Source organism: Schistocerca serialis, chromosome 2, assembly GCF_023864345.2.
Source record: "Schistocerca serialis cubense isolate TAMUIC-IGC-003099 chromosome 2, iqSchSeri2.2, whole genome shotgun sequence".
In the NCBI taxonomy this organism is placed as follows: Eukaryota; Metazoa; Arthropoda; class Insecta; order Orthoptera; family Acrididae; genus Schistocerca; species Schistocerca serialis.
Genome location: NC_064639.1, coordinates 473,646,362 through 473,790,540, shown reverse-complemented (window position 1 = coordinate 473,790,540; position 144,179 = coordinate 473,646,362). Strand labels below are relative to the sequence as shown.

At 43.5% G+C, this 144,179-nt stretch overlaps 1 protein-coding gene across 1 annotated transcript; it reads right to left on the bottom strand.

Annotated features, from left to right (window-relative positions):
* Nucleotides 1–40,162: 40,162 nt before the first annotated feature.
* On the bottom strand, nucleotides 40,163–96,774 carry LOC126457389 (uncharacterized). The gene is made up of 5 exons (XM_050093648.1): nucleotides 96,677–96,774; nucleotides 80,902–81,083; nucleotides 74,114–74,494; nucleotides 64,704–65,078; nucleotides 40,163–40,504 (listed from the first exon to the last, which is right to left on the bottom strand). Exons 2-5 carry the CDS (start codon nucleotides 81,067–81,069, stop codon nucleotides 40,325–40,327), a joined length of 1,104 nt encoding a protein of 367 aa, XP_049949605.1. The 5' UTR covers nucleotides 81,070–81,083; nucleotides 96,677–96,774; the 3' UTR covers nucleotides 40,163–40,324.
* Between the last annotated feature and the right edge of the window lie 47,405 nt (nucleotides 96,775–144,179).

Sequence of the window (144,179 nt, the reverse complement as noted above, 5' to 3'; positions counted from 1 at the left end):
CCGCAAGCCACCCAACGGTGTGTGACGGAGGGCCCTTTACGTACCGCTGTCATTACCTCCCTTTTCTGTTCCGGTCGCGTATGGTTCGCGGGAAGAGCGACTGTCTGAAAGCCTCCGTACGCGCTCGAATCTCTCTAATTTTACATTCGTGATCTCCTCGGGAGGTATAAGTAGGGGGAAGCACTATATTCGATACCTCATCCAGAAACGCAACCTCTTGAAACCTGGCGAGCAAGCTACACCGCGATGCAGAGCGCCTCTCTTGCAGAGTCTGCCACTTGAGTTTGCTAAACATCTCCGTAACGCTATCACGGTTACCAAATAACCCTGTGACGAAACGCGCCGCTCTTCTTTGGATCTTCTCTATCTCCTCCGTCAACCCGATCTGGTACGGATCCCATACTGATTAGCAATACTCAAGCATAGGTCGAGCGAGTGTTTTGTAAGCCACCTCCTTTGTTGATGGACTACATTTTCTAAGGACTCTCCCAATGAATCTCAACCTGGTACCCGCCTTACCAACAATTAATTTTATATGATCATTCCACTTCAAATCGTTCCGCACGCATACTCCCAGATATTTTACAAAAGTAACTGCTACCAGTGTTTATTCCGCTATCATATAATCATACAATAAAGGATCCTTCTTTCTATGTATTCACAATACATTACATTTGTCTATGTTAAGGGTCAGTTGCCACTCCCTGCACCAAGTGCCTATCCGCTGCAGGTCTTCCTGCATTTCGCTACAATTTTCTAATGCTGCAACTTCTCTGTATACTACAGCATCATCCGCGAAAAGCCGCATGCCAAGTGAATGAGGAAAGTAATTTGCTGCACTGTGCTGCCACCTAGTGGCCTTGTTGTAAACCGGTAGTTGAGTGGTAGGGACTAACTGCGCATGCTGTGAACCGTGCACATTGTTTATCAAATCTGTGTATATTTGATGTGTAAGGCAATTACGTCACGCCAGTTGCGCATGCGCGAAGCCCCCTTAAAACGTGCACAACTGAGGATGTGCTCGCTGCCATGACGGCAAGTTTCACAGAGACTAGAGGAGTAGCAAAGTAGCACAGTGGGTAGATTTAGTGTCGTGTATTTCGAATCAACGCATCTGTGTCACGTTTAACAGTATTCAAAGAAAAGTAACCAATAAATACGCAAGGTGTCAAAAGTTAGGGTGTTAAAGTGGCCTGTGCTCTTACATAGCGGCCGCTGCTGACAGTGTGGGGTGAGAGGTTCAGCGTGGGAGACAGCCGTCACCCTCACCTGATAGCCGGCAGCCCTGCGCGCCATCTAGCAAACTTGCTGAGAACCTGCTCCGTGTGAGACGGGCAGGATGCAGTTCTCTTCTGATAATGCGCGCTCGGAGCGAACTCGTAACTTTCCCCTCCCCTGCGCTTCGTGGGAAAACAGCTGTCTCGTCCGAGGCATGCACTGGAATGGCAATCTTATCACCCATTGTAGACTAATTTTAACTCGAATTCCGCGTATTGCACGGTGCCTTGTTTATAATCCTTGTTCCAAACTCTCCTGATTTTTTTCTTCCAAAGAAAATTACGCACTGGCTGTATCAATGATTTTTATTAAATCTGCGACCGGTTTCGCACCACTTATCGGTGCATCCTCAGGCAATCTGTGCAAAAAAATAATATAACAAGAGCTCATATAAATATTCGATCCCCCAGTTCTGAGGTATAAACTGAACTTTTAAACAACCAGTTTTTTGAATGAGACAAGAAAGTGCTCACATACGCTATTTATAACATGGTAACGTAGAATATTGCCCTGTAGCCACTCCCCACCATTCACGTCCAATATACCGTCATCTAGTGAAAGCGGTAGTTAAAATTTAAAAATCTTTTTAAATTTTTTTTTTTTAAATGATGGGAGCGGCAATGACATAGAAAATAAAAGTAAAATACGATGCTGATAAAACTCCCCTAAACACGAGCGACGAAGAGTGCAAACATTAGCATGAACAAACATCGGAATTAGGGCCATGTAAACATATTAGAACCTAGCGTGCAAGCTGAGAGGAGCCACGCGCCAGCGGACACGACCTGACTGGCCGAAACCCGGAAAGCGCTCAGGCAGTGGCGCGAGGATCGCCAGAAGCCGGATGACGTGTACAAGGTGTGAAGAGTGGGGGGAGCTGAACAGTTCCTTATGTCTATTTTTAACAAGTCTAATACCATACTAGGTGCCCAATATAAAACATGGCAGTTAGTTAAAACCATAAGAATAATAAATGTGGTGGTTCTGAGTGCATAAGGCCCGGAGTACGCATAAAAATGTACAGGGTGGTCCACTGATCGTGACCGGGACAAATATCTCACGAAATAAGCGTCGAACGAAAAAACTACAAAGAACGAACCTTGTCTAGCTTGAAGGGGGAAACCAAATGGCGCTATGGTTGGCCCGCTAGATGGCGCTGTCATAGGTCAAACGGATATCAACTGCGTTTTTTAAAATAGGAACCCCCATTTTTTATTGCATATTCGTGTAGTACGCAAAGAAATATGAATGTTTTAGTTAGACCACTTTTTTCGCTTTGTGATAGATGGCGCTGTAATAGTCACAAATATATGGCTCACAATTGTATACGAACAGTTGGTAACAGGTAGGTTTTTTAAATTAAAATACAGAACGTAAGTACGTTTGAACATTTTATTTCGGTTGTTCCAATGTGATACGTGTACCTTTGTGAATTTATCATTTCTGAGAACGCATGCAGTTACGGCGTGATTACGTGTAAATACCACATTAATGCAATAAATACTCAAAATGATGACCGTCAACCTCAGTGCATTTGGCAATACGTGTAACGACATTCTTCTCAACAGCGAGTATTTCGCCTTCCGTAATGTTCGCACTTGCATTGACAATGCGCTGACGCATGTTGTCAGGCGTTGTCGGTGGATCACGATAGCAAATATCCTTCAACATTCCCCACAGAAAGAAATCCGGGAACGTCAGATCCGGTGAACTTGTGGGCCATGGTATGGTGCTTTGACGACCAATCCACCTGTCATGAAATATGCTATTCAATACCGCTTCCACCGCACGCGAGCTATGTGCCGGACATCCATCATGTTGGAAGTACATCGCCATTCTGTCATACAGTGAAACATGTTGTAGTAACATCGGTACAACATTACGCAGGAAATCTGCATGCATTGCACCATTTAGATTGCCATCGATAAAATGGGGCCCAATTGTCCTTCCTCCCATAATGCCGCACCATACATTAACCCGCTAAGGCCGGTGATGTTCCACTTGTTGCAGCCATCGTGGATTTTCCGTTTCCCAATAGGGGATATTATGCCGGCTTACGTTACCGCTGTTGGTGAATGACGCTTCGTCGCTAAATAGAACGCGTGCAAAAAATCTGTCATCGTCCCGTAATTTCTCTTGTGCCCAGTGGCAGAACTGTACACGACGTTCAAAGTCGTCGCCATGCAATTCCTGATGCATAGAAATGTGGTACGGGTGCAATCGATGTTGATGTAGCATTCTCAACACCGACGTTTTTGAGATTCCCTATTCTCGCGCAATTTTTCTGCTACTGACGTGCGGATTAGCCGCGACAGCAGCTAAAACACCTACTTGAGCATCGTCATTTGTTGCAGGTCGTGGTTGACGTTTCACATGTGACTGAACACTTCTGTTTCCTTAAATAACGTAACTATCCGGCGAACGGTCCGGACACTTGGATGATGTCGTCCAGGATACCGAGCAGCATACATAGCACACGCCCGTTGGGTATTTTGATCACAATATCCATGCATCAACACGATATCGACCTTTTCCGCAGTTGGTAAACGGTCGGTTTTAACACGGGTAATGTATCACGAAGCAAATACCGTTCGCACTGGCGGAATGTTACATGATACCACGTACTTTTACGTTTGTGGCTATTAGAGCGCCATCTATCACAAAGCGAAAATAGTGGTCCAACTAAAACATTTATATTTCTTTACGTACTACACGAATATGTAATAAAAAGTGGGGGTGCCTATTTAAAAAAAATGCAGTTGATATCCGTTTGACCTATGGCAGCGCCATCTAGCGGGCCAACCATAGCGCCATTTGATTTCCCCCTTCAAGCTAGACGAGTTTCGTTCTTTGTAGTTTTTTCGTTTGATGTATATTTCGTGAGATATTTGGCCCGATCACTATCAATGGACTACTCTGTATAGGACGGAACCTGCCAACAAGTAAGCTGTAGGGATGAGGCTACCTGTTTAAGTAATCAAAAATTTTCTAGTAGACCCTTATGCCTCAGATCGGTCTGGGCACTAACTGAGGAGCGAGTGTAACACCCGCATGATGTTCTGGATATCGGTGATATGGTGACCCGTTTCCCCCAAATGCGCACCTACGGCCGATTTTGAGCCTGGGTCGCTGATGTGCTCCTTAAAGCGGGTCTCAAAACTTCTTCCTGTCTGGCCTATATACTCCGCATCACAATCATCACAGGCGGTGCTATGTACCCAAGACGACTTGAAACTATTCCATGTTGCAGCCTCCTTGTGCCTGAACTTCTGTCCATTGATTTTAGGAATATAAAAAGCCGGATTTGTTCCCTTAGAACTTAAGCATTTGCGGATTCTGCTTGAAATGTTACCATAAAAGGGTATCCTGTGGAATTTACGCCCAATAGCTAATACGCTACTTGCCGGGTGTAGGGAAGTGAATGTTCCAGGTGTGAGTGGGGTGCGAGCAGTGTTATGCTTCATGTTTATCTTCCGTAATACATCCCTGTTAATCTTTCCAACAAAATCCACGTCGTATCCATTCGAAAAGGCGATAAACTGTATTACTTTAAATTCCCGATCCCTGGCTTCTTGAGATTAATGGGACCGTATGCATCCTGTGTAGTAAGGCCCTGAATGTGGCCTATTTGAATTGCAAAGGATGATTAGACGATCTATGTATCGCGACGTCGGAAGTGACGGGTTTTCTGAAAATATCAAAATTAACCAAGTTCCCACTGATTTTGACCAATAGATCTAAGAAGGGAAAGGTGCCATTAATGCTCTGTTCCATAGTAAATTGGATCCTCTCATGTATTTTGTTTAGTTCACCTAGGAAAGCCTTACAATCCTGGAAAGAACCGTTATACAGCAAAATTATGTCATCCACATATTTAGCCCAAAAAATTAACCTTTCAGAGTACCTGCTTAAGTCGACCATCGTATTATGCTCAAAAAACGTCATAAGAATGTTGGCAAGGCAATAAGACAGTGGAAATCCCAGTGTTAAGCCCTGTTTTTGGATATATGTACCATACCCAAATTTAAAATAGTTAAAACCTAATACCAATTTGAGAAGCTGCAATACCTCTTCTATCTCTTCTAATGGACTGCCACTATTTTTCTTTAATTTGTCACTAATTATTTCGTGGAGCTGATGGGTTTGGATGTTTGCATACATATTTTTTACATCAAATGAAACCAGGGAAGTACCCTTTGGGATTGTCAAGGCTAAAAGTTTGCTAATCAATTCCTCTCTATTTGAGATACTGAAATTTGATGGATGCTTGCAATTCCTATTCAAATGATCAGCCAAATTTTTCTCAAGTTGAACACCTGGGCCATTCCTGGAGTTAATGATAGGTCGGATAGGCAAACCTTCCTTATGGAGCTTTATTACACCACGAAGTCTAGGAGCTGATGGGTTCATCGGAATAATTGACCTCTTATTAAAAAGTCTGAGAAAGATACGTGTATTCCTAGTCAGCTTTTTAATACTCGCTACGTATTTAGCGGTTAGGTCATACCTACTTTTCTCGATGTGGTTGGCGTCAGTTGTTGTTATTCGGTACTGTTTGTTGCGTTTGCACTGGGCAGACGTCACATTATATCCGTTCAAGTTGATCGTTGATTCCTTTCCACCGTTCAATCGTCCAATGTTTACGCTCCTTACACGAAGCGAGGCGTCATTTCGCATTTACCGGCGTGGTGTGTGGCTTATGAGCAGCCGCTCGACCACGAAATCCAAGTTTTGTCACCTCCCACCTAAATGTCATAGTATTTGCAGTGGATCCTGATGCAGTTTGGAATTGAACAGACGAGGTCGGACTGTACGCTTTTGTGCTGTATGTGTCCCTTCATCTTTCCACTTCACTATCACATCAGAAACAGAGGACCATCGGATGTCTAGGAGTGTGGAAATCTCGTGTACAGACGTATGACACAAGTGACACACGACACCTGACCACGTTCGTTCTTGTCACGGTCCGGGCGGCTCCCCTCGCGGAGGTTCGAATTCTCCCGCGGACATGGGCGTGTGTGTTGTCCTTAGTGTAAGTTATCTTAAGTAGTGCGTAAGCTTAGGGACCGATGACCTCAGCAGTTTGGTCCCATAAGATCTCACCACAAATTTCCAAATTTTATCACGTTCGAAGTCCGTGAGTTCCGCGGAGCGCCTCATTCTGCTCTCTGACGAAGTCTAATGGCTACTAACGTCGCTGATATGGAGTATCCGGCAGTAGGTGACATCACAATGCACCTAATATGAAAAACGTATGTTTTTGGGGTGTCCAGATACTTTTGATCACATAGTGTTCTTCAGTTACATAATGTAAAAGAAAAACTTTTGCGATTTTCTCTGAATTGCCAGTTTAGTGCACCTTACTGCTTGCACATTATGTTGCTTTAATGGCCTACTAAAGGTGTACAACGTTTGAAGTAAATCCGTGATGCCATCGTCGTTGCCTGCCTTAGTTTATCGTATTATGCGCGCAATTCCGCACTCAAGGACATGCGCAATTCTACACTTCGAGAATCTGGTTTCGGACTGAATGAAGTGCACAATTCTACACTTTGGGAATCAAGTTTCGTTCTCAAACAAGTGCACAGTTGTGCACTTTGTGCGTCTAACTCCCTTAATTGTGCGCGCAGTCCCGAGCTTTGATTTGCAATCGCTGCCAGCGACTGGCTCAAATAGCTGGGGTGAGCGGCTGAAACTTGCGATCGAGACGAACAGAAAGTATATGTTGTTGTTGTGGTCTTCAGTCCTGAGACTGGCTAGATGCAGCTCTCCATGCTACCCTATCCTGTGCAAGCTTCTTCATCTCCCAGTACCTACTGCAGCATACATCCTTCTGAATCTGCTTAGTGTATTCATCTCTTGGTCTCCCTCTACGATTTTTACCCTCCACGCTGCCCTCCAATGCTAAATTTGTGATCCCTTGATGCCTCAGAACATGTCCTACCAACCGGTCCCTTCTTCTCGTCAAGTTGTTCCACAAACTCCTCTTCTCCCCAATTCTATGCAATACCTCCTCATTAGTTATGTGATCTACCCATCTAATCTTCAGCATTCTTCTGTAGCACCACATTTCGAAAGCTTCTATTCTCTTCCTGTCCAAACTATTTATTGTCCATGATTCATTTCCATACGTGGCTACACTCCATACAAATACTTTCAGAAACGAGTTCCTGACACTTAAATCTATACTCGATGTTAACAAATTTCTCTTCTTCAGAAACACTTTCCTTGCCATTGCCAGTCTACATTTTATATCTTCTCTACCTCGACCATCATCAGTTATTTTGCTCCCCAAATAGCAAAACTCCTTTACTAATCTAATTCCCTCAGCATCACCCGACTTAATTCGACTACATTCCATTATCCTCGTTTTGCTTTTGTTGATGTTCATCTTAAACCCTTCTTTCAAGACACTGTCCATTCCGTTCAACTGCTCTTCCAAGTCCCTTGCTGTCTCTGACAGAATTACAATGTCATCGGCGATCCTCAAAGTTTTTATTTCTTCTCCATGGATTTTAATACCTACTCCGAATTTTTCTTCTGTTTCCTTTACTGCTTGCTCAATATACAGATTGAATAACATCGGGGAGAGGCTACAACCCTGTCTCACTCCCTTCCCAACCACTGCTTACCTTTCATGTCCCTCGACTCTTATAACTGCCATCTGGTTTCTGTACAAATTGTAAATAGCCTTTCGCTCCCTATATTTTACTCCTGCCACCTTTAGAATTTGAAAGAGAGTATTCCAGTCAACATTGTCAAAAACTTTCTCTAAGTCTACAAATACTAGAAACGTAAGTTTGTCTTTCCTTAATCTTTCTTCTAAGATAAGTCGTAAGGTCAGTATTGCTACACGTGTTCCAATATTTCTACGGAATCAAAACTGATCTTCCCCGAGGTCGGCTTCTATCAGTTTTTCCATTCGTCTGTAAAGAATTCGCGTTAGTGTTTTGCAGCTGTGACTTATTAAACTGATAGTTCGGTAATTTTCACATCTGTCAACACCCGCTTTCTTTGGGATTGGGATTATTATATTCTTCTTGAAGTCTGAAGGTACTTCGCCTGTCTCATACATCTTGCTTACAAGATGGTAGAGTTCTGTCAGGACTGGCTCTCCCAAGGCCGTCAGTAGTTCTAATGGAATGTTGGTTACTCCCGGGGCCTTGTTTCGGCTCAGGTCTTTAAGTGCTCTGTCAAACTCTTCACGCAATATCATATCTCCCATTCCATCTTCATCTACATTCTCTTCCATTTCTATAATATTATCCTCAAGTACATCGCCCTTGTATAGACCCTCTATATACTCCTTCCACCTTTCTGCTTTCCCTTCTTTGGTTAGGACTGGGTTTCCTTCTGAGCTCTTGATATTCATACAAGTGGTTCTCTTTTCTCCAAAGGTCTCTTTAATTTTCCTGTAGGCAGTATCTATCTTACCCCTAGTGAGATAAGCCACTACATCCTTACATTTGTCCTCTAGCCATCCCTGCTTAGCCATTTTGCACTTCCTTTGTATTCCTTTTTGCCTGCTTCATTTACTGCGTTTTTATGTTTCCTCCTTTCATCAATTAAATTTCTACTAGCCCTCATCCTTTTACCTACTTGATCCTCTGCTGCCTTTACTACTTCATCCCTCAGAGCTAGCCATTCTTCTTCTACTGTACTTCTTTCCTCCACTGCTGTCAATTGTTCCCTTATGCTTTCCCTGAAACTCTGCACAACCTCTGGTTTAGTCAGTTTATCCAGGTCCCATCTCCTTAAATTCCCACCTTTTTGCAGTTTCTTCAATTTTAATCTGCAATTCATAACCAATAGATTGTGGTCAGAGTCCACTTCTGCCCCTGGAAATATCTTACAATTTAAAACCTGGTTCCTAAATCTCTGTCTTACCATTATATAATCTGTCTGATACCTTTTAGTATATCCGGTATTCTTCCATGTATAACCATAGAGTAAAGCTGCATGCCCTCGGGAGAAATTACGGGGATGAACAGAAAGTATAGTGGCTGTGAAACCTGGTGGGTCCTGTCGCTGTTGCCACATCTATAGCCTTTGGGTGTTGGTGGATGTAATTATAGAAGATTAACAAAGAAGCACAGACTAACATTGTTTCAAAAATCGTTCAAATGGCTCTGAGCACTATGGGACTTAACATCTGTGGTCATCAGTCCCCTAGAACTTAGAACTACTTAAACCTAACTAATCTAAGGATACCATACACATCCATGTCCGAGGCAGGATTCGAACTTGCGACCGTAGCGGACACGCGGTTCCAGACTGAAGCGCCTAGAACCGCACGGCCACACCGGCCGGCTAACATTGTTTACTAGAGCAGATCACTCCCCTGCCGATCTTTTGCCCAAGGCGTCGGACTTCGTTGCTTACGGCAGGTGTTTCATCGCCTACTAACTAACTGATTTAGAGCGGGAAAGCTGCAGACAATGAATGTCGGAATAATCTGGAGAAAGATACATTCAAAAATGAAAACACGTCATAAGATTCCATAAATTATAGCTCACGGAATTTTGCCGCTGGCGAGCAATAGACTTGCTGTAGGACAAACCACACAACTTTACACAACAAAACTGCCTTCAGAATAAAGACCAGTCCACAGAGAGAGCACGGAAATGAAATAACGTGTATCACTGTAACAGAAGAAACTAACTATGGATCAACCTTACGACAACAGTGACAGAGGTCGGCCAAAACAACTTACCACGCTAGATGTCGATCTGCAGCGCCAAGCAGTAGCGCAGTCGCAACCACTGTAATTGCGATGTTCTTAGTAACTCTAAACATCAGGAGTGGTTCGCGGACGCCCAACTCAGGCTGTTCCCAAGGCAGGTGGAAGTACTAGCGATTAAATGGCGGTAACTGCCGAACACTGAACCTCGCGTGTTGACACCTCAAGAAACTGCAACAGAATGGGTTGGAGAGCTGCTGCCCACGTTATTTGCAGAAATGTCTTCGCGTAATGTGTGCGACGGAGAAGACAACACAAAACAAAATTCAACAGGATTTCAAATTTATGGGTGATCATCTAAATACCATGATTTGTATCAGGTATATTTCAGTACATGAGGAAGCCTCAGCGAAGAGAACTGATTAGATACTAGAGGCTGCAGTCTGATTATATAGTTTCCCAAGTGGTGATTGACATCATAATCATTCAGCAGAACTAGATCTGAAAGTCTTCTCACAAAGTTCTTCGAAAGTCGAAAGCCGTATACATCCCACGACTGTACCCGTGTTGTTGAGTCCTTTGGAATCACCAAATGAAAAACTTCCCTGTCCTCAGGTACATGCTCTAAACGGTTATTACACACTGACTGCAGCAAGAATCGAACAAAATAGAGAAATTTCTCAGTCACTAGGGAAGAAAATATCTTTCAAATGACTTTTAACCTGGTCATACTTTTGTGTTTGTAGCTGTCACAAGGACATGTGGTGCCTCAGAAAAAGAGTCTCGAATTCTCGGTCCAAACTCACCATTAGTTTGTTTTAAAACTATGAAAACGCGGGTGATCAGTGTGAAAGAAACAGTCTTGAGTATCGTACATGAGGACAAGACACATCTGGTTATCCCAAAGGACTCGATGGCACTCGTGGAGCAAATACGGCTTTCGATGTTGGAAGTACTTTGTGAGACGATTTCAGATCTAGTTCTGCTGAATGCTTATGATGTCAAGCTCTACCTGAGAAACAATGCAGTCAGGCTGCAGTGCTGGTACATAATCAATTCTGCTCGCCAAGGCTTACCAATGTACTGAAATACACCTAATACTAATCAGGTTATTTAGAGGATCACTTGCGACAATTTGAAATCCTGCTGAATTTTGTTTTATATTTTCTTCTCCATCGTGTATATTACGCGAAGAAATTTGGTTCATCTTAAATACATGGTCTCAAACGTTATGTTTTAAGCATATCTTACCACTATTATAATTATTTCCTATTACAATAATGAATTAATTATTATTTCAGCTAACAAAATAGACGTGAAAGGTAAACAAAAAACCAGGGATATATGTGAGCTGAAAGCTTATTTAACTTATCTTGTAAGAAAAGTTTTCAAAATTAATTAATGATGATGTAGTATTTTGCTAAATTTCAGATTATTACAAAAGGTGTTTATACAGTTTTCGCCGGCCGGAGTGGCCGTGCTGTTCTAGGCGCTACAGTCTGGAACCGAGCAACCGCTACGGTCGCAGGTTCGAATCCTGCCTCGGACGTGGCTGTGTGTGATGTCCTTAGGTTAGTTAGGTTTAATTGTTTTCAACAACGTCAATTACATATCAACTTTACATTAAAAAATTTTTTTACACATCATCGTTTCTAAGATACTCTCTCTAAACCTAAAATGCCAAGCTGCTTTTCGGGGTGTGTTGAAACCCTTACAAGTAAAAAAAAAGTATTGTACCATTTTTCCCCCTCTACATACCCGCCAAGTTTATTTAAGATACTTTATTGGCACTTGGGGTCCGCCCCGATAGCTGAATGGTCAGCGTGATGGGTCGGGGATTTTATCCACTCAGGGAATGGGTGTTGTGTCGACTTCATCATCGTTTCATCCCCTTCCGGCTCGCAGGTCGCCCAACGTGGCGTCGAATGTAATAAGACCTGCACCAAGGCGGCCGGACCTGCCCCGTAAGGGGCCTCCCGGCCAATGACGCTAAACGCTCATTTCCATTACCATTGACACTTGGGAACGTTCCCTTGTACTATAATCCTTCTGGATACTTCACTCCCGTCAAGTGACCAAAACATTCCTATATAATTGTCTTCCCTGGAAAACTGCACATAACAGCATTGGCCAATAGACAGAAGCACTACCAGCTAATAGCATGAAACCTTACAAGCTGTTTGAAGTTTCTGGAAGATGATTTCGCGGCACCCCTGTTCTCAAAATTAGGCATCACGATAACTTTTACATTACCCTAATCACCTGTGCTGAAACTACAGCGATACATATGGAACTAACAATCGACAAAGGACCGCTTCTTATTAGCCATCGAAAGGTGTGTCGCTCGGCGTGGTATTCCACATACTGTATGTAGGGACTTTCATTGCAGCTAAACGAGAGGTGTAACATAAATATGGACTGCCATTTCAGCTAACAAGACACGCCAATTCGGCGCGCGCGGAGTGTCACATGAAAGTTCATAGCACCACGCACGATTGGCTTAGTGGGAAGGATCGTGGGAGTGAATGTTTGGATCAAGCCTCCGCAAGTGTAGTGTAACGTACCACTTTATTAAAGTGATCTGTTGCACAGGGTATTTAGGACCGCGTCGACTGCTAAAGAAAATTTATTTAATGTACAATGCGCAACAAAATTAGGAGCTTACTTTTTCTAAAACCCTTAATCGTCTCCCATAGCGACGCCTAAGATTCAATTTTGGCTCAGATGTGCCTATAACATTCCCCTGTAATCGTGCAAAAGCGTGGCTGCCACCACAAGCCTACCCTCCATCTAACGCATTACATTACTCAGCAAAACTGTCACGGAGACACCTACGAAACATTTTACAGGGTTCTGGGGCGCTTCAGTATGAGCGAGGCGGGCCTATGAACTATGATTGTGAGCATACAAGCAACCCTCACATAAACTGAGAACGAAGTGCTCACACCGGCTATTTTTCTCGTGAAAGGGAGACTTGAAACCACGCTACGCACGCGCCCTATGTCACCAAAAACAACAGATTTGGTAAGGCAATTTAAGCCGCTGCAGAAGATATTTGACAACTTTTGGAAATGATGAAGCAAAGAGTATTTACTGCTCCTTCAGACCTTCCGGCGTGTTAGAACATTAGCAAATCACTGAAGGTCCGGATTCGAGATGTTGTACTTCTTCTAGAGGATGTACTTCCCCGCCACATGCGCAAGAGAGCAAGGGTGAAAGAACTACGGACAGGTCAAGATGGAGAACCTCGAACTGTCGTTCTCGTTACCCCTGATGTAAGAGATGTTACCCGGTCAGTCCAGGTGATGGTCCCTCTGGAAGTCAACCAGGCCCCCCTGGAGGAGGTGGAAGATCAACTACGTTGTACATCGTACTCCTGAGCATTTTATCTTTGTACATATCTTCGTATGCATAATATCGTGACTAACGTCGTAATTACGTAAACAAATTCTCTGTTAATGTGATCGGCTCGTACTTCCTTACTTTCTCACATCGACGACTACAAACATCTTGCATTCATCCACTTTTAAAGGGAGCTTAACTTCGTTACGCCTAGAGGAATTTTTATTCCAATCTTTCTGCATTCCCATACAATCGTCCAACGACGTTACATTCCTGTAGGCAACAGCATTGTCAGCGAAGGATATGGTAGTGCTGTTGATCCGGTTCTCCACAAGTTACCTTGAGGTGAGTGGTGGAAGAAACATGTGGTACCAATACGTTTTCGCCTTATCCGTTCCATTCGCGAATGGTGCGTGGGAACAATGATTGTCGGTAAACCTCCGTATATCTCTAATCTCTCGGCCTTTATCGTCGTGGTCATTACGCTGGAAGCTTGTGGGAGGAAGTAATATGTTGTCAGGCTGTTTCCGGAACGTACTCTCTCGGAATTTCAATATTAAACCTTTCTGCGATGCAGAACGACTCGCTTGTAGGGGCCGCCATTGGAGTTTGTTGAGCATCTCCGTAACGCTCTCGCATTGGCTAAATCATCCCTTGACGAAATGCGCAATGCTTTGATGGATTTTCTCTACCTCTTGTGTTAATCCAACATGGTAAGGGTCCTAAACTGACTAGCAGTACTCAAGAACTGGTCTAAGAAACCCGTTGAAAGCCACTCCTTTCGTGGGTGAGTTACTTGTCCTTGAGATTCTTCCACTTGCACCTGGAATCTGCTTTCCCAACAATTTGTTTTATGTGTTGATTTCACTTTAGGTCTCTCCCTATGGTTATTCCTAGTTGTTTTACGATAGTTACTATTTCCAGTGTAATGTCGCCAACAGAGTGATCGAACGCTAGTATAGTACTTCGCCTATTTATGCGCAACAAGTTGCATTTGTTTACTTTATTGCCAATTATCACACCGATCATTGATCCTCTGCACGTCTCCAGGAAAGCCTATACAGTCTTCTGCCGTTGCTACGATCTTATACATAAGAATAAAGCAAACTGTATTTCACACACATGACTTTCCTTGAATCTGTGCTGATGGAATACGCTCTTCTCCAGGGACATGGGACTGTTCAGTACACAAGCAATGCTCGATAAATTAGAATGGTTTAAATGGCTCTGAGCACTATGAGACTTAACATCTGAGGTCATCAGTCCCCTAGAACTTAGAACTATTAAACCTAACTAACAATACATCACACACATCCATGCCCGGGGCAGGATTCGAACCTGCGACCGTAGCAGTCGCGCGGTTCGGGACTGAAGCGCCTAGAACCGCTCTGTCACACAGGCCGGCGATAAATTAGAAGTTATTAAATGTAAAATCTAACTGAATATAAATCAATGAAAGATCGTGTCTTGTTCTGCCCACGTAAAGAACGAAATAAATCTAACGTCACCCTTTTTTTTTTTTGCACAGCTGTGTTAGTAGCTTGCAGAGCAGAGATCACGTCGTTCCAAGCTACGACTGTACTGATCTCCGAACTTGATACCCATACGTCTTGATTCAAATCTGCCCTCCTTCAGTGGCCGGCTGCCGATGGAATGCTGCTGGAATTAACCCCTAGTGACCAGAAAAGTTCGTTGACCTCGCATCGTGGCGCTCTGTTGTTCAACTTGTAGAGGATGGCTTTTACACCCTAGAGCGATACTACTACTGTATTTTCTCAAGTCGCAGAACATCGTTTGCGTGATAGCAGTCTGCATCCTATGCCTACGATAATAAAATTTACAACTACACAAATCACTTCACACCTATTTCTTTCCTCACTACCTGGTATATTTTGGACGACAGTTTCAGTTGCTTGCCATTTGCAACAGGTATGCATCATTACTGTAGCCCACATCGCACACACATTCATGGCCTCCAGTATTTGACCTCCACGCGCGATATTATACAGGCCTACTGAATCAGTGACAATATCCTGGTGATGCCTGACAGGTAAAAGAACAAAAACTTCGTGTCTCAGTGGTCGGAAAGCACAAATTTCCCTTGCTAAAGAACGATGCTGTTACTCAGGACATCAGACACTTTCTGTTTTTGGTTATCGTCCGTCATTTGACTGTTTTTCCCATCCTTAGGTAATCTTTTAATCTAAACGAAACTTATACACTCGCTGTACTATAAACTGCTTTGTTGTAGTCTTTGTTTGGCTCTACTCTTTTTCCCTGCACTGGACCTTAACAGCTCGCTATTCCCGAACACCGTTGTAGATGACCCACTTAACAGTCCTCCTTTCTAGTAAGAGTCTTCCTTAGACTTCTTTCCTCATATATTCCTGTTAGTACTACTTCATTTTGTACTTCACCTGTCATTTCATTTTTAACATTCTTCGATAGCAGCACACTTCAGATGCTTTCATCTCTTTTTCTGTGGTCATCCGACGACTTGCGTTTTAGAATGCTGTGATACAGTTCGGCCAGAAGAAAGTTTTTTTTTTTTTCATATGGAGTTCTGCTGTGGTGCGGTTAACAGATGTATCACAGTGTTTCACTGAAATGAGGCGGCAGCTGGAAACTTGACACAAAGCTGACGCTGTAGGCACGACAGTACGATTCTTGTGGGTAAAATGTCTAAATTTCACACAGATTCACCGTAAAATTATGGTGGTTTATGGACCAAATGTAGTGTCCCATCCAACCGTAGTGAAATGGTGCAACGATTTGACCAAGACTGCACGGGCATGTGTGATGCTGGTGGGGAAGGAAGTCCATCGATATCGACTACAGAAGACATGGTTCAGGCAGTCGAGGAACTGATTCTCAGCAGTCCCATATTTTCCAACGATGAGGACTAACACGCAGCGGTTCTAGAATGGCCTCATGACCAAGAAGCGGATTTCTGCTGTCGAGGAATTGAACGATTGGTAGAATGTCCCAATTTTGTGGAAAGGTAGCGTCATGTATCTGTGTCACTCTTACGTGTAGTGCAGCACTCAATAAAAGTTATTTAACCGGGCATAACAATGTGTAACTTTGTACCCGCCAGGTTAGTCGAGATCGGTAATGCGCTGCTTCCTGGACTCGGGTAGGCAAGCCGGCTCCGGATCGAATCTCCCTGGCGGATTAACGACGAGGGTTGGTGTGCCATCCAGCCTGGATGTGGTTTTTAGGCGGCTTTCCACATCCCTCTAGGTGAATACTGGGCTGGTGCCCACGTCCCGCCTCATTTACTTGACTCACAGACATTTGAAACACGTTCGCACCATTTCATGATTTACACTAGACGCAGGCAGCTGGAGTATACTAATTCTATCCCGGGGGGTATGGGGTGGCGGCAGGAAGGACATCTGGCCACCCCTCAAAAATTAACCTTGCCAAATCCGTACTTAACCCTGCCGACCCTGCGTAATTCCATCCTGGGGGGCATGGGGTGGCGGCAGGAAGGGCATCCGGCCAACCCCTAAAAAATTTACTTTGCCGAATCTGTACTTAACCCTACCGACCCTGCATAATTCCATCCTGGGGGGTATGGTGTGGCGGCAGGAAGGGCATCCGGCCACCCCCTAAAAAATTAACCCTTCCAAATCCGTACTTAACCCTGCCGACCCTGCACACAAAGCGGGACGCAGGCTGTGGCAAAAGAAGAAGAATAATGTGTAACTTTTTGAATTTCCCTCGTATCTCATATGAATAGAACTCTTTTATTTCAGAAAATATTCTTCACCCATGAAAGTCTACAGTACTTCCAATACCTGCTTTGCTTTGTCCACGCTGTTTTAGTCTCGACCCCTAGACTGTGGTATTCTTTCGCTTCCTCCACTACTGCGGCGCTCCCTATTCTGACGTTAAGGAAGCCGTTATTCAATTTTTTCTGTTCCTTATCACTTCCAACTTCGCATGCTTTATCATTAAGCCATTTTCCATGTTACGTATGCAGTCCATCCCTTTCGTCACATCACCACCATTTTTTTTTCGGAATGATAAAATTTATTGTGGGTTGTTTTAGTTAATGCTGTCGTCAGAAGTGTCAATACGAAAAAATATTTCCGCATCTTCGTTTTCCAACGCTAGGAGAGGTGGGACAATTCTGTCTCATTGGTATTATGACGTGAGACCTATATGTTCCTGCAGTAATGAAATGAATGATCATCTGTATTATCACGAGTTATACATATTTTCGTAAAAGCCATTACGTCCTATTAATGATTACAAATATTTGAGTTTTGCGTAGCTGATTCAAAATCGCAAGCTGTTTATCAACAGATGCAAATTCGGGAGTCTCATCTGATAATGAAATGGTTCAAATGGCTCTGAGCACTATGGGACTTAACTGCTGAGGTCATCAGTCCCCTAGAACTTAGAACAACTTAAAACTAACTAACCTTAGGACATGAGACACATCCATGCCCGAGGCGGGATTCGAACCTGCGACTGTAGCGGTCGCGCTGTTCCAGGTTGAAGCGCCTAGAACCGCTCGGCCACTCCGGCCGGCGATAATGAAATCAGTCCTCCTATTTGTGGTACAGTGTGAAACAGTTCTTGTACAGAGCAATTTGGGGCATGGTGGATGGTAATAACATGCAGAAAATTCCCACTGAATCTCTGGGAACCTATCGTTGGACATAGGTATCTCACTGGCTATGGAAGGGTTAAATAGGTGTAAGTCTACTTCGATCCAGCCACAAGGGCTATATCAAAAGGTTCAAATGGCTCCGAGCACTATGGGACTTAACTTCTGAGGTCGTCAGTCCCTAGAACTTAGAACTACTTAAACCTAATTAACCTAAGGACATCACACACATCCATTCCCAAGGCAGGATTTGAACCTGCGACCGTAGCGGTCGCGTGGTTCCAGACTGTTGCGCCTAGAACCGCTCGGCCACCCCGGCCGGTAGGGCTATATCGATTGCAAAACTTAGCAGTGGTATCTGAATTCTGCGACTCTCAACTGAAAATAGAGCTAAACTGACGAAACGTGTGGTAATCAGTTAAGAAAGATATCGACGTTTGTTTTCATAAAAGCACGGATTTGTAGAAGAAAGTGGCAACAGAAGACAACAGAGGATTTTACACTCTTTGATATACGACGTTTGGTGAAATGTCGTCCCTCACGAAAACAGAGAAACTTGCATAGCAAGTACAAAAAACAAAAAATAAAATGTAAAATAAAAAATACAGGGTTAAAAACAATTTGGTCCCTCGCCAAATGATTTTCAGTGTATATAAGAATTGTACATAATTAGGATAGCTAGGTTGGGGACTATGTTTCTCTGGAAGTATATTTATTAAGCTTTGATTTCAGTTGCTACTAGAAGTTCGTATATGCCGCGCGGGATTAGCCGAGCGGTCTAGGGGCTGCAGTCATGGAATGTACGCTGGTCCCGGCGGAGGTTCGAGTCCTCCCTCGGGCATGGGTGTGTGTATTTGTCCTTAGGATAATTTAGGTTAAGTAGTGTGTAAGGTCATGGACTGATGACCTTAGTAGTTAAGTCCCAGATTTCACACATTTGTACATTTGAACAGTTCGTATATCATACTTGAAACTCACAATCAGTGAGTATATACCTTTTGTACGAAGTGCTCGTGCAGTGTAACGTACAGCCCGCTTGAAAACGAGATTGGGTCAAATAGGACAGAATTGCATCTACACACTGGATTTACGACTGTCATTCTAATACACTCATATATGGATTTTAGGTAATTCGCCTCATCTTTTAGTGGTCTGTGATACCTGCATCATTTTTCTAACACAGCATACAAATGTGTGAAATACAAAATCACGAATTAACTCTAAACAGAATATTACTTATGTGGAGTCAAAAATATTCTTTCTTGTAGCTAAAACACCTGGAAGGACATATGGCTGCAGATGTCAGTGCCAGATTCACAATGAGCAAAGACTCGTCAGATACGGAGTTCACAATAATATGATTACGTCGCGAAGGAAGAAAATGTACACGTTTTGCGAGGATTCCTATTATAAATGTGACACTAGTACCAGGACTTACTACAGCCTATTGCTGACAGTGAGCTGCCACAACAACTAGTCTGCAACTCTGTATGGCAGCACTCCAAGTTATTTCGTGTGAACCATGAATATTCGACATCTGAAGACAAAACAGAAGATCGCCTAAAAAAAACCATTGCATAAACTGAAAGAAACATTTGTACTCTCTCAGCAATTCGAGCGGACGAAAATAGTTACCAACAGTAGTAGGGTAGTGGGGTCGTCACTCTACTTTTGATATTAAATTGATATGCAAATTGATTAAATTGCTCAATTAATCACCCACTGACCACGCCAACCCCCGTCCCCAGCCACTCCCACTCCCACCCCCACCCTGGATGATGACACGTGTTTTTCTCAGCCTGCACGTGGGCCCTAGCCTCTCTCCCCGCCCTCCCAGTCCCCCAGCCTACTCTATTGGTGGAAATTTTGAATTTTGGCGGGAATTTCGAATTTTGGCGGGAATCCCAAATTTTCGTTGTACAAATCGATTGTCAGTTCAGCAGACATAATAGTAACGGAAATTATTGATGGAAATTGTTGATAAAAAGGGGATAGGTGGTAGAAATCGGGAAAAAATATAATTCAGAAGACGGGAAATTGGAGAATTGTGCTATGAGAATGACATACTCAGCATTTAGTAGGACAAGGATACCCTTGTTTAACTTCTGATCTCTTCATCACTTCATATATTATGATCGCAAAATCATGAAGACGCACCATGTAGCTCTGCAGGTCTCGAGTATAATACTGGCATGGCTGGCTCCTCGCAGCCGTCATCCCCTCGCATCAGGTGGCGGCTCGTTGCCGGCCCGACCGCTTCGCGGGACACTGCCACCCGCCCCTGACCAGCTGCGGGTCTTCTGACACGAAAGGTGCAAAGCCGGGCGAGCTCTTAACTCTCAGGTGGCCTGATGACCCAACAGCGATGACCACATATGTGCCTCCGTCAGGGGGGTGGCAGCCAGCAGCTGGAAATCGGTGTACAATGCCACTCTCAACGCACGCTTTGTTGGTCATTACCACCAGCAATAGAGTTGTTTTCGAAGGTTAGCATCTTCCCCCATAGCGTTATTGGGGATGGTCCCCAGGTTTGTTTACAGCATATATTTTGAAAAAATGCATGAGCATTGTGCTTCATTTTTTCCCGTTAATCATATGTTACAGAGGTGACACCAACACCACCACAACAAGAGCTTTCTGTGGCACGTGCACCTACAGTAGTAGTTGTGGGGGAGGGTGTCAAACACACACCCAATCAGCGTGCACCGCCATGCATAGCCCCGCTCTTTGCTGCATGGGAGGCGGCTGCGGCTGCTGCAGTGCCACCCCCGAAGCAACGCATACCATCTGCCGTCCGTGGGTGGTTCAGTCAGAGCAACGATCTCCCACCCCCCAGGCTGGTAATGGTGAAGGCTCAGATACGCAGGAACGTCAAGCAGCGCCCTCGCCGCAGCCTGGGTGCTTCCACAGGAGGTCACTGCCACCGCCTCCTACTACTCAAGCTCCTGATGCTCGCCCTCGCCAACAATAAAAGGTATGTGTGCCTCGGCACATACCCATTGCTCCCGAAGGCGGCTCATCCCCAGCGCCCTCATCTGCCGACTGGTTGCAGTCATCACCTAGCTGTAGTATTAATGATAATGAACCTGTGGCTAGCGGTTGTGTTCTATCCCATCCTGATAGCAAAGGACATCAGGTTAGTGGCGTCATGACCCCTCTAGAATACTCGGCGGTTGCTAGGGCCTTTGAGTGGCGTATCTCATTTACTAGCATTGAGAATCCGGCTGCAGGGTATCGTGACCCAGGCAGGTTTCTAGAAATGTGCCTCCCTGTGCTAGAGGCAGAGCTCCTAAAAGCCCTAGACAATCCGAGATGTATTGCCATTAAATGTAATGCTGTGCTCTGCTGCGAGTCGACCCACCTGCCCAAACAGCAGGATGCTGCTGAGGAGAAAACCTTACACTACATCTGGGGTTATAATGGCATTATATCTCGGAGTACATCTATCACCGAGTGGTATAGTGAACCCTCCTTCGGTACTACAGTGGCCCAGTTTTGCGAGATGGAAGTAAGAGGGTCAGCTAAAGCACTCAGCCAAACACCGCACCTCGACATCCTTATTCATGCCTATGATTTGTTAAATGGAGGGTCGAGTTATATCAAACTCCCTGAGGATATTAAGAAGAAGCGGGCTTGCAATAAAGTTGAAAATGAAAAAAATAACGCTTGTTTAGCATGGCCAATCCTGCCTAGTGAAAGAAAAATTAAACAGCATACAGAGCGCACATTTCGATACGGAATAGGTCTTAACATTCGTGGATGTTATAGCTTTGACAGTATCTAGTTCCCCATAAAGATTCAGGACATACCAAAATTTGAGGCACAAAATCCCGGAGTATCAGTTCACGTTTATGGCCCGAAGAAGGAGCAGAAAAGCAAGGCAGATGAGCGGAACAAGCATACTATAGTTAGACCATTCCATTTTTCGAAATACGCAGGTGAGCGTGATCTCGTGTAAACACGCTGCTCTTCTCTGAAGGTGATAATGAGCTTTACATTCTCGCCGGCTTTTCATCTGGCGTGAACCAGGAACCAAATACCAACCCCTTAATGTCCTTGAAAGTGACCTGTATGGAGGTCGTGGTTTGATGGTATTGGGTGGGATTATGATTGGTGCACGTACACCTCTACATGTCTTTGACAGAGGAACTGTAACAGGTCAGGTGTATCGGGACGTCATATTGCACCAGTATGTCCGCCTTTTCAGGGACATAGTGGGTCCCACCTTCCTCCTGATGGATGATAACACACGGCCACACCGAGCTGCCATCGTGGAGGAGTACCGTGAAACAGAAGGTATCAGGCGAATGCAGTGGCCTGCCTGTTCTTCAGACATAAACCCCGTCGAGCACGTCTGGGATGCTCTCGGTCGATGTATTGCTGCACGTCTTCAAAGCCCTACGACACTTCAGGAGCTCCGACAGGCACTGGTGCAAGAATGGGAGGCTATACCCCAGCAGCTGCTCGACTACCTGATACAGAATATGGCAACCCGTTGTGCGGCCTGTGTACGTGTGCATGGTGATCATATCCCATATTGAGGTCGGGGTACATGCGCAGGAAACAGTGGCGTTTTGTAGCACATGTGTTTCGGGACGGTTTTCTCAACTTATCACCAATACCGTGGACGTACAGATCTGTGTCGTGTGTGTTCCCTATGTGCCTATGCTATTAGCGCTAGTTTTGAGTAGTGCCATGTTTTGTGGCACCACATTCTGCAATTATCCTTAATTTATGAGCACAAATGTGGTATTCGATAGCGAGGTCACAAGGTGTACACAGTGCTGTAATCTTAAGTCGGACTACCACCTAATGACGATAAAAGACCCATTTCTGATGAAGGGATCGAAACCCTCCTGTGCTCACACTACGTAACTGAAGCACGAGAGGGGGTGGGGGATTCCGACTGTGTGAATGAGAGAGGGTGAGTGAGTGAGTGACTGGCTGAGTGTGTGATGTATGGCATGCCTGCATGTGTGACTGCTTATGTGTGTTCGTGTGCATGCTTGTGAGTGCTTTGAGTGTGGATGTCTGTGTAAATCTGTATACCTGTGTGTAAATGTGTAAGTAGGCTGTTTAGGTTCTTATATTGGTAACGCCACCGCCACCTAGAGCTCTGTATGAAAATCACTGGCTGTGCTGTGTGCAGTCTGTGGCTGGGTGGCATTGTTGGAATTTGCTATTGCAGTGTTGGGCAGTTGGCTGTTAACAGCGCGTAGCGTTGCGCAGTTGGAAGTGAGCCGCCAGCAGTGGTGGATGTGGGGAAGTGAGATGGCGGATTTTTGAGAGCGGATGATCTGGACGTGTGTCCATCAGAAACAGTACATTTGTAAGAATGGATGTCATGAACTGCTATATGTATTATGACTTTTGAACACTATTAAGGTAAATACATTGTTTGTTCTCTGTCAAAATCTTTCATTTGCTAACTATGTCTATCAGTAGTTAGTGCCTTCAGTAGTTTGAATCATTTATTTAGCTAGCAGTATTGGCGCTCGCTGTATTGCAGTAGTTTGAGTAAGGAAGATTTTTGTAAGGTAAGTGATTTGTGAAACGTATAGGTTAATTTAGTCAGGACCATGCTCTTGTAGGGATTATTGAAAGTCAGATTGCGTTGCGCTAAAAAATATTGTGTGTCAGTTTAGTGTTGATCAGAATAAGTCAAGAGCGAAATGTCTGAGTACGTTCAGTTTTGCTCAGCTGTTTGAAAATCAAATAATGTAAGAGATTTATCAGCACAGTAATTTAATAATTTTTCTAAGGGGACGTTTCAAGTTTCACTTATCGCTAGGTATCCAAGTCATTCTAGTTTTAAGTGTGAGTTCCACGCCGTTCATTTTAGTGCAGCTGTTTGGGATGAACAATTTAGGGCCATCCGTTTCATTGTATTATTAAATTACTTCAGCTGCTTGAGTGGAAAATGTTTTAAAAAATGGTTCAAATGGCTCTGAGCACTATGGGACTTAACTTCTGAGGTCATGAGTCCCCTAGAACTTAGAACTACTTAAACCTAACTAACCTAAGGACGCCACACACATCCATCCCCGAGGCAGGATTCGAACCTGCGAACGTAGCGGTCCCGCGGCTCCAGACTGTAGCGCCTAGAACCGCTCGGCCATTCCGGCCGGCGGAAAATGTTAAGAGCCACCCAGTTCAAAGTATAAATTAAGTCTCCAGTTTGGGTGGAATTTCTAGTAATAGTATTAGTGTAAGAGAAACTATACCTCTGCAATAGTTGTAAACAGTACTGCAATATAAAGTACAAAGAAATTAATCAGTACTATTATTTTTAAAACTATGAACTGTGAATAACAAAATTTCAAACTGTTACAAGAACTGTGGATTTAAAAGGAGTATTACTTCGTGTGTTGTAAAAACAACAAGGTTTGTGGTTGTGAACCTGTATTATTGCTGTGAATATTTATGTCTGAATAAAAAACTGTTATTCGGTACCATATGTCTTTGTAAAGGTTGTGCAATACTAGTTTCAAGCATGAGGGAGGTGACGTTTAAGATAGAGGAAAACAAAATATATGTAATGATTGCATGGGATTTCGCCTATCTGGCTGCTCGTATAGGTTTTTGGGAACAGGCGGCACGTGATTGTGTCCGCTTCCAAAGACATGTACCAAACATGACTGAAATTATATCGCCAGTGCCTGAACAAAACCACAGACAAAGAATCTGGACAGATCTACGTACTGTCTAAGTAGGGGCTAGGTAGAAAGAAAGAAAAACATAGAATGTTAGGTAAAAAATTCATTTATTTTCATTAATCCAACTTAAAAGCAATTTTACATTTTCATAAGCAGACACAACACTATTTTTACACATCTTCTTCTTCGTGAGCTTATGGATAGCAGGGCACCCGTAGAATTCTAGGTGGAGTACTGTAGAAAAACGGATGTGTCATCTGATTTCACACGGAGTGCAGAGTCATTGTACACTGTTGTAATGAATAGAACTGCAAAGTAAATGTCCAGAGGAGGATGGCTCGGGTGATACTCGGCGGTCAACTGCTGCTCGATATACGCTTTTGCACAACAGATTTCATCCCATTCCACGTCCATAAACCGCACTTTAATACTTTTAAATGCATTCTCGATCTCTATCACGATACGCCACTCTCTGTCTGTGGTTGCTTCTATACCAATATGTAAACGTTTCGAACCACTAGCGGTACTGTTACACAGGGCTTAATTGGTAATTTCTGATCCACTACATCCTCACTCTGTTCATGCAGTATCACTGGAATATTCTCGATGGCGCGTATGATGGAGGCCAGTATCGACCTGCGTCATGCTGATTATGACCCCCGGTGCACTTCAGCAGTTCAGGGTCTGGCTGGGTATCTTCAATCGAAAAATAACAGCTGATTGTCCTGATCCATCAAGCTGACCAGATGTGCGACAGGATCACTGCTGCTGCAGGTCCCGACGGGCTGGGACACGTCGCGGCTGCAGACCCCAACAGGCTGCGGGACGTCGCATCCGCTGATGAGCAAAGAAGAAAAACCGTTACAAGCGATGATAGAAGCACAAAGATCCTCACATGGCAGTAAACACAGACATTAAGCAGTGGGTGCTTAGTCTTCCGCGACTTCTTCGTATTCTGTTGCTGCTGTGGCTGGACGGCGCTGGACGATCTCGACTGGCGCTTCATTCTGAGTGACTGACTGCAACAGAGGCCGCGGGGCTGATGGGCCTGATTTAAATCCCCGTTGTGATCGGATGCTGCGTTCCCATTGGCTACTACCAATTTCAAGCGCCTCTGGCGGTATAATTGTGTTAGGGGGGTGCATTTGGGATTTGCTTACAGGAGGACCAGTGTTCGAGTCCCGGAAAGGGCATCGCCAATTATAATGTCCCGCCAGTTGCCTGGTGGGTGGTGGTGGGGGGGGGGGGGGGACGTCAGTATAGCTCTGGGACAAAAAAATTCCCCCCAAGATTCGAAATTTCCGCTAATAGGGTAGGTTGGAGGAGAGGGTGGCTGGAGAGGGGAGGGCGGGAAGGGGGCTGAGGTCTACGTGCAGGCTGAGAAAAACAGATGAAGTCATCTGTGGGTGTAATTGGGTGTGGTCGGGGGCGGGGGGGGGGGGGCGTGGTCGGGGTGATTAATTGATCAGTTTCATTAATCTGCAAACAAATTTGACGTCAAAAATGGAGTGACGACCCGACTACCCTACTACTACCGACTTACTATGATAAAGGTACCTGTAATCAAAATACACTAGTACTATGGGAAGACTTTAATGGAAGAGATCATTGTCATTATTTTATAGCTCGCCTGAGAGTTTCGTCCTCACTCATTCTTAATTATTAGTACCGTAGGTTATTGGTCGCAGTCGGTATTAACGTCGAGATTGGTTTAACACAATTCTCAATTGCATTCAGTTACCACCTATTCTCTTCGTGCGAATAGATGTGTCGAATGTGGATATTAGTCCACCTAGGACAATGACTGTGCGTAGGAAGTTGAAAGGGATGGGCTACAATGATCGAGTAGCTCCTCAGAAACGATACGTTTTTGTAGTCACTGCTTAGCGACACTTGAGGTGGTGTAGAGGGCTACGCCCCTGGACAGTGGATGAGTGGGAACGAGTGAAGAATAACACTATCCTCTGTGGCTATCCAACGGAAGGATTTGGATTTGCTGAATCACTGGAGAGAACGTGACCTGCCATCATGTGTAGTGCCAACAGTAAAATACAGTGGAGGTGATATTTTGTTGGTGGGATGTTACCCATGGTTAGCTTATGGGCCCTGTATTGCACTTCAGAAAACGATAAACACGGAAGGATGTTAGCACATCATAGAGCATTGTGTACTACATACAGTACATAAACAGTAAGGATACAATTATTGTATCAACATGACGGTGCACCCTCTCATAAGGCAGCAAATGTGAGGCAATGGTTTGTGAACAATAACAATCCTGAAATGGGCTGGCCTGTTCAGAGTCCCGACCTGAACCCATTGGAATACTTTTGGGATGAGTTAGAACGTCGACTTCGCTGCAAGCCTCAGTGTCCCACATCGATACTTTCTCTGGATTCGACACTTGAAGAAGAACGGGCTTCCATTTCTCCGCAAAAATTCCGACGCATAACTGAAAAGCAAAAGGTGGACACAACACATATTAATGTTTAGTAGTAAGTGACCCGATATTTTTGATCATCTACTATATGTGTCCAATCGTTCCTTCGTTTCAATACATTATTTTCCTTACTAGGCATTTGTTTCTATTACAACTCGACCTCGTATTTTAAGGAGAAAAAAGTACACTTGCAATATGTCAGCCATAACAACTTTGGGCCTAATCCTGAAAGTACGCGGTTGCGACCTTCTATGACCTTCTGAATGTTCGTACAGGTTTTAAATTTCGCAGCGGTTCGCGCTGACGCAGTCTATCCATATCCTGTCTTGACCGGCGAGCGCTGTAGCTTTGGTAATAAATGATCATTCAGGCTTTTCAAATATGGTCACATAAATATGACCAGACAGTGTATACTCCAAGCGGGTCTCGTCTTCCCGCCGGTTTTGCTGTTTTGTAACCCCTTGTTTCTCCAACGTTACACTGACTTAACTGATGATTTTATTCGGCAGTAGTTGGATGTCAAATGTTTATGTATATTTCGTTCCGTAGTACTTGTGGACCATATTCTCTGTTACAAGATAGAACTATGGTACAGTATTTCCATTTGTTTGTGCATTTTTAATTACATTATCGTGATATGCCAAGTTACATATCTTTTGAAGAAATATAACATTGATTGCATGCCCATGTTTGTAACCTCTCTTATTAGTTGTCTGGATTTTTACTTTTGAGCATGTTGGTTTTTATTGTTGTTTTATTTATCTAATTAGCTGGCAAATTTCATGTAGCTAAGAACGTTGAGGAACTAGTTCTGTTATTAATAGTAAATTCATGTTGATGATTAACTTAACATTACACCCACAAATTCCCAGTCCTTCCACTCCACAGCCCCAACGCTGCTGCGTCCGTATCAGACATGTACAAAACCACTACACATTTAAGAAGATACTAAAGATTTACGTGTTATCACTGACGCAGCTTCCCTGTCGGAAAAGCCCAATTGTTATCATCCCGTGCAACAGCGAACCAGTATTTCTCTCGTATTGTTAAGACTATCCATGTTTTACTCATTCCCATCTGTTTATGTTTTCTTTCATCGATCTGCATCTACATCTACATGGATACTCTGCAAATCACATTAAGTGCCTGGCAGAGGGTTCATCAAACCACCTTCACAATTCTCTATTATTCCAGTCTCGTATAGCGCGCGGAGAGATCGAACACTTATATATCTTTTCCCTTATTTTATCATGGTGATCATTTCTCCCTATGTAGGTCGGTGTCAACAAAATATTTTCTCATTCGGCGGAGAAAGTTGGTGATTGGAATTTCCTGAGAAGATTCCGACGCAACGAAAAACGCCTTTGTTTTAATTATGTCCACCCCAAATCCTGTACCATTTCAGTGACACTCTCTCCCCTGTTTCGCGATAATACAAAACATGCTGCCCTTCTTTGAACTTTTTCGATGTACTCCGTCAAATCCTATCTGGTATGGATCCTACATCGAGCAGCTGTATTCTAAATGAGGGCGGACAAGCGTAGTGTAGGGAATGTCCTTAGTACACCTGTTACATTTTCTAAGTGTCCTGCAAATAAAAGGCAATCTTTAGTTGGGCTTCCCAATAACAGTTTATGTGCGTTCCTTCCAATTTAAGTTGTTCGTAATTGTAATTCCTAGGTATATAGTCAAATTTACGGCCATTAGATTTGACTGATTTATCGTGTAAACTTTTAGCACTCATGTGGATGACCACATCTACTAATCCTACCTTATTGTTTCTCGCTGTTCTCTGGACATCTTAACTTCGTCTCCAGATCTGATTCCTTCTGTACTGCTGCTACACTTCCCTGTTAAATGTCTTATTGACAAGTGAGAAGAACATAACGTGGAAATTACTTCACATGAGGTAAATGGAAATGAGCGTTTGGCGTCATTAGCCGGAAGGCCCCTTACAGGGCAGGTCCGGCCGCCTTGGTGCAGGTCTTATTATACACAGGGCGACCTGCGCATCGGATGGGGATGAAATGATGATAAAGACAACACAACACCCAGTCCCAGAGCAGAGAAAATCTCCTACCCAGCCGGGAATCGAACCCGGGCCCGTAGGACGGCAATCCGTCACGCTGACCACATCAGCTAGCGGGGCAGACACTTAACATGAGGTTAATTAGACTAAGACTTTTGAAATACAATGTATTCTTTATCATACCTGTTATTATTACTATTATTATACACTACAAAAATGTTATTCGCATGTTGTTGTTGTTGTGGTCTCCAGTCCAGAGACTGGTTTGATGCAGCTCTCCATGCTACTCTATCCTGTGCAAGCTTCTTCATCTCCCAGTACCTACTGCAACCTACATCCTTCTGTATCTGTTTAGTGTATTCATCTCTTGGTCTCCCTCTACGATTTTTACCATCCAAGCTGCCCTCCAATGCTAAATTTGTGATCCCTTGATGCCTCAGAACATGTCCTACCAACGGGTCCCTTCTTCTTGTCAAGTTGTGCCACAAACTCCTCTTCTCCCCAATTCTATGCAATACCTCTTCATTAGTTATGTGATCTACCCATCTAATCTTCAGCATTCTTCTGTAGCACCACATTTTAAAAGCTTCTATTCTCTTCTTGTCCAAACTATTTATCGTCCATGTTCCACTTCCATACATGGCTACACTCCATACAAATACTTTCAAAAACGACTTCCTGACACTTAAATCTATACTCGATGTTAACAAATTTCTCTTCTTCAGAAACGCTTTTCTTGCCAGTGGCAGTCTACATTTTATATTTTCTCTACTTCGAACATCATTAGTTATTTTGCTCCCCAAATAGCAAAACTCCTTTACCATTTTAAGTGTCTCATTTCCTATTCTAATTCCCTCGGCATCACCCGACTTAATTCTGCTACATTCCATTACCCTCGTTTTGCTTTTGTTGATGTTCATCTTATATCCTCGTTTCACGACACTGTCCATTCCGTTCAACTGCTCTTCGAAGTCCTTTGCTGTCTCTGACAGAATTACAATGTCATCGGCGAACCTCAAAGTTTTTATTTCTTCTCCATGGATTTTAAGACCTACTTCGAATTTTTATTTTGTCTCCTTTACCACTTGCTCAATATACAGACTGAATAACATCGGGGAGAGGCTACAACCCTGTCTCACTCCCTTCCCAACCACTGCTTCCCTTTGATGCCCCTCGACTCTTATACCTGCCATCTAGTTTCTGTACAAATTGTAAATAGCCTTTCGCTCCCTGTATTTTACCCCTGCCACCTTCAGAATTTGAAAGAGAGTATTCCAGTCAACATTGTCAAAAGCTTTCTCTAAGTCCACAAATGCTAGTAACCTAGGTTTGCCTTTCCTTAATCTTTCAAATGGTTCAAATGGCTCTGAGCACTATGGGACTTAACTTCTGTGGTCATCAGTCCCCTAGAACTTAGAACTACTTAAACCTAACTAGCCTAAGGACATCACACACATCCATGCCCGAGGCAGGATTCGAACCTGCGACCGTAGCGGTCACGCGGTTCCAGACTGAAGCGCCTAGAACCGCACGGCCACACTGGCCGGCCGTTACTCTTTCTTATGAGATAAGTTGTAAGGTCAGTATTGCCTCACGTGCTCCAATATTTCTACGGAATCCAAACTGATGTTCCCAGGGGTCGGCTTCTACCAGTTTTTCCATTCGTCTGTAAAGAATTCGTGTTAGTATTTTGCAGACGTGACTTATTAAATTGATAGTTCGGTAATTTTCACATCTGTCGACACCTGCTTTCTTTGGGATTGGAATTATTATATTCTTCTCGAAGTCTGAGGGTATTTCGCCTGACTCATACATCTTGCTCACCACATGGTAGAGTTTTGTCAGGACTGGCTCTCCCAAGGCCGTCAGTAGTTCTAATGGAATGTTGTCTACTCCCGGGGCCTTGTTTCGGCTCAGGTCTTTCAGTGCTCTGTCAAACTCTTCACGCAGTATCATACCTCCCATTTCATGTTCATCTACATCCTCTTCCATTTTCGTAATATTGACATCAAGTACATTGCCCTTGTATGGACCCTCTATATACTCCTTCCACCTTTCTGCTTTCCCTTCTTTGCTTAGAACTGGGTTTCCAACTGTGCTCTTGATAATCATACAAGTGGTTCTCTTTTCTCCAAAGGTCTCTTTAATGTTCCTGTAGGCAGTATCTATCTTACCCCTATTCGCATATTGTAATATAACTCAAAAAGGATACCAGGGTACATGTAAGAGGTGACCAGAAGGCGCAAATTCTTGCTAGGTGAAATAAATGCATGACTGAATATCGGCATAGTTCCCGCATGTATGTATCATCTACCGTCCACCATTATGTGGTCGTCTCTGTCTTTTCTCATCTTCTTTTACGTAAGTTAATACAAAGTGACGGTGATACCCCAGTAATTCATCAGTGTCAGCAATTACTTTTTTTTAGCTGCGTATAAAAGAAAGCAGTGTTGCGCGAATCTTGTGTCCCCTACCAGCGACTGAATCATAAAATATATAGAAGCACTGAATAATATTTTGATGCACGTAATACTTTAAAAGAATAGAATAATAAATGCAGCTTACTTCTTTAGGTACTCTGTGAAACTGTATACAGTTTTGATGTAAGTAGGGGCGCAGGCTACGCCATACATTACTAATTTATTTCACGATACTGTGAGGGCTACGCAAGTATCGTCCGCATAGAAGAGGGTTTCAGCTCTGTTTCCATTTCTTCTGAAAATTTTGTCTTTTGGTCCCTGGAATCTCAATTTGAAAGAAAAGGAATAGAAATATCTTACCGACGGTAAGTATGTGACACATAATGTGACAGTCCTCATCTCTGTGCTTGTAGACAGATACCTTTTCCGATGTCCTGCGGATCGTAATTCTGCCACTTCAACTGGAGGAAGGAGCAGAAGAGTTGTTTTTCCACCCGTCAAAGCGATTTGTCACGTCAAGAGCTGGACTGCAACTCTGTTGGCGATTGAGTGAAGAGATCACTGAATATTTGTCTCCTGGTACCGCAAAGGCCTACTGTAAGTGTGCAAAGATTTAGAAGTGATGCAAACATTAACAACCTGCTTGTATTTTCTGAGTCCGACAGCTGAGTGGTCAGCGCGGCGGTCTGTCAAGTCAAGGGGCCCTGGTTCGATTCCTAGCCGGGTCGGAGATTTTCTCCAACTAGAGACTGGGTGTTGTGTCGCCCCCATTATCATTTTATCGTCATCATCATTGGAAGGCAACGGAAAACCACCACTGGAATCACTTCCCTAGGCGCTCATGCGGTGGACCTCTCTGACGGGGCTTCCCCATGACAAGACCTGCCGTAAGGCAGAGCACAGAAAAAATTATATTTTCAGAAATGAAAAATTGTGCTCTTCTCAAAACAAATGACTATAATATCAGTGTGATACAGTTGAAATCTGTATGCTCGCACAAGTAATTGTGTGTAATAATTTGTATGGATATAAAATGGAACGATCACATAGGCTGAATCTGAGATACAGGACCTTTCTTCATTGATCCTGAGACGAGTGGAAGCTGTTTTTTGTATTTCCATATTTTTGTTCACTTCCTTTACTACTACACCTAGTATACTCTGCAAACCACTGTGAATTGCAAGACGGAGGGTAAATCCCACTGTACTAGCTAACTGAGCTTTACCCGTTCCATTCACACATGGAGCGCAGGAAGAATGACTGCTGAAGTGTCTCTACGCTGTAATTAGTCTAATCTTGTCATTGCGATCCCTTTTGGAATGATATGGGGACGCTTGTAATATATTTCTAAATTCATCATCTAAAATTTGTTCAAAAACTTTATGCGTAGGTTTTCACGGTATAGTCTGCGTCTATCTTCAAGCATCTACCATTTCAGTACTTTCATCATCTTCATGACACTCCCCTATGGGTAAAAAAAACCTATGACCAATCGTGCTGCCCTTCTTTTTATTCGTCCAACTTCCCCTGTCAGTTCTACTTGGTTCAATTCCCACATACTTGAGCAACATTCTAGGATGGGTAGCACAGGTGTTTTGTAAGCAGTCTCCTTTGTAGACAGATATCCATTTCCCTAGTTTTCTACCAATGAACTGCAGTCTGCCACCACTATTGTTTCTACAAAATAGTGACAAGTTCAGTGAAGGTGGACAGTGATCACACACCTTCTGTCCAAAGTAGACCACACTGGCTCAGTAATACACACGCTGACTCACCTGCCCTTAACTATGGATTTAATGTGTTGATTCCTGCCTTGACGTCAAACATGTGGGGTCCAGGAAGCCTGCCTTTTCGGATCGCTAGACAACATTCAGATATATCATATTAATGAGTTTTATTACGAAATGAACAATGACGGTACTTAACACTGACAACAACACGGAAGTGTCGCAAGCAAAGGCCGACATGCAAATAAGAAATCTCTTCGTTGTTGTTGTTGTGGTCTTCAGTCCTGGGACAGGTTTGATACAGCTCTCCATGCTACTCTATCCTGTGCAAGCTTCTTCATCTCCCAGTACCTACTGCAGCGTACATCCTTCTGAATCTGCTTAGTGTATTCATTTCTTGGCCTCCCTCTACGATTTTTACCCTCCACGCTGCCCTCCAGTACTAAATTGGTGATCCCTTGATGCCTCAGAACATGTTCTACCAACCGATCCCTTCTTGTGGTGAAGGTGTGCCACAAACTCCTCTTCTCCCCAATTCTATTAAATACCTCCTCATTAGTTATGTGATCTACCCATCTAATCTTCAGCATTCTTCTGTAGCACCACATTTCGAAACCTTCTATTCTCTTCTTGTCCAAACTATTTATCGTCCATGTTTCACTTCCATACATGACTACACTCCATACAAATACTTTCAGAAACGACTTCCTGACACTTAAATCTATACTCGATGTTAACAAATTTCTCTTCTTCAGAAACGCTTTCCTTGCCATTGCCAGTCGACATTTTATATCCTGTCTACTTCTACTATCATCAGTTATTTTGCTCCCCAAATAGCAAAACTCCTTTACTACTTTAAGTGTCTCATTTCCTAATCTAATTCCTCAGCATCACCCGACTTAATTCGACTACATTCTATGATTCTTGTTTTGCTTTTGTTGATGTCATCTTGCCGTTCGTGGGGAGGCTTGCGTGCCTCAACGATACAGATAGCCGTACCGTAGGTGCAGCCACAACGGAGGGGTATCTGTTGAGAGGCCAGACAAACGTGTGGTTCCTGAAGAGGGGCAACGGCCTTTTCAGTAGTTGCAGGGGCAACAGTCTGGATGATTGACTGACCTGACCTTGTAACACTAAACAAAACGGCCTTGCTGTGCTGGTACTGCGAACGGCTGAAAGCAAGTGGAAACTACAGCCGTAATTTTTCCCGAGGGCATGCAGCTTTATTGTATGATTACATGATGATGGCGTCCTCTTGGGTAAAATATTCCGGGGGGTAAAATAGTCCCCCATTCGGATCTCCGGGCGGGGACTACTCAAGAGGACGTCGTTATCAGGAGAAAGAAAACTGGCGTTCTACGGATCGGAGCGTGAAATGTCAGATCCCTTAATCGGGCAGGTAGGAAATCTCTTCAGTGTATACAATTCCTAACTCGCTGCTCTTCGAGTGCCTAATCTTGACGCTGCTGTAGAATTGGGCCGCGACCAGTCGGGCCCGCTGCTTATGTCCTCTTCTCATAGGCCGCTGCTGTCTGGTTGTCGTCCTGGAGAGGGGTCGGTCAGCGTGCAATTGGCTGACGTCTTCTTCACAGCCGTCTCTGCTCTCTCGTTACTGACTGGCGTTCCGGCGCTTGACTTTACGTCGTAACATTATGCAGCCTGCAACAACTTCAAAGCCCACGCATGAGATTATCGTATTGTCTTGCTCGCTACACGGAAACCATCAGTCCCAGAAAAAGATGAACAGGACACTCTTGTGAAGAATTTAATGTAGTTAAAATTTATATTGGAGTACGTTTTCGTTGAACGCCACGGTTTTCGACTTACTTAAGAAAAATGCATTTGAAGATCACTTTTGTACGTTTTCTTGAATAAAGCGAAAACTACGGCCTCTGCCGAAAATGTGTCTCAAAACAAAATTTAACTGCATTAGACTTCCAACAAAAAAAGGTCCTGTCCATTTCCTGTAGGACTAATACACTACTGGCCATTCAAATTGCTGCACCACGAAGATGACGTGCTACAGACGCGATATTTAACCGACAGGAAGAAGATGGTGTTATATGCAAACGATTAGCTTTTTAGAGCATTCACGCAAGGTTGGCGCCGGTGGCGACACCTACAACGTGCTGACATGAAGAAAGTTTCCAACCGATTTCTCATACACAAACACCAGTTGACCGGCTTTGCCTGGTGAAACGTTGTTGTGATGCCTCGTGTAAGGAGGAGAAATGTGTACCATCAAGTTTCCGACTTTGATAAAGGTCGGACTGTAGCCAATCGCGATTGCGGTTTATCGTATCGCGACATTGCTGCTCGTGTTGGTCGAGATCCAATGACTGTTAGCAGAATATGGAATCGGTGGGTTCAGGAGGGTAATACGGAACGCCGTGCTGGATCCCAACGGCCTCGTATCACTAGCAGTCTAGATGACAGGCATCTTATCCGCATGGCTGTAAAGGATCGTGCAGCCACGTCTCGATCCCTGAGTCAACAGATGGGGACATTTGCAAGACAACAACCATCTGCACGAACAGTTAGACGACGTTTGCAGTAGTATGGACTATCAGCTCGGAGACCATGGCTGCGGTTACCCTTGACGCTGCATCACAGTCAGGAGCGCCTGCGATGGTGTACTCAACGACGAAACTGGGTGCACGAATGGCAAATAGTCATTTTTTTAGATGAATCCAGGTTCTGTTTACAGCATCATGATGGTCGCATCCGTGTTTGGCGACATCGCGGTGAACGCACATTGGAAGCGTGTATTCGTCATCGCCATACTGGCGTATCACCCGGCTTGATGGTATGGGGTGCCATTGGTTACACGTCTCGGTCACATCTCGTTCTCATTAACGTCACTTTGAACAGTTGACGTTACGTCCCGTGGCTCTAGCCTTCATTCGATCCCTGCGAAACCCTACATTTCAGCAGGATAATGCACGACCGCATGTTGCAGGTCCTGTACGGGCCTTTCTGGATACAGAAAATGTTCGACTGCTGCCCTGGCCAGTACATTCTCCAGATCTCTCACCAACGGAAAACGTCTGGTCAATGGTGGCCGAGCAACTGGCTCGTCACAATTCGCCAGTCACTACTCATGATGAACTGTGGTATCGTGTTGAAGCTGCATGGGCAGCTGCACCTGTACACGCCATCCAAGCTCTGTTTGACTCAATGCCCAGGCATATCAAGTCCGTTATTACGGCCAGAGGTGGTTGTTTTGGGTACTGATTTCTCAGGATCTATGCACCCAAATTGGATGAAAATATAATCACACGTCAGTTCTAGTATAACATATATGTCCAATGAATACCTGTCTATCATCTGTATTTCTTCTTGGTGTAGCAATTTTAATGGCCAGTAGTGTAGCTTGTGGGAAGCGAGAGAGAGAATACCAAAAGCTTGCTCATAGTATCCGAAGGCATAGTGGGTTGAATGAAATTGATAAGCAGGAGTAGTTGAATAACCCCATATATCAGTGTTTGGAAGCAGACTCGGCCAGAAGTTGGAAACAGTGTGCGTCAAGACTCATCCGACCAAATGACTTTCGTCTGTTGCTCCATAGTCGAGGTTTTATGGTTTCAGCGCCACGTTTCGCTGTTACAGGCATTTGCATCACTGATGAAGGATTTTGAAATTCCAGCTCGTCCTGCAATAACCTGCCTGTGGAGCTCGCTTCGTTTTGTTTTAGTGCTGATAGGGACCCCGAGTGCGACATTCACTTCTTGAGTGACTTTTGCAGCTGTCGTCCCCATGTTTTCGTCTCAATCTTCTTCAGTGTCCTGTCATAATCACTCAGTTTACACTTTCGCCCGTGTTGTGACTTACCAGATATTTTTTCCACTTTCCCTGTATGCGATACAAGTCTTCGATTCAGTGCCTGTTGAAACACCAAACACTTCAGCTACCTTGATTACGGGAACGTCCGTAATATAAGCAGCAACAATTTTCCCACCCATTTTCGAATTCACTTACCTCCGGCGTAATGCACTGACAACTACATAGAACACTCTTCTGATCATTACGGACACTTCCAACGTACAAACTACGTTGCACAGATGTCGTTCGTGGTCAAATACAACAGCGCAACCTGCAGACTTGGGAAGCATCTGCGTTTATGTTCAAGCATGCATTTCTCTTTTTTCTATATTTTTCTCTAATTTCTCTTGACGTATACGTAGATGTATGGATTCTCTTCTTATCATTAAACTGTTTGTTCAGTTGCTGATAGAAGAAAAGATATGCATGTCATTAGCGTGACGAAAGTGGTCGAACCTATCCAAAGCTTCATGTACGTAAAGTGTCTTAACGTACTTTGTACAACTTAGAACATATTGACCACCGTTGTTACTTACGAGAATTGGTATTTTAATTTATGTTGGTTTATGTATGTTTAAAATATTTATTTTATGTATGTGGAGAAACGTTGTATGTAGAGGTAGAAATATGTGGCGATGCTATTAGAATGCTGGTAAGTTGTCAACACGAAGGTTATAACTGGCTAAAGAGAATTTTGGCTACCTGTGTTTGAAGTGATATGGAAAAACGGCCGAGTTATGCGACCGGTTAAAATGTACTGTATGCGAACATAAACACTAGGTGCAATATTTTTAAAAGAACCACTGATTAATGTTGAACGTATTTTAAATACTAAACGCCGAAAATTCTCGCATTATTTTATATTCCAGGAGTAGCCATTGATCATAAACATGGAAACGGTGTGCAAAGAGACGGTAGGGTATACAGCTAGTTGTACCAGACTGTAGAAGACAGAAGTCTGTAATGATAATTCCGAAGCAGTAAAGTGATACTACCTGGTCACCAACTGTAGTCAGGCGCCTTGGATGCAGTGGAGCGTAGGTTTTTGCAGTCTTACTGGCCTACAGGCTTAACTGCGTTAACAGTAGAGAGAGATATTTTGACCGAATGGAACGGAAATTGGTAGATGTTGTTTACATGTACAGACAAACAAATTACAATTCCAGAAAAAAATAATGACGTATTCAAGAGAAAGATCTTCCCAAATGGAACGAGTCAATAACGCGTTGGTCCACCTCTGTCTTCTACGCAAGCAGTTATTCGGATTGACATTGATCGAAAGAGCTGCTGGAAGTCGTCTTAAGTGATATCGTACCAAATTCTGTCCATTTGGCGCGACAAATAAAACCCGGAGATGGTTGGAGGGCCCTGCCCATAATGCTACTAACGTTTCCAATTGGAAAGCGATCCGGCGACCTTGCTGGCCAGGATAGGGTTTGGTAAGCACGAAGATAAGTAGTAGAAACTCTCCATCTGCGGGAGTGCATTATCTTACTGAAATGTAAGCCCAGAATGGCTTGCCATGAAGCTCAAGAGAACGGGGCGCAGAATATCGTCGGCGTAGCGCTGTGCTGTAAGGGTATCTGCTACGAAAAGAAATGGTACCCAAGACCATCACTCCTGGTTGTCGGGCTGTATGACAGGCGACAGTCAGAATTCTGTACCAAGACACCTGGGGCGTCCCCAGCGGTGTCTTTGTTGGTCATCGGGGCTCATTTAGAAGTGGTACTCATCAGTGAAGACAATTCTTCTCTAGTCAATAAGATTCCAGGCCAAGGACGTATCTGGAGACGTCCCGGACTGCAGTGGTATACCAACATGACTTTCGCCAGCCATGCGGCCCGACAAGCAGGAGTGATGGTCAGGAGTGCCGTACCATAGAAGGCCGGTTTTGGTTGTCACCTGCGGCAACTTTATAGCACAGCTGTACGTTGACGATATTCTACGTCCCGTTTTGTTGCCCTTCATCACAAGTTGTCCTGGGCGTTACATTTCAGCAAGATAATATGTGCCAACACACGTCAAGAGTTGCTACTGCTTGTCTTCGTGTTTACAAAACCCTACCTTGACCAGCCAGATCTCTTCTCAATTGAGAACTTCTTGATGCAATAAATTACCAACAGCCGTATGATTTGTAGAAGTTTATTTTATTTTACGAACTTCTATGTGCACGACCTAGACCACACATGAGTAACTATGTATTCTGACATGGTTGTCACATTTTCTTGTATTTTAATTTATTTTATTGTTATTTATATAAGTTAATTTTTATTAAAAAATAATTCTTCCACTGTTCCACTGGACATACGAATGTATGCAGTAGATCTGATGTGTTGCATGGCCTATTACAACTGTGTGTTACGGTTTTATGAATAATAGCGTACACATATGTTCATACATCATGTGTTATTCGAGTAAAACAGGGAAAACTATTAACAACACCATGACATAGTTAGAAGCATATGTGCCCTAATGTTACATATAGTTTTAATGATATACAATGTCTCTCTTTGAGCGACTGACGTAGTTAACATGAAACCTGTAAACTGTAAACGTATGTTCTATATTTTTTATAATTTTTTTTATATTAGTACATTTCTTCTACTCATTGTACAGGGGCCTGAAGATGGCATCAATGTAATGCCGAAACTGGTAGCACATAGTAGTTCATAAAATAAAATAAACTTCTACAAATCATACGGCTGTTGATAAATTACTACATCAAGAAGTTCATGCCAGCCGTCGTCCTACTATCCATAATGGATCAACGAAGATCAATTGAGAACGTTTGGAGCATTAGGGGCAGGGCTCTCTAACCAGCGCGCCAATTGGACAGAATTTGGCGCCATATAACTCAGGAGAACATCCAGCAACTCTGTCAACGCCAAGTCACATAACTGCTTGAACAAAGGCCAGAGGTGGATCAACGCATTGTTGAGTTGCTCAATATGTGAAGCTCATTCTCTTGAATAAATCATCCAATTTTTCTTAAACGCTAACCTTTTTTTTTAATCTGTACATGTACATCACATCTACCGATTAGTGTTCCATTCAGATGTATATGTACTAGGTGTAAGTAAATGGTAACAGTGAGACTTAAGACGCAAGTATTCTGAAAAATGGGGCCATTAATTTCCAGGAGCAAAGTTTTATAAATGGAAAAGGACACTCAGACATTTATTATCGTTCAGTTCTCTTTACATAGCAAAGACCGTACAAAAGTGGCGTACAAACAGTGTGGCACATTGTGGAGGATGAGAAGACAGTGGATGAGAAGAGAGCGGCAGAGAGAGGGAGAGTGGTGAACGGCTAGGGGCTCAGACTGAGCGAGAGGAACTGCTGCACGTCGCACTTGACCCGGCCCAGCACCTGCGACACGCCGTCTCTCAGCTGCTGCTCTACGGACGCCGACACCTCGGTCTTGAAGTGGTCGCTCAGCCACGACACGATCTTTGACGTCAGCCAGCTGAGCTCGCCAAGGCCGGTCAACTGGAACATCATAAGTATAGAGTGCAGACCAGGGCTGCCAACTGCGCGGCTGGAGTTAACTACAGGCTATTTGAAACAAGTTTTGACTCGCGGAAGGAAGAGGAAAATCACGGTAACCGGCGAGTAGGGTTCGCGCAACGAGTGTTCCATACAAACTTAATTACGTATATAAATAAACCATCCATCACGAGACTCGACAATTTGGACGATTTTTACCTGTTAATGATATCGTTACTGGCGTGATATCGGTCCCAGGAATTGCATGACATTCGAGCCTCATAAAGGTAAATTTTTTTGTGTCATTTCACATTTGCAAATCGTAAGTTTTTTATGCTAACTGGCAATTGCAGATGCATTGACTTCCTCTGCTCCCGTCCCTGTTGCGAGTACTGGTAAGATTTAACGGAAATCTCCACAGAACAAAACGGTACAGCCTGTCTTAGGGCTAGTGTTGTTATGCGAATGTCGATTTGTTCTGTTGTAACGGGACGTCCTCCTCTAGCATTACCTTTCCTAGACAGTAGTTGTCAATACCAGTACTAGTTTTCGAATTCTGGACAGGTCAATATTATTTCAGTTGCTTTTCTGAAGACTTTCATATAGTGTTATACACAGTAAGTTATCTTTCGGGCTAGAATTTACGAAAGGGAATTACTTTATTAAGTGTTTTGCTTTCAATGTTGCAATCGATAAGTACTAGTTCTGAATGTACACTTAACATAACTTTTTTAGAAAGATTTGAAATTATGATTTACTTGCACACTTAAAATTTCTATTATTAATTATGCAAGCCTGTACTGTTTTCTATACTTATTTCTGGATTCATTTATGAAATAATAATCGAAATTAATAATGTAACAGAAACTAGTAGAAAGTCATTTGTTAATAAAAATTGTAAACCCTTTGGAATATTGCCTCTGATGTGATCGGATGTATTTTTGTGCAAACAATGAAATTTACGCTTTGTTAGTGTATAAAATCAAAACTCTGTATAATATACTAAAACGTGAGAGACTATATACTTAGGTAAAAACAAGAAATCTGCAACAACAATCTTCAAATTTACTTAGTTAAATCCAACCGCTAGGCCCTAAAATGTGAGGTTTTCAGCTTCAAGAATAAAACCACTAGACAAGAAGAACTGGAGCCATCTCACCATGACAAGCTAAGTAAAGTAGAAAGTTTATTGTGGTCTTCGCTCCTCTCAAATCTTCATAAAAGACTTTAATGTGGACAACAGACGGAAGTAGGAGGAAGGGGGTAGATTACATTGTGGAACACTTCAAAAGACATTTTGTGAGATATCAGAACCTCATCGCAGACACTGAAAATGCAATCCTGTGGCAGTTATAGTATTACTTTGCTTTGAAAAACGGGAGATGTTGTACGTCTCGTAGGCATAGACTGTCAGCTCTGTGATTTGACACCTTCACTGTTAGATGGCACAGTATTCGTTTCCACAACGGCATGGACCTTTATTTCATCGTAGCTTTGCCAGTTAGCCAGAAACATTTGCAAATTGTACACACAAATCTACCTCGTGAATCACTGAGCTTTTTACCAGATTGTGATCGCAATGTAAGGTTGTAATGACGAAAACATTATTTGTGTGATATAATTACAATGTAACAATTTTAGGATTTTTTCCTTTACTTTTACTGTGAAAGTTTACTTCTTGCAAATTTCGTGATTATATGTTAACGGGAAGTACCCTACAGGTTTTGATGAGTGAGTTTGAGAGTATAAAAAACTGTGACATAAATGGATGGATATGTTGACAGAATTAACGTAAAAGCTTAAATTTTTTATACCGTCAAGGTTTCAATTTGATACGTCTACACGTTGTTGAGAAAGCGGAGTCTTTAACAATCGGACAGACGGATAGGCAGGCAGGCAGCCGGATAACAAAGGAACCTGTAATGGTTCCGTTTATACCGACTGAGGTACAGACTCCTAAAAAAAGATGTCTATGTAAAATCTGTTACTAGGAACTACTGTAAGGATTTTTGATACAGTGTTTACTAATAGAATGATTCACGAGAAACATCTATGTATACAATTTATTACCACTACGCCAGGTACATATTTAACTCAAGGTAAAAAGACCTTTGATGTTTGAGAAGGACGTCTCTGAGTGTCACCTCTTCACGACGGTCGTAACACCCCTTCTGTCAGACGGGGAGCACCGATTCTTTACCACGGTGCTACTTCAACTGTGGAGACAGAAGAAAAACCTGCGCTACACCCAAGTCGTCTGGGGCGGACCACGACTTTCCAGACAATAAGGGACCAAAGCAATCATGTTCTTCACCATGAAACTATACCCGAATTTGTTGAGACCATTCGCCCAATTGTTTCCAGAATTGAAAAACTAGTGGGGTGAGTTCAAAGCCAGACTGGTTCACGCAAATATATTGAGAGCAAATGGTAAAACGGTATGCGACGAAACGCTTGTAGCCGTTCTTTATATGTTCCCTTTTTCGTCCTGTTAACAATTAACATTACTATTTATTCAGAAGAGACATAAATGTAGATTGAGATGACTCAAAAAACCATTAATGTTTTAATAATTATTAAAACATTTTATTAAGCTCTACAGTACTCTCCACGTAACGAAATATCCAAACAATGTATTCACTTCCACAGTGCACCACAATTCGTGAATATTTCAGGGAAGGCATATTTAATAATCTGCTGGTGAAACAAACCTTTATTCACTACAAGTGTCGAACATCCGACTATCAGCCGGTACTTACGTACATCAATCTCTACGTTAACGTTTTACTGTGGCGCTGGAAAATAAAATAAAAACGCAGTCCTGCGTCACTGAAGCTCCCGCCAATAATGGAACACATTAATACGGTCAACAGCAAATTCCATTAACTTAGATAAATAATCTTAGCAAATTGCATTAACGCAGATAAATAATCTTAGTACACTCTATCCGCACAAGCCGGTGTCTATAACGTTTGGTGACTCTCAGTTCTGCTTTGTAGTAGTTCAAGTAATGATAAATATCTTGGACAGTCGTTACCCTACATTTCTCAATTGCTGGAAACAAAATTAAGAGCAGCCTGGTCGCCTGTTTAGCTTCGGTGCACAAAATTCATAAAAGCGCAGTAGTGTAAAAATTTTATTTAAATTTTGTAATGGAGAAACATTATATTCATAAACAGTGAGTCTTGGGTAGGCCTAATGTTGATTATTTTCCAGAGATAATCGTTCAAAAGTCAGATTTAATAGAATGTGTTAGTGTTGAAATGAATGAAATATAGATTTATTAGGCCTTACTTTCACATATCATATGGAAATAAAATAACAACAGTGAACATGTGAGTGCATAGTGCATATTGCTGAACAAGTGCACTGTAGTTAGGCAATGCTACTGTGCCACACAGCCCTAAAACCGCTCTGCCTTAATTGTCCCTGTGTAGACCAGTGTAATGGATGTGTGTGTTTTTTTTTTTTTTTTTTTCGGTGGACAAAATTTCACCGAAAACTTCTTCCACCACCAGTATTTGAACTGTTGCCACGAAAGAGGCTTGCGTTAGAGACGTCAGTTAACGAACTATGGTTAGACAGTGGGAGATTCCTAGATACAGATTTGCGTTTGTTCGCTTGAAGAGTAAGCTGCAGTCCGAAGTCGATAAACTGCGTCGGCAGGTCGACAGGCTCCAGTCAGCTACCCTAAGCTGCTGCGGCGATGAAGCCTCTGCGCCGAAGGCAGCGTCAGTCTTTTATGACGCTGGCGTCGGCTGAGAACTTCGTCGCGTTGCGCCTTCGTATGAGCCTAACCTTGGCAGAACGTCGTCACGCGAAGGTTGAAAGGAGACAAAGGCGAGATTCCGGATCCCAGAGCGGAAAGCAAATGTGGGTACTGGGCACAGGGCTGCTCGTGTACTCTTTAAAAACGGGCCTAATAAATCGACTGTTATCGATAAGACGTCTAACATGGGACAGTACGAGCCGCATCATCTGTAACGACTGGGGTTTAACTGTATATTAGGATCACAGTCGCACACAGGGAGGTGCTATTCCCTACTGGGTTCAAATGGCTCTGAGCACTATGGGACTCAACAGCTATGGTCATCAGTCCCCTAGAACTTAGAACTACTTAAATCTAAGTAACCTAAGGACATCACACAACACCCAGTCATCACGAGGGAGAGAAAATCCCTGACCCCACCGGGAATCGAACCCGGGAACCCCTTACTGGGAGCTTAAATGTTAAGCAGAACATAGAGCCTCTCAGGAAATGGAAGAGCATATGGAGAACTCTGCTGTCAGTTGCTGAAGGCGATGGGTACTGACTGCTGCAAGTCACGATTCATGGTGGAGAAATGAGTCTTGTCAGATGGGTTTAGAGTCCGTCCTTGACGTCTTCCAACGACTGGGATCTTTTAACAACGGGAAGCACAGCCGATCTGCTGGACCTGAATTGGGATTTGCACGACAACGCCTTTTTTGTTTATGTGCCTGCAATCTGAATGCTGTTACGCTTGAAAATGCGCAAAACAAGCCAGTGTCCCCACAGTTCATTGTGTATTTTCCTATGTTAAATACATCTCATTACCGAAGCTAATTCCACGACCAAACCCCGTGAATCATGCGATGTAGACTGTTGCATCGTTGGATATCACTGTCCTAGCGGTTAATGATGGCTTTAGAAACCGAAGCCGCTACCACTCCTTCAGAATAAAATTAAGATTACTTTTTCACGTTTTATGGAAGACAAGAGTATTGCAGACGGAGCCATCTCTCGCTTTGCTTAATTGTGGCAATGGGAATCAGCAGAGCCTTTTCAAACAAAACATCCCTGCCTTAACATGACGTGATGTTATCGGAAAACCTGACCCAGGATAACAGAATGGTGATTTCAATTCCACTACCCTGAACCACAGACCTTGCCTCTGGGGGAAGGCTTGCGTGCCTCAGATAGCCGTACCGTAGGTGCAACCACAAGAGAGGGGTATCTGTTGAGAGGCCAGACAAACGTGTGGTTCCTGAGGAGGGGCAGCAGTCTTTTCAGAAGTTTTCGGTAGTAGTATGGATGATTGAACTGTCCTTGTAACATCAACCAAAACAACTTTGCTGTGCTGGTATTCCGAACGGCTGAAAGCAAGGGCAAAGTACAGCCGCAATTTTTCCCGAGGGCATGCAGCTTTTTTATATGCATAAATGATGATGGTTTCCTCCGGGCGGGGATTACTCAGGAAGGCGTCGTTATCAGGAGAAACAAAACTGGCATTCTATGGATCGGAGCGTGGAATGTCAGATCCCTTATTCGGACAGGTAGGTTAGAAAATTTAGAAAGCGAAATGGATAAGTTAAATATGGTGGGTATTAGTGAAGTTCGGTGGCAGGAGGAACAGGACTTCTGGTCAGGTGAATACACGGTTACAAATATAAAATCAAAGAGGGGTAATGCAGGAATAGGTTTTATAATGAGTAACAAAATAGGAACACGGATAAGCTACTGCGGACAGCATAGTGACCGCATTATTGTAGCTAAGGTAGACACAAAGCCACATCTACCACAGTAGTACAAGTTTATTTGCCAACTAGCTCCGCAGTTGAGGAGGATTGAGCAAATGTACGATGAGACAAATAATTGCTCAGATGGTTAAGGGAGACGAAAATACACACACCAAAAAAATATTTGCATAACCTCGATTCCAAGAACTCCTGAAGATAGAAGTTGACTGTGGATATTGTATCACAGACACAGTCCCTTTCACTGTTCGGAAAAGTCACTAAACCCGCCCAAAGATGTAAACAACCATGCATGAGCAGCGCCTAATAGATGGAGGGGGTCCGACAGGCCAACAGTTTCAGTCATTCCTCCAGGAAGGAGGTACATGGCTCATGTTGCCTCTAGTTCAACCATGTCTAGACATTTAATACCGCGGTTTGATCGCGTCCGCATTGTTACTTTGTGCCAGGAAGGGCTCTCAGCAAGGGAGGTGTCCAGGCGTCTCAAAGTGAACGAAAGCGATGTTGTTCAGACATGGAGGAGATACAGAGAGACAGGAACTATCGATGACCTGCCTCGCTCACGCGGCCCAAGGGCTACTACTGCAGTGGATGACCGCTGCCTACGGATTGAGGCTCAGAAGAACATTGACACCAACGCCACTATGTTGAATAATGCTTTTCGTGCAGCCATAGGACGTCGTGTTGCGACTCAAACTGTGCGGAATGGGCTGCATGATGCGCAGCTTCACTTTCGACGTCCATGCCAAGGTCCATTTTTGCAACTACGACACCATGCAGCGCGGTACGAATGGGCCCAACAACATGCCGAATTGACCGCTCAGGATTAGCACCACGTTCTCTTTACCGATGAGTGTCGCTTATGCCTTCAACTAGACAATCGTCGGAGACGTGTTTGGAGGCAGCCCGGTAAGGCTGAACGCCTTAGACACACTGTCCAGCGAGTGTGGCAAGGTGGAGGTTCGCTGCTATTTTGGGGTGGCACTATGTGGGGCCGACGTACGCCGCTGGTGGTCATGGAAGGCGCCGTAACGACTGTCCGATACGTGAATGTCATTCTACGACCGATAGTGCAACCATGTCGGCAGCATATTGCGAGGCTTTCGTCTTCATGGACGACAATTTGCGTCCCCATCGTGCACATCTTGTGAATGACTTCCTCCATGATAATGACATCACTCGACTAGAGTGGCCAGCATGTTCTCCAGACATGAACCCCATCGAACATGCCTACGATAAATTAAAATGGGCTGTTTACGCACGACGCGACCCACCAACCACTCTGAGGGACCTACGCCGAATCGCCGTTGAGGAGTGGGGCAAATATGGACCAACAGTGCCTTGATGAACTTGTGGATAGTATGCCACGACGAATACAGGCATGCATCAATGCAAGAGAACGTCCTTCTGGGTATCAGAGGTACCGGCGTGTGCAGCAGTTTGGACCACCACCTCTGAAGGTCTCGCATTATGGTGGTACAACATGGAGTATATCGTTTTCATGAGCAATGAAAAGAGCGGAAATGATGTTTACGCTTATCTCTATTCCAATTTTCTGTACACGTTCCGGAACTCTCGAAATCGAGGTGATCCAAAACTTTTTTGTTGTGTGTATAATAGTCATGGGGGAGTGGAGGGTAAGGAATGAAAGAGGAAGCTGCCTGGTAGAATTTTGCACAGAGCATAGCTAACACTTGGGTTAAGAATCATGAAAGAAGGCTGTATATGTGGAAGAGTCCTGGAGACACCGGAAGGTTTCCGATTAATTATGTAGTGGTAAGAACGAGATTTAGGAACCAGGTTTTAAATCGTAATCTATTTCCAGCTGCAGGTGTGGACACTAATTACAATCTATTGGTGAAAAAAGAAATGTCTCTGAGCACTACGGGACATAACATCTGAGGTCATCAGTCCCCTAGAACTTAGAACTACTTAAACCTAACTAACCTAAGGACATCACACACATCCATGACAGAGGCAGGAACCGAACCTGCAACCGTAGCGGTCGCGCGGTTCCAGACTGAAGCGCCTAGAACCGCTCGGCCACAACGGCCGGCACTGTTGGTGAAGAACTGTAGATTAAAACTGAAGAAACTGCAGAAAGGCAGGAATTTAAGAAGATGGAATCTGCATGAACTGAAAGAACCAGAGGTTGTAGAGAGTTTCAGAGGGAGCATTAGAGAACTATTGAGAAGAACAGGGGAAAGGAATACTCTAGAAGAAGAATGGGTAGCTCTGAGAGATGAAATAGAAAAACCAGTGGACCAAGTATTTAACAAGACGAAGGGTAGTAGAAATCCTTGGGTGACATAAAGAGGTATTGAATTTAATCGATGAAAGGAGATAGTATAAAAATGAAGTAAATGAAGAAGGCGAAAAGGAATACAAACGTCTCAAAAATGAGATCGATAGGAAGTGCAAAATGGATAAGCAGGAAAGGCTAGCACACAAATATAATGATGTAGAAGCATATACCATTGTACGTAAGATTGATGCCGCCTACAGGAAAATTAAAGAGACCTTTGGAGAAAGGAGAACCATCTGCATGGACATCAAGAGCTCAGATGTCAAACCAGTCCTAAGAAAAGAAGGGAAAGCAGAAAGGTGGAAGGAGTATATAGAGCGTCTATAGAAGGATGATGTAGTTAAGAGCAGTATTACGGAAATGGAAGAGATGGGAGATATGATACTGCGTGAAGAGCGTGACAGACCACTGAAAGATCTAAGTCGAAAGAAGACCTAGGAGTAGACAACAATCCGTTAGAACAACTGACAGCCTTGGGAGAGCCAGCCACGACAAAACTCTTCCATCTGGTGAGCAAGATGTATGAGACAGGCGGAATACCAGCAGACTTCAAGAAGACAGACGTGAAAATTAGCTAACTATCAGTTTAATAAGTCACGGTTGCAAAATACTGACGAATTCTGTACAGACGAACGGAAAAACTGGTAGAAGCCGACCTAGGGGAAGATCATTTTGGATTCCGGAGAAATTTTGGAACACGTGAGACAATACTGATCCTACGACTTATCTTAGAAGATAGATTAAGGAAAGGCAAACCTACGTTTACAAGATTTTTAGACTTTGAGAAAGCTTTTGAAAATGTTGACTGGAATACTCTCTTTCAATTTCTGAGGATGGGAGGGGTGAAATACAGGGAGCAAAAGGCTATTTACAATTTGTCATAAGAGTCGAGGGGCACGTAAGATAAGCAGTATTGAGAAGGGAGTGAGACAGGGTTGTAGCCTTTCCTCGATGTTATTCAATCTGTATATTGGACAAGCAGTAAAGGAAACAAAAGAAAAAAATGGGGGTAGGTGTTAAAATCCAAGGAGAAGAAATAAAACCATTGAGGCTTGCCGATGACATTGTAATTCTGGAAGAGACAGCAAAGGATTTGTAAGAGCAGTTGAACGGAATGGACATTGTTATGGAAGGAAGATATAAGATGAATATCAAAAAAAGCAAAACAAGGATAATGGAATGTAGTCGAATTAAATAAGGTGATGCTGAGGGAATTAGATTAGGAAATGAGACACTTAAAGTAGTCAATGAGTTTCGCTATCTGGGAAGCAAACTAACCGATGATGGTCGAATTAGAGAGGATGTAAAATGTAGACTGGCAATGGCAAGGAATGCGTTCCTGAAGAAGAGAAATTTGTTAACATCGACTATACATTTTAGTGTCAGAAAGTCTTTTGTCTAAGTATTTGTATGGAGTGTAGCCATGCATGGAAGTGAGAACAGTTTCGACAGGAAGAGAATAGAAGCTTTTGAAATGTCGTGCTGCAGAAGAATACTGAAGATTAGATGGGTAGATCACGTAACTAATGAGGAGGTACTGAACAGAACTGGGGAGAAGTGAAATTTGTGGCACAACTTGACTAGAAGAAGGGATCCGTTGGTAGGACACGTTCTGACGTATCAAGGGATCACCAATGTAGTTTTGGAGAGTAAGAATCGTAGAGGGACACCACGAGATGAACGCACTAGGCAGATTCAGAGGGATGTGGATTGCAGTAGTTGCTCGGAGATGAAGAGTCTTGCACAGGACAGAGTTGCACACAGAGCTGCATCAAACCAGTCTTTGGACTGAGGACTACAACAACAAGAACCCGGAAACATGTCACTGGGCCACATCGTTCGATTACATTTGCTTCAATTACCTTTGCAACTGATGTTCCTTGACAAATTAGGACTGCGTTCTGGACCAAGATGCGGATTGAGACTTTCGAATTTGAAGAGTGATGTTATCAGTAGGTGAACCACCGTGGCCGACCCCACACACTGCCAGAACACCACCTCTATTTTTCAAACTTGTCGGAAGGTTTCCCTCGCACCTTGGTGGACTATCTGCACTGAGAAAAAGGATTAGCTACGAGGAGTGTTCAATAAGTAATGCAACACAATTTTTTCTCTGCCATTCGGTTAAATAAATGCGTGATTTGCCGTGGGACATCACGGAATATTCCCGCTTCAGCCCCTATAGCCTCACGAAATTCCGACAGGTGGCAGCGCTATACGTAGCCATCAGAATGATGTTTATAATGGAGGTTCGTTTCAAGGAGACAGCTGTCACTGAGCTTCTTTTGGAGGAAAACCATAGCATCGGAGATACTTATAAGCACCTGCAGAATGTTTACGGATATCTGGCAGTGAACAAAAGCACACAGAGTCGTTGGGTGAGGCGTCTGTCATCATCACAACATGGTTGCACAAACCTGCCCGATCTCCCGCGTGGTCCTCAGGAAATTGAACAAACTACTTCAGCGTGATCGTCACCACAAAAAATGCAAACGAACTTCTCCTTGTCCATGACTACGTAAGGGCTCACACAAGCCTGTGCACTTGGGAGGGGCTCACAAAACTTCATTGGATTATTCTTCCTCGTCCACTCTACAGCCCTGATCTCGCGGCTTCATCTTCCATCTGTTTGGCCCAATGAAGGATGCACTCTGCGGGATGCAGTACATGGATGATGAGGAGGTTGTTGATGCAGCAAGACGCTGGCTCCGACGTCGACTTGTAGGGTGGTACCATGCGGGCATATAGGCCCTCCCAGTAATGTCGAACTGAACGGAGATTATGTTGAAAAACAGGATTTTGTAGCAAAAGGAGTGGGGCATAAAATGGTGTGTTGGAGTACCGAATAAAATCAAATTGCTTTCAGAAAAAAATGTGTTGCGTTACTTATTGAACGCCTCTCGCACATCTGGTGGTTTGTTCCCAGAATGAATCCTTCTTGCGGTTTAACGAAGCACTGTCCATGCGGCCAGAGGGATGTATGTGCTGTAGTGAAGTCAAGAACTATGACACCTGCTAGCAGGGTGGATATTGGCGGAATAATCGGACAAACTGGGGCAGGCCCACTCCCAGTCCAGTCCAAGCCCTAATCTAAAATGGAATAGATCGAGTTCCGTAGCTAGATGAGGTAGTCAATGTAATGAAATACAACAATGATAAAACAATTTCTGTGCCTCCAGTTTGGGGTTTGGGGTGTTGATCCTGCACCTCGTCATCCAGAAGAATTTTCCGATTACAAAATTCTGCATGTAATCCTCGTAATCCTTGGAAAGGGAAACATCATCTGGTAAGGGGTAAAATGGCGTGGCTATTGTGGCGCGACAATATGGAAAGAATGGATGATGAGGCATGGCCAATACGAATTTGGAAGTGGACTCGACAATAGAGGAGGAAGAGGAGTGGATGCTCAAGATGGAACGAAGGTGTCTGTGAGGCAACGGCGCCCAGAAAGTTCTTGGAGGCGGACGGGTTGAATACAATGAGTTGAAAAATGGGCGGCAAAAAGCGGGGATATCCGTAATTAATACTGGCTCTATGTTGATCTTTCCTTTTTCAGGGAAGTTACACAGTTATGGAATTTCCTGTGATTAACACCGTGTGCCATGTCACAACATAATGTCTGTTTCAACAGTGACGGTGATGGTATAGACAAATTGGAATGAAACATTCCATATAAAATGTACCCAATTCTATTTGCTACAGAGATAGAGCTGGTTACTGAGGTAAGTATTCACTTTACTTGTTGGTACTCCAGATGCTACGGGCGTTTTTACCGCCTGCCGTCTTTATTTTGAATTCCGAGCTGTTAAGCTGTGCTTTTGTTTTGCATAACTGAATATTTCAACTGTGATTGTCATGTGTTGGCCAATTCTGCTGTATAGTTTAAGCGTACCGCTCATATTCACAAATGCTAAGTATGCCGATACGTTATTTGCGAACAAGTTTTGTATTGAAAAAGTCGGCGGTGTCTCTATAGAATACATCAGACGATTTCATAATCCCAAAGTAACAGATTCAAGAGTGTTTACTTACGTTCGCCAAACTGTCTCATACTGTCGTACTTTCGCAGTTCTCAGTAGCCATGTCTCATCTAAACGTGCAAATGAGCGGAGTGGAAATCACTGTTGGCAGAACGTAGTCCTTCAACAAGCATACGCAGAATTTCTACACGTATCGGTGTTCCATATAGTTACAGGGCCGAAGCGCTGCAACAAATACGTTTGAGAAGGTCGCATGCCTAATTGTGGTTGGGGGTTCTTGTTACTCGGTTCCTATTTGATCTAGGAACATGAGATAAAAAGCTTTTGGTTTAATCCGAAGCAGCGGCCACTTTTATAGCTATTACATCATCTGCCTTACTGTAACGTCACAGTATGTCAAGAAAAGTATGAACGACTAACCGGAGCTGGCGCCCAGGCAAATTGTGCAAAGCGATTAATTCCGTTTGCAAAATATGTTAATTGGACAGAAATTAATGCTCAGCTGATGGCACCATTCTTACGTGCACCGTTCTGATCTTACGCGCAAATATGTGCAAAAAACTTTAAACTTATACGAATCAGTTCAGACTATGCAATGTGGTAGATACATGGATTAAAGTCAAAAAGAAAGTTTTTTCCAATAATTTTTACCTTTTGTCGAGATACGACGATTTAAAGTTGATATAATTGAAGCACCTAAAAATCAGTCTTACGTGAACTGAATGCACGGAAACAGTATAAAGTGATACATATACATAAAGAATGTAAAACTTGCTTCCAAAAATCTAGCTTAATTCGGATTTCACGTGCAAAAACAAAAAAGTTTGCTGTTAGTTTCTTTACTTGCGCCACTTGCAGGATTCAAACCAGCGCGAATCGGTTCAAATTTGGTAAGAAAATAGACAAATATATGCAGTTAATGATCCCCCTTTTCTTTGCCATGATATGGGCAACGTGGTACTAAAGACTATAAAAACACTAAACTGGATTAGTCGTCGCACAAGTCAACAGAAATCTACTTTAATCACTAAGCTAAAGCGGTCTAATGTCAAAGTTATGGTAGAATAACAATTGGGAAGCACCAAGAAATATGCTCCAATCATAGCACAAAAAAAGCTAATATGCCACGGGCAGAGTAAGGAAGGAAATTAGCTAACTGACTTAACTGGCAGCTTCAGAGATATTTAAATCAAAACAACTTGACATATTCGCGTTTTTTTAGGAGTTAACCCTACTTCCCCATCGCATTGAGCTCTCTTAACTGCAGTGTGTTGGTACAGCTGCAGCTTTCAAATTATAGGCTAAATTCCCTGATTCTGTGTCCAAGATCTATAATGTTTGCCAGCCGTAGTAAACAATATATGATATTATATGGCTGAAGAGCATACATTTAATAACTAAAAACGTTTTTGTATTAGGATAAAATTTCTGGATGTGGATTTTTTCTTGGAGGGATGACATCATGTATTATGTTACTTTGTTTGACACGATGCATTGTGTTACATGGCATAGGTAGAAACACTAACAAGTAAAAAAAAGCGCGAATGTGTCAAGATGTTTTGATTTAAATGTGTTCAAAGCTGCCAGATAAGTTGAAAAGTTACTTATTTACATCCCCAAATCTGCCCAGGACATGTCCGCCTTTTCTGTGCTATGATAGTGGCATTTTCATTTTGGTGCACGAATATGGCGGACATTAGGTATGTACGGCCAGTATCCTTATCATTTACAGCAGATTCAATACCTTTTACAAGCAGATGAAGACAAGTGATGGGAATTTTGTAGTTGGCTATTTGCATACCACGAAGTGATCCCAGTAATACTATTCACTGGTGAAGCCATTTTCACTAGTGACAGTAGCAACAACACTCATTACTCACATCGGTGATGCAGTGAAAAGTTACACGTCTTTGTGGAAATCATTTTCGAGGACGCTTCTCTGCAAATGTCTGGTTCAAATGGTTCAAATGGCTCTGAGCACTATGGGACTTAACATCTAAGGTCATCAGTCCCCTAGAACTTACAACTACTTAAACCTAACTAACCTAAGGACATCACACACATCCATGCCCGAGGCAGGATTCGAAACTGCGACCGTAGCGGTCGCGCGGTTCCAGACTGAAGTGCCTAGAACCGCTCGACCACTCCGGCCTGCAAATGTCTGGAGTAGTATGGTAAAAATTAGTTGAGTCTGGCGTAAGGTCAGTCGCTTGACGGCGCGTTTCGGCGCGGGCCTGCCCGTTGCCGGCGTGCTGTAAGGCACGGAAGCTCGCACTGGAGCGTATCGCTTCCAGTCGGGCGTGCAGCGGCAGTCCTCACTCGGGGAAGTGACGCGTCTCTCATAGCCTCTCCTTCCCAAGTGGCTCTTTCCGCCTTCCTGTGGTGCCAGATGTTAAGCTCGGCATTCTGCCTTGCGACAAAAGGGAGAGCTGCGACCTAACCCGATGCGAAAGCGAAGGGTGCGTGGCACAGGGGGAGCTGTGTCAAGGGACCGAACACCAGTCCCTCTCTGTTCGCAGGGTACAGACCATCAGGTGCTCTGCATGCCGGAGACCTCGTTTGTCGGCGTGGGATCCCGGCGCGACTTGGCAAGGGTGCTTCGCCGCGCCCCTGGGTAACTGGGGCGTGTTCTGCCAAACCCAGGAGGTGGTGACATCGCCTGGGCTAGGTTAGATGGGTCCAGACCGCTGAACAACTGGGTGACCGACCCACCACCTGAGTAGGAGTGGGTCCTTGGCCGAGAGGTGGGAGCTCGGGCTAGTAAGCGGCGAAGGGCGAGGGGTGAACTTGCCGAGAAGCGTCGGGTGAAATCGACGATGACGGAGCCACCGAAGGGGACCAGTGTGCTGGCAACGGCGCGCTGAACCCTGCAGTTCGAAGAGTGCCCTTGGCCTTGGGGCGAGGCCAGTGGGCGAGCTGCAACAGTCCCTCCCCCCCCCCCCCCCCATGCCAGAGGAGCCGGTCCGGGGCAAGAGATGGGCTCCCAATCCTTTTTTCGCTTGTGGACAATATGGCTGAGACAGAGACAAGCGATTCATGTGCGCCTTCGAGGGCTTCTTTGCTTACTCTCTCTGGCTCTGAGCACTATGGGCCTTAACATCTGTGGTCATCAGTCCCCTAGAACTTAGAACTAATTAAACCTAACTAACCTAAGGACATCACACACATCCATGCCCGAGGCAGGATTCGAACTTGCGACCGTAGCAGTCGCGCGGTTCCGAACTGAGCGCCTAGAACCGCGAGACCACTGCGGACGGCCTTTGCTTACTGTTCCCTCCCCATCAGGGGGCGCGGGGCAGACCGAGGAAAGCATTAGTGAGAGGCATGCCAGGATTACACAATACCTGGAAGCCAATGTGAAAAACGGCAAGATAAGCCAGGCTGCGATCTTGACTTTGAAAAATGAACTCGCCTCCTGGGCTATTGCTCATGCGAAGCTCGAGGGGCGGGTCGAAGAACTACAGAAGGAGAATGAAAGACTGCGCAAGCAGCCAACAAAATCATGGGCTGGTGTAGTCGCTCAATCTGCTCTTAAGAGCCAAACTACAAGGGATACCATTGTTAAAGTATCACAAAGACCGGACACTGCTGTCTTTTTGAGACCATCGCCCGGTCAAGACACTAAGAAAGTGCAAGAAATCTTCACAACAATGATCAATCCTGCAAAGGACAAAATCAAAGTAAACAAAGTGAAAGCTGCAAAGAATGTAGTAATAGTCGATGTGGCAACTGAAGGGGACAGGAATAAAATACTAAATAATCAGAAACTGTGCAAAGCCGTAAAATGTGAACCCCCGAAAAAGAGAAATCCGCTTGTGATTATGTATGATATACCAGTCACATTTGATAATAATGAGATTCATGAAACAATCCGAAATCAGAACTTTGACGATATAAGTACAGACGATTTCAAGAATGAATTCAAACTTATTTTAAATTCAAAACGGGGCCAGGAGACAAAGACATTGTGCATCATGTGGCGGAAGTCTCTAGCCAGATGTGGAAGAAACTAACCTCAATGGGTAAGATCTACATTGGCTTCCACGCCATTAATGTGCGGGACTTTTTGGTGGTACCTCACTGCCATAATTGTGGCGATCTTGATCACGTGCATAAATACTGTGAAAGGAAGTCGGCTTGCTCCAGGTGTGGAGAAGAAAACTACATCAGAAAAAACTGTACAAGATCTGCAATATGTATCCCCTGTACAAGGAGAGGCAAAAAGACTTGCAATGCCTCTGGTCGCAACTGCCCAACGTACAGGATGCTGGAACAGAGGTTAATATCAAGAACTGACTATGGCTGAGTCTACTATGGCACCCAGGATGCCTAAAAGAAAATCCCCATGCAAGAGGAGAAGGGACGCGGCAAGAGCAGCCCAGTTCAAACAGTTCCTCGCAACACTTGCAGAAGGAAGAGATGGCAGGAGGGGAATGAAGGATGCGTGTGTCCAAACGGACCCACAAGAACAAGCGGCAGCCCCCTCTCCCTATTGCTGAGGATCGCGAACGCCAGGAAATCAGGCAACTCGAGACAGGCGTCCTGTAGCGGTGGGCCGACCAGTATTCGTTCAAGGGAGTCCTGTACTGGAACCGCCAGTGCAGGTCAACACAATTACGAGCTCAAATACAGAAACAACAAATAACACCAATGTCAGCACTGACTCGAGACAACCAACAGCTGTGAGAACAGCGGTTGATCCGGTCAGAATATACCTCAATCTTGAACATTCTCTACAATTATCCCGCCTGGAGGAGCCGGCTGTCCTGACCACCGCACTTAGACATCTAGTGCGGGTAGGACATAGGTACAGGCGTAAGGTCACCTTCTCGGCCATGGAGGCTGTTGATAGGGTACAACTAAAGACCATGAATCTTCCCACCGACTTCGGCGCCCTGCGTGACCTAGTAAAAAAGGTGTTTGAGAGAAGAAATGAAACCTTCAACTTAAACGAAATGTACAATCAGTGTGTCCTATCCAATGGGAGAATAGCTTACGACTGGACGAAAACCTTCCCAGAATCATACGTACACACATATTTCCCATGACCACAGAAATACAGATAGGGCAGCTAAACGCACATAACAGTAGGCTGGTCATGCAGGAGCTTTGGAGAGTGGTGGAGGAGAGGAGCCTTGATGTGCTCTGTTTGCAGGAGCCATACTCTCTTGCGGGGAATGTAGCCTTCGCTGCCATGAGTTGGCAAGTAGTAAGCTTTGGGGACGACCCGAAAGCCACCATCATAATAACTAACAAGGCACTGTGGGTAACAGTGCTCTCACATCTTTCGGACGACCACTGTAATGTCATTGAACTTCAGTCACCAACTGGTGTCATATACCTAATAAATATGTACTTTCAGTACGGTACAGACACTGATGTGTACCTCGACCAACTCACGCAGGTGGCAACGGTGCTAAGGGGCAGAAAGGCAGTTGTGGTGGCGGACGTGAACGCCAAATCCCCCCTGTGGCACAGTGGCACTCGAGATGAAAGAGGAGGCAAGCTGGAAGAGACTATCATGTATCTACAACTTCTCATTGCCAATAGACCAGGAAACCCCCCCCCCCCCCACCTACACAGGAGGGGGAGGAGATGGAACCAACATTGACATTACGATGATGACAGCCAACATCGCTGCCAATGTACAAAATTGGATTGTTACTGACGGAGACACAACCAGCTATCACAACTTGATCACATTTACAATCTCAGATCGGGAGTGCCACTGGGACATAGGGTGGGAAGTACAACTAAACTACAACAGGACCAACTGGGAGCGCCTTGCAAGAGAGTTTGACCCTCCGACATGGCCAGAAGATGACGATTATATCAACAAACACGCCAAAGATATGGTGGGCGCTCTTACCGGGGCGGTAAAGGCTGCTGTACCAACCAGGAGGAGAGCCGTTGCGGCTTCTCCATCACCATGGTCTGCGGAGCTAGGGCAGATGCGTCAGTCTGTGAGGAGGGCGAGGAGGTATTACCAGCGAAGTGTCGTCTGGGAAGAAAAACAAAGATGGCTACAAACATACAGGGAAGCCAAAGAGCAGTTTCAGAAGGAACTGCGAGCAGTCAGGTTGGAAAGCTGGAAAAAATACGTGCACAGCCAATTGGCTATGGATCCCTGGGGCACTCCTTACAAAATAGTAAGGGAAAAAATCAGGTCGCCAATGGTGCTCTCCACTATCAGGGTCTTCGCAGGAAACTGCTGAGGTCCTCCTCCACACACTCCTCCCTGATGATAAAGTGGAAGAGGACACAGAAGAACAACGCCTAGTTAGGCAGGCTATGCAGGCAGACTACCAGAATAACACCATGGTGTACCCTTTCTCAGAAGAGGAAGAGGCAGCACACATAAAATCACTAAAGAAAGGAAAGGCCCCGGGACCAGAAGGCATCATCGCGGGGGTGGTGCAATACCTCGCTCCTCAACTGGTGACACCTTTAGCAAGAATTTACAATGAGGCCCTGCGCCTCAGAACATTCCCCACAATCTGGAAACAGGCCAACGTCGTAATTATCAAAAAAGGGCAGAACAAAGACCCTAAAAAAGCAAAGTCCTATAGACCTATCCGTCTGTTGGACCTGTTAGGCAAATTGCTGGAGAGGTTACTAGCTACCAGACTGACAGCACACCGAGTGCTGTGCGGGATGAGTGACAGACAATTCGGTTTTCGGCAGGGGCGATCTGCGTGTGACGCAATTGCCCTCGCGTCCGAGGTCTGTGGGTCGTCTCCGCACAAGTACATAGTTGGCATCATGGTGGACATCAGTGGCGCCTTTGACAACCTGTGGTGGCCTTCGCTCTTCTCCTGCCTGCGGGAGAAGGAGTGTCCAGGGCCGCTATACGACTGTCTTAGGAGCTATTGTATGGAAAGAGAGGTCTGGCTATCGTCCCCTAGCGGGCGAATTGGTAAGAAAATCACGAAGGAGTGTCCACAGGACTCTGTCCTGGGGCCACTCTTTTGGGATATAAATATGGAGCCTCTCCTGGAGAGCTTGGAGAACAGTGTGGATGTGCTAGAGGCGATAGCTTACGCTGACGACCTCCTTCTGCTGGTTGGCGGCCGAAGTCGTGAAGACCTTGAACCCAAAATCAGTAGAACACTAGCAATTCTCATACAGTGGTGCCAGAACACGAGAATGACTATTGCGCCTAACAAGTCGACATATCTATTACTGAAAGGCCAATTGTCCAGGAATCCAACGATAAGAATCGAGGGCTCACCGGTGATTCGGCGTCATGAGGCCCGGTATCTAGGAGTAATAATTGATGAAAGGTGGAACTTTGCCAAACATATTGAAACAGCTACACAAAGATCACTAGAAGCCCTAAACAGTTTGATCATGATAGGACACAGCAGATTTCATCTTCCACCAGAACTCATAATGTTGTACCATAATACCATCCTTGTTTCCATCGTGGGTTACGGATCCGGAGTGTGGGCACACAGGCTCACGAGGGTCGTGCCCGCTATGTCTGTGAGGAGGGGGCTACGCAACATGCTTCTACGCTCCATTGGAGCATACAGAACATCTCCAGGAGAGGCACTACTAACACTCATGGGGGTGTGTCCCCTGGACATCAAAATCCGGGAACAGGCAGCCTGGTATTGGGTGAAAAGGGGAGATGTAGAAAAGACTGAGAGCATCTTGGGAGTGCGGGTGGGGGACAAGTTTGCAATCAAGAGGAGAAGAGAAGAGCTATGGCAAGAACTCTGGGACGCAGAGGCAACAGGCCGAAGGACTTACCAGTTGCTCCCAAACATCAAAGAACGCCTCCAACTTTCGCATTTCCAACCGAGTAAGGGACTGTTGCACTTCCTCACAGGTCATGGACCGTATCCGGCATATCTTTGCCGATTCGGGAATAGGGCTACCCCCTCGTGTGACTGCGGAGCCGAACGGGGTACTCCGGATCACGTGATCTATGAGTGCCCTGTCTTCGATGACGTAGCCAGTGATCTAAGAAACCAGCTACCTAACAACGACACATATCAGTTAGTCAGAGACCCTACCACTTTCGATATGATAAACCGCCTTGCCAGCGAGGTATCAGCAAAGGTCCTTCGAGAATATCTAAGGGAAAATATATGAACTACCAAACATTACATGACTTAAGGCGACCCATCCCATTCCGTCGGGGCGTGGACTGGCCAATCGCCGCGACGGTAGGAATCCGCTACGCTCTGGAACAGGGGGAGGGAGCGCTAACACCCGAATTTGACAACTGCGCACAGATAGAGACTTAGTAGTTATTTAACCTTCACGTAGATAGTAGAAAGAAGACCCCAAACAGAACCCGCAGCGATCTTCTAAAAGGCCAGCCCAGTGCCAGGGGCACGCTCACTGGTATTAGCTCAGTGGGCAACGCCATATAGTAGGTTTATATACAACAACTGGCACGCCTGTAACGCTGCAGGAAGTAGCCCCTAGATTAGTTAGTTAAGCCTAGACATTAGATCTTACCCATTAAGAAACTAACTCATCATTTCCTGTAGCAAGTAAGCTCACTAATACCTAGAAATAGAAGTAAAAAATGCTGCTAATACTAATAAAATGTAATGTAGATTTAAGACCCACTAATGTATAAGGTGGTGGGTTACGATGTATGAAATAATTGGATAGAATAAAGAATTAAAAAAAAAAACAATTAGTTGACTGGAAGTGTTATGTTGCTGCATCTTCTTACAGAGCACCGTTATCTACACTACGGGCCATTAAAATTGCTACACCAAGAAGAAATGCAGATGATAAACGGGTATTCATTGGATAAATATATTATACTAGAACTTACATGTGATTACATTTTCACGCAATTTGGGTGCATAGATCCTGAGAAATCAGTGCCCAGAACAACCACCTCTCGCTGTAATAACGGCCTTGATATGCCTGGGAATTGAGTCAAACAGAGCTTGGATGGCGTGTACAGGTACAGCTGCCCATGCAGCTTCAACACGATACCACAGTTCATCAAGAGTAGTGACTGGCGTATTGTGACGAACTAGTTGCTCGGCCAACATTGACCAGACTTTTTCAGTTGGTGAGAGATCGGGAGAATGTACTGGCCAGGGCAGCAGTCGGACATTTTCTGTATCCAGAAAGGCCCTTACAGGACCTGCAACATGCGGTCGTGCATTATCCTGCTGAAATGTAGGGTTTCGCAGGGATCGAATGAAGGGTAGAGCCACGGGACGTAACCCATCTGAGATATAACGTCCACTGTTCAAAGTGCCGTCAATGCGAACAAGAGGTGACCGAGACGTGTAACCAGTGGCACCCCATACCATCACGCCGGGTGATACGCCAGTATGGCGATGACGAATACATGCTTCCAATGTGCGTTCACCGCCATGTTGCCAAACACAAATGCGATCATCATGATGCTGTAAACAGAACCTGGAATCATCCGAAAAAATGACGTTTTGCCATTCGTGCACCCAGGTTCGGCGTTGAGTACACCATCGCAGGCACTCCTGTCTGTGATGCAGCGTCAAGGGTAACTGCAGCCATGGTCTCCGAGCTGATAGTCCATGCTGCTGCAAACGTCGTCGAACTGTTCGTGCAGATGGTTGTTGTCTTGCAAACATCCCTATATATTGACTCAGGGATCGAGACGTGGCTGCACGATCCGTTACAGCCACGCGGATAAGATGCCTGTCATCTCGACTGCTAGTGATACGAGGCCGTTTGGATTCAGCACGGCGTTTCGTATTAACCTCCTGAACCCACCGATTCCATATTCTGATAACAGTCGTTGGATCTCGATCAACGCGAGCAGCAATGTCGCGATACGATAAACCGCAATAGCGATATGCTACAATCCGACCTTTATCAAAGTCGGAAACGTAATGGTACGCGTTTCTCCTCCTTATACGAGGCATCAAAACAACGTTTGACCAGGCAACGCCGGTCAACTGCTGTTTGTGTATGAGAAATCGGTTGGAAACTTTCCTCATGTTAGCACGTTGTAGGTGTCGCCACCGGCGCCAACCTTGTGTGAATTCTCTGAAAAGCTAATCATTTGCATATCACAGCATCTGCTGGTTAAATTTCGCGTCTGTAGCACGTCATCTTCGTGGTGTAGCAATTTTAATGGCCGGTAGTGTAAGTTCTAGGAGACTGATGACGTCAGATGTTAAGTCCCATAGTGCTAAGGGCCATTTGAACCAACTGTCCTGGAGAAGGAACTGGCTTACAGATATGCATTCTAAGTGTGTTATTGTCTGCTTATTACTAATATGTAGAAAACGATCTTCCACCAATATCGAAAGAGGTTCCTTCGTATATAGGAACGTAAATGTTCTTCCTGCATGACGTGGCCATCGTAGGTTCTAATTCTCGGATGACAAATCATCTAAAACTAACATGCTCAGTAAGATGGATCGATAAAAACGGTCTTGCTTCTTGGCCACCAACTTCCCTGTACTTTACCCTTTCAGGATTTTGCCTGTTAGAATGCGTGAACGAAATCTACAAAGTAAAAATAAACAGAAGAGACAGTTTGAGCGTTCGTACAGTAAATAGTGCCACCTCCACAAAAAAAAGAAAAAACTCCAAGAGGACTTCAGAAGAGCTACACGTTGTGATGTCAAGAGAATTCGAATATGAATTTAAGTCAAGGAGGAATTTATGAAAATCAACTTCGAGCTTAATTATTTGCCTCGTCTTAACAATGCTGTGAATATTTGTTTGAATTACATTATAACACCTGTATATATGTAACGCAAGAATTGAACACATATTATATGAAATGTTTTTGTTACGACCAGGCAAAACCGCATTTGTTCTGCCATAACTGTTAGTTCTTTGACTCCACTGGGAGATGGCTCATTGGAACTAAAACATACGAATTATTAATTTCCTTTATTACATGAATGATAAAACGATTCACTTAACTTGATACAATCCATTACCATAGGAGTGCTGGATAATTTACGGGTCTCATTGAGCACTAAAGCATCACTTGATGCACTAATTAACAAACTCTTCTCTTGAAGTACAACGTTCGACATTTACAAAATTTAAAATATTTGTTTGACACGACAAACGGTCGTCAAGCCACAGTCACTAAAACAATTCAATTTTTAAACGGTTACATTACTAGTTTTGACGCACTAGCCTTGTGTTAGCCGAAGTGGCAGGGAATCGTCTTTGTAAGATTTCACTAGCAGAACACAGAACGATTGCGTGCTGTGTTCTGCACTGAAGCGTCGAAGAAACTGGCATAGACATGCGTATTCAATCACAGAGGTACGTAAACAGTCAAAATACGGCGCTGCAGTCGGCAACGCCTATATAGGACAAGTGTGTGGCGAAGCTGTCAGATCGGTTATTGCTACTACAGCGGCAGGTTATCAAGATTTCAGTGAGTTTGAAAGTCGTGTTACAGTCGGCGCACGAGCGATGTGACGCAGCATCTCCGAGGTAACGATAAAGTGGGGATTTTCCCGTACAACCATTTCATGAGTGTACCATGAATATCAGGAATTCGGTAAAACATCAAATCTCCGACATCGCTGCGGCCGGAAAAAGATGCTGCAAGAAGGGGACCAGCGAGGACTGAAGAGAATCGTTCAACGTGACAGAAGGGCAACCCTTCCGCAAATTACAGCGGATTTCAATGCTGGGCCACGAAAAAGTGTCAGCGTGCGAACCATTCAACGGAACATCATCGATATGGGCTTTCGGATCCGAAGGACAGCTAGTGTACCTTTGATGACTGCACAACACAATACCGACATTGGACTGTTGATGACTGGAAACATGTTTGCCGGCAGGAAACGATGGATGCGTACATGATGGAGACAACCTCATGAATCCATGTAGCCTGCATGTCAGCAGGGGACTGTTCAAGCTGGTGGAGGCTCTGTAATGGTTTGGCGCGCGTGCAGTTGGAGTGATCTGGGGCCCCTGATACGTCTAGATACGACTCTGACTTATGGTACGTATGTCAGTGTCCTGTCTCATCATCTGCATCCATTCATGTCCATTGTGCATTCAGACGGATTTGTGCTTATTCCAGCAAGACAATGGGACACCCCACTCGTCCAGAATTGCTACAGAGTGGCTCCAGGAACACTCTTTTGAGTTTAAGCACTTCCGTTGGCCACCAATCTCCCCAGACACGAACATTATTGAGCGTATCTGGAATGCTTTGCAACGTACTGTTCAGAAGAGATCTCCATCCGCTCGTACTCTTGCGGATTTCAGGACAGCATTCATGGTGTGAATTCCCTACAGCACTACTTCAGACGTTAGTCGAGTCCATGCCACGTTGTGTTGTGGCACTTTTGCGTACTCGCGGGGGCCCTACACGATTTAATTAGGTGTACTAGTTTCTTTGGCTCTTCAGTGTAGCCCAGCTATGGATAAAAGTAGGCTGATCTCGCCGGAGAGGGAGAGAAATGGTACTGACCTTGACGTCGATATCGCCCAGCTGGTCGATGCGCAGGTCTTGCAGCGCCAGGCAGTTGGCCTGCCCCAGGGAGACGTTGACGGTGACGGCGATGGAGTCTGAGGCGACGGTGGCAGCGAGCTGGCCCTGCGCCTGCACGGAGCCGAGGCGCGCCTCGTAGTGTTCGTAGCGCGCGGCCAGCGTGGCCAGCCCCAGGCCGGCGCGCAGCTGCAGCGTCTCGCCCTGCCGGCTCACCGTCGTCGGCTCCGTGCGCCGCAGCGTCGACAGGTTGCGCGCCAGCCCGCCCGTCGCGTCGAAGCTGCCCTTCAGCTGCAGCGGGCCCAGCTTGCGCACGAACTCCCGGTGCAGGTCCGGCGCCGCCACTTCGTCTTTGCCCTGTTGCATCATTTATAATTACAGCTTCATACACTTTCATAGACTATCTGATCAAAAGTATCCAGACATCAATTTTTGGGTATAAATACGTGATGTGTCCACCCCTCTCCTACACGATGGCTTGCACTCTGCTAAGGACGCTTTTAACAAGGTTTCTGAGTGTCCGTGGAGGAGTGATAGCTAATTCTTCCTGAAGAGCCGAAACCAGAGAAGTTAGCTGAGCCGTGGCGCCATTGAGTTAATAGACTGTTCTGTCTGGCGCCACTGGCTCAGGTGTAGTATCGACTATCCCTCTTGCAGCCCCATTGCCAGTATCTATGAGAAAGAGTCGGTATCTGTGGCTTGTGTCCTTAGAAGGTCTTTGCTTGTCGGTATATATACGGGGTTCGCTGGCCCGAGAGGCAGGCACGAGGTTTGGGGATTGGCGGTAGCGTCGCAGCAAGAGGTGGTCATGAGTCCTGCTAACTCCAGCAGGACCAGCCATACCTCTGAAGATGTCCAACGTAGTATTGGACGAAACGTTAGGAATTAAAGAATTCCATGGACCACGGCCATATAACCCGGAAGAATTATCAACAACAGTACCATCCGGTCGTGAAAGCCTTCATTGTATAGTTTATATATTATTAAATAAACAGGTTGCGTGAAAAGAAATTTAATTGGTGGATCCTCCCTGCCACGTTTTCCTCAATTCCAGTAAGTACCACGTCTCAGTAGTGATGTTTCACGCTGGAGTCTGCAGCGAAGTCGATGTTCTAACTCATCCGAAAGGTGTTACATTGTTTTTAGGCCGGGACTCTGGGCAGACAGTTCGTTCCAGAAATGTTTTTGCCCACAAAACATTGCTCACAGCTTCTGCTTTATGACGGCTGATTCAAACAATTACCGTCTGCAAACTGTTGCTCTACTCTATGCAGTACAAACACTGTAAAACGTACCCTTTGTGACTTCATGACACTACATCGACATTGGACTGTTGATGACTGGAAACATGTTGCCTGGTCGGACGAGTCTCGTTTCAAATTTTGTCGAGTGGATGGACGTGATGGGGTATGGAGACAATCTCATGAATCCGTGGTACCTGCGTGCAGTAGGGGACTGTTCAAGCTGGTGGAGGCTCTGTAATGGTGTGGTACGTGTGTTGTTGGAGTGATATGGGATCCCTGATACGCCAAGGTACGACTCTGACGGTTGACACGTACGTAAGCATCCTGTCTGATCATCTGCATCCATTCATGTCCACTGTGCATTCCGAGGGACTTGGGCAAGTCCAACAGGACGATGGACACACCCTAACCACGAAAAACACCCCATGCCATAACGCAACTTCCTCCGTACCTCACTGTCGGCACCACACATGATGGTTGACAGTCTTTCAATTACTCGTCAGATCCAAACCCTTCCATCGAATTGTCGTCATTCCAACTGATTCGTTTCCAGTGACGCACTATCCAGCTGGGTCTCTCTATACACCACCTCGAGCGTCGTTTATCATCGACAACAGAAAAGTGTGCCTCATGAGGCTCTGCTCGACTAATGTACCCCATTCTTTTACACTCCGTAAGTAAAGTCATTGTGCTAGTTAGACTCCTGGTGCCACTTTGGAACTCACGAGTGTGATCGTTCGTTCGCGTTTCCACTCCACAATTACATCACCAAGAGTTGAAGTGGACAGCTTTAGAGCGGTTGAAATTTCCCTAATAGATTTGTTGGTTCACATCCAATGACTAGTCCGCGACTAGTCCACTTTCAAAGTCACTAAGCTCTCCAGACCCACCCATTCTGCTGTCACTACTTCTCTAGGGAAGAACACTACACTCGTCGCCTCCTTTTATATTGGCAAATCCTCCTCTCGCGACAGCTAGTGGTCCGTTACGCATTACACAGTTATGTCCTGATACTATTGATCAGATAATGTGTAACATAAATATGTTCAACATTTTTAAGGCGATCACCAACAGCTGTTAAACTTTATGAAAAGCGTGACATGCACTTGTCTATACGACATTTACCATCATTACTAGGTTTGTTACTAACCAACATCACAGTATCTGTATACAGCACGAAAACCAAAAATAGGAAGCAATCAGGAACACTTGGTGTACGATCAGTTACGAAATTGGAAGGTAACATAATACCGAAGAAAGTTCATATTTACGCATCACGTCATCTCATATTTATATGTTTTTAACACACCATCAGAACTGCTGATCAAAAGGACAAAAATGTATCCGTACTCAAGCGTCGAAGTGTCAGATGTCGAAACACAGTTGTAACTGATCATCCGCTACTTTTAAACAAATGAAACGAGTGGGTCATGAGCAAGAAAAAAAAAGGACCGATCGTGCAGTCAGTAAAGAAAGTTACTAACAATGCAACAAAAACACTTAATTATATACTGCAAAATATAAGTCAGTTGTATAAGAGTACACTGACAGAGAAATCATTGGTGACGTACCAGAATTAATGACGTAAAGATTTAAAAAGTATAATACCGGGTGTTCAGAAAGTAGCTATGCAGTGCCATGTTGTGATGTGCTAAGTAATGACTGATATGATTGTCAATTATTAATACAACATTTTCCATTGTTTAACATATTTGAACCATATATGACAAGGTATTAGTATTTCTTCGCAGGTCCGGTTTGATTGTAGACCAACGTCTCGTGTGACATCATTGTGATCCATGTCATCATTCCGACGATTAAACCAAAAGAGTGTTTCTTGTGAAGCATGTGTTCCGCGATGGAGACAAGTTTACTTCAGCAGTAGAAACTGCATTTGCAGCAAAGTTCCCAGGAGTGAAGATGCCTTACCGTAGTGCTATACGGAACTTCTAGTTTCGAAAGACCGGAAGCGTTCATAATGCTCCAAAATCAGGCAGGCCATCCACATCCACATCCGAAGAGAAGGTAGCGGAGGTGCAAGACATGACGCTGCAAAAGTCCAAAGAAATCGATTAGACTATCTCAGCAGGCACACGTGTCCGTGGGTTCCGCTCACAAGAATCTCCGGAAGTCACTGTCCATATATACGTACAAAATGTCGGTCGTGCATGAACTGAGAGACACCGATCGCCCGGCGCGTGTGAACTTTTGCGACTGGTTTCTTTCTTTCCTGCGGGACAGTGGTGAGGGGGTTCTTCACACAACGTTTTTCACGGATGAGGCATGGTTTCACGCCTCTCCGGTTACTTGAATAGCCAGAATAGTCGTGTGTGGACTACGGAGACTCCGCATGAATTTAAGGTGTCCCCACTGCATAATCAAAAGTTTGGTGTTTGGTGCACTGTGACTTGTAAACGCATCATTGGGCCGATTTTCTTTCAGGACACCATAAATGCAGAACGGTACTGCACCTACATTCTGGAACCCTTCCTAGGTGAACTTAATGACGACGAAATTGAGAATGCCTGGTTCTAACAGGATGGGGAGACTGCACATACCGCCCACAAGGCGATGCCGTCTTCGGTGACCGCATCATCTCTAGAGCACTCTGGCCTCCGCGTTCACCCGACGTGGCTCCACCGGATTACTTTCTATGGGGTACGTGGAAGGGAAAGGCCTACGAACGCAATCCGCACACCATACAAGAACTCCAAGCTGTACCGACACGTCACATTCAGAACGTCACTCCCGATGTGCTGCACAATGCCTGCAAGAAAATGCAGAAACGCGTGCAACTGTGTCTTCAAGTTCAAGGGGATCACTTCCACCATCTTTTGTACCTTCCATGACTTTAATACGGCAAGTTATGAACTGCATAGTTGCTTATTGAACACCCTGTATAAATAGGCATGTAGTAATCACTGTTATGTCGTATAAGAAGTAATAGAGTGTGGAGTAATGTGAAATTGCTTTTGAAGACCGATCATAACAGATAAACATAAGACTGAAATACTTTTGCAAAAAGTCAAAAGCGGTGTATGATCAAAGAGAATAAAAGAATGAGTCACATGATACATAAAATAAATTTTAGCTTTCTGCCTGTCCTACCGACATAGAAATGGTCGCACTGTTCACATTCCTTCTCACTCGACAGGCAATGCTCCACAGCAGTAACGTATTTTATGAAAGGAATTTTTGAAACAACTTCAAGCTGCTAGGGTAATCTCTTTGTTGTATTACCAATTTCAGTCTACAAGACGTTCGTGGGATATCTTTCCCTGATGCACGTGCAATCACTTAAGGCACTGTTATCTTGTTATTATTTGATCAAGTTCCACACATGTTATTTCATAGAGGTGCCTTTCGAAGGCCCTTCCGAATGCCATAGAAAAAATAGATTGTTACTGCGTCGTCTCTCACAAGAGCCTACACAGAAGAGTGCCTAGTTACATCTACACATCTACATCTATACTCCGCGAGCCACCTTACGGTGTGTAGCGGAGGGTACTTATTGTACCACTATCTGATCCCCCCTTCCCTGTTCCATTCACGAATTGTGCGTGGGAAGAACGACTGCTTGTAAGTCTCCGTATTTGCTCTAATTTCTCGGATCTTTTCGTTGTGATCATTACGCGAGATATATGTGGGCGGTAGTAATATGTTGCCCATCTCTTCACGGAATGTGCTCTCTCGTAATTTCGATAATAAACCTCTCCGTATTGCGTAACGCCTTTCTTGAAGTGTCCGCCACTGGAGCTTGTTCAGCATCTCCGTAACGCTCTCGCGCTGACTAAATGTCCCCATGACGAATCGCGCTGCTTTTCGCTGGATCATGTCTATCTCTTCTATTAATCCAACCTGGTAAGGGTCCCATACTGATGAGCAATACTCAAGAATCGGACGAACAAGCGTTTTGTAAGCTACTTCTTTCGTCGATGAGTCACATTTTCTTAGAATTCTTCCTATGAATCTCAACCTGGCGCCTGCTTTTCCCACTATTTGTTTTATGTGATCATTCCACTTCAGATCGCTCCGGATAGTAACTCTTAAGTATTTTACAGTCGTTACCGCTTCCAATGATTTACCACCTATGGCATAATCGTACTGGAATGGATTTCTGCCCCTATGTATGCGCATTATATTACATTTATCTACGTTTAGGGAAAGCTGCCAGCTGTCGCACCATGCATTAATCCTCTGCAGGTCCTCCTGGAGTACGTACGAGTCTTCTGATGTTGCTACTTTCTTGTAGACAACCGTGTCATCTGCAAATAGCCTCACGGAGCTACCGATGTTGTCAACTAAGTCATTTATGTATATTGTAAACAATAAAGGTCCTATCACGCTTCCCTGCGGTACTCCCGAAATTACCTCTACATCTGCAGATTTTGAACCGTTAAGAATGACATGTTGTGTTCTTTCTTCTAGGAAATCCTGAATCCAATCACAAACCTGGTCCGATATTCCGTAAGCTCGTATTTTTTTCACTAAACGTAAGTGCGGAACCGTATCAAATGCCTTCCTGAAGTCCAGGAATACGGCATCAATCTGCTCGCCAGTGTCTACGGCACTGTGAATTTCTTGGGCAAATAGGGCGAGCTGAGTTTCACATGATCTCTGTTTGCGGAATCCATGTTGGTTATGATGAAGGAGATTTGTATTATCTAAGAACGTCATAATACGAGAACACAAAACATGTTCCATTATTCTACAACAGATTGACGTAAGCGAAATAGGCCTATAATTATTCGCATCTGATTTATGACCCTTCTTGAAAATGGGAACGACCTGCGCTTTCTTCCAGTCGCTAGGTACTTTACGTTCTTCCAGCGATCTATGATAAATTGCTGATAGAAAGGGGGCAAGTTCTTTAGCATAATCACTGTAGAATCTTAAGGGTATCTCGTCTGGTCCGGATGCTTTTCCGCTACTAAGTGATAGCAGTTGTTTTTCAATTCCGATATCGTTTATTTCAATATTTTCCATTTTGGCGTCCGTGCGACGGCTGAAGTCAGGGACCGTGTTACGATTTTCCGCAGTGAAACAGTTTCGGAACACTGAATTCAGTATTTCTGCCTTTCTTCGGTCGTCCTCTGTTTCGGTGCCATCGTGGTCAACGAGTGACTGAATAGGGGATTTAGATCCGCTTACCTACCACTCAGGAGCTAAATAGTTATGGTCAGACACCAGAGAGTCCACGACAAGGATTAAGTTATGCAACCGCCTTATGCCACACAAATACACAATCCAGTCACATTAATGTGGCCACCACCTGTGTTCGACGTCAACGTGCAATAACCACTCACAAATGTCAGATGGCAGCACTAGCCAGTGGATGGTATATAAACCGTGTCAGGGATGTGAAAAACAGTGCAGTCGTTGTCGTAACGCGGAAACGGAGCGATTTATTTGACTTTCAAAAGGGCATGCTCATTGGCTTTTGGGCCATCATTTCTGAAAGGGCTAAGTTTGTAAATTGTTTGCGTGCCTCCATGGTTAAAGTATGCCGTGTCTGGCAAAATAGCAGCATACAAAAACGGCGCTGAGGCATCTGTGGCGCACCACAGGGGTGAACGACGGTTGCGGTGATGTGTACCGGCAAACAGACGTGCAACCGGTGACCAACTGACCGCCTAGATGAACCAAGGAGCTATCAAATCGTTTCTAGGGGCTATCAACTCGTTTCCAAGGGCTATCAACTCATTTATAGGGGCTATCAATTGTTGAGCAACTGACTGCCCAGACGGACCAAGGAGCTATCAAAACCGTCTCCTCAACGACTTCCCAGGGAACATCGTTGTGTATGAGCCTCCACAACAGGTGTCTCACTCATGCATTCAGGCCGGCCGCAGTGGCCGAGCGGTTCTAGGCGCTTCAGTCTGGAACCGCGCGACGGCTACGGTCGCAGGTTCGAATCCTGCCTCGGGCATGGGTGTTTGTGATGTCCTTAGGTTAGTTAGGTTTAAGTAGTTGTAAGTTCTAGGGGACTGATGACCCCAGATGTTAAGTCCCATAGTGCTCGGAGCCATTTGAACCATGCATTCATGCTGACTGTTGTTCATCGGCGAAGAAGGCTCGAACTTGCGCGGCAATACCTCTAATGGAGGTCTACAGAGTAGCGACAGGTGGCCTTTCCAGATGATCCTCGTTTTATGCTGCATTGGACAGATGGTCATTGGCTTGTACGACCCCGTACCAAACGTCGGTAGGGTTCAGGGCGGAGGAGGGAGCGTTATGTTGAGGTAATTGTTTTGTGGCATTCCCTGGGTGATTTCGCAATTATGGAAGGCGCAGTGAATCAACACAAAAATATCTGTCCTTGGGGATCATGTCCACCCCTACACGCAGTTTTTCCCTTGGACATGATAACACCTACCAACAGGACAATGCAACGTGTCACATAGGTCGCAACACATACGTTGTTTGAAGAGCGCTAGGATGACTTTACTGTACTCCTGTGCCCACCAAACTTCCCGGATTTAAACCCAATACAGAATCTGTGGGGCTACATCGATCGGACTGATTCTGAACCGAGAAACCTGGCAAAGCTGGTCACGATACTGGAGTCGACATGGTCCCACTTTCCTGTCGGTAACTTCCAGAACGTCACTCTGTTTTAGCACGTCCACGCTGCAAAAGGTGATTACTCAAGCTTTTGACAGTTGGTCACGTTAATGTGACTGGACCTGTAGTTCTCCAAATAGACACCCATCCGCGAAACATCAATATAACCGGACACACGTATCCACTCTGCAGTCGGATGGTGTCTCAGGACGGTGTTTTTGTGAGTGTCTCAGGGTTAACTTACAGTTGCCACCAAGAAGATCTGTGCTGGACATTCTGTATGTGATATTAATCATCATTCTGTATGTTTAGGGTTATACGACAGATTGGTGCAAGTGAACATTGATGTATATTCCCACACAAATCTTCATGCTCTAGGTAATTATTGTAAAATTTCTACCAAAAGACCATTGCACACAGTTGTTAATCTGTGTTGCCTTCTACAGGGTGACCAACGAAGGAGTCCCAGAGTTTAAAATTAAATAACATGAAAACAAACGTCGATAGAGTAATGCAGCAAACGGTATTACTATGATGGCTTTAAGAATTTTATACGGAAATTTCGAAACAATCTTTAGAGATACTGCTAAAAGATTGCACCCTATCTGGAGACTTTGGGTTTTGAAGGGTATATATGTTTATAGTATTGTGTGGGGGCTGGAACGCTTCAAACCAGTCTCTGCTGTAACTCTTTGGGCAGATTTCTTCGGACGTTGCTGAGTAGACCCAGAAATTGTGGTGACATTGTCAGGAGTAATTACCGTTCGCCCGCGGCCAGCAGCCGCAAGTAGATCATCAAAACCGCTTGCGTCTTCGAATTGGTGAATTGCTGGCGATTGGTTTTCGCATCTGGTCCTTTTTGAACATTAAATCGTGTTTGAAAACTGCTCAGTAAACAGTACTGGAAACTGGAAACTCACGTTGTTCAGTAGAATGATTGATTTCAACTTCTTTCTTCCGCACGCTAACCTCCTTAAACGCTTCAGCGATGAAAATGATTGCTCAAGGCTTCAGAGTACTATATATAAGCACTAGGTATTGCGATTACAACGCCACGTGTTAGAAGCTTTTGTAACGACAACTTCGAAAGTACTGTATAAAATTTTTACAGCCCTCAAAATAAGCTTACAATTTGTTGCGTTTTCTATCGATCTTTGCTTTAATGTTATTTAATTTTAAAATCAGGGAGTCCTTTGCTAGACATCCTGTATTTCTGTCATAGCTGTTTCCTAACCGTATTTGGGCTGTGTGACGACTCTGTACACTTGTTGCGTGCTAGCAGGTCACCTCACTGCATAACAGCAACTACTTTGTGGTAGGGGCTTCTCCTCCTGCCTTTTCTGTGTGTTTGACACCAAGCAATTTAGTGGATACACGAGTTATGTTTAATAAAAAACATAATCAGCATCATGTTCATTCATAACTGACTGTCCTTTTGTTTAGCATTGCGTATAACAGTCCACTTCCTTGCAAAATAACTTTTACTTAGTGATGTAAATGGCACCAAGAGGTTTCAAGAAAAAATAAAAAAATAAAAATAAAATAAAAAATAATGAGAGGTGACAATGGAAACAAAAGCCGCACCTTAGCGTGAATCCCCCTGCAGATGATCTCCAGCGCGAAGTCTACGATCTGGTCGAGGTAGTCGTCGTGCAGCTCGGCGTCGTGGCTGTAGGCAGCCAGCGGCAGCAGGAAGTGGCCGTCCCTGGCGGCCGGCTGCTGGGGCACGTGGTTCGAGTCCAGGAAGGGCGCGTAGTCGGTGAGGCGCAACGGCGGCGGCCGGCGCCCCGACTGCGGGGGCGACAGCGGCAGCTGCGGGGGCGGATCGTTCACGAAGACGTCGACCTGCGTGCGCCGGTCGTCGCTGCCGAAGGCCGGGATGCTGTTGTCGTGCTCCTCCACCGTCTCCACGTCGCGGCCCTGCGGCGGCGACACGCGCACCGGCAGGACGTTCACGTTCACCACCTGTGCCGGCAGGGCACACTATTATACGCTGCTTGACAAAAGTGAAGCACCCAGAGGGGGAGGAGGAAACGAAATGGAACATCAAGAGCTGAGAACGATTACAAAATCGAGATATACAAATAAAAGTGTATACATGACCTCTGTGAGCCTACAGAAATGACAATATCCCTACAGTAAAAGTCCGGGAAGCATTGAAAACGGTTAATGTGAAAAAAAAATGGATTAACTTCCTTAAAAGTTATACAAGAATACAAAAGTAATTATTAAAGTGATAAACAGGGTACCCGAAGCATTTTAGTTAACACTGGTCCAAAACATGGTTGAGTAAAGTCTACTACTTTGCTTAACAATATATATTATATTAAGATTTTATATAAAGATTTTAACTTTTAGTGACAACGGCCCCGAAAGCCTGCAGACTTACATATCTTCTCATACTGCCAATTTCCATTATTATAATTTTCTCCCCAACAATATATATGTAGTTACATTCCATCCTGGATTTTCTATTGTTTAATAGGTTTGTTTATAAATAAATAAATCTTCTGCTACCAGTCACGATTTTCTTTATTTTACTATTTGCACGACGCGTTTCGAGAAATAATTCCCATTTTCAAGTGCGTTTTTATGATGTGTGTTAAGCCATTTCTTTTGATGTTGTCAGTGTGTGTGAGTCTGCTTCATTTTGTTGACTTTTACTGTAATACATAAGAAACGCGATTTTTAGTTGGGTATCAATATTTTCTGTGAGGTTAGTGGCTAAAGTTTGAGAACAATTTGTACTTACAATTTTCTAATGGTCCATTTGTGTAGAGAGTCACACACACTTAACATCACACACAACTTGTACATTTTACACATCGAAAATATCTTATATAAACAAAACAGTTACAAAGATCTTCTTATAGGTAGTTCACAGAGATAACATTATAGGTCTTCCACAGATTATGATGTGCTTTTGTACAGAGGTTAATTTATCTTTACAATTTGGCTCATGAATTACTTATACTGATTTTACAATTGTGCTTATTTCTATGTTTTACTATTTTTATTTAAGTATATTATCGAAATGGGAATTATTTCTCGAAACGCGTCATGCAAATAATAAAATAAAGAAAATCGTGACTGGTAGCAGAAGATTTATTTATTTATTTATAAACAAACCTATTGTATCTACAGTCGCAGGCTTTCAAAAAACCATTTATAATGGATCAAATCAGATTTCTATTGTTTGACTACTTTGTTTAACATTTTTTCGGAGCAGGCGTTGAATGGCTGATGCAGGAAATGCTCAGGCATGGGTGGAGATACTCTTCATTGCCTTTTATTTGCAGATGAACAGGTAATGTTCTCTCAAGAGGAAGAGGATATAGCAGTCACGCTGAGAAAACTTGGAGTGGAGTACATATAACGGGGTTTGGGATAAATCTGGACAAGAGTCAGTGTATGTGTATGGGACAATATCTGGTGAAAACTGACGCAGAGGAAGGAGAAATAAAATCCTGTAGAAGCTACAAATATTTGGTAACAATACAAAGTAATTCCTGTACGTGTAGCAAGGATATCATTAATTGTTGATAACATTACTGGGAAACAGCCATCTGTCAGTTAAGGGGAGCCGGAGGTGCCTATGCTGCCCATGTTAAAATCACTAAGTTTGAGGAACATTTATGAATAAACTACCAAATAGAAAAATTTGAATTTTTTTACATATAGAGTGGTTTAGTATTGCAGTTATGACAGAGGGATTTTGGAGTATCTTTTCTAGTTTCCTTCCAATTATTTTTTTTATTAATGACCCAAATTCTTTTACAAATAATTGCTTTATAATTAAACTGAAATGAAACTACTGAACATATTGCCAAATGGCTGTGTTACAATGTAAGTTTGACCACTAGGAGTGCTGTATACAAATTTCATCTCTCTAGCTTGAGTGGATTTTGGGAAAATGTTCCTTATATTCGAAAAATTCTAATTTACGGGAAATGGCTATCAAAGTTTCTCAATACATTCCTGCACTATAGGATGGATTATCAGGGTCTTCTTCTTCATCCTCCAAAAGCTTCCTCTTCTGCCTTCTTTTCTGGCCTGTTGTTCCATCATACTTCATATGCCTTTCTCTTCTTTCTGCTCCTCTTATCCTTTCTCTGTCAATATCTCTTAGTGCTCGTACAGTGTTCACCCCAGCTGTAAATCCTAATGCCTTCAGAACTTCACACTTCACACTGTTCCCTTGGTTGTAGGTTGCTATTGCATCACAAATGCAAAAGTGCAGTGTTTTTATGCTTACAAACACCCTTTTAGGAATCACTTTCCAAATCATATTGTTTACGCTCTCATTAGGATTCTGTGTCTTTCCGTGTAGACATTTGTGTAACAATTCTGGCTGTGCTAAGTCATGAAAAATTGGTTTTATTGCATTTATCACAGCTGCTGGCAAACCATGTTTGTGATCATAGTCCTGTTTTGCATTATATTTGCACCAGGAATCTTTTGGGTACAGGCTGTGTTGAGGGTATTCATTGGAAGAGGCAGTATGAAGGAACAATGCCCACACTGCTTTTCGCATGTCACTAACATTACTAGTATTTTGCCTTATAGCATACCCATAGTATCTCTGTAGACAATCAATCACCTCATCAGTAAGCCTGCCTCTCCCTCCTATTGTCTTTCCATCACTGAGCTTACTTGAACCCAAAGTTTGTTTGAGCCTTCGAAGCCGTGCACCCATACGCTTTTGCACATGCCCAATGCATTCCAACTTTTCAACTACAAATTCATTTTCATATGGTTTCAGTTCCTCTATAGTCTTGAAACCTTTGGAGTCACCATCCCCAAGGTAGTATTTGCTAGAAGATGTCACAGGGCTATCGCCGGCCATGTGTTGCTTAGCAGAAGAACGCACTGTTTCAGTAATTGTAGTATCGCAACTTGGTATTAGTGTTAATTTTCTTTTCCCTACGTTCTTCCTCTTCTTATATACACGGTTACTAAAACGTGGCATCGTAACCAGAACAACGCTTTACACAAGAAGTGTAATACTACCAACAACAGGCGCAACATGAACTAATTCGAAACGGTAAACAGCAAAGAGACGATGTTCCGCGCTCTTAGCGCTTCATTTGTCACAGAAAATAATGTAGCCAACCCTTGCACACTCGCTGTATGCGTAACATAAGGCGCTGTATGCGTAATAGGCCGAGAAAATCCCAAGCAGTTCGCCAGGAAGTCACGAGAGGGTGTTAGATGCATTCAGCGGCCGCCCATTTCCTCTGCGGGCGTGGGGGAAAATGGTAATAACTCCACTTCTAGGGCGAGTAGAACAATAATTCAAAGTTTACATTAAAGAGGAATGTTCCAATTATTTTCGGTAGCAAAAAAAATTGTAATTTTTTGGATTTGCTCCCCTTAAGCAAAATTAGTAAAAAACAGTCTCGATCGCACAGCCTTACATCAAAAATATGACCGGGTTCGGCATCTAGTAGTATTCGTCTTCAGATAATGTAGTATCCGGCTGACGATGATAATACTTGGAGCACCTGTACAAAACTGCCAGGGTCAGTTCAGACGGTAGCCTACTACTAGAGGCCGAAACCGGTCATATTTTTTAATAAAAGGCTGTGAGATAGAGACTGTTTTATTTTACTAAATTTAAGAATATTTGTTCCAGAATAGCAATGAGGAAGAGAGCTACTAATGTTTTGCGTAGGACAATATTAAATGCCGCCCATTGTGGCCGAGCGGTTCTAGGCGCTTCAGTCTGCAACCGCGCGACCGCTATGGTCTCAGGTTCAAATCTAGCCTCGGGCATGGGTGTTTGTGATGTCCTTAGGTTAGTTAGATTTAAGTATTTCTAAGTTCTATGGGACTGGTGACCTCATATGTTAAGTCCCATAGTGCTCAGAGCCATTTGAACCACAATATGAAATAACAAGTATTCGGCTGGACACTAGGTAAAGAATATTTCACAATGTGATGGATAACTATTTCTGTATGGAGCTGGGATGTGGCTTCAAAGAAGGAAAGTTTAATAACATATAATAATAATAATAAAAATAATGGAAATGGGCAGTATGAGAACATGTCTGCAATTAATGAGGCAAAATAAAAGTTGAAATGAGGAGGTATGAAAGCAAATGTAGATAAAGTGCTCCATAACAAAGGCTTAGGACAACAGAGCGCTTCTATGGTACGGGAACTTACAGGAAATGTCCAACCACTGATGGCTAAGGAAAATTTTAAACTGGAAGTCGCCAGGGAGAAGGACAGGAAGGTCAGCGCTAAGATGGGAAAAATACATATGCGAAACAATGGAAGACGGCATCTAAGACCGGAGGATTGGAACGAATAGGCCTGTGGAGGTCAAAAGTGGTTACCTCCTAGGGGAAAGAAGAGGAGCAGGAGGAAGAAAAAGAAGAAAATCGATCGTGTCAAATTTGTAAAAAACTTGGCAGTATAAACCAACTTATCAGAAAATTACAACACTTGCTCAGCACTGAGTAGGTCGGGAAGAGTGTGATAAGGCCGTTGGATCCTCTCCTGAGGGATGCTGGCCCACGACTGTGTTAACTGTCCTTGGTATCCCAGATACTTGCACTGGGACGCAGGTGAAGTGCAAGCTTATCACGTATGTTCTACTGGGGCAGATCTGTGGATCTTGTTGGCCACGTGAGTACCCCAGCAACGTGCAGTGAGATCACAGAGACACGTGCGATGGGTGGACAAGCATTGTGCTGTTGAAAAATGACAACACAATGCTGTCTCATGAGAGGTAACTCACGAGGACGGAGGAACTCAGTGACGTACCACTGTGCCGTCAGAGTTCCCTCAATCCGTACCAGCTGTGACCAAAGTCATACCCGATGGCTCCCCAACCAAGACGGCAGGAGAAACACCTCTTTCCCCAGGTCGCCGCCATACCCTGCCACTCCAGACGCTGCTGTTTCTGCTGTGATGTTAACGGTAGTCTGCGCATGGGATGGTAATTTCCTAATCTGGGTGCTGCCAGCCTCTGACCAAGGCGCGGAATGACACAGAATGTTGCACTAAGTCCATGACTTGTTCTCGGGTGACGGGTGCAGGTGCGAAGGGCTTACAATTTTCATGATGCACAATACAGTGAGCCTCTCTTATGTTCAGACGTGCTCCTCATCTCCTTGATGAACAAACTTGCCCTCAAGTTTCCATGCAGTCTAATATCGCGCCATCCAATATCGCGCCACTATCACATCCGAATGCCCTACAAATAATTTGGCCGGCCGGCTGTATGGAGACCCACTATGTCCCTTTCAAACTCTGCCATGTGCTGAGGATACCCTCTGATATGAGTACAAGTCTTTCCGTGTGCTTCACAGCGCTCACTCAACATCTCATGTTGAAAATTTTGGAAATCTGTGGTAAGGTCTTATGGGACCAAACTACTGAGGTCACACACTACTTAATCTAACTTAAACTAACGTACGCTAAGAACAATACACACACCCAAGTCCGAGGGAGGACTCGAACCTCCGACGGGGGTAGCCGCGCGAACTGTGACAAGGCGCCCTAGACCTCTCGGCTACCCTGCGCGGCTCTGATGTTGATCACGCCCTTTGTATACCTTACATTAAACAGGAACGGCAGTAAGAAATTCTGGTGACCGTTCTATACGTCACAGAGAATTACATCTCTGATCATCTACACACCCAGTGATGGTGTGCACGTGTACGAAGATATACTGACATCGCACCATATTGTGAGTGCTTCACATTTTTGCCTCCAATTCATATTCGGATCCCTGTCTTCCACTTCCCAGCAGATTAAAATTGTGTACTGCTTTCGCTGATAATTCTCTTAGCGACTGAGCTTCGCAGGCGTAACCTGCGACCCACCTTCATAGCATCAGTTGTAGTAACGAACATCCACTCCATTATATGACAGACAAATTATCACCTCCCAGGATTGTGTTTCAGCTAGGAGTTGAGCAAATGGGTTCGTGAAATAGGATTCACAAGTCGTCCACAATGAGAACGACGCTTTGAACTGATAGTGTGCGAACACTAGAGAACTGTAACTGTAATATCACTGGAGAACTTAATCAATAATATCCTTGAAGTTTCTCAACACAGCGTTTGATGTTCAAATGGTTCAAATGGCTCTGAGCACTATGGGACTTAACATCTGAGGTCATCAGTCCCATAGAACTTAGAACTACTTAAACCTAACTAACCTAAGGACATCATACACATCCATGCCCGAGGCTAGATTCGAACCTGCGACCGTAGCGGTCGCGCGGTTCCAGACTGAAGCGCCTAGAAACGCTCGGCCACAACGGCCGGCTAGGCGACGTTCCACAGTATTGCGCCATGTCAGATGAACACCCAGGAGTTGGTTGCAAGCTAGCGGTGCTGCCTCGGTGTGAGACTTGCCTGAACAACTCGGATGGGACCCGCGGAGCTGTTGATGTAGCTGGCGTGCACCTTGCGGTTGACGAGTGGCGGCGCGCTGCCGAACATGGGCTGCGGCTGCGCCCACATGCCGGCGCCGCACTGCGCCACGCACGCCGCCGCCACCACCAGGAGCGTCGCCGTCTTCATGCCGTCCAAGGGGCCTGGAGAGCAAGCGGTAAAATACGTCACTCAGTGCCAAGTCTGATCAACTCAGTTACACATCTCATTTCCTACACTCACTGCCTGTCCTAGCACCCGTGTACCCGTGTGCAGGATACAGATTTGCAGAGTATCTCAGAACTCAGCATCAGATATTCAGTGCTGAGGACGAAGATGAAGAGCACAAATAGAAAAAGTTCGAAAGCGTCGTTCAAAATGCCTCAGACAAATACGTTCCGAGCAAGACTCACCGTGGCTTAATAACCGTGTTTGGGAACTGCTACATAAACAAAGAGAACTTCATTACAGATTCAAGAAAAGTCAAAACCTAACAGACAAACAGAACTGAACGAACCGAAAATGAGCATAAGGAGGTATAAGAGAGAAGCGTTCAATGACTTTGAAAGTTGAAAGGTCCCCTTAGAAAAAATATACATGACTGTGCTTAAACTGACACACAATATTTTTAGCGCAACGCAATCTGACTTTCAAAAATCGCTACAAAATAATGGCCCTGACTAACATTAACCTATACCTTTCATGAATCACTTACCTCACAAAAATCTTCGTTACTCGAACTATTGCAACACAGCGAGCGCCAATACTGCCAGCTAAATAAAAATTCTAACTACTGAAGGCACTAACTACTGATAGGCATAGTTAGCAAATGAAAGATTTTGATACAGAACAAACAATGTATTTACCTTAACAGTGTTTAAAAGTCATAATATATATATCAGTTCATGACATCCAGTCTTACAAATTTACTTCTAGATCATCCGCTCTCAAAACTCCGCCATTTCTCTCCCCACATCCACCACTGCTGGCGGCTCACCTCCAACTGCGCAACGCTACGCGCTTTTAACAGCCAACTGCCCAACACTACAATAGCCAACAACAATGCAAACCAGCCACAGCCTGCACACAGCACAGCCAGTGAATTTCATACAGAGCGCTACGTGGCGTTACCAATAAAAAAAAAAAAAACCTATACAACCTACTTACAAAGTTAAAAATTTTGTTACCTGATCTGACTAAAAACGATAAGAGGACTTACACAAATGCAGTAAGCTGGTCGAAATCATCTGTTCAGTCACTCAGTGACCATCTAGGCACCGAAACGAAAGAGAACAGAGAGAAAGCCAAAATACCGAAATCTGTTATCCGAAATTGTTAGACCGCAGAAAACTGTAATACAGTCCAACCTTTCTAGCTTTTTGTTAGCCTTCCATTTGATATTGGATTTTTATGCGGTATTGGAATTTTATTTTTTTTTCTCTAAGTTTTGAGGTTGATTGCAGTTTCAGTTTTCTTGTTATGTCATTTAGTAAAGTTTAAAAATTGCGATCGCGCACATCTCAACCCAACCCTATCACTTCCCATTGCGTCAGAGATTCCAAATGTTTTTCTATCTTTTGGTTGGACACTTTGATTGTCGAAATCATATTTTTTCCGATAAAATTTTATTAAATTTGTTCTTCAGAGGTAGATGTAATCTGAACCCGCAACATTCTTCTGCTGTATATTCCGATTTCCATTTCTTCCTAAATTCGATAGTTTTTCATTCTATTTACGAAGGTGGGCTCACAGCATGCAAGCGTTCCAACTACTTTTATCATTGCAAAATATGGTGGGCAGGTCCTCCTATAACTGAAGAGACTCTATCTCTCTTAATTATATGAAGTACAGTCAGTTAAAATCCCCATACGCATCACAGGTTCGTCGTAGGGAGCGGAATTCAAAAGACCCTAGTGAAACACTCAAGTACACTGGACTTCACGTTCCATGTGGTACCTAGAATAGTCTGATTTTTCTAAAATGAGCATGTTCACACAAATTTTCTCGCCCGTTGCGTGTTATGGCTTTTTTTGAAACAGCTGTCCTTATCTTACTAGATTTCAAATATGTTAAGCCGTGTTAATGAAGACACAGACCTCGTAACTTAAAGGGAGGGAATCTGTACCAACGTGAAACAAATATCGTTTTATCAGGAAAGTTAGACTAGTAAACCATTCATCCTCTTGACTGTGCTCAGCTATCTGTGTATGCTTAGAGATTTGTTGTATCTTACTGATTTCTTTTATCGACATCATAGTGGGTCATGAGCAGTTCCAGAAAAAAATTCCGAGATGTTGACTCAATGGGCTGTTTTCTTTTCCTTTCCTTGGCTACTGTGAGGAAATAAGTACATGGTGTGCAAAATGAAATTGACCCGGAAAATATTTCATGCAGGTTAAGATACGCAACCTAACTTACATCATGAACATCAGGGGCGTGTGATCTCAGTTGGGATCCCTATCTTAAGGTGTATGAAATATTTTCCGGGCCAGTTCCATTTTCCCAACCTGTATGATGCAACCTTTGAGACTAAGCTAGTAATAGCAAATCAAAAGAAAAAATGCTCACAAAGAACATATGGTGTGTATAATGCTAGCAATAGCTACGTGATAGACTTGATAACAATCTTATTAGAAAAACAATAACTGAATTTTTTGGATATGGATATCACTGCGCTAAAAACTTTACCATCTATGGTATGTACTGAAAGCATCTGCCGAATAATTCTGCCTTAGTAATTATTAGGTATTAGATTTGTTGTCTACACTGGGGTGATATTAGTTCTTGGCGCTAACCGTCATTGGTGTACCAATTTGATACACAAATCCGAAGATAATTTTACGTATAAACATAAAGATCTTAATCAGTGTTGTTGGCTGAATTTGTACATGTAACAATTTGTTGCCTTCCGTAAACTTTTACTCGTAAACCGAATCTTTTTCCCTTCTTACACAGATCTATCATGTGTATGTCCTCTCGGTGGTTGCATATTCTAATACAAGTTGAAGTACATTCAGTGAAAGGTGTGTCGTTCGCGTGGTACTGTCTGAGGACAACTTCGGTCACCACATACGACATAATAATCTAAATAATATTTTTTATTTTTCTGTTACAAACCAGGGGAACATGCCACGGATTATAATTTAAAAACAATAGTAGTAAAAGAGCTAGGTGACATTTCACTTTGAATCGGATCCACAATTCACATGTGTGTGTCGGGTTGTTAGTTTTATTTCAGTCGACTTCTTCATTCGAGAACTTGAATGGGAATCCATGAGAATTGTTTTCATTTTTTTCTTTTTTAAATCTTGTGACGGTACACGTATTTACGTATTTTAAATCTTGTGACGGTACACGTATTTACGTAATTACGTGATGTAATAATATCGTATGTGCCATATACACTATTATTCTTTTGTATTTTCGCTATAATGATAAACATCATTTGTGTCTTTCCTAATTCCATGGCTTAGAATGGTAGAGTAATGGCTATTGGTGAGTGTTGTATGTCGCCAACTGTTTGCGGAACACTGAACATCCATTTTTCTCATGAACGTACGAAGCATATGGTATGAGTTGGTAACAGACGCAATAAGCACTAAGGAAAAATGTTTCTTTTATGACGCTCGAAACATTTCTTACGTAGGGTTGGAAATTCTTCCCACCGAAGAAAAATAATGCATATCACCGGATTCCTGTACACCTCGTGGGTTACGCTTTACAAGCTAGACCTGCAGTACGCAGAAAATGGAAAAAACCTGCAGTACGCAGAAAATGGAAAAAATAACTCTCTCTTGCTAACAATGGATAGTATACAATAGGCAGGCGACATTTTTAGGAAACGCTTTCAAGGATTCCTTCGTTTAGAGAAGAGCTAATACTGCTTTTCGAAGAGGAGTATTAATCGCTCTAATTTTTTTTTATTTTTCCGAGTGAGTCCTTTATGAGGACAATCGAAATCGTGCACACGTGCAATAATCGCACAGAATTTTCACAAGCTCACGTCCATTTCGCTACGACATACGTTCCTACACGCACGGCAGAGTACGTCGAGAGTCACAAGCTTCAAATAGCAAAGTTATTTCGTCGTTGGTATGTGGCTGAGGAAGCACTGACGTCCATGTTAGTAGTCTAAAAAAATGGCTCTGAGCACTATGGGACTTAACTTCTGAGGTCATCAGTCCCCTAGAACTTAGAACTACTTAAACCTAACTAACCTAAGGACATCACACACATACATGCCAGAGGCAGGCTTCGAACCTGCGACCGTAGCGGTCGCGCGGTTCCAGAATGTAGCGCCTAGAACCGCTCGGCCACTTCGGCCGGCTGTTAGTAGTCTGATAAACACTCATTATATTCATGACATCTCTGGTCAACAGCATCAGGAGGGATAGTTCCAATCCATCTGAGTGGTGATAAGAGGTATCTCCTAACATGTTCGCCAAATATTTCTTCTTATCTGATTATGTAAGTCAGACAGCCGCGAACTTTGAGTATTCCAGTAAATGTTTCTTATTTTAGGCAACCATGAAATTTGAGTACTCTAATAAACGTAAAAGTACGATGACAACAGTATAGGAACATTGCTAATACAGCTTATTTTTAGATTCCCTTCGCTGTACTATATGGCTCGATGACTGAAAGGGTAAACGTCAATTACAAATTCAAGGGCTCTCGGTTAGAACTCAGGTTAATAACAGATTTTCTATGTAGTTACTTTGCCATTCGCTTTCTGTTCTTTGTGTATAGGAAAACATCAAGTTGCACAGTGGTTAGGATTCCACATCATAATCCAACCGCCCCTCCCACCCTCTCGTACCGCACTGTAACAGAGTAAGCTGAATTTCAGTTTGAGGAAAGGAAATTCTGACTCAAGCATGTCTACTTGGCGGGTACCTACCATCCACAGTTCTCCTGGTTCGGTTTTGGTTTCTGGTCAATCAGAGTTTTCTCTCAGGCTTATTGAGACTTTGGTACATAGAAACGCTCGGTTCAAGTGAAAAGCCGGCCAGGGTGGCCGAGCGGTTCTAGGCGCTACAGTCTGAAACCACGCGACCACTACGGTCGCAGGTTCGAATCCTGCCTCGGGCTTGGATGTGTGTGATGTCCTTAGGTTAGTTAGGTTTAAGTAATTCTAAGTTCTAGGGGACTGATGACCTTAGCAGTTAAGTCCCATAGTGCTCAGAGCCATTCAAGTGAAAATTTCATGTCATCATTGCAGTTGGATTCTACTTCAATCTGAGAAGTAGTTAGTGAGCTGGTTCACTGATTGGAGAAAATGAGGGCTTACCATCTCAAATACTTCCGTGACTAGCTAAGCTCGGTGGTGTTGAAACCAATCTTCAAGTTCAGCTCCATATTACTTGACAATGCTATATATCTGTAAAGCAACCATATCATGGACTGAGGATGGCAACATCAAAACGTTGCGCTACGGGAGCTACAAAGAATCTCTATCAGTGTGACTGGACTACAATTTGAACCTGCCATCGGAGACTTAAGGCACTTCGATTTATCAATGGGTCAACTCTCCTCATCCGTTTTGTTCTCGTACAACGAACACGGTAGAAGCGTTTATATCTTCTAAAGTGTCTCATAATGACGATATGTGTGAGATAGAGGACTGATAACACATTTTAAAAAAGAGGAGGGGAAACAACATTTCTCATCCATCGACTGTCAGTTAATTGGAGTAGCAAAGAAATAAATTAATTAGCAGTTCACTCCTTGCTAAAGTTCAGTAGGACTTTTGTTAATACCACAAAGAAACTTTTAAAAAATAAGATCGGTCAGCCGTTATCCGAGCATACAAAAGGCATATAGATGCGTCTGTTCATTATTTCGTGCAAAGTCGTAGTGCAGTCGCTCTGGCTTCATCTTTTTCCGACTTAAATTCGTCTGGATTTGTGATCTCATCTGGAATCGAAAAATTGCCCTGTTATATGTCCTAACCCTTTCTTAAGCTTGTCATTAAAATTTTTCAGGTTAAAGGGCAATTAAGAATATTATGTACTATTTGTAGTAGCACAAACATATAAGATGGAAGGAAAGGCAATATACTAGGAAGAGAGGAAGAGGAGGGTAAGGAAAAGCAAAAGAACGAAAAGAAGGATCGATATCCCTACATCAGTAGTTTCATGAATTTCCATTCTTTTTCACTGATACATTACCATCAAACTTCTTTTCGTTATGTAAGGGATTAGCAATATGAAATTTACTTTTAACTCCGTTTGGACAAGACCTTGGAACGATGGCAAGCTTATTGAAGCACTCACTGGTTCACCTAAGTGCTGACGCCCGTGACTGAGACAGTCCTCCAATAACATTACAACTACACTGAGCGGGCCGCTGTGGCCGAGCGGTTTTAGGTGCTTCAGTCCCGAACCCCGCTGTTGCTACGGTCTCAGGTTCGAATCCTGCCTCGGGCATGGATGTGTGTGATGTCCTTGGGTTAGTTAGGTTTAAGTAGTCCTAAGTCTAGGGAGCTGATGACCTCAGATGTTGAGTCCCATAGTGCTTAGAGCCATGTGAACCATTTTTTTGAACAGAGGTCGACAAGAGGTTCGCGAACTTACACCACTTATTGCCCGAACCGCCCGTTTCTGAAGCGAAAATATGCTTCTAGAATGGGAAAAGTTGCCCCAAAATATAATACCAAACGACATAACCGAAAGAAAATAAGCAAAGTAGACTAATTCAACGCTCTACCACTGGTTCATGAGTATCGCCACAGGGGTAAGACATTAAGCATCAATATTGTAGCTGTAAACTTCCTTTGCCTTTCGCGGGCAAGTGCTCTACCAACTGAGTTACCCAAGCATGACTCATGACTCGTCCGCACAGCTTCAATTCCGCCAGTACCTCGTGTCCTACCTTCCAAACTTCACAGAAGCTCTCCTGCGAAACTTGCAGAACTAGCACTTCTGGAAGAAAGGATATTGCGGAGACATGGCTTAGCCACAGCCTGAGGATGTTTCCAGAATGAATTTCATTTTGTCATAGCTGTGTTGCGAAAGAAGCACAGCTCCAAGCGCTAATAGAAAGCACTGAATCTGAAACTGTTATAGGCAAGGAAATATGGCTAAAGTCAGAAATAAGTACAGCTGAAATTTTTTTCAAAGGAACTAAGCGTGTTGAGAAAAGATGGATTAAATACAGTTGGTGGTGGAGTGTTTATTGCTGTCAGAAGTTGTTTACCTTGTAATGAAATTGATGTAGATAGTTCCTACGAGTTAGTTTGGGTAAATGTCATACTTGACAACTGGAATAACTCAGAAGATATAGTTCTCTGAACAGTTCAAAGGAAACTTGAGTCTCATTTCAAATAATTAACCCACTCAAACAGTAATAGTTAGTGGTGACTACACTCTACCCCCGATATGTTGGCGAAAATACATGTTTAAAGTCGGTAGTAAGCATAAAACATTTTCCGAAATAGTACTGAATTCTTTCTCAGAAAATTATCTTCAACAGCTAGTTCATGAGATGACGTCTTAGGAGCGGCTGGCGAGTTTAAAACGAGTATACAGAACCGGTTTCTGATCTCTGGTGGTTACTCGCCCGACAACCCGTCTCTAACGCTTAGAAAAATGTACGTTAAACTTTGTATTTTTATTTTTCCCGTAATGGTCATCGCCCAGTAAAAAAGCATTCCTCATTCCTATCGAAGATCACCACGGCCATCGGCATGCAGAACTCCCTCACCTGACGAAAAGTTGAACATGTTATTTTCTTGGTTCGTCATTAGAATTGAGTCTTATTCTGGGGTTCCAGCTACTACATCGTGCACACGCTCCTGATTATAAACTATTTACGATTTTGGAAAGTCTCCTAGCCTGCCGAATTGTGAACTGTAACTCCGTCCGCAACTCTAAGTGGCAGCATTCGTGAGAAGGATTGTTACATTATCTTGAGTTAACGCGCTGACCACGACAGCGAGTGATAATTTTTTCTGTGGTACTTCTTAAAATTTCAGGTTAATTGATCGTGCTTGCTCCCAGGTGTATCTCCTTTTTGTGTTTTCTTTTTAGGGCCAGACGAGATTTGTACGTTATTTTGCCCTGCACACGTGCCAGGCCATCCTTGTTACTATTCTCTGTGTCGAAGTGAATAAAATTTGTCTGTACCGGTCAGAGCGCGGAGATATACAGAGGCGGTAGCAGAATGGGCATGTGCCTCTGCAGCCTTTTGTGCAGCTTCGGTGCCCGGCAGTCAGTCAGTCCAGCGCAGGTGTCCTGTTTCTAGGCACGGTATGGCTTCCCGTGTTTGTACAGCAGTGGGCACAGGTCGGCGCCTATCGCCACGCACACTCGCGCAGCCGTCGCCCTAATCTCCTGTAATGCTATCTCTGCTGAGCCTTCCGATGCCCCCCTGAAGCCGTAATCAACGGCGCTATTTCCGCATCGCCACAACCGCCGGCCCAAATGGGGCGGGAGATAAGCCCACCTCCTGTCCTATATTATCGAGTAAGAGACAAAAAAAAGTAAAATCTGAAACACAACGAAGCTAGCTGCGAATGAGGAGGACAACTTTACACCCGCATGAAGCTAAAATAGAATCTATATCCCTATCTCTCCGTCAGTATTTGATTCTATAATTCTGGCGGTGATAGGAATGGAAGTTTTTCATTGGTCGGAAAGCAAACAACTCACTATTTTCTAATTTCATGAACTTCATTTTTATAATAACAAGGTTTTTAATGACTAATGAAAACCATCTCAGTTGTATTATTACACATTTATTATGCTACGACCGATTTAGTTCTTCGAAGATCTTCAGGTTGTTTAATAATAAAGCTGAGATGGTTTTTATTCATCATTAAAATTAGTGTCAGCTGAGGAGCTTAACATGATCAAGATTGCTGTTTTTTTTTTTTTAAACTTTACTCACTTTTCCATAGTAGATAGACACGATGAGCCAAAAGAACATGACCATCTGATTCACCCTTCGAGACCCAACAAAATGGTTCAAATGGCTCTGAGCACTATGGGACTGAACTTCTGAGGTCATCAGTCACCTACAACTTAGAACTACTCATACCTAACTAACCCAATAACATCACACACATCCGTGCCCGAGGCAGGATTCGAACCTGCGACCGTACCGGTCTCGCGGTTCCAGACTGTAGCGCCGGCTCCAACGAAATGAAAAAATTATAATTTTAAGTTTTCATACCACTAACCTTTATTATCATGGTAAGCAACTAATACAAGAAGAAACTGACAAAAGTAAACAATCACTTGCTTTAAAGAGGTGGTTGCACTTCGTAATATAACTGTAAAATGAATCTGTATTATCACAATAAGCAACGGATTTAATATTGCAAAAGGTAATGCCCGCATCTCGTGGTCGTGCGGTAGCGTTCTCGCTTCCCACGCCCGGGTTCCCGGGTTCGATTCCCGGCGGGGTCAGGGATTTTCTCTGCCTCGTGATGGCTGGGTGTTGTGTGCTGTCCTTAGGTTAGTTAGGTTTAAGTAGTTCTAAGTTCTAGGGGACTTATGACCACAGTAGTTGAGTCCCATAGTGCTCAGAGCCATTTTTTTTGCAAAAGGTAAACAGTTGTTTTAAGGTGGTGGTTTCACTTTCGAACCATTTGGATCCATAGTTTTCAGCCACCCATCATTTCATGTTCAAAATGGTTCAAGTGGCTCTGAGCACTATGGGACTTAACTTCTGAGGTCATCAGTCCCCTAGACTTAGGACTACTTAAACCTAACTAACCCAAGGACATCAGGATTTTGTGCATGAAGGAACCTCTTGATTATGTTCCATAAATGTTCGATGGGATTCATATTGGAGGATCTGGCTGGACAAATCATTCGCTCAAATGGTCGAGAATGTTCTTCAAACCAGTTACGGACAACTGTGGCTCGGTGACATGGCGCATTGTCATCCATAAAAATTACATCGTTGTTTGGCTGCAAGTGGCCTCCAAGAACTCGAAAATAACCATTTCCAGTCAACGATCGTTTCACGTGCTTGCACAGTACCTTGTTGACAACTTGCGTCGATGGTTTCGTGAGGTCTGCGCCACACTCGAACCCTACCATCAGCTCTTACCAGTTGAAATCGAGACTCGTCTGCCCAGGCCACGGTTTTCCTGTCATCTAGGATCCAATCGATATGGTTACGAGCCCAGGAGAGGCGCTGCAGATGATGACGTGCTGTTAATGAAGGCACTCGCGTTCTCGTTTCCTACCATGTGCCATTAACGCCAGATATCGCCGGACTGACCTAGCGGATACGTTCGTGGTACGTCCTGCATTGATTTCTGTGGTTATTTTGTTCCGTGTTGCTTGTCTGCTAGCACTGACAACTCTACACAAACGCCGCTGCTCTCGGTCGTTAAGTAAAGGCTGTCGAGCACTGCGGTGTCCGTGCAAGATATTGGTTGATTTGGGGGAGAGGACCAAGCAGTGAAGTGAACAGTCCCATCGGATTACGCAAGGATGGGGGCCGGCCGGTGTGACCGAGCGGTTGTAGGCGCTTCAGTCTGGGACCGCTACGGTCGCAGGTTCGAATCCTGCCTCAGGCATCGATGTGTGTGATGTCCTTAGGTTAGTTAGGTTTAAGTAGTTCGAAGTCTATGGGACTGATGACCTCAGATGTTAGTCCCATAGTCCTCAGAACCGTTTGAACCAAGGATGGGGAAGGAAGTCGGTGGTGCCCTTTCAAAGGAGCCATTCCGGCAGCTGAGAGAAGCGACTAAGGAAAATCAAGGAAAAACTAAATCGGAATAGCTGGACGCTGATCTGAACCGTCGTCCGCCTAAATGTGAGTCCAGCGTGCTAACCACTGCGCAACGTCGCTCGGTCCGTGTGAGACGTAATGCCTGAAATCTGGTATCCTCAGAACACTCTTGACACTGTGGATCTCGGGATACTGAAGTCCCTAACGAAGTCCGAATTGATATGTCCCACGCGTCTAGCTCCAACTACTATTCCGCGTTTGTCTGTTAATTCCCGTCATGCGGCCACAACCACGCCGGAAATCTTTTCACGTGAATCATCTGAATACAAATGACAGCTCCGCCAATCCTCTGCTCTTTTATATTTTGCGATACTACCTCCATCTTCATATGAGCATACCTCTACTCCATGACTTCTGGCACCTCAATGAATTTCAAGGAAAATTCACATTTTTCCCAATAAAATCCTACATCTCGAAGCTTCCATGAAGTCATAACGTCTAAAATATTTTATAGTCCCAAATAAGAAGCAAAATTTGGTCTACATTTTGTAAATTTTGCATCCCAAGGACATACTTTCAGAGTGGTTTCATTTCGATAATACTCAGAAAAGCAGTGGTACAAACTCAAATTTAGGTTACAACATCTTACATACACTACTGGCCATTAAAATTGCTACACCACGAGGATGACATCTTACAGACGCGAAATTTAACCGACAGGAAGAAGATGCTGTGATATGCAAATGATTAGCTTTTCAGAGCATTCACACAATGTTGGCACCGGTGGCGACACCTTCAACGTGCTGACATGAGGAAAGTTTCCAACCGATTTCTCATACACAAACAGCAGTTGACCGGCATTGTCTGGTGAAACGTTGCTGTGATGCCTCGTGTAAGGAGGAGAAATGTGTACCACCACGTTTCCGACTTTGATAAAGGTCGGATTGTACCCTATCGCGATTGCGGTTTATCGTATCGCGACATTCCTGCTCGCGTTGGTCGAGATCCAATGACTGTTAGCAGAATATGGAATCGGTGGGTTCAGGATCCCAACGGTCTCGTATCACTAGCAGTCGAGATGACAGGCACCTTATCTGCACGGCTGTAACGGATCGTGCAGCCACGTCTCGATCCCTGAGTCAACAGATGGGGACGTTTGCAAGACAACAACCATCTGCACGAACATTTCAACGACGTTTGCAGCAGCATGGACTATCAGCTCGGAGACCATGGCTGCGGTTACCCTTGACGCTGCATCACAGACAGGAGTGCCTGCGATGGTGTACTCAACGACGAACCTGGAGGCACGAATGGCAAAACGTCATTTTTTCGGATGAATCTAGGTTCTGTTTGTAGCATCATGATGGTCGCATCCGTGTTTGGCGACGTCGCGGTGAACGCACATTGGAAGCGTGTATTCGTCATCGCCATACTGGCGTATCACCTGGCGCGTTGGTATGGGGTGCCAGTGGTTGCACGTCTCGGTCACCTCTTGTTCGCATTGACGGCACTTTGAACAGTGGACGTTACATTTCTGATGTGTTACGACCCGTGGTTCTACCCTGCATTCTATCCCTGCGAAACCCTACATTTCAGCAGGATAATGCACGACCGCATGTTACAGGTCCTGTACGGGCCTTTCTGGATACAGAAAGTGTTCGACTGCTGCCCTGGCCAGCACATTCCCCACATCTCTCACCAATTGAAAACGTCTAGTCAATGGTGGCCGAGCAACTAGCTCGTCACAATACTCCAGTCACTACTCCTGATGAACTGTGCTATCGTGTTGAAGCTGCATGGGCAACTGCACCTGTACACGCCATCCAAGCTCTGTTTGACTCAATGCCCACTCGTATCAAGGCCGTTATTACGGCCAGAGGTGGTTGTTTTGGGCACTGATTTCTCAGGATCTATGCACCCAAATTGTGTGAAAATGTAATCACATGTGAGTTCTAGTATAATATATTTGTCCAATGAATACCCGTTTATCATCTGCATTTCTTCTTGGTGTAGCAATTTTAATGGCCAGTAGTGTATATTTACTTTCACTGTCAATGATTTCCTCAATATACCCTACAATTTGAAAAAGCATGTCCGGGTACCACTGGCTGTCTCTTACTTGCAGTAGCATCGGTAATTTCATGCGAAAAACATTTTACTAAAAAAATAAAATAAAAAATGAAAATAATAATAATAATAATAATAATAAAATGGTGGTTTCACCAGAAACCAGTAGCGAATTGTAACGAAATACTGCTGCGATTGAACATGGGACTGATTTTAAAGTCCTTGGTAGGCAAGTCCTCGGTAGGTTTCCAGAGGTGTGTGGTACCAGATTTCTACGCACAGGTCACACAATTCTTATGAATTACGAGCCGGTGACTTGTCGGCGAAGAGCTGCTACCCGATAGTGTCTTTGGTCCATCCATCCCATTCAGAACGGGAGAATTTGGTGGCCAAGACATCAACATGAGTTATCATCACGCTCTCTCAAACCATTGTAGCACGATTCTGGCTTTATAGTAGGGACAGTTATCCTGATGGAGATGCCAGCGGCATCGGCGAAGACATCAAGCATTAAGGGATACAAGTGGTTGGCTATAATGTTCACACAGTCCACATCCGCAATGGTACCTTCGATTTTTACCATAGGTCCGATGGAAGCCCAGATGACTGTCCTCAATAGCATACTACCGCTCCACTGGGATGTGACCACGGTGTGGCGCATGCTCCGAGTAGACGTTCGCTTGAATGACGGTATTTCCTGTCATCACCATTGAAGTGACTCGGTTCATCCAACCAGGCCAAATATTTCCATTCATCTGCGGTCCAATCCCGATCATCCCGTACCCGCTTCAAAAGAAACTGGCACTGTCGTTGACTCCACATGGGAACATGTAGTGGGCATCTGTTGTGGAGCCACATGATGAGCAATGTACACTGAACGATGTGGCTCACAACACTTGTGCCTGCAGAGCATTGTGTTCTGTGGTCGTTTCTGCCACAGATCGTCGCCTACCCTGCTTCAGAAAGCAGACGAGCCTCCAATCACGTTATGTGGTGAGACATGGACATCCAAGACCTTGTCGGCTACTCGTGAATGCAATGTTCAACTATATGAAAGCTGTGGCATAAGTAATAATAAATTCACACATACTAAACGAAGATCTTAAATGTTTTGCATTTCAAAAATTTGGAAGGAGATAATTATAAACAACTTCGTTATAAATGGCTGGTTCATCTGTTCTCGTACAGGAAGAAGCCATACCATCTCCTATAATACTACATCAATTAAAACCACCAAATGGTGATGGCTATATTATATGGATGCTGTAACCCACGTAATTCTACCGTTACAATCCAAAATTTGATTTACATTTCCATTTCTTACAGAAATGAAATTCTAATTTCTTTTAATTTCGTTTAATTCCCTCCCACAAGGCTATTTTGAGACAAAAAAACCATTGTAGGTGTTAGTCTTTCCTGCCAGAGGTCAGTGATCTGAGGCTGGGACGAAGGGGTTTTCACCAAATATTCTGGAGGTGATTACCATTTTCTGCATTTGTCTTAGAAGCAAGAGAAACCTCATCTTTGTTGGAAACGAGGAAATGAAGCTATTTTTATTTTATTTTTTGTTTCTGGAACGATGTTCCTTACACCAAAACAGAAAGAAAAGTCTAGTACACATGGACTCAAAAAAAATGCATATTTTAAGAACTACATATCATGGGACCATTTCTAAAAATATTCTACAAATTAATTTGCTGTCTGGTAATAATTTATTTGATTTTGACATTTACATGAAAGAAGAAATGTAATTTTTATAGTTGTTTTATCAATTACTTCAACCAATTCCTCTTTCACTTTCGCACACTGAACTTCAGTTTCATGACAGCACACCACTTCTGAAAATTCGTTTATTCATCATCTCATCTTCGTCACCCCACACCACCTTACGATATAGTAATAATTTCGTGCGCCTCAAGGGCCTGGCAAAGATCTTTCAATGCATGCCACTTTGGCGACTTGCGTGTCAATAACATACATCAGTAATCCCGTTGGGGAAATGATCCGTCTACGATTCGGTTTCCAGTCACGCGTTTTACGACTGTACCACTAGGCCTGGCGCCCGCTTACGGTCACGGTGTGTAAAGGAGTGTGCTTCTGGTAACAATATGCTTTTGCCTCCTTTCCTGTCCCATTGACGAACGACTTTGTAAAGGATGACAGCCGGTAAGCCTATGTCCGAGGTCTAATTCGTCTCATCGTACATCGTCATTACACCGAGACGTATGTCGGAGAAAGTAATATGTTCTCCAGCTCTTCTTAGAACATACGCTTCTGGAATTCTAACAGAAAGCTTCTCCGTGATGCACAACGCATCTCTTGCAGCGTATGCCACTGAAATTCATGTAGTCTCCAAACGCTCAGTTATTTGAATGTTTCGCAAATGACGGCCTGAGCTTCGCAATAATTCGTGATTAAAGCATCTAAGGATGATGTAACAAAATTAGGAACACTAAACAAAATAAAAATGTTACGTAGATGGTATTTCTTTCATTGTGGGCTCTAATACAAACCATGTTCAGAGAGAGATACCAAGGATTATATGCAGGTCCACTTTTTATTGCTTGAAATCATTTTGAATTCCTAAGATCACAGATTGTGCCCTGTTTCGTAATGGTAATAAGCTCCATATTATTAGGTATTTTAATTGTAACATAAAATACATTTCATTGATATTTTTTTGTTCCTGGTGTCGATAGCGAATATAAGTACCTCTCTCCATTCGTACAAAACTGGCAACTGAATAAAACAGCTGCGTAACCACCTTATAGATGACGCAGACACTTTGCATTATAAAAGGGGTTCATCAAGGGAACTTACTTTTCGAACTGCTTATACAAAGCATGTCTATTGAGAACTATCCAACGAAATCATTTCTACAAACTTTTCACATTGTATCGTAAATGCTTTCAGACTGAAGAATTCTTATTGGATAGTTTTAGGATTTAAATCCTTTGTTAAACAAGCCTAGAAATATAATATGACGACCTATACTGTTTACCTTGTCTTGCAGCAAGCGAGCAAGAAACAATCCAGACGGACGCGTACTGTTCGTAGTTGAGCAGGATACTGTCGGGGTGATAATAAGAGAGATGTACATACACGATTTGCAAAGTGCGATTAGATATGAGAGTAAGGATTACATCACAGGCCGAAAACTAAAGTGTAATCTGCGTAGAGCGTCGGCCATGAGCGCCGAGCAACGCCAGACCGTGTCGTGACTCACACAAGAAATGTGTCAGCCACTTGCAGAAAGTTTACTTTATGAGTCAAGCTCCGATTACGCACATCAATAAAGAGATAATGTGGTGAGCTATGTCTGTCAACACAGGTTTGTGGAAGCTGTTTTATTATCTTACAGTCGCGTCCATTAACTATCTATCCTTCCTTTGCTCCGTAGTTGAGTGCGCGCGCGCGCTTGCGAGAGAGAGAGAGAGAGAGAGAGAGAGAGAGAGAGAGAGAGAGAGATAGATTTGATGACTGGATAAGTGGAGGAGAGAGAGATGGAGGTGCAAAGGGGGGGGGGGTGTCAGTGAAAAAAATCTGATGAATACTGATTTCTCCTTTTAACATGCAGTATGCTTCAGCTACATATCGGTGAATGTTGCGGCCATACACAAATTTTAGTCACATGTACGTGTAGCTCATACGCAAAAGACTCATTGAGAATATCTTTAGTTGTGGTTTGTTTGGCATGGAGGAAATAAATAATGCTCCTTGATATAAACGACAAGCAATTAAACCATACAGAAATACTATAAAAGCAAAATGTTTAACGAATAACTAATTAACGTTTTGTGACGGAATCTGATTTCGGCTCCCCACTGTCGAACTAATAGTTGATTCGTCCTAGCACTCGCTATAAGCACAATTTACTTTCTCATTATAATTGTGTCCATGTTCACACAAATAATAAAGAACCGTTTATGAAAAATTTGTCTCAAGACCTGTCTTCGAAAGTGACCATTAACTTCCTTTAGCCGCGCGATGTAGCCGCGTGGTCCAGGGCGCCTTGCCACGGTCCGTGCGGCTCTCCCCCGTCGGAGGTTCGAGTCCTCCCTCGGGCATGGGTGTGTGTGTTGTCCTTAACGTAAGTTAGTTTAAGTTAGATTAAGTAGTGTGTAAGCTTAAGGACCGATTACTTCAGTAGTTTCGCTGGCCCATAGGAACTTACCAAACGTTTCCAAATTACTTTCGTTACAACTGTACACGTGGTAGTGGTAAACAAGGATTCTTGCGGCACGAAAATGCAGGAAGACATCTCAGGGGTCAGCAGCTCGATTGCTTGTGTTACTTCCTTCTCAAGCATCATTTTCTGATGATGGGATTCAGTACTGGAATGTGTGTATAGTACACGTGTTCTCTTATTCCTATGAACAACACACGACCATCGTATTCATTCGTCGCTGTGTTTTGGGGGCTTTGACATTCATGTTCGGTAATAAAATCGATGTGTAAGACATGTAGTGGAATGTTACATGAGAACCAAGTAATTTTCGTTTAGCTCACAGCAGTTTGGGGACACAGACAGACAGACAGAGAAATTTCCTGTGAACGATGTTTCTGTGTGCTTTCTGTAACACGAGACTGGAGTCTGAGCGTGATCTGAAGATGTCGATCTACAGTTTTCAGTCTGACCTTTTTTCAAGCAGTTGTGAAAGCCTCTTAGAGCCAGTGCTATTACACTGACAATTAATTATACAAATTAAGTAAATAGTAGTTACCAGCTTCACATAATGTTTTATACCCTTCACTAGTAGATTCATATTAAATGTTATGTGAAAAATCATGTAGAAACATTTACTTCTCAGTTCTTCTCTGACAATAACGATTTGATTGAAGACTACAGAGGGAAGTCCAGTTTTAGCAGATGTCCCAATAGAACATTTGTATATTCACATCGATTAATACAACCACAGCGCATGTAAAGGTATTGCTCCACACAATGAGACAGTATTTCAAGATGCCAGTACAACAATACTATTTGTCAATGCGTCGTGAAAGTTTATAATACTATTCGGGCCATTTCCCTTCTAACATCACCCGATCCTAATATTGCTGGAGTATTTCGGCTCGGTTAGCTCACACGGGTGGGAACAATATTCTTTTCTGCGTCGTTCCTGATGTTACTAAGCATTGCACTTGACTACATATTGAATGGAATTGTATAGAATTCCACTTCGTACCATTCCTGGTACGTACGTACCCTTATATAGACTAATACAATATGGACAAGGCGACGAGTTTTTGGTTACTGGTATCTTCAATGCCTTCTTTTCCTTCGTAAATTCTCATTACATTGACTAAGAGCAAAATCAAATGAATACAAGAATATTCTATCTGATATACATAGTGATCCTACAGTCGACACTGCAAGCTATGATGACGCCAATAAGCATGAGCTCGCGCAGCATTATCAATGAGTAATGCTGGCAGTCTCCTTACGAGATAGTGAGCAGCGTGATAAATTGAGACTATTTTTGCTGTTAAGCTGCCGTAGCATAAGCTTTTACGTAAGACTACGTTCTCGTCTCCGAAGTGGTAATTTGTGCAGAATACAGTTCATTTTACAGGGACTCTGTAGAAAGGAGGTCAGAATACCTATCGACACATTAACATCATTAATGGCAGGAACGGCTTTCTACTGATCTTATCCCCTTTACGTACCTATAAAGATTTAAACCAAAACAAGAGAAGGATCACTGTGATTTCATACGTATTGCTGCACACGCAACATGTGAGTGTAGGGGGGTTGGGTTGTTTAGGGGAGGAGACCAGACACCGAGGTTATCGATCTCATTGGATAAGAGAAGGACGGGAAAGGAAGTCAGCCATACCTTTTCAAAGGAACCATCCCGGCATTTGCCTGGAGCGATTTAGGGAAATCACGGAAAACCTAAATCAGGATGGCCGGACGCGGGATTGAACCGTCGTCCTCCCGAATGCGAGTCCAGTGTGCTAGCCACTGCGCCACCTCGCTCGGTGTGAGGTGTAGGGAACAGGGCATTAGACTCAAAGTAAAGTGCAAAAATTTAGTTATGAATGTGTACAAAACACTTGGAAACTCGAACTTGCGTCCGTATTAAAATGACTAGTAATCCTTCACTGACTTATAATAAAACTTAAATCTAAGACCGAGTAAGAAACACAATGCAATGTGGAAACGGTCACGAGAGCGTAGATGTAGATAAAAATCATGCTGTGACAAAAACTGTGATGTTACTATTAATTTTCCTCCCATCTCTTTTATACAAAAATATGTTTACATTAAAAGATAGTAATCCTGATGATAGGAATAGGTGCAAATAGATTTTAAGAGTAATTGAAATAACAAATGCAAATATAATTATATCCTCATTCTCTCTCTCTCTGTCTCTGATTTTTAAAAAGTTAAGCTATAGTAGAAGAATTTAGTTGCAATGGTAGCAATAGTTCTTGACGGCCATCAAAAGTGTATTTCACTTAATCAGAGAAAATTATGTGATCATATTCTACGAACTTCCTGCGAAACACGACCCGTAATAACCTCTATACTGTGGGTTACAAATTTAAATACAAAAATTAATCTATATGAACTAATAAAGCTTTTAACGTATGATGAACGAGAACACTGTCAAGGAATGCTACATTCCTTTCCAGGCGATTTATTACTGCCTTTCTGTAGTCTCATTAACTGTATTTTCATTCAAATTTGTTGATTTACATTATTTTGATATTTAATAGGTGTCGAAATACCGCATTTAAAGAGCACTTTGATCCACAGTGTGATCAAAGACGGCTTTCCTGCTTAGGTTCGAGCCATAGCCAGTGTCACAATCATTTACGACGGCGGTTTACGTATGGAGAATTTCGCTTGTGAATTTCAGTCGAGATACCGTTTCTTGTAGTCGATAGTGCTATCTTATCTGCTGCGGAGATTTCCCACCCTGGTGATGGTGATGGTGGTGGTGGTGGTGGTGGAGGTGTGTATGTGTTTGTGTGTGTGTGTGTGTGTGTGTGTGTGTGTGAGTGTGTGTGTGTGTGTGTGTGTGTGCGTGTGTGTGGCTGTCGCATTCAACATAAATACCAATAGAAACTGTTCGTTTTGAAAATTTGACTTAAAAAACACAATAAGGTGGACAACAGACTACAGTGCAGATAGAAATCGCAAATGGCTGCACATCTGAGTCGTTCATGGGGCTCAATTTTCAGGGCTCGTACCATACCCTGTGTTTGAAATAAGTAACTGCATTACACTATCACAACGAGCAGATCTCATACGGCAGTGTGGACAGCTTATTGCAAACTTGTTTCCTCGAACTACATTTGCAAACCATGAGCCACCGCACTTCGTTTCTTGGAGAGACATAGTGCGTCAGTGTAATTCGCCTCTTTTATAGTCCATTCATGGACGATATATGTGACGAAAAACAGCCGGTAGGTAAAATTTCTCTAATATAATAATAATAATAATAATAATAATAATAATAATAATGATGATCATGGTCATCATGAGAGATGCAGGTGGGTTGTTGCTACCTGTTTCTCCAATGTGGGCCAAAACATTATGACTGCCTGCTTAATAGCTTGTTTGTCCGTCTTCGGAACGAAATACATCACTGTTTCTGCGAATTATGTATCAGACAGTTTGTTGGTGGGTTTGTGGAGATATGTGGTGTTAGATGTCTACGCACACGTCACGTAATTCGCGTAAATAACGGGCCGCTGACTTGCATACGCAGTGACGGTGTCCGATTGGGACGGCCGGTCGGAGTAGCCGAGCGGTTCTAGGCGCTACAGTCTGGAACCGCGCGACCGCTACGGTCAAAGGTTTGAATCCTGCCTCGGGCATGGATGTGTGAGATGTCCTTAGGTTAGTTAGGTTTAAGAAGTTCTAGGGGATTGATGACTTCGGAAGTTAAGTCCCATAGCCTTCAGAGCCATTTTAACCTTTTTTTTCCGTTAGGGACCTACATGGATCCCATACGATTTACATCAGGGGTATCTGGTCGACGAGACATCAAAGTGAGTTTAATGTAATGCTCCTCACACCACCGTATCATGGCTGTGGCTCCGAGATACGGACAACTGTATTGCTGAAAGGTGACATCGCCGTTGAGGAAGACATCAAGCTGTCAGCGTGTTTTCGATTGCTGCCACATGTCCCATGCAAGCGCAGGAGAATGTCTCCCATAGAATAATCGGACGCACACCAGCCTGTGCCCATGGTGCGCTGTTCGTTTCGAGCTCCCGTTCACCCTGACGACGGCGTTTGTGGATACGACTATAGATCTGGTATAGCCAAAATGTGATTCACCCGAAGAGCCGACATGTTTCCATTGATCGACTGTCGAATCCCGATAGTCCCGTGCCTACTGCAATCGTAACTCACTACCACGAAAAACCAGGCGAAGTTGCAAATTTCACTTTTGTATTTCGGGCCGGGACCCATTTTCAAATCATCGTAACATAATCAAAATGGTATTTCCGAAAATTTTAAAAACTTGTCAAAACTGTGCAAGCCAACAGTTACAGCACATAAAGATTTCGTCATAACCGACACGCAAGTCGCCCAATGTGGCGTCAACTGAAAAGACTTGCAAGTCGGTGGCCAACATCCCCAGATGGGGGCACGTTTTGCTTTATTTTAAAGCATCTTCAGTGGTAACTGTAACAACACGGCTTTTTGTGATACACTTTTGCTTTATCTTCATCAACAGTTCGCATTCTCCACTTATTACTAAAAAAAAGTTTTTATTCTTTTCGTTATTCCCGTTCTTTTTTCTTTCCTTTTAATGCAGTCTTCATCTTCCACACGTATGTGTTGAGTTTTTGCACAAAGCACTTTCGTTGCACTTATTCCCACTTCTGTGTTGGGAAGTATCATTGTCCTCTCACCATTTCGTGTGTTTCATTTTGCTGTTGCGGGATGCGTTCGTCTTTTGTTTGTTTGATGGTCATATCAATTTCATTTCTCTGCCTAATTTCTTTGCCTATTAATTCTCTTGTTAGGCCTTTGTTCATGGTGCTTGTGTCTTTCCTCTGTTCTTGAGACAGTATGTTCCCCGACTCTATGATCAGATTTTCTATGAATGTTCATTTATTTTTGTTTTTACATTGTGTTTGAAGCATTCCTGTAGTAACTGTGTGCTTTCATTTTTAAGTTAGTGTCCGTGAGGTTCATGAGACGTGGGTAGAATTAACGTATGTGTCCCTGTCTGTTTGGAACGTTTGGCTGTGGATAGGTGTCTTTACTTACTTATTGTGTCTTCGCTTTAGCTGTTCCATGGCATTACAGGTGTGTTCCTCAACTTCATCCAATACACAGTAAAACGGGTGTTCTTAATTTCAGTGTAAGCTACGTGTAAGTTTGCTTTATACAATTTATGATTCAGTTCGCGTTTTTTTTCTTTTTTTTTGTATGTATCACGCTCTAATTTCAGTGGAAAGACAACTTTTTTGGGCAAATGACTTTGATCTCTAGCTTCATGGGAACTGTTTCTGATCGTTACATTGACATTCTTAGGTATAAGGCTATTAAATTTACAATATTTACGAGTTAAAAGTGGTATGTTGAATCGTCTGATTAAGCTTGTGATGGATATTTTGGTACTTCAAGCGAAGGCCTCCAGAAAAGATTGACTGGGCATCATACACATGTTGTCTTCTTTGTTTTTCGGCCTATTTTTCCTGCAGCTGCACATTTACAAGTTGCACACGTTAATTACCGTCCTAAATGCGTTTCGCTTCATTTTAAAGCGCCTTCAGTGGTCACTGTAACAACATGTTTTATTTCTCTTACAACGAGCGATAACGACAGAAGCTAAAACTCTGAAAACTTTCAGAGAAAAAATACACAGAGGAAATATAATCATAATGAAAGCAGACACAGAGAATACGGTTGTCATCATGGATAAAAAAGAATGCAATAACAAGAACTCATTTCACAGAATAAAATCACAAAATTGAAGACAGACCCAATAAACAGGTTCCACACAAAAATCAAAAATGTAATGACGACAACTGAACACATGCTGGATGACAGATAAAAAGCTCATGTGACACATATGAAACCTAATGCCTCAAAATTCCAGAGCCAATCAAAGCTTCATAAAGTAAATACTCCTGTGAGGACTATCATAAACTAGTCTACAGAAAATCACTCTCGTACGCACTCGCCAGTCATATGCTAAACGTACTCCCACAAGAGTACAAAAACCAAAATGATAGAATAGTGAAAAACACAGAATAACTAATAAACCACATATAAGATTTATATATTCCAGATACAGCTATTATCGTCTCATTTCATGTAGAGAATATCTACTCCACAATCCCAGTCACAGAAATAATCAAGATAATAGAACATGACCTAGATACTTACAATCAATTACTACAAGGACAGATAACAGGGATAAGCACACTCCTACATCTCATTACTGACCAAAATTGAATTCAACAAAGAATTCTACCTACAAGAAGGATTCCCAATGGGAATCCCAATTTCAGGAAAGTTAACAAATATCCGCATGAACAAAACAGAAGAATGAATTTTCCAGAAAATAGTACCAAGAAAATACAATACATTGTATTGTGGAGATACATGGATGACATCCTCTGCTTGGTAGATGAACCAGAAAATTAAATAGAACATCTATCTGCAGAGATAAACACATTACACAAAAACATAAAGTTCACGTTAGAAGCACAACAAACAGGCCAAATAAATTTCCTAGAGATAACCATCATCCACTCAGCATTCGCAGGAAAAACACTACAGACACAGTAGTACATTAATCATTTATCCACTCACTGCCGAAACAGAATTTTCCCTCACAGATTTGACTCACAGATTAAACACGGTACCAAGTGACAAACGTAACGATAGTAGGGAGTTGGACGGAATTATTCAGACAGCAATAAATAATGGATACCAATTATCCCTGGTAATAAAACTGAATAAAAATTCCAGAAAAACATAAAAATAAAACACACACACACACCAATATCACCACCACTACACAACAAGCGAACGTCACAGAAACTCAACAGGCAAGCTGGTACAAGCTCGCGTACGGGAACAAACTGACACAGGAATCGGAACATCTTAAAAAAAAAAAAAATACGAAAGCACCAACGTTATACAAAAGAAGGATCAAACTGACGTCTACCAAAAATCTGGTATTTACCAACTGCAGTGTAACAGCTGAGATAGTCTGTACCTAGGGCAGGCAGCAATTTTGAAATAACATGGAAATATGGAACCAGTCATTAAATATTTGCAGAACACCTCCGGTAAGAAAACCAGCCTCTTACCACAATAGAAAAGAACATGAAAATAATCAGGTTCTGCAACAAGAAACATCTACTAAACCTACAACAAAACTTCCAATTTCATAAAACAATAACAGAGAAGAAACATATAATAAATGACCAGACAAACATTAGCAACGAGATGCTATTTAAATTAATAAAGCATTTTGTTGAGAAAGAACAACCCCAACAGACACCGCAAAATAATATCATTCCACTGTACCACTGTATCACTGTACTCTCTCTCTCTAGTCGAAAAATATAAACATTCAAAGAGCGATAAGATGCTACCACCATTACCAAAACAATCCCGCAATAACAAAGCTAAACGCGCTAAATGACGCGAGGACAGTGACAATTCCCAAGGCAGAAATGGGAGTATATATAGTGCAGTGAAAGTGCTGTGAGCAAGAACTCAATACGTGGAAGACGAAGAAGAATGCAATTTAAAAAAACCTTGAGCCATGAGTAAAGAAAGGAATAAAAAACTGTTTATAGTAATAAGTAAAGTATGCGAACTGTTGATAATTATAACAAACACAATTGTAAAAGAAAAAACCTTATTGTTTCAGTGACCATTGAAGACGCTTTAAAATAAAGCAATACTCGTGTGGTGTTAGTAAAATTTTTATTATAGTTGCTAAGGATGGCAGTCAACCTGTACAGATTGTGTATGTGCAACTGCGGAAAAAAAGAGGCCGAAAAACAAAGAGAACGCCATAAATTTGATTTTAAGCTTTCCACATAACTATTGATTGAATTTAAAAATATAAAATGGTGTCGTAATCTACTCACTCAGTGGTATAATTTTACGTGAAAGATTTAACACAATAAGATAAACATTGAAGTTAGAAACTTTGGGTCAGCGTAACTTGCAACGCGCAAATTAGTCAGAGTGTATTCATCCAGTATTTGAAAATGAGAATACTAAACGATTTCTACCCAGAGGGCTCGCTGCCCTTTGACGGGTTCTTGCTTGGCCAACACGGTGCCCCCAGCCTTTGCAGCATCGTTTCCCTTCCGTGCTGTATCTCTATCCTGTTGCTGTTCTTTGGGACACATGTCTGGGATGTTGTGGAAATGCGTTCTGCCTATTCAGTAGCTGATATCAGAGCAGTCTCCCCACTGTTTTTTCGTTCCTTTCGTTCTTTCTTCGTTCCGCTTCTCCTATCCTTCCTCCGTTTAGGCGTTTGAGATTCTTCTTCTTCTTCTCCCTCCCTGTACGTTCCTGAAGGCCAGCCCACGCGTCTGACGCAGAACAGGTGACTGGGTTGACATGTAGGGTTCGCACGTACCCCTGGTACAGGCCAGGCCCAGGAAGGGGTGATTGCCTGAGCTACTATCTTCCAAATTGCTGATTGGTCCCTCTGTCAGGTTTTCGGGAGGTGTGACCTGAGGTGTGAACAGTCACCCTTCCGAGGGGGGCCTCCAGTTGGAAGGAGCGTGCCATGGGAGACACTGGCAATCATGGGGGATTTTCTCGCAATGAGCCAATTATCATCTTCACAGTCAACGTCTACAGAACGCAAACAGAATGAGGCTAACGATTCAAAGATCCTCCCAGCTGCACCACGAGTCCTCATGGTTTTACGTTCTGAACACGGTCAGTCGTTTGCTACGGTAAATCCGTTTATTATTCAAAAAGGTGTTGATGCAATTGCTGGTCCGCCGGCCGCTGTGACCGAGCGGTTCTAGGCGCTTCAGTCTGGAACCGCGCTGCTACTACGGACGCAGGTTCGAATCCTGCCTCGGGCATGGGAGTGTGTGATGTCCTTAGGTTAGCTAGGTTTAAGTAGTTCTAAGTTCTAGGGGACTGATGACCTCAGATGTTAAATCCCATAGTGCTTAGAGCCATCTGATCCATCTGAGCCAACTGCAGGCCCTGTGAAATCCTGCTCTCGTTTACGAAACGGCACTTTGCTTTTGGAGTCTACTTCTGATTCTCAAGCACAACAAGTGCTTGCAGCTTCGATTCTCTACAACTACCCTGTTTGTGTCGAGGCCCGTCGAACGCTAAATTCTTCACATGGTGTTATTTACACTAGGCTGCTTGATGTTCCGACTGAGACAGAAGTCCAAACGTACCTCAGGATCAGGGTGTCATTGCAGTCCACTAGGTGGTGAAAAAGGTGGATTCCTCCTTAGTGTCCACAAATACCCTTTTTTTCACTTTTGATAAAGTGGTGCTTCCGTCAAAGACCAAAGCAGGCTATAAAGTTATAACAGCCTGACCGTACATTCCAAACCCGATGCGCTGCTGCTACCACACTCGAATGTCCTGTCGACATCCGGCCAAATGTGTAACCTGTCTTAGGGATGCTCACGAGAGCGACTGCTCGCCTCCTCCTCCCTACTGTACCAACTGCAATGGCGACCATGCCGCCTCCTTCCGAGACTGTCCCTTGTATCTCGACATCTCGACGAGCGAGCTGTTCAGGAGATCCAGTGACGGAAAAAGTGATTTACCCGGTCGCTCAGAAGTTGTTGGCTAGTCGGAAACCCTGCATTCTTCCATCTGGCACTTGCAGTACTGTTCTTGTTACATCTCGTTCCACGAAGGATGTAGCCACGCAGGTATGTGACCTCAAATTCGGCTCTGTGGTTGTGAAATCGTCCAGTACCATGGTAGCATCGCCGTCTCCTCCTCCAACTGTGCAACAATCCACCAAACTTCCGCTTCACGGGGCGAAGCCACCTGCTACACAACCAGCGGACCGGAAAGGACAGAAGGAATACTCTTGCGAAGACTTCCTAAGCCGTACAGTACTGTATCTGAGCATTACAGGACTCTTTTTTCTACTTCTCTGCATTATAGCAAGCTGTCATTCATCACGCCAAATAGAAATTCTGTCCAAGGCAGTCTCTATCCTTCTACAATCACTCGACAACAACGCTTTCCCATAATATACAGCGTCATCAGCGAACAATGGCAGATTGCTGTTTACCCTATTAGTCAGATCATTTATACATAGACAGAAATGAGCGATCCTGTCAGACTTCTCTGGAGCATTCCTGATAATGCCCATCTCTGATGAACACTAGCCGTCGAGGAAAACGTGCTGCGTTCTATCGCTTGAGAAGTCTTATAGCCAGTCATATATCTGAGAAGCTAATCCGTATACTCAGACCATTATTGAAAGTCTACAGTAGGATACCGTCTCAAATGCTTTTTGGAAATCTAGAAATATTTAACCTGCCTGTTCCCCTTCATCTGTGGTTCGTAGAATAATACAGAACAAGCTATGTTTCGAACGAGCAATGCTTTCTAAACACGTGATAGGTGATGATTTATGGATAGAAACTTTTCTGTCTCAAGCAAGTTTCTTAAGTTTGAACTCAGAATATGTTCAAGATTTCTGCAGAAAACCGATGTTGAGGATGTAAGTTAGCTATTGTAGCAGAAGACAGGCGTGAGAGATTCCTCCCTCCCCCTTCCCCCGTGTGAAATGCAGGGAGAAACAAATTCTATGGAGTGTCGAGAAGTGCCTCGAGAAGACATCTGTTTTCCTTGTAGAGGGATGATGAAAGCAGTTTCCTTAGTCTGAAGAGAATAGCCACCAGTAATTTGGTGTAAGATGGCGCCACAATCTTCTCGTAATAGGCCTAAACATGGTCGCTTGTGCTTACGCATGACAAAAATTATTTTATTTTTTAATTATATAATACGAATACGAATATAAATAAAATATAGAATAAATGTGGAAAACAGTAAGCATAAATGACTACGTTAAAAATAACCGTTGTCGGCAGAGAGCATCGTTGCAATTTCTTAGAGTCGTCAGTCGCCATTTTTTGCTATATCTGAAGATCCTTTTCGTTTTATTTTTGTTATGTGTGGGTGGAGTCAAGCCGTGCAAAGGCTGCCCATCCATTGTTTCACGCGACTCCCAGCAATAACGGAAAATATATTATTGTTTTTCAATGCTAATAAATTCATATTTCAAGCGTAATTCTATGTACTCAGTCGACAGCTGGTTTAGTGCGATATACAAAACAAATATATTTAATGAAATGGCTGCAAAGCACAAAAAAAGATTAGCACCTCCAACAGCGACTGAATGGGATCTGATCTTCACAGTAAGAACAATTTGTCGCGGCTACGAATACAACATAACGTATTAAGCAACATTTATTTATGAGAATGGAAAGACGTTTTTCCCTTGACACTTGGCGCTGCGTGGTACATAGGAAAAATCGTTGTTTGGGTGACTTTCTAACAGAGGTGAAATTTCAAAATTTTAGTGGAAACATTAGAAAAAAGTGCACATGACATATTCAAGAAGACAATGCGTTTTTTGGAATGTTTATCGAGATGTACCAAAATTTACCCCATACGACATGCTTGCTGTGGCAGACGTAAGTATGATGCAAGTTTTTTTGGTCCAAAGAGATTGCGGAACTTGTCGAACGGCAAATAACAGCTCCAAGAAGTTGTATTTATCATTTGGAGTTCATTTTTGTCCCCCTTTCCTTTGTAATGAAATCGTGGATAAGAACTGCAAAAAAACTGAAGCTTGCAATTAGATGCTTTCATCGTAGGGCCCAAGGCTCTCACTATCCAAGGAGAAACCAGAAAAAAAAGCGAACTGGATGGCGCACACGCTTGTTAGCAAGTGCCCATAAACAGGGGCCGCGTGTGGACGGCCTTCAACTTGCAAACATCTGAAGCGCGCGAGGCGCGTCTCTGGACTTTGATCTGCACTGCTCACTGCTTGCTCCTGTTACGACACACGCCACGCGCGGCTACTGCGTTGCAAACATTCCGAATGGAAATAAAATAAACTTGTGTTTGTATGGAGTATTCGTTCCCGCAGCTAGGCGAACACGTGGCTAAGGATGTGCATACAAAGCGTGCACAAAACATCGTTACACGACACGTCGTTAGCAGTTTAATGTAATATTCTCTCGCTCTGTTACACTAAATAAGACGGATAGTTTATAAAACGATCTGTGGTTCCTTCAGTATTTTAGTGGTCCCAAAACTTGATGGATTCTAGTACATTGGGGATACGTTCTATTTTCTGGAATAAAAAATAGCTTGTTATAAAGGTTATGTCCGTATATACAACAGAGACAAAAGAGAAAAAAACACAAATGCGTCTTTTGTAAATATAACCAAGTTATACAATTCGGAGAACTAACTTCTTGCGACGTTCCGTGTATATGAAGTAACTCTACTGCTGTACGTATTATGGCAAATGACTGAATAGAGCAATTTATTTTTTTCTAATACCAGTAGTGCTAACAAAACATTACTTCACCATTTTTTAAGCCGTGCGACGTTGTCTACATAATTGTACAAGTTACGAAAACTGTGAAGTAAGATCGTGTCCCGGCCCGCCCCCCCCCCCCCCCCCCCCCCCTACTCCAAGAGAGGACGCTGTAGTTCTACTACTCCTTTCCTAGTTGACAAATTTGGGGTGACGATCACTTACTCACTTCGGTTGTGCCGTCTTACGTTGGTATACGGATTTCGATTGTGGCGTCTTACTCTTTGGTATACGGAAGCGTCAATGCGTTTGTGGTCTCTGCTTCTAGACACTCAGAACAACATGGTAAACTCTGTAAACAAATTCTCCAAATGTCCCGCAACTACAGTCCGTCGTGTTCGAAAATATACAACCGTATCTTAACGCACTACTAAAGACCTATCGTATACTAGATACCGAAATATAATGCTTCGAATACCTTCCAGTACACGACAAATATTGTGTCGATGAAGACAGTCTTGTTAACTTCTGAAACGCAGTTTTACGGATAATTTCATTTTCCATATGTTGGCATCCTTCGCTTCTGTATCTGAATGTAACTGTTCTCATTGCCCAAGGTTTATGTGTTTTTACCCCTCTGACTAACAAGTTAATCAATTATATTGTGATGCATTAATTTGTATTTATTTAATTTATGGCCGCATTCAAGGCAATAGCACTTCAGCGCATCATGACAAATGCAAGAGCATAAAATTAAAAAATTGCTGAGGCAACTGTCGGGCCGGCCGGTGTGGCCGAGCGGTTCTAGGCGCTTCAGTCCGGAACCGCGCCACCGCTACGGTCGCAGGTTCGAATCCTGCCTCGGGCACTGATTTGTGTGATGTCCTTAGGTTAGTTAGGTTTAAGTAGTTCTAAGTTGTAGGGGACTGATGACCTCAGGTATTAAGTCCCATAGTGCTCAGAGCCATTTGAACCATTTGTAACTGTCTAACTTGAATATTATACAATTTGTATACTGTATAAGGGTATAAATCACGATCGTACAAATTCCCGTGTCTTTGATGAAGGCTCCTCAAGTTAAAGGAGTCGTGCAGTTGTGCGCACAGGTACAATCAGGAAATCAGTTCTGGTCTTGAGAAAATATTCTTTGTTCTGATTATCCTTTGGTTTTTGATGCCCTAAAAGCAGCTATGTTTGCAGGACGCGTGAGATTTTGGTTAGCCTGTTTACGTAAATTAAAAAGTCGTGTATTCCATGTATAGTCACATTTGTGCCATCATCAGTAGGGTCGTATTTTATTGAAGCCTTAATTACTAAATGGCTACGCTTCGCAGTACCTTCATTAGCTGGTCACATAACTTGTCACAATTTATATCGTTATCTTTGTAATCAAGCATATGTTCTTCTCTTGCAGATGGAAGCGCATAGGAAGACCATGACTGTTTGAAATATGTGATAAGCTATCCGATCAAATAACGAAGATCCTGTAACACATAACCAATTAGTTTAAGATCTCAATAAAATTAGACTCCACTGATGATGGAACGTATGTGCCGAAATATATTTTGGATAATAAGAGCCGTGCGCAGTGGCCGCGAGGTTTGAGGCGCCATTTCACGGATTGCGCGGCCCCTCCCGCAGGAGGTTCGAGTTAGTGTGTAAGTCTAGGGACAGATGACCTTAGCAGTTTGGCCCCTTAGGAATCTTAACTTTTTGATAAAAAAAGAAATAGAACAAGATTCTGTGGCTTTCATAAACAGGCAGAAATCAATTGCCATGACTTGTTCCTCTTTATTTCTAGCTAACAAGATCCTATAGTTCGGCAAAAATGCTGCACACGACTACCACCGCTGTCAAAATCTGTTCTCATCGTTAAACACAAAAGTGTGGCCATATTTGACATCCCAGATTTGTGATAGGCCTACAGTCATTGAATGTGTGGAGATACTTGGAAACAGTGTAAGGCCAAAATCGTACGACAGTACAGAAGAAAAATAAACAAATTCCTAAGTTTCAGACGGCATCGAATCTTTGAAAACAAGCACAAAGTTGTTCGCTTCATCCCTACAGTGACTACATCATAGGAGGCGAGTTGTAGAGTGCTGTGAGAAGAAGCCAAATCGTAGCCGTGCTACTAGTAAGTGGTTTCTGACGTTCCCAACTCACTCCCTGGCTGCAATGTTATTCCTAATTTGTGCTGCAGTCGCTATGCGCAATTGATACTCAGCTGGTGCTACATTCAAATGCATCGAGCAGTTATTCGTAGGACCATTCAGCCTGACGCAGGCTTAAAAATACCACTTCGTTGAAATTCACTTTCGTAAATGTCCTCAATTCACTTTCCTCAGCAGCTTCGCGCTAACATGTCAACAATGTTTGCTTACATATTGGTCAATGTCAAACTTTTGTACGAGGTAATGGTCATCTGAACGTTTCTCTGCTTTTCGTAACAAGCTTCAGTGCCAACCCCTTGAACATAGTTCCATGTGTGTGAAATCTTACGGGACTTAACTGTTATGTCTTCAGTCCCTGAGCTTACACACTACTTAACCTAAATTATCCTAAGGGCAAACACACACACCCATGCCCGAGGGAGGGCTCGAACCTCCGCCGGGACCAGCTGCACAGTCCATGAGTGTAGCGCCCTAGACCGCTCGGCTAATCCCACGCGGCGAACATAATTCCATCGTCTGCGGGCAGCCCTGTACCAAGTTGGCGTTTCTAAGCCGTGCCCTTTTCTTTATGAGTCTGTCTTCTGACTCCTTTGACACGATCCGCCACGAAATCGTCTCCTTCACTAATCTTTTCATCTCAGACTAGCTGCATCCCTGTCTTACACCCTTTTTAGTCTGAACACTTCCCTCTTTGTTCCTGTACATATACTTATTACCCTTATTTTCCTGTAGTTTACTCCAATTTTTCTCAGAATTTTGATCATCTTGTACCATTTCACATTGTCAAACGTTCTTTCTAGGTCGACAAGTCCCACAGGCCTGTCTTGTTACTTCTTCAGTCTTGCTTCCAGTATCAAGCGCAACATCAGAACTGCCTCTCTCGTGTCTTTAGCTTTTCTAAAGTCGACTTGATCGTCGTCTAACAGATCCAAAATTGTCTTTTCAATTATTCTATATATTGTAAGTAGCTTCGATGCATGAGCTGTTAATCCGAATATGCGATGTTTCTCGCACTTACCTGCCTTTCCTATCTTCGGAGTTTTGTGGATGATGTTTTTCCGAAAGTCTAATAGTACGTCGCCACTCTGGCAGATTGTACACGACCTTCACGACAAGCTATTTTTTATTCCAGAAAATAGAACGCAGCTCTAATGTATTAGAATCCATCAAGTTTAGGAACGACTAAAATATTAAATAACTTTTCCCATGATTTCAGAAATTCTGATGGAAAGTTATCTGTCCGTTCTGCCTTATTTAATCTCATGTCTTCCACAGGTCCTTAAAATTCTTACTCTACTACTGGATCCCGTACGTCTTACAACCGTCTGCAGTTTCTTCTTCTTGTCACGTCATCAGACAAGTGCTTCCCTTCATAGAGGCCTTCTGTACCCTTTCGACCCATCCGTTCTCACCTCTGCTTTTAAGTGCTGTTTCCCATTGCTCTGCTAATACCACCAAACTTGCTTTTAATTTAATCGAAGGTTGCTTTGAGTTTTCCGTGTACGAAATCGGTCCTCCCGGCGACCATTTCTTTTTCGATTTCTTCTCATATTGCCTGTAGCGATTTCGTCTTGGCTGCCCCGCACTTCCCATTTATTTCATTCCAATGTGATTTTACTACTGTATTCCTGTCTTGCCCTGAAAATTTTATTCTTTCATTCGTCGAGCAAATGAAATATTTCTTATGTTACGCAAAGCATCTTCGTAGTTACCTTCCTTATACCTATGTTTGTCCGTCCCACATCCCTAGCTGTCCTTTTTAGAGACGTTCACTGAACTGTCTAATCTGGAATTCTTTATCGCAATATCCAGACCCTTAGCAAACGCATCTCATCATTTCTCAGTACTTCAGTATACCATTTCCTTCCACAATCATTCTTCCTGACGGTTCTCTTAAACTTCAGCCTACCCTTAATCGTTACTAAATTGTTGCCTGAATCAGTGTCTGTACCTGGATACGGCTTACAACGCAACATCTGATATCGGAATCTTTGTCTGACCTTAATATAATCCAGCTGGAATCTTCCCGTATCTCCAGGTCGTTTTCAAGTATACTTCCTACTCTTGTGATTCCTGAACTAACTCGCTATTACCGTGTGAAATTCCTACTGCCAAGCCTATATTCTCCAGTAACCCATTCTTTTATTCTTTCTCCTACAACCGCTTTTCAATCTCCCATTATTATTAGATTTTCATTTCCCTTTACAAACTGAATTAACCGCTCAGTATCCTCCTATACTTTCTTTATCTCCTCTTGTGCTTGCGACACATTAACTTCATAAAACTACATTCGTGTTTTTCTGCGTGTCTTTTTCCTACCTGTTTACTGTTCGTCATATGTTTTCCAAATTTTGCTTTCTTGTCTACGTCTGTCATATTGGTATCAAAGTAATTGACCTGCGCTACTTCTGTATTATACACCATTATTTTTGTGCTTATGGGATCACATCCTGGAAAAGCCATTCTTTTTGTTTTCTTTGTGGATATAGTCATATTTTGGACTGTTTTGCTTAAAAGGTAAATTCCTTTTCGCAGGTAATTCTTTTTCTTTTTTAAAAATTGAAATCGCCTGCATATAAAACGCAGTACCCGAAAAAGAGCTGACGAAACGCTACACGCTTGTCTGACCTCCCTGTTAATTATAGATGCTGCCAGCTCTCCATTTATACTCGTATCTTACGTGATTCTTTTTTTGAGTTATCTTAGTCTTGTGATTGTTTTAATGCGGCCCGCTATTCTTCTCCTGTGCCAGCTTCATCTCAGAGCTGTACTTGCATCCTTCATCCTCAGTTAATTGTCGGATGTATTCCAATCTATCCCATCGCCAGCAGTATTTACTTTCTGCAGTCCTCTCTGGTACCATGGAAGCTATTTCCCAGTGTGTTAACACATGTTCCGTCGTTCTATGTATCCTTATAAGTTTATAGGGAGTTCGTTGGATGGAATGGATACCCTCCTTTTTCATTATGCACCAGTTGTTCTGTATTAACTCCATGAAATGCTTTTTTTAAGCTGTTTCATTAGAAATGCTGCGGCTGTTGTCGACCTTCCTCTACAGAAACCCGTATATGCTTCACTATAAAGGTGTTGATATTAGGTTAGCGGGTAAAATCATTGCCAGGAATGGCAACATTTCGTGCTCGCGTCGTGGTCCGGCAGAGCGTTTTGCTGTGCCAGCAAGATTCTTTGGCAATATTATTTCTGTCGACGACCATTTCTATACTCAACTATTTCTCACTGTCGTGTAACTTTCTTTAAAAATATGTGACTTTCTGTTATCCAAATTTACTGTGCGATGTGTTGTTGTGTAAATGGTGTGCTTAATCAGTTTTATTATAATCCACAGAAAAATTAAACCAGTTAATCTGGAAAACGAGTATGTAATACCTATAAGGAAATCAATCCCTCTCAAGTTTACTCAGTCTCGTGAGCGCCGAGTTCTATGGCCCAGTGCAATAAACTGATAAAATTCCCTATGCAAATAAACAGTGAAATACATTTTCCTTAGCTCTTGAGTCGCAACGGATGTAACCTTGGTATTCTGTTCTCTCCACAGTAGGCATACAAAATATTCAGTCTTGGCTCAGCGAAGTGCAATACCGGCCGTATAATAGCTTCATTCAAATAATGTCAGTAGATTAGTTGATAAATGAATAACCTTGCAAATGTTCTGTGATAATTTCGGATGTTGGCTCAGCGCTGTGCAATGCTGCCCGCATTGAAACTGTTACAAACATTAATACTCTTCTGATTCTGGCATATTAATTTTTTTTACTTTGAATGAAAAATCATTTCTTTTAAAAAATATTCATTGGATTTAAATGAAAAAGATGTGAAAGAGGATGGGGTACTTATAATGGGATATGCAAAGACCGAATTCTTTAGTTCAAAAATTGTATTCAAAATAAAGTTTCTTCTTCACAAAATCTGATAGGAAACGCTTTACGTTAACTTTAAAATCAGTGAACTTCTCAATTGTTCTACAATTCTTACTTATTGACGTAATTAAAGACACTTGGATTGTTACATGACATCGTTTGACAAAATATTCCAGAATTGAACTTGTTTGCCTCATGATTAAAAAAATAACACAAAATTACAAACCGGGTATACCTAATGTAACTATACATTAAACCTGATGGCAAATACTTGGTTCCTACATTCAAGGGACGACACTGTTAGAATTAGCAAAATGGCTCTGAGCACTATGTGACTTGACATCTGAGGTCATCAGTCCCCTAGGACTTAGAACTACTTAAACCTAACTAATCTAAGGATATCACACACATCCATGCCCGAGGCAGGATTCGAACCTGCGACCGTAGCGGTCGCGCGGTTCCGGACTGAAACGCCTAAAACAGCTCGGCCAGAGAGGCCCGGCTAGAATTAGCAAAATCCACATTGCGCTGCTGCATACTTAAAACTAAATATACAAAATTTCATCACCTTACAAATCTGTACTATGCTGCGTCCATTGGCCAACAGCTATTCTCACAGCTAGCCACTAGTTTTAAATCTTACATCGCACCTTCAACAGAGTGCAACGGCAGCTGCTACTGCGCTCTGCGCGCCGCTACTTACAATCGATTCTGCCACTCAGGCAACATCTTTGGTACAGTGGTGTCAAAGATATAATCTCTTCTACACGTGATAATTATTTCATGTCATTTTTCGTGAAACGTATTTAAAAATCGGGCTCCACGTACAAGTTGATCCCTCACAGACGTTACGGACTTCTTCCTTTTGGGCTGTTAGTGGAACTATTATTATTACTGAGGATGTGGGACGTGCAGGCGGCCCGCTGCATGTGGAGCCGTGGTGGCGTGTTATCACGCACCGCCCCTGTACATCTGGCCGGCTGTATAAGCAGACTTCCGGTCGCGGGCAAGGTCAGGGAGCGGTGTGACTGAGCCTTGGTAGGCGGCAGCCCACTCAGACACTTGCTGCCGCATTGTCCGGGTCACAGGCCGGCCCCCACCAGCGGCCAGTGCATCTCTCCACATTATCCCACTGGGCATCGTACGTTGCACTGGACAAAGTACGCTGCGCCGGAGACTGGCGCCTGAAAAGTCCTCGACATAAATCTACAGCTGCCAATATGTAGACTCCTCCAAATATTTACTTGAACCTCGTTATAATTACAGCAGGATTCGCACTTCTGATTTGTTGTATATCTCTCATCAGCCACACTGATAACAACATTTAAATCTCATACAATTATGTTCACGGCTGTAGAGATTTGTTCATGTTTTGGCGAATGTGGCACCAGGTGTGCCACGTCGTGTACTTGCTCGCAGAATACATCAGTTTCTTTTTTATTTTTTTTTTTTTTCTGTGGCGCAACGGACTAAGCCGAAAGCATGTTTCTGGAAACCAAACACATTAACTCTTGGCAACTGTAAAGGATCGCCGACTTAGCTTTAACTGATACCGACCGGTAGATAGAGACCATCAAAAGCGTAGACCGAAAAATGATTTCAACTGTGGGTTTAGACCATCAGGCTGAGAGATAACACGCATCATTCCAAGCATACAATACATCCAAAATAAACCAAGCTTAATTAGCTTAAGTTCAAAAATGGTTCAAATGGCTCTGAGCACTATGGGACTTAACTTCTGAGGTCATCAGTCCCCTAGAACTCAGAACTACTTAAACCTAACCAACCCAAGGACATCACACACACCCATGCCCGAGGCAGGATTCGAACCTGCGACCGTTGTGGTCGCGCGGTTCCAGACCTTAGCGCCTAGAACCGCTCGGCAACCCCGGCCGGCAATTAGCTTAAGTCTATGGCAGTTAACTGCTGAGTCGTTGGAACAAGACACAGCCAGGGCAAAAGCACCACAAGCTCAAAGATGCGAGCTGGTGCCAGTGCCTTCGAGACTCAACACTCGAGTTCCACCAGCGCTACGAGCGGCGCTGACAATGAAGGTATCGACTTTGCCTGGGCCAATCGCCGGCCGAGTACAATCAGTCAATGACCGTACGTCAACGGACTGAAGCCTACTCGAAAGATAGAAGAGCAGCTCTCGCCCACTTGGTTATAGATCATCGTCCAGGGGTGACTTAGACAGCGAACTCTTAGAAGTGAACAGACAGTTGTTGTAAATTGAATTGGCTATTTACTGTATGATTAAATGATGATGGCGTCCTCTTGGGTAAAATATTCCGGAGGTAAAATAGTCCCCCATTCGGATCTCCGGGCGGGGACTACTCAAGAGGACGTCGTTATCAGGAGAAAGAAAACTGGCGTTCTACGGATCGGAGAGTGGAATGTCAGATCCCTTAATCGGACAGGTAGGTTAGAAAATTTAAAAAGGGAAATGGACAGGTTAAAGTTAGATATAGTGGGAATTAGTGAAGTTCGGTGGCAGGAGGAACAAGACTTTTGGTCAGGTGATTACAGGGTTATAAATACAAAATCAAATAGGGGTAATGCAGGAGTAGGTTTAATACTGAATAAAAAAATAGGAGTGCGTGTTAGCTACTACAAACAGCATAGTGAACGCATTATTGTGGCCAAGATAGACACAAAGCCCATGCCTACTACAGTAGTACAAGTTTATATGCCAACTAGCTCTGCAGATGATGAAGAAATAGATGAAATGTATGACGAGATAAAAGAAATTATTCAGGTAGTGAAGGGCGACGAAAATTTAATAGTCATGGGTGACTGGAATTCGTCAGTAGGAAAAAGGAGAGAAGGAAACATATTAGGTGAATATGGATTGGGGGGAAGAAAAGAAAGAGGAAGCCGCCTTGTAGAATTTTGCACAGAGCATAACATAGCTAACACTTGGTTCAAGAATCATAAAAGAAGGTTGTATACCTTGAAGAATCCTGGAGATACTAAAAGGTATCAGATAGATTATATAATGGTAAGACAGAGATTTAGGAACCAGGTTTGAAATTGTAAGACATTTCCAGGGGCATGTCCTACTAAACGATCCCTTCTTCTGGTCAAGTTGTGCCACAAACTTCTCTTCTCCCCAATCCTATTCAATACTTCCTCATTAGTTATGTGATCTACCCATCTAATCTTCAGCATTCTTCTTTAGCACCACATTTCGAAAGCTTCTATTCTCTTCTTGTCTAAACTATTTATCGTCCATGTTTCACTTCCATACATGGTTACACTCCATACAAATACTTTCAGAAAAGACTTCCTGACACTTAAATCTATACTCGATGTTAACAAATTTCTCTTCTTCGGAAACGCTTTCCTCGCCATTGCCAGTCTACATATTATATCCTCTCTACTTCGACCATCATCAGTTATTTTGCTCCCCAAATAGCAAAACTCCTTCACTACTTTAAGTGTCTCATTTCCTAATCTAATTCCCTCAGCATCACCCGACTTAATTCGACTGCATTCCATTATCCTCGTTTTGCTTTTGTTGATGTTCATCTTATATACTCCTCTCAAGACACTGTCCATTCCATTCAACTGCTCTTCCAAGTCCTTTGCTGTCTCTGACAGAATTACAATGTCATCGGCGAACCTCAAAGTTTTTATTTCTTGCCCATGGATTTTAATACTTACTCCGAATTTTTCTTTTGTTTCCTTTACTGCTTGCTCAATATACAGAAGAACAACATCGGGGAGAGGCTACAACCCTGTCTCACTCCCTTCCCAACCACTGCTTCCCTTTCATGTCCCTCGACTCTTATAACTGCCATCTGGTTTCTGTACAAATTGTAAATAGCCTTTCGCTCCCTGTATTTTACCCCTGCCACCTTTAGAATTTGAAAGAGAGTATTCCAGTCAACATTGTCAAAAGCTTTCTCTAAGTCTACAAATGCTAGAAACGTAGGTTTGCCTTTCCTTAATCTTTCTTCTAATATAAGTCGTACGGTCAGTATTGCCTCACGTGTTCCAGTATTTCTACGGAATCCAAACTGATCTTCCCCGAGGTCGGCTTCTACTAGTTTTTCCATTCGTCTATAAAGAATTCGTGTTAGTATTTTGCAGCTGTGGCTTATTAAACTGATTGTTCGGTAATGTTCACGTCTGTCAACACCTGGTTTCTTTGGGATTGGAATTATTATATTCTTCTTGAAGTCTGAGGCTATTTCGCCTTTTTCATACATCTTGCCCACCAGATGATAGAGTTTTGTCAGGACTGGCTCTCCCAAGGCCGTCAGTAGTTCCAATGGAATGTTGTCTCCTCCGGGGGCCTTGTTTCGACTCAGATCTTTCAGTGCTCTATCAAACTCTTCACGCAGTATCGTATCTCCCATTTCATCTTCATCTACATCCTCTTCCATTTCCATAATATTGTCTTCAAGTACATCGCCCTTGTATAGACCCTCTATATACTCCTTCCACCTTTCTGCTTTCCCTTCTTTGCTTGGAACTGGGTTTCCATCTGAGCTCTTGATATTCATACAAGTGGCTCTCTTTTCTCCAAAGGTCTCTTTAATTTTCCCGTAGGCAGTAGCTATCTTACCCCTAGTGAGATAGGCCTCAACATCCTTACATTTGTCCTCTAGCCATCCCTGCTTAGCCATTTTGCACTTCCTGTCGATCTCATTTTTGAGACGTTTGTATTCCTTTTTGCCTGCTTCATTTATTGCATTTTTTATATTTTCTCCTTTCATCAATTAAATTCAATGTTTCTTCTGTTACCCAAGCATTTCTACTAGCCCTCGTCTTTTTACCTACTTGATCCTCTGCTGCCTTCACTACTTCATCCCTCAAAGCTACCCATTCTTCTTCTACTGTATTTCTTTCCCCAATTCCTGTCAATTGTTCCCTTATGCTCTCCCTGAAACTCTGTACAACCTCTGGTTCTTTCAGTTTATCCAGGTCCCATCTCCTTAAATTCACGCCTTTTTGCAGTTTCTTCAGTTTTAATCTACAAGTCATAACCAACAGATTGTGGTCAGAGTCCACATCTGCCCCTGGAAATGTCTTACAATTTAAAACCTGGTTCCTAAATCTCTGTCTTACCATTATATAATCTATCTGATACCTTTTAGTATCTCCAGGGTTCTTCCATGTATACAGCCTTCTTTCATGATTCTTAAACCAAGTGTTAGCTATGATTAAGTTGTGGTTATAGCGAGTTAAAACATATAACTATAATAGTTACCAAAAACTGTAAGTCGAAATTTTATGTAAACCCAGCGGAAATGTTTTTAGAACCCTTACAGTCTACGGTCCACCATGAAAGCTGAAACGCCCACTAGTGGCCGGCAGAGACCACGTTGACTACCACTGGTCTATGGTGAACTGATGGAATCATTGTTTCCCTGACTGTAGACAGTGACCTAGCAATCAATTAGACTCTACAACAGTCCTGTCTCACATCTTACAAACTGCTTACTATAGCACCGATGCAAATGTCTTCTCCCTTCGTTGGTTCTACACAAAGCGAGCGACCCTGCGACGCTCTTGTACCGGTACGAGGTCTACCGAGAGAGGTGGCTCGTTGGTTAGCACACTGCACTTGCATTTGGCAGGACGATGGTACAAATCCGCGTCCAGCCATCCACATTTAGGTTTCCCATGATTTCTGTGAATAGCTCCAGGCAAATGCCGAGGTGGTTCTTTTGCAAAGGCACGGCTGATTTCCGTCCCCATCCTTGAAATATTCCGATCTTGTGCTTTGTCTCGTGCGACCTCGACGACGACGGGACGCTAAACCCTTCTCTTCCTTCCTCCCTTCTTTTACAGGGTAATGCCAGCGTCCACTCTAGTTCTGTGGAGTTTGTTCAGTCTTCGACAACTGTAGACAGTGATTCGCACGGAGATCGCGTGCTTGGATCGTTCGAATGCGTTTTGCTATTAGCTCCCTTGTTCGGGGATGCAGGGAAGGGTGTTCCTTGGGCGACAAACACGGCGTGGCTCTCTCCGGCCAGCCTGTGCGTTTGGAAACGGTTATTCGTATAGTGGTGCAGAGTCTTACTCCCTTCAGAGCAAGTAAAGTCACAATTAATAAACGATTTGGACACTCATAAGGGCCCTGCATAAACGAACTGGCAGGTTTTCCGACTAATCCTCGCCACACCAGTCGGCGTCTGCTCCCTCCACACTTTAATTAGTCCAACTAATTGACGTAATAGGCGTTCCCTCTGACTTGGTAACTATTGAGGAATTCCTAACAGAGAGTACTCATCACGCCGTCCCAACCGTAGGCTTAACGTTCGTCGCTTTTGCATCTGTCTCGCCTGCTTTTTATCTACAGTCTTCAGTTTTGTGACTGGCATGATGAGACCCGCCACGAATTCCTCTCCTGTGCCAACCTCCTCATCTCAGAGTAGCACCTCCACGCCACTCCTCCAAATTTTTCTTGGATGTATTCCAATCTTTGTCTTTCTCTAAAGTTTTTACACATGCATGAGCTATAAAACTGATTGTGCGATAGTTGTCGCATTTATCTGCTCTTGCTATCTTCGTAACTGAATGGATCACTTGCTATGTCCATAGAAACGTATAATTCTATAAATGTAGTACAAGCTTTGTTATTTGATTTCTGTTCACTGTTAATTGCGCCCCGCAGAGGGTAACTTGGGCTGGTATATTCCATCACTGACTTTCGTTATCGAATTGATTACTTGCTTAGTGTTAATGTCGGTTCTGGTTGGATATATTTTAGAGTTTGGTATTTTGGATTAAGACTGATTATTATGTGTGTTTTGTTCTCCTTTTCCTCTTGTGAAGTTATTTTCGGTGACTACTTCTTAACACCTTTATTGTAAATTTAGTGAAATTCATAGTGGCAGATTATCTTATCGTGTGATCAGTTGTGTTAGATATTACAATCTGCGTTTGGTTGAGTGCTCAATACCTTCTTTGTCTCACATTGCGCGTCTCCTTGTATTCCTGAAATTGATTAACAAATATATTTAAACACCAGCTATTCCTAGCCGCGCGTTGCTATGGTTATGTGGATCAATGGAAAAGAAAAAAAGGAAAAGTACACTTTTTAATATTTATGGAAAGTGGCTGAACGTCCTTATCTTCTTCTCCTCCCGTCTCTGTCCATTTTCTCCTCACCCTTTTAGCCATCTCGCCCTGTTCCCTCTCTCTCACCCTCTGTCTCCATCTCCTCCTGCCCCTCTCTTCGTCTGTGTCCTTATTTCCGCTTTATTTGATGTACGTGTCCTCCGACCCCTCCATCTCCTCTTCCTCCATCTCTATGAGCTTGAGCCTTGTTTATTGTTATTGCAAATTTTGATTCTGTAGGTAGTATTCATGAGATAGCGATATGCACATATACATATGCTGATAGTATCGCGTACGAAAGGTATAAAAGGGCAGTGCATTGGCGGAGCTGTCGTTTGTACTCAGGTGACTCATGTGATGCGGTTTCCGACGTGATGATAGCCGCACGACGCGAATTAGCAGACCTTCAACGCTGAATAATAGTTGCAGCTAGACACTTGGGACATTCCTTCTCGGAAATTGTTAGGGAATTAAATATTCGTCGAGATCCACAGTGCCCAGAGTATGCCGAGAATACCAAATTTCAGGCATTACTTTTCGCCACGGTTAGCGCAGTGGCCGACGGCCTTCACTTAACGACCGACAGCAGCGGCGTTTGCATAGAGTTGTCAGTGCCAATAGACAAGCAAAAATGCGTGAAATAACCGAAGAAATCAGTCTCCAGAACCCGCCCAAGTAAAGTAAGAAAGGATACTCTCTTTAATTCTTCAAATCGAACACTGTACCAGTACCAACCATGAAATATGGAAGTGAGTCGCGGAGTGTTACAAAAGGTAATGAACGAAAAATGTATAAGAGATACGAGTCCTAAAAAGCTGGGTACACAACACCCGACTGGAGCAGGAGTCTAAAATCAGAGAAGTACTGGGAGTGGAAAGCTTAAATGAGCGGATTAAGGAATACAGGAACGACTGGAAGGACCACGTGACAAAAATGGAAGACGGAAGAATTCCGTAAGAATCCAGTCGGCAGATGATCTCTAGGTTGGCTCTGAGCACTATGGGACTCAACTTCTGCTGTCATTAGTCCCCTAGAACTTACAACTAGTTAAACTTAACTAACCTAAGGACATCACACGCATCCATGCCCTAGGCAGGATTCGAACCTGCGACCGTAGCGGCCTCGCGGTTCCAGACTGCAGCGCCCAGAACCGCACGGCCACTTCGGCCTGCTGATCTCTAGGAATATCATGAAAAGGTGGAAAGATCGATAATTTTAACCAAGAGAGCGTAACAGGCAAATGCCTAATACATGCAGGAAGCCGAAGGAATGGCTTGATATATTCATTAATTTTTTTTCATTTTACTGAATGTGGTTTTCAAATTTAAGCTTACAGTGCGTCTGAAAAGGATAGCTTACAATCGTGGGTATTAGCAGATGGAAATGACGCATGAACGTACAGTGCGAAACAATTCGAAAACCGACGGTTGCTCAACGGGCTATGGACACATGAAATGCTCTCGATGTAAGTATTGTCAGAGATCGATGCTACAAGTTTCCTGTCAGAGATGACACTAAGCTCCTGGAAGAGAAACGTCCAGTTGTGCTTGTGTTTTGATGTACCTGTGAATATGAAATCCACAGTGGATGGTTGTGTGCTTGAGTTGAAACTGGAACTTTCGAGGGTATCTAGAACCTGTAGACCCGTATGGTAGTTCTGCCAACTTGAGAGGGGTTGGAACCGGGCAGAGAGTTTGTGACATCGATAGAAATGCTTGTTTTTACATTGTGAGCGGTACCTTGCCCGGAGGCCATGTGGTTACTCTTTGTCATTCCCAACTACCGTTACGAACGTAGATCGCTCTGGGGCGATCCTTCCCGCGCCCGGGTTTCCGGGATCGATTCCCGGCGGGCTCAGGGATTTTCTCTGCCTCGTGGTGACTGCGTGCTGTGTGATGTCCTTAGGTTAGTTAGGTTTACGTAGTTCTAAGTTCTAGGGGACTGATGACCATAGATGTTAAGTCTCATAGTGCTCAGAGCCATTTTTTGGGGCGATCGAGTAACTGCCCCTCTGTCGTCGGAATTTATTGTAGACGGTTGTGTTCTCTTGAATGATCCATCGTGGTGAAGGGTTCCGGTATTCGAGTGTCTCATCTTTGCACTGTCAGCCGGCTGGTGTGGCCGAGCGGTTCTAGGCGCTTCAGTCTGGAACCGCGTGGCCGCTACGGTCGCAGGTTCGAATCCTGCCTCGGGAATGGATGTGTATGATGTCCTTAGGTTAGTTAGGTTTAAGTAGTTCCAAGTTCTAGGGGACTGATGACCTCAGAAGTTAAGTCCCATAGTGCTCAGAGCCACTTGAACTTTGCATTGTCATAGTGCTTGACACTTTCCTTATAAGAGTAGTCGCTTTTTCTGTAATTGTTCCCGTGTTTGAAAATAATTTCGGTTTCCATGAAGACGCTTTGTTCTGGTTTGAACTGCCGCCATGTGAATTGGTAAAGCAATGTCACTATTCTTTTTCTGAACTTGTGGATAGCTAAATTAGTCGCGAGCTGCAGTGATTTACGCGATATTAATTGTGTTTTGCCTTCATACAATTTGAACCGATTTGTGACATCTTAGAGACTTGTGGCTTTGTTCATGAAATTCCCACGTGTTGGGTTGTGTCTTATTTTTTCGCTTTTCCAATAAATATGAGATGCTAGCCCCTTCAGCACTTATCCAACAACGCGTGAATCTGTTGAAGATATACTGTAATAGACGAACTTTGTTTCATCCTCATGTCTACCACGAAGAGTCTTCAACTTAGTTTTTAATTTGAGATTGTGATCTCGAATCTTCTCATTCATTAGCACGAAATCAGGATAGGTTGACGAATATTTGTGCTAAATATTGATTCCTGTATTCAATGTATGGAATCCACATGAGAATGTGCACGTGTTCCTATGTTGCTAGTGAGTGAATCAGTTAATTTAGTGAACAGCACGCGGCTCTCCAAGCCGAGTGAATGCCTATATCATTTCGTGCCTGTCCAGGAAATGAGGTCATACTCTCTCTGCTCAGTTCATTACAGACAAGTAGTTGCTCAGGGTAGCGAAGAAGATTGATTTTCTCTTATTGTGAGGATGACTAAGTGCGTGAGTCATTCTTTTGTTTCCAGAATGAGATTTTCACTCTTCTGCGGAATGAGCATTCTTTTGTGTCCGCCCTTTTACTGTTTCACTTGTCCTCCAACCATTCTCGCCCCTCGCTATGCTATTCCCAGTCGCAAGCTCCAAAGCAAATCAGTATGTGTTAATTCTTTTGTATTTATGGATCATTCGCATAAATATTTCTCACGAGATGGGACCGCTGGATTGTTCACATTTTCCTTTGTGGCTCAAATGGCTCTGAGCACTATGGGACTTAACTTCTGAGGTCGTCAGTCCCCTAGAACTTAGAACTACTTAAACCTAACTAACCTAAGGACATTACACACATGCATTCGAACCTGCGACCATGGCGGTCGCGCGGTTCCAGACTGCAGCATCTAGAACCGCTCGGCCACACAGGGCCGGCTTTCCTTTGTGTTTTTGGTAACATATTATTTCTGTGTTTCAGTGTGAATATGTTACAAAAGCGTTGTAATAGAGCCATAATTAAAGAAATCCTGTTTTGAATTGCAGTGCCACACCAGCTCCTAATCCGTTCCATGGCATTCATGCTCACTTGTAATTAACAGTCCAGGAGGACTTTGGTAGTGAGAAAAGAATGTTAATTAACAGTAAGCCCTGTTCTCTGAATATCTACTCCTGTCTGTAGCGTCATATTCGAACATCATGCTTGCACAAATTCGTTCAAATGGTTCAAATGACTCTAAGCACCATGGGACTTAACATCTGAGGTCATCAGTCCCCTACACTTAGAACTACTTAAACCTAACTAACCTAAGGACATCACACACATCCATGCCCGAGGCAGGATTCGAACCTGCGACCTTAGCAGCAGCTCGGTTCCCGGACTGAAGCGCCTAGAACCACTCGGCCACAACGGCCGGCTCACAAATTCGTGTTATCCGTTGTTGTTGTTGTTGTGGTCTTCAGTCCTGAGACTGGTTTGATGCAGCTCTCCATGCTACTCTATCCTGTGCAAGCTTTTTCATCTCCCAGTACCTACTGCAACCTACATCCTTCTGAATCTGTTTAGTGTATTCATCTCTTGGTCTCCCTCTACGATTTTTACCCTCCACGCTGCCCTCCAATACTAAATTGGTGATCCCTTGATGCCTCAGAACATGTCCTACCAACCGATCCCTTCTTCTGGTCAAGTTGTGCCACAAACTTCTCTTCTCCCCAATCCTATTCAATACTTCCTCATTAGTTATGTGATCTACCCATCTAATCTTCAGCATTCTTCTGTAGCACCACATTTCGAAAGCTTCTATTCTCTTCTTGTCCAAACTATTTATCGTCCATGTTTCACTTCCATACATGGCTACACTCCATACGAATAGTTTCAGAAATGACTTCCTGACACTTAAATCAATACTGGATGTTAACAAATTTCTCTTCTTCAGAAACGCTTTCCTTGCCATTGCCAGCCTACATTTTATATCCTCTCTACTTCGACCATCATCAGTTATTTTGCCCCCCAAATAGCAAAACTCCTTTACTACTTTAAGTGCCTCATTTCCTAATCTAATTCCCTCAGCATCACCTGACTTAATTAGACTACATTCCATTATCCTCGTTTTGCTTTTGTTGATGTTCATCTTATATCCTCCTTTCAAGACACTGTCCATTCCATTCAACTGCTCTTCCAAGTCCTTTGCTGTCTCTGGGGAATTTAAGGAGATGGGACCACCCTGTAATACAAATACATAGAGCGGGTGATACATGTAATTAACGTCCCTTAAGGCATCAAAATGATAGCACAGAACGAGACACATAGTGTGCGCCAACATGCAAGTACCTTTCACAGATACATGTCAGAAACTGCTCGGCCAGACAGGAAACAAAACAACTGCATCAGGGAACTACGGATCTTCCATAATCTGACTGGGATCGATATTTGGAGTCGATACCGATACATAAAACCAAATCGATACATCGATAATATTAGTACCGAGAATATCGTAAGGTACGATATGGAATGTACGATATTGCAATGTTTCTTCGGACACGTCTGTATGTCAGAAGAAGCATTGCATCGTTCTTTTTAAAACAAAGGCACTGCAGTATCGTATTTATTTGCCGATACAGGCAGCGACTTTCAGTTAAAATGTCCTCCCCTGTACGGGAATTACACAATGTGTGAACGAACACAGGCTGTGGTGCAAGACGGCGACATATGGAAGTTGGGTCTAGCCGCGAGTCGTTGGCGGAAAGTCGAAGCAGGTTCGAGACCTGGTCGGGCACAAATTTTCATTGTCCTTATTCCCTTATGCAGCTGATGACTGTTCGTATTCGCAGCCACGAATACATTTCATGTAATATCGTAAGGTATTGATTTCTTTAGTAATTTTGTGTCTGCTGTTGTGGCACGTGATACTGCTGTGTCGTCCGAACAAAACACAACTAGAGCAAAAGCACCACAGACGCAAAGATGCTCAAATAGCTCTGAGCACTATGGGACTTAACATCTATGGTCATCAGTCCCCTATAACTTAGAACTACTTAAACCTAACTAACCTAAGGACGTCACACAACACCCAGTCATCACGAGGCAGAGAAAATCCCTGACCCCGCCGGGAATCGAACCCGGGAACCCGGGCGTGGGAAGCGAGAACGCTACCGCACGACCACGAGCTGCGGACCGCAAAGATGCGAGCTGCTCGCCAGTGCCATAGAGACTCGCAACTTGCGCGAGTTCCACCAGCACCACGGGCGGCGCTGAGGATGAAGATATGGTCTTCGCCTCGGCCAATTGCCAGCCGAGTAAAATACGGCAATGACCGGACAACAACGAACAGAAGCCTCCTCGGTAGACAGGAGAGCAGCTCTCGCCCACTTGGGTATAGATTATCTTTCAGGGCTAACTTCGACAGCGAACTCTTAGAAGCGAGCAGACAGTTGTTGTAAATTGCATTAGCTATGTACTGTGAAGTTTACCTACAATTATTTGCACTTAGCCACTGAGTGTCTTTTTTGTGTTATATTGCATGCAGTATTGCAGACTTCAATATTCAATTAGTCACAAAGATAAGTAAACCTTTCAACTCATTTCTTTGTCTTCGTTACTAATTTCTTGGAGTGTTGTAGAACGTTCGTTGTCCGCCCCCGGTAGCTGAGTGGAGAATACCTGTAAATGTTTATGACACTGAGCTGCAAGTGCTTTTGGACACATGATCCCAAATCAGTGCCATATCAGAATCATTCTTTGATCATGCCGGCACGGTAACTCAGCGTGTTCGGTCAGAGGGTTAGCCGCTCTCTGTAATAAAAAAAACTGAGTTAATGAATCAACGACGAACTGAAACGGATGTCTTGCGACGTCCGCCACGAGCAGATGCAATGAACAAAAACGAACAAAATGAGATTAAAAGAAAAAAAAAGTGGTCAGCGCGACTGATTGTCAATCCTAAGGGCCCGGGTTTGATTCCCGGCTGGGTCGGAGATTTTCTCCGCTCAGGGACTGGGTGTTGTGTTGTCCTAATGATCATCATTTCATCACCATCGACGCGCAAGTCGCCGAAGTGCGTCAAATCGGAAGACTTGCACTCGTCGCACGGTGTACCCGACGGGAGGCCCTAGTCACACGACATTATTATTATTAGAGCTTTCGTTCTCATATCCTGTTACCTGATCCTGGGGCACATATGAGGATTGTGGCAGGGAGAAATTGTCTTAGTGGTGTACTGCACCAGAAGCCGTTTCACAAACTCGGCCTTCCGTGACGTGGCAACTCGGTCTCCACAGCAGTAGCGACTAGGCCTTTACAAAAGACATGAAAAAAACTTATTGATTGTTTTTATATGTAATCCTAATATTTTATTTATAAATTATGCAAGAAATAATAGGAATTATTGTTATTTTTGTACGAAATAATTTGAGTACAAAATCATGTACAAAAGCAAGTAGTAAATGAGTAATGTTCTAGCCACAAGCAAAAATAAAGTGTTTGTCGTATAATGCGTGACAAGAACAAGTGAAACGTCCGGAAGAATGCAGTGTAACTAAGTAAACGTACGAAGCTTCGGCGAGTATGTAAAAGATTAGAGTTGCAATTCCCTGTGACCGATAGAACAATAGCACAGTGCATTAGTGTTTTTCGTGATTAGTGTTGTTACCAGATCTGGTAGCGTGCATAAAGGTCATGAATAGCGTTAGATGTTGAGTAATCACTATGAATGACACTAAGTACTGCGTACTCGTGTGAGACAACGTTACCAGCATCTGACAGACTTTGAAAGGGACCTCACTGTGGGACTCTGTTTGGGTGGCTGATCGATTCGTGAAATTTCCAGTTTTGTGGGGCATTCGGAAATGACAGCGACCTGATGCTGGACTGCATGGGAATGTGAGGGCAAGTCTATTCGACTCGTGTACCAGGTCTTTTTTCTTCACAAGGGAGAATCGCTGTACTGTGGACCATGCATATCGTACCTCCTATACATTTGCCCCGCCACCCGAGAACGATCAGCAACGTCATGTGTCATCCCGCACCATTGGTCAGATGTTAGATGCAGCCAGAGTGGGGAATTACCGTCCCATGCGTAGGTTGCCGTTAACATTAGAACACAAACGTCTGCGTTTGGAGTGGTGCTGTGGTAGGGACCACGGAATGCATACGAAAAATTTCATATTGTGTCCATTCGTGAATTCCAATTCTACAGTACCCCAAATGGTCATAGACGAGTATCGCAGTGACCTTGGGAGAGGTCCTATTCTTCCTATGTTTCGGAGATGCACATCAGTGTTAAGAGTCCGTGCACGATACGGTGGCTGCTCCGCAGTGCTGGGCCAGTTCATTCGTTTGTTGGGAAGGGGAGGCTCACGTTGCTCGCTTTCGCCCGGTCGTTGACGCACTGCGATGACAGAATCAAGGCGCACCTCTTGCACTCTTTCTCAAACGATTTTACAGAAAATATTCGCTTACAAAATTTCATTTTGGCGCTGCTTATAGCTTTACATGTCAGATTCATGATGACGTCCCCATCATTTGGTTAATGGTTATAGTTACTGTAATATTTGCATTTTAGTAAGACACTACGCGAAATTCGAGAAGTTTGCGATGAACAATAGGGGTCGCTATGATTTTGAGTTTGCTGTGTATTACATAATATGTTACTGCATATGAAGTTTAGCTAACATATTGAAGTTTTTTTAGGCTTGGGTGGAGGTCTCTATTTGTCACCAATCTCGACAAAAACGATTTGAGGTGGTACACTCATCAGCGATCGCGCTGCGCCAGCAATAAAGCCAGAATGAAATATGAAAAACATTCCAAATACTTCATAAATGGTGTGAGATATCGAAATGAGATTTTGGCAAACGATGGCATACAAAGAAGAAAGTATTTTGACATTTGTTATTATGCAAAACTTCATTATCTATTACGTTGTTCCTTTATTTACAGACTTTGGCGATGAAAGAATGTAATTTTTAAGGACCATCGACATCTGATGAAACGATAAATGCTCTTGAGTTTTGGAACATAAGTGAATAAAATACGCGTTTGTTTTTGTATCTAGCATGTGTTTTTCGTAAGCTATGGTCTTACTTTTCTTCAGTTCCTCATTTAATAAACCACTGTTTCAGAATTCTGTCGCAATTGCCTCTGCACAACATGTTAGTGAAGTGACATTGTGTAACACCGCTGTATTTGGCGAAAGAAGCAAATTTTAACAAGGCGACAAGAGAAATGTAGGTTTTATTCAAAATTCGGCACATAAGACGCTTCTGTGAAAGTTCTGAATCGTTAGCAAGCCAAGTGGAAATGAATCGCTACTTTTGCTGCATTTTCAGCGCCATTCTTTTGAGATACCAACCAAAGCAGAGGTGACAGTAGATCTTTTCGAATCGTCACCATGCAAGTGAGGACGTGGAGGGACTCAACTTAATATTTACAAAAAAGATGTGAGCGCTTTAGAGTGGCACTTCCCCTCCAGCGCTCGGCATTTCCCCTGCAGCACCTGCACTTAACCCCCACGTAACCTCTTTTTTCTGACTGCGAGCAAGCTCCTTATACTTCTCCCAAAAATGCTTCTGCATCTCCTTCCCCAGCATCGCCAGAATAACTTTCTCTAGATAAAAGAATTTCCTGTGAAGTCATTTCGCTTGAGCATGAACATGGTTTGTGGAAATTATTTTCTTGAATCGTGTATCAAGCGTTGCAACCGCCGCAGTATCGAAATTATCGCCTACCGCTTCGCCATTTCAGCAACCAAACATTATTTGCTATTAAAATATTTCTATACCGTCTTTTTGGACACATAGCAACTATACTCACGCTACCTTTTAGACTACGTTCGAGCTTCCGACAGTGTTTCTGAAATTTCACACTTTTTATTTAATGGCGAGTTCTCTAACTTTCCAAATACACTGAGGCGCCAAGGAAACTGGTATAGGCATGCGTATGCAAACACAGATATACGCAAACAGGCAGAACAGAACGCTGCGATCGGCAACGCCTACACAAGACAACAAGTGTCTGGCGCAATTGTCAGATCTGTTACTGCTCCTACAAAGGCAGGTTATCAAGATTTAAGTCAATTGGACCGTAGGGCTATAGTCGGCGAACGAGCGTTGGGACACAGCATCTCCGAGGTAGCGATGAAATGGGGATTTTACCGTACCAATGTTTCATGAGTGTACCGTGAATACCAGGAATCCTGGTAAAACATCAAATCTCTGACATCGCTGGTGCTGGAGAAAGAGCCTGCGACAACGGGACCAACGACGACTGAAGGGAATCATTCAACGTGACAGAAGTGCGACCCTTCCCCAAACTCCTCCAGATTTCAGTGCTGGGTCATCAACAAGTGCCAGCGTGCGAATCATACAACGAAACATCATCGATATGGACTTCCGGAGCCGAAGGCCCGCTCACGTATCTTTGTGATGACTGCACGAGACAAAGCTTTACGCTTCGTCTGGGCCCGTCAACACCGTCATTGGACTGTTGATAACTGGAAACATGTTGCTAGGTTGGACGAGTCTCGTTTGAGATTCTGTCGAGCAGTGGACGTGTACGGGTATGGAAACAACTTCATTAATCTATGGATCCTACATGTCTGCCGGGGACTGTTCAAACTGTAATGGTGTAAGGCGTGTGCAGTTGGAGTGTATGGGACTCCTGATACGTCTAGATGCGACTCTGACAGGTGACACGCCTAAGCATCCTGTCTGATCACCTCCATTCATTCATGTCCATTGTGCATTCCGACGGAATTGGGCAATGCCAGCAGGACAATACAAGAAGCCACACGTCCAGAATTGCTAGACGGTGGCTCCAGGAACACTCTTCTGAGTTTAAACACTTCCGCTGGCCACCAAACGCCCCAGACATGAACATTATTGAGCACATCTAGTATGCCTTGCAACGTTCTGTGCAGAGGAGATCTCTACCCCCTCGTATTCTTACGGATTGATGGACAGCACTGCAGGTTTCATGGTGTCAGTTCCCTCCAGCGCTACTTCAGACATTAGTCGAGTTCATGCGGCATCGCGTTGCGTCACTTCCGCATGCTCGCGGGGGCCCTACATGATATTAGGCAGGTGTACCAATTTCTTTGGCTGTTCAGTGTAATTACTGCAACGATAGCAGTTATAACCAAGTTTGAAGTCTGGACGAAATAGTTTTTGTGGAGGCTATCACACGAGTTTTCACAGTTACAATAATGTTAGCTCTATTGCCTTGAGAGTGTATAAGGCATGTTTACCACTATTAAAATTCAAACATCTCCCCAATAGAATCATATCTGAAAACTTCTGGTACTACCTCAAAATCGGGGGCATTATATCGCTGGAAGACAGGTAAAATTTAAGCAGTGGTGGTGGCGACTATCAGTGTCAAAACTATTATACCCTTGTCATGTATGCTATAAATTTTAGTTTCATACAGTGAGATCAAATTATGACTACTAACAGAAAGAGTGCACAGTGATTAGGTTATGGTGGGTTAATGTACAAGTAAATATTCCACAATGGGAACTCGCTATGCCAGTGTATGCTGATACAAGTTATAGGTAAACACATAAGCCTGAAGCCTATTAACCTCATAGCGTGATGCGTAAACAATAGCTGTGGTATATATATCGACACAAAAAGTCATCAGACGCACAGAAAACAAACTCACTTGTGCGCAGACCAGTTTGTCGCCCGTGTCCCCAGTTCGCAAGACCGAGCTGAGCTGCCGCGTGACTGCTTGTGAAGAGGGAATTTCCCTAAGCCGCTGCACATAGAAAGGGAGTACCCAGTGCGGAAATAAATCAACAAAAGGATCTTGAAGAAGTACAGTTTATTAAGCTACCAACACCAACCTTTATCGACATTTACTTCAATCTCATATGAATACTTTGCTCATGTTTTCTACGTAGTGCGTGCATAGCCCTTGCTGGTATTTGTTGGTCAAAAATAATATGTATGTTATAAGCTGCACATGGTATTAGTTTCACAACAACACTTGCCATTCCTATGTATTACAAAATTTCTGAATACATTTCAATCCTCATTAAACTAATTATGAAAACTTATTTTTTCCCTTCATTAGTCGATACCTCCGACACCGATTTTATGGTTTTGTTTGTGGCACTAGGAAATTGTCGAATACTGGTCATCGATACGAACACCTTAAGTATGGAAAGAAAACTTAACGATGGCGTACACGTTTATATAGGTACGTCCCTCTGCGGGAACAGGCAGGAGAGGAAGACGCAATTATAATGACTTCATGAAAATTAGTTTTTTCGTATTTAGTAGTCAGCCTCAATCCATTTTCTGAAGGTCACAACCATTTTGTTCTCTATTAGCTGTTTAATTTATTGGAACAAGTTAAATTATTTCAACCACTATTTTTTATTAACAGCCAGTTTAGGCCCGAGGCCACCGCACTGGCGGAATGTTACGTGATACGGGCCTAGCGCAAACTTATACGTTTGTGACTGTTACGTCGCCATCTATCACAAAGCGAAAAAAAGTCGTCCAACTAAGACATTAATATTTCTTTACGTGCTACACGAATGTGTAATGAAAAATGGGGATTCCTATTTAAAAAAAACGAAGTTGAAGTCCGTTTGACCTATAGCAGCGCCATCTAGCGGGCCAACCATAGCACCATGTGGTTTCCCCCTTCAAGCTAGACAAGTTTCGCTCTTAGTAGTTTTTTCGTTTGACGCTTATTTCGTGAGATACTTGGCCCGGTCACGATCAGTGAACCACCCTGTATATATATGTGTGTGTTATCGTATTTAAAATCAATTTTTATCGTGTGTGGACAAGAATTTGTTACCACTTACATGTAAGATTTCCTTGAATACAAACACGATGACAATCAGAATAGGTATGAGCATATACTGCGCTACACATGTAACGTAAAACAAATGTTGAAGTAAAACAGTTTGTTCAAAAAATTAAGCAGCCTATGGTGGACATAAGACGTTCTGAAAACGCAACCAAATGAAATCGAAGGAACACGTATCCATACGAATGGATGGTAGAGGAAGCATGGAATTGTGTCCTGGATTCTAAGAGAAGAAAAGGCCCGAAGTCTGGTAGATGACAGCAGTAAACTTGGATGTGTATCGGTTAAGACGACAATGCGTGAAAAGTGTAGAGGCATTTATCCAGATGTGGATGTCATATGACTGATACTTTCTCTTGCGTTGAGGATGGTTGTTATGATCATCAGTTGGAAGACTGGTTTGAAGCTGTTCTCCATTTTACCCTCAATACTTTCCACCACTGCCAGTTAATTACTGATTGACATCTCGTAATTTGTTGTATCAACTTATCACTTCTTTTAGTCAAGTGATGACATTAGATTCATCACATCTTCCGGTCTACACATCTAATTTTCAAGATTCTCCAATACCTCACTTCAGAAACTTCTCTCCTTGTCGTTCCAATTTCATATAACGCTGTACTCATAGTAAATATTGACGGATAAGTTTACCTAATACTTAACATATTATGCGCTAACTTATTTTTCGAGCCGCGCGGGGTAGCCGCGCGGTATGAGGCGTCTAGTCACGGTCCACGCGGCTTCCCCCGTCGGAGGTTCGAGTCCTCCCTCAGGCATGGGTGTGTGTGTCGTCCTTAGCGTAAGTTAGTTTAAGTTAGATTAAATAGTGTGTAAGCTTAGGGACCGATGACCTCAGCAGTTTGGTCCCGTAAGATCTTACCACAAATTTCTAACTTTCCTTATTTTTCTTTTTCAGAAAAGCATTTCTTGCTATTGCTAGTCCTCATTTAATATCCTCATTCCATTAGTTATTTCGCTGCACAAATAGCAGAAGTCGTCTTCGACTTACAGAATTTCATTTCGTAACTAAAGGCTCTAAGCATTATCCGATTTAGTCCGACTACAGTCCATTATTCTTTTGTTACTTTGGTTGACTGACAGTGGCCGTGCTTGTCTAGTGGGGTCTAGGCGCTACAGTCTGGAGCCGAGCGACCGCTACGGTCGCAGGTTCGAATCCTGCTTCGGGGATGGATGTGTGTGATGTCCTTAGGTTAGTTAGGTGTAAGTAGTTCTAAGTTCTAGGTGACTGATGACCTCAGAAGTTAAGTCACATGGTGCTCAGAGCCATTTGAACCATTTTTGTCTAGTGAGTGGTTCTGGTCACGGAGCTTCAATCCCTGATGCGATCGGGGAATTTTCCTCGTTCCAGCCCTTCCAGTATGGCGCCGGGACCACTTAGCCTGCTATCAAACGAGTACTACAGATCTTTCACGGAGCTTAAAGGCGGCCGGACTGCCAGCCATCCTCCACCTCCTAGCGCTGCGCCGAAGAAAGGTTGCAATCAGTCAGGCCAATAGACCGGCCGCAGGCTTGCGGACCGGCCATTTCTTACATCTGATAATCATGAAAATAACATCTTGGAAGTTGTTAGGCCGCATCATCCTTCTGCTACATGTTTCATATTTCTCATAACCTCTTTTTAATACAATATACTTACTGACTTTACAGATCATTTGTCGTCTCTGGCAGAATTTGTGTCATCGACAAACCCTGAAGTAATTATTTATTCTCCCAAAACTCAAGACTACATTCCTTTCCCAAATTTCCCCTTGGATTTCTTTCACATCGTGCTCAGTATTCGGATTGAACAACACAGCGGATTTGTCTCTGGAAGAATTACAGTGTCATCAACAAACCTTCGATTATTTATTTGTTGTCCGTGAATTTCTTTTCCAGATCACCCCTTGGTTTCTTTCACATCTTGTTCTCTGTGCAGATCGAACTACACTGCGGATAGGCTACAACCTTCTCTCAGTTTGTTTCAATTGGTGTCTACCTTTCATTTCCGACTTTCATAACCACAATCTGTTTTCCGTAAAAGCTACAGATAACATTTCACTCTCTGTATTTTCTCCCTGATAAATTCAGAATTTCAATAGTTTTTCAGTCAATACTGAGCATTATAAGAGGTAATTACGATACAACATGTATACATACATTTAAATGCTGCAATAAAGACATGGATGCCGTCAGACGACGAATGTGTAAATCCGGAACAAGTGACGGTGCTTTTTCAACAAAGTAAACCAAAACGGAATTGCGGCTGGTTGCTGCTATACTTATACAACACATTCTGTAATTAGGAAGTAACTTTGTATTGCAAAAAAGTTATACTAGTACCTTGGGCAGCTGATATAACACTTTATTTGTACAAGCAGTTTCAGTCATCTGATCGTGCCGGCCGGAGTGGCCGTGCGGTTCTAGGCGCTACAGTGTGGAACCGAGCGACCGCTACGGTCGCAGGTTCGAATCCTGCCTTGGGCATGGATGTGTGTGATGTCCTTAGGCTAGTTAGGTTTAATTAGTTCTAAGTTCTGGGCGACTGATGACCTCAGAAGTTAAGTCGCATAGTGCTCTGAGCCATTTGAACCATTTGAGCAATCTGATCGTCATCAGGTACAAAAACGTACTCACAGCATCATGTTAGGTGAAATATAAAATCGATATCATCAAGTGAAAAAAAGGATGAACAATAAATGGCTCAAATGGCTCTGAGCACTATGGGACTTAACTTCTGAGGTCATCAGTCCCCTAGAACTTAGAACTAGTTAAACCTAACTAACCTAAGGACATCACACACATCCATGCCCGAGGCAGGATTTGAACCTGCTACCGTAGCGATCGCGCGGTTCCAGACTGGAGCGCCTGATGAACAATACATTGTCAGCATACCGTAGTAAAAATTACGTCGTCAGTTTATAAAACCTGTGCTATGGAGTGTACACATTTATGTTAAAACTGTAATCGGCGTTAACGCTGTGAACACGATATGATGGCAGTATATTGTTCATGATTTTATGACTTGACGGTAACGATTTTATATTTCGGCCAGCACGATGTTGTGAATACCTTTACGAGCCTGATGATGGTCAGACGACGGAAACTGGTTGTATAAATGAAGTATTTACTAGCAGCTCGAGGCGGTAATATGGCATTTTTCAACAATATAAGAGCTCCTGCAAATATGTTACCTGTATATTGCTTGTTAACGCTTGCTGCCGACATGTTTACGACGAGATAAATGGCGTGGGATTGTACCTGTTGGAGCGATGCTGCTGTCACTCTAGACAGCGTGGTGTGAGGTGGACGGAGCTGCTGCGGCTGTCTGTGGTCTCTGCCGTCTCGTCCCGTGTTGTGTTGTGTTGTGGTGCGCTGCGGCGTGGCTTCCTGGTGGCGGGAAGCGGCAGGAAGCTGGCCAGCCGCCGTCGGGTAGGGGCGAGATAAAGAGCTGGAGCCGGCGCGCGGCCCCCCACACTACTTCGCGCGGAGTGCCGACACCGTGCGCTGTCAGGAGCGGCGACGGTCGACGCCCCGGGCGGCTCTGCGCATGCGCGCTGCTCTCCAGGCTCAGGGGCCACGGCAAGGCTTCGTTCAGCTTTCTCCGGCGCCGAGACATTGCGACCGGCAGGGAGTGCATCTGCTACTGCCTTCTCCTAATGCAAGTCCTTGCAGATGACAGTTTCCGTTCTACTAAGTCCCTCTTTCGATCTGTTCCACAATGGAACGACTGAGATAGCTGCACAACACGGAGAGCAAGACATTGGCTGCATTGTCTTAAGGCTGGCCCGTGTGGCCGAGTGGTTCTAGGCGCCTCAGTCTGGAACAGCGTGAGCGCTACGGTCGCAGGTTCGAATCCTGCCTTGGGCATGGATGTGTGTGATGCCCTTAGTTAGGTTTAAGTAGTTCTGAGTTCTACGGGACTGATGACCTCAGATGTTAAGTCCCATAGTGCTCAGAGCCATTTGAATCATTGTATTAATATACAATGCCGGAAAAAGATGCAACACGTTCCAGGACGAGATCATTATACTGTCACCTCAGGGCACAGGTAATTCATCACTGTAGGAGTATATGATAACAAATTCAGACCTACTCACTGCAGTAATGGCTGCCCAAACAGACGTGTCAATAAGCAACGTAGGCCCTTCCGGCTGTAGCACAGGCGTGTATTCTCGCATGAAAACGATCGTAAAGGTATTGAATGTCATTTTGCGATAGACTGTCCCAAGTATTGTGCGTCTCTTATCACAATTCGACAATGGTCGTTGCAGGCCATGGAGAGCGATTAAATTTCTACTTTATCATATCCCATACGTTTTCAATTAGCGAGAAATCTGGTGATCCTGCTGGACAGGGCAGATGTTAATATCATGTTTACTATCATGTCATGCCAACAACATGTGACGCCTCACACTCTGTGACAATATTTAATACTCTGAAGAAGATTGCTAGTACAGTCCAAACCGGTCATACCATTTTATAAATTGTTGAGCTACACTGAAGAGCCAAAGAAACTGGTACACCTGCCTAATCTCCTGGCTCCCACGAGCACGCAGAAGTGCCGCAACACAACGTGGCATGCACTCGGCTAATGTCTGAAGTAGTTCAAATTCAGATGGCTGCCGGCCGGAGTGGCCGAGCGGTTCTAGGCGCTACAGTCTGGAACCGCGCAACCGCTACGGTCGCAGGTTCGAATCCTGCCTCGGGCATGGATGTGTGTGACAGGTTAGTTAGGTTTAAGTAGTTCTACGTTCTAGGGGACTGATGACCACAACAGTTAAGTCCCATAGTTCTCAGAGCCATTTGAACCATTTTTTCAAATGGCTCTAAGCACGATGGGACTTAACATCTGAGGTCATCAGTCCCCTAGAATTAGAACTACTTAAACCTAACGAACCTAAGGACGTCACACACATCCATGCCCGAGGCAGGATTCGAACCTGCAACCGTAGCAGCAGGGCAGTTCCGGACTGAAGCGCCTAGAGCTGCTTGGCCACAGCGGCCGGCGTCTGAAGTAGTGCTCTAGGGAATTGCCACCATGAATCCTCCAGGCCTGTCCATAAATCCATAAGAGTGCGACGGGGTGGAGGTCTGTTCTGAACAGCATGTTGCAAGGTATCCCAGATATGCTCAATAATGTTAATGTCTGGAGAGTTTAGTGGCGACCGGAAGTGTTGAAACTCAGAAGAGTGTTCTTGGAGCCACTCTGTAACAATTCTGGACGTGTGAGGTGTCGCACTATCCTGGTGGAATTATCAAACTCCGCCGGAATGCACAATGGACATGAATGGATGCAGGTGATCAGACAGGATGATTTCGTACGTGTCACCTGTCAGAGTCATATCAGGGCGTATCATGGTTCCCATATCACTCCAGCTGGAGACGCCACACTATTACACAGCCTCCACCAGCTTCATTAGTCCGATGCTGACATGCAGGCTCCATGGATTCGGGAGGTTGACTCAATACCCGCACACGTCCATACTCTTCGAAAAGAGACTCGTCCGATCAGCAACATATTTCCAGTCGTTAACAATCCAGTTTCGGTGTTGACGGGCCAGGCGAGGCGCCAAGCTCTGTGTCGTGCAGTCTTCGAGTATACACGAATGGGCCTTCGGCTTCGAAAGCCCATATCGATAACATTTCATTGACTGGTTTGCACGCTGGCACTTGTTGATGGCCCAGCACTGAAATCTGCAGCATTTTGCAGAAGGGTTGCACTTCTGTCCCGTTGAAAGATTCTCTTCAGTCGTCGTTGGTTCCGTTTTTGCAGCATCTTTTTCCTGCTGCATCGATGTTGGAGATTTGATATTTCACCGGATTTTTGATATTCGCGGTACACTCGTGAAATGGTCGCAGGGAAAATTCCCACTTCATCGCTACCTCGTAGATGCTGTGTCCCATCGCTCGTGCGCCGACTATAACAGCACATTCAAACTCACTTAAATCTTGATAACCTGCCACTGTAGGAGCAGTAACTGATCTAACAACTGCGCCAGACACTTGTGTTATTTAGGCGTTGACGTCCGTAGTGCCTTATTATGTCTGTTTATATAACTCTGTACTTGAATACGCGTACCTATACCAGTTTCTTTGCCGCTTTAGTGTATAAGGGGCGATCAAACGATTACGAAATAGATAGAAAAAATAGGTAAACAGTTTATTATTTTGAAAATAATTGCCATACCTGTTAACATAATTATTCCACTCTGAAACAAGACGGTCAGTGCCTTCATGGAACATTGTTTTGGGTTGCCTGAGGAGCCCTCATTGTGATGAGGCTGAGACCCCTTAGTCCGAACCAAATCGTCAGTGACGAATGTCTTTCTTCAGGGCTTCAAGTCGCATGGAGAGAGATCGGATATGTATGGAGGCTGTGAAGATCTTCCCAGCGAAACTTCTGCATCGTTATCGTTATAACATTGGCAACATGCGGACGAGTCGATATTTTTGGTGGCTTTGAAGAAAGACTTTCGTGGCTGTCGAATTAGTTTCGACGAAGAGGTGGACACCTGGGTACAGTCACGCTCTCGTAAGCATCGGCAAACATTTTTCCGTGAAGGCAGTGAGCGATCTGTCTCACACTGGAATAAATTTTTAACAGTTATGACGAATATTTGTGACATAATGAACAGTTTAGTTACTGGAAAACCAGCTGTCTCGCTTTGATTTGACTGCCCCTCATAGAAAAGTAATAATTACATAGAATCTCTATAGCCCATGTCTCTTCATCTGGTTCGCTATGTGTCCATCTCAGCCCCATTTTGATTTTGTAACGCTACTACTTCCTTAACTCCTCTCTAACTTCTTTGCCATTCATTTATTCACCTGTCACGTATCTTATGCTCAAAAGGAATCTTTCCATTGCCCCTCGTACAACCCTCGAGTTTTGAACCGTTTGTATACCTAATGCCTGTGTTTCATTTCCGCAAGTTGACGCTGGCACTCGTAGACCTAATGTTTAAGGCCCACTGAGATTTGCGACCTTTAGATGTTCAAGAACTTCAGCTTTTCTGGGACTTTCGTACACTGTCTGAAGAATGTGTAACGAAGCTCACATACTCTCATCACTGAAGCCAACAGAGAGCCATTCCATTCTCCAGTTGACTAATGACATCGGACGAGTCTTGCTTGGCGGTATCAATGGTGACCTGGCTAGACGCACACGTGATCTTAGTTCTGCTGCAAGCAGGCGTTCCTCAGTGCTCCTGGTGACACGGCAGGTGCAGCAGGTGCCCATATTTCGTCAGTGGATGGTGTTCAATCGGGCATCGCTGCTCACACATCGCGTCGATCTTGACGTACATGACGTACTACACAGTCATCCAGTACCTGGTTTATGGGTGTGGGAATGTTCCTCAGACCACGCTGAATCCAGCAGCAAACCACCGACACACTGCGCCGGGCACGTGCAGCAGTCCTTCAATACAGCCATCACGCTTCCCGCAGGCCCAATATGCAATACTGTTAAAATGGCTGAAGCTGTTCCAAGTGACTATGTACTCGTTGGCGAGGCATGGTTGTATCCTAGAATGCATGTTGCAATCACTGTTCACCTCTAAACTCAGCACAGTTATTGCCTGCGGAGTCAAAACAGGGGGAGCACAGGCAGGTCTCCTGACCGTCATCTGATCACCGACGACCGTGACAAACGAGTCAGTAAAACTACAGTCCCTCAGTATGCAGATACTATAACCCACTGCCACTGAACACAGTCCTTGAGGATGCTGCATTTATTCCAGCTGTGTACAATGCGAACAGCAACTGCTATATCACCTTTCCTTGAGGAACACTGGGAACTGCTGTCGGTTTTCTTGTTCTCTTCCGTTTGCTAGAAAGTCTTAAGCCCAAAAAAAAAAAAAAAAAAAAAATGGTTCAAATGGCTCTGAGCACTATGAGACTTAACTTCTGAGGTCATCAGTCCCCTAGAACTTTTTTTTAATTCTTTATTCCATAATCAATAATAATTATACAATATTAACCCACCTCCTAAGATGATTAGTGGGTCATAATAATTATACATAGATAAGATTACAACGCAGCTTTTACAATTGTGTTAGTGAGCTACAGTTTAACAACTACAATGTGTTAGTTACCTTTTACTAAAGCAATTGTCAGTTTGATCTAACTACTTATTACTTAACCTATCTACTATGACTATTTCTTATTACCTGCAGCGTCACAGGTGTGCCAGTTGTATATAAACCTACTTGGGATAGCCAGGCTCAACGAGCTAAACCCGAAGAGCATGCCCCTGGCACTGGGTTGGCCAAGGTCAGTAATCGTTGCAGTTCCCTAAATTAATCTAAGTCTTACAAAACTAAACCTACGTCATATCCGGTGCTTGTCTTGATCGGTGGTGTTGACCCCACCCTATCTAGTCCTGTACGTGGCGGATTCCAACTATGATGGAAGTCGGCCAGCCCACGCACAGGCGGTATGGGAATGGCCTCTGGTCTCAATTGGTTTCGTCTACAAGTTGATACCTAATCTAG

Coding starts and splice junctions, on each gene's coding strand:
- LOC126457389 (XM_050093648.1), bottom strand. CDS start 81,069: ATGAAGACGGCGACGCTCCTGGTGGTGGCGGCGGCGTGCGTGGCGCAG. Junction 74,495..80,901: donor GTCCCATCCGAGTTGTTCAG/GCAAGTCTCACA, acceptor CTGCCGGCACAG/GTGGTGAACGTGAACGTCCT. Junction 40,505..64,703: donor TGGGCGATATCGACGTCAAG/GTCAGTACCATT, acceptor ATGATGTTCCAG/TTGACCGGCCTTGGCGAGCT.